General features: G+C 42.7%; 1 long non-coding RNA gene across 1 annotated transcript; it reads left to right on the top strand.

The window, feature by feature from the left end:
- The first annotated feature begins 20591 nt into the window (after window positions 1–20591).
- On the top strand, window positions 20592–99139 carry LOC311246981. Its single transcript, XR_014620823.1, has 3 exons — window positions 20592–20699; window positions 21141–21267; window positions 98894–99139. It is a non-coding gene; the product is annotated as an uncharacterized lncRNA (long non-coding RNA).
- The last annotated feature ends 13361 nt before the right edge of the window (window positions 99140–112500 follow it).

The raw sequence follows: 112500 nt of genomic DNA, 5'->3' as shown, positions 1-112500 counted from the left end.
CCTCTGTGTGAGCCTGCGCTCACATCATTACACAACGTCCTGAGGTCACCTGTTCAGGCCTCGGGTGGAGTGGATTTTACACTACGATGCAAAGAGGATAATCAGATATTAACTATCTATAAAAGCAGAGTATGAAGGGGGAGCAGAAGAGGATTTGCCTGTGCTCTGCCTTCCTAGGGGAGGGTGAGGACTTGTTAAGCATGTATGTATATGTGCGTGTGTGTCCTGACATTTGTGTGTACCAATATTTAGTTTGTGTCTGAACCCTAAAGTACAGTTTCTATTAAGCTAAGGAATACAGTGACACTTGATGTACAAAGTCATTTTGGCCAATGAAAGTATACTAAACTACTGAACTAATTGTATTTTTTTCATTTAATTTTGAATTCAATATGATTCATGCTAGTGTACATGAAATGAAAAAGACATCCATTTTGGTTGGTTATTACTTATTACATAATGCACCATATTATGTTATTATGTAATAACCACCGTAATATGTAATAAAATAATAATTACAAAATGCAGGGAAATGTATTACATATTGTGTTGAGGTTGTTTATTACAAAATGCGGCAGATTATTACAAAATGCGGGTGTTATTACATAATGAAATTTAAATGTATTACATTTGATCGAGTTATTACATAATGCTGTAATGTTACATAATGTGTGGTTTAGGGCTGTCCCCGACTAAGTATTTGGATAGTCGACTTTGATTGACCGAAATTAGCCGATCAACTATTAGTCGACTATGAAATTTTTTTTTTGTTGAAAAAATCATTCCATTTGGGGGGTGCTTAATGTCTGAAGGAGTCGACAGAAGGCTTCTTGTCGTCTGCAAAAGCATGCAATTGGTCCACTGATGGATACATCTTGATATTTGTCTAGTCTAGTGTGTTCATTAGATGGGTGAAATCCTCTTTCAGTGCCTCTGTGCCTGTTTTCTTAGGCAGTTAGCCGCTGGTATGCGTGCCATTAGCGTTAGCCACGTTTCTAGGCCTATTTTCTTTTGGAAAGAATGATAAATAAAAAAAATGCATAAAAATAAAAATAAATTTATATAGGATATAGACATGTTAAAGTCCTGAGATAAATGCAATACACTGTTAGCTACGAAATAAGGCACTGGGTCCTATGTACACTACTATACAATATACCGTTTTTTACTGTATAACCTTATGCTATACTTGCCATTTCTAAACTATACTAAGAACCACAACAGTTCTTTCCTTAAAGTGACCTTTTTTTCCTCGTTCCTTTAAAGTGTCCTTTCCATTGTGTTTAAAGTGACCGTTTGTGTGTGAGTGAATGCAGCATGTGTGTTATGGTTGTGTGACTCTCCTGAAGATTGCTGGCTTCCAACATGGCTCCAGGTGTAGGGTTTTGCCTTAAAAACTGCTGTGCCCTCAACACCACCTATCCATCTATATAGGCATGGATACAAGTCAGGGTGCAAGTGCAGAGGCAAATAACTAGACCAAAGACAACCAATACTGGGATACGTTTTGAACTAACATGGCTCCCTGTGGGCCCAATGTCTCACACAGCCAGTTGTTTTTTGGTTGGTTATTTACATAATACACCATGTTATTACATCTTCATCATACAAGAAGAGTAACTCCTGCATTTTGTAATAGCCACCACAATATGTAATAATTTATTACAAAATGCGGGGAAATGCATTGCGTATTGTGCGCAAGCGGTTTATTACTAAATGTGTCCGATTATTACGAAATGCGGGTGTTATTACATAATGAATTGAAAATGTATTACATTTTGTTGAGTTATTACATAATCCATGATCCATATCAATTCGCCTACCGTGCCAACAGGTCAGTAGAGGATGCCATTAGCCTAGTACTCCACCACACTCCTACACCTAGAAACCCCCAACACATACGCATGCATCCTGTTTATCGATTTTAGTTCAGCCTTTAACACCATCTCCCCCAACAAACTATTCTCCAAACTTCAGGACATGAACATCAACCCGGCCATAAACTACTGGATCCTTGACTTCCAAAAAGTCAAGGTGAACAACCTCACATCCCACTCCCTGACACTCAGCACTGGTGCCCCACAGGGCTGCGTCCTTTCTCCCTGGCTCTTCTCCATCTACACCAACCAACTCATCTCCCTGGACAGCTCAGTAAAAAGATTTAAATATGCAGACGACACCACCATCCTCGGCCTGATCACAAACAACGACGAGACATCATACCGGCGAGAGGTGGACAGAGCAGCGAGATGGTGCTCCATCAACAACCTCCTGCTCAACACCTCCAAAACTACAGAAATAGCCATCGACTAGGGCGGCTGGGTGGCGCAGCAGTCTAAGTGCTCGTCGCCAACGCGTGAGACACCGGTATCGAATCCGGCTGTCAGCGTTGCCTCGATACTGACTCAATTGGCAGAGTCAGCGGGAGGGGAGTCGATGGGTGGTAATCTGGTCGTTGTAAACAGCGACTCCTACAGGTCGGTCAGGGTGCCTGCACAGCAAGGACAGGAGATGTCGAGGGTGTTATGGTTTGACACCGACCCCAAACGCAACGACACAAGAGAGTAGGATTCAGAGTTGCCAAATACGAGGGCTTGTTTATTTGGTACTAAGAATAAGAGAAACAGGGAAAGCAGGTCAAACAAGACAGGTACAATGATCAAGGGGCAAAGTTCTGCTGCTCTGCAGCTTCTCCCGTGAGGGTAGTCTTGGGAAGCAGGTGTTGACTTCTGAACCGCTCTGCAGAATTCTCTCGGTGGATTCTCAGATGTTGTTGCGAGACCGAGAGAGGGAGAGAGGGAACGAGTCAGTGACAGAGCAGTCTTAAAACGAGCAGGAGAACAGGGTGTATAATTCTTCGTGTTAACAACACAGTGAGCACAGTTCCAAACACAGCCCAAGTGAATCTCTTCGTGTTAACAACACAGAGAGCACAATTCCAAAAACAGCCCAAGTGAAACTCTTCGTGTTAACAACACAGAGAGCACAATTCCAAAAACAGCCCAAGTGAAACTCTTCGTGTTAACAACACAGTGAGCTAAATCCAAACACAGTCCCAGTTGTGAAATAATATCTTCGGTGTGAGCAAACACACAGAGGGAGATGGAAGATCCCAAAAATATTATTCCATAAAGGAATAAGCAAAAATAGATAATGGCTGGGTGAGTGACTGTTTGACAAAAAGGTGGTAGTCTTCAGTGTAAAAATTACACACGAAAAACGGAATAGGTCAAGACAGTCAAATAGATAACTCACCCAGACGAGATGCGTAAATGGAACTGGAACAACAGTGGAGGCGAGCGCGCGCCACGGGAGCAGGTATCCAAGCGAAGGCTTCTAGGAATTCCTGGAGAACAGCACAGAGAAAAAGGCAGCAGCAGCAGCAGCAGCAACGGGGAAAACAACCAGAGGCAAATCAAGACGATCCAACAACTTAGGGTGGGGAAAAACGGGGTATAAATAATGAGGGATTGATTGATTGAAAAGCAGTGACAGCTGGGGAATGTGATTGAAAAGCGTGGGGAAGTGAGAGAACCAATCAGCGACGTCTCTGATGACGTCAACGGGGAGAAACGTGTGAATGAGGGAATAGAACCAATTGACAGAAAATTGAATGAAAACAAAGCGAGGGTGGTTAAAGGAACAGAACGAGTGAGAGAGCAAGGACAGAAACCTCACAGAGGGTAGTGTGAGCCTCCCACACGTTACACCTCGCCAATGAGAGTCCGCACTGGCAGGTGAAAAGAAGTGGCTGGCTGACTCTGCATGTATCGGAGGGGACATGCGATAGATTCTTCAACCCTCCCTATGACCGACCAGTGGGGGGCACATACGAGCAACGATCAAGACAGGGGAGAAAAAGTGAAAAAATAATAGCCATCGACTTCAGATCTGCCAACAAAACACACAAACTCCCACTATCAATCTCTGACCAATCCATAACTCTGACGGACTCACTCAAATTCCTCTGCACCCACATCAACAATAACTTAAAATGGGACACCAACATCACATACATCACAAAAAAGGCCCAACAGCGCCTGTACTTCTTCAGGCAGTACAGGGTCCAATTCTACACCGCCATCATACAAAGCATACTCACCTCTTCAATCACAGTCTGGTATGGTTCTGCACAAAAACTCTCCATTCAAAAACGTCAGCGCATCATTAACAAGGCCTCCAAAATCCTAGGATGTGACCTTCCCTCCCTGGACTCCATCTTCACCTCCCGCACAACCACCCGCGCCAGAAAAATTGCTAAGGACCCCTCACACCCAGCACACCCCCTGTTTCAGCCCCTGCCCTCAGGTAGGCGCTTCAAGTCCATCTTTTCAAAAACCACCCGCTTCAAGGACAGCTTCTTCCCTACCGCCATTTGGACCCTGAACTCCCTTGGCCCCCCTCTCCCCCTTCCGCCCCCACACTAACCAAGCTCCTGACCTGATGGGCTAGATTCTTCTGTGTGTTTATATTGTGCTCTGTCGTGCTGTCCTGTATTTATGTATTTATTGTGTCATGTTGTACTGTATTATGTATCCATTTGTATCTATGTTCCAGTTTCTGTTACGTTCTGGACACCGACCTCGGTCGGTGACCACCCACATTCCTGGCATTTGTCACTGGGCTTGTCACCTGTCATTTCCCTGTCAATTAGTGCTGTCACTTAGGGGTGGTTCCTGATTGGCTGTCACGGGGGTGTGTGTGGAATGTTGGTATTTTGTCTCTATTTAACATACCTCTCTTCTGCTTGTCCATTGTCAGGTCTTCACTAATTGCGTTCGGGGATAACGCGGACGGTTCTACTGTGGACCTCCAATAAGCTCCCATTTACCTTATCTTACACTTGTGCTTTAGCACTTGTTCTCTCTTAGAATTTACTCTGTGTTCTTACTATTAAAGTCGAACCTGTTCAAGAGTAAACACTCTCTGTCTCTGTGATTGCCTTCAACCATTGGAATTCACCTACCTGCATTCTGACAGAAAATACCAACATTCCACACACACCCCCGTGACAGCCAATCAGGAACCACCCCTAAGTGACAGCACTAATTGACAGGGAAATGACAGGTGACAAGCCCAGTGACAAATGCCAGGAATGTGGGTGGTCACCGACCGAGGTCGGTGTCCAGAACGTAACAGTTTCATGTATTGTAGAGCTATTACACTCTGTACCGATCAAGAATACCACCAACCTGGTTGTGTGGCAATACAGGAATCTTGTAAATCCATGTTATTACATAATGTGTTGTTACAGGGCCTAATAGGAAAATGACTTCAGTTATCAATGCAATTCTAAACTAATTTTGTATCAAACTATAAGCCAAGATGGTCAAATAGGAGCATTGGAACTCTAATACAACAAGTGCGAGATAATCCTAGTTTCACCATTGGAGGGAATAGGGGAAATGATGCTGGTCATATATTTTAGTCCCATCCTTTTGCATACTGGAATGCCAACACAATGACATTTTCTTATGCATTTAGCTTTCTGTATTACTTGAGAATTTGTTTTTGGAAAATACTAACTGAAATGACAGATACAGATGATGAATGTTAAATAGGAGAAGGACTGAATTTCACTGTCTTGCTAAAGAAGCAATATTTTTTCCATGAAAAGGTTCCATAGTGCAGATTTAAATGTAAGAGTGGTTTCTAGAAAGCTGAGCCATATACAGCAATGTTAGGAAAACACCAAGTGGCCACAAGGGGGCATTTGTTGACACCTTAGTTCAAGACATTAAAAGTGTGTGAGAGTAAGCTATTGGGGTACAACACAGACTGTACACAGCCAACAATTAGCAAGGCCAGTAAATAATTATCCTCCAATAAAAGACTAAATCTGTTAAATAAATCCTTGATTTAGCTGAAAAGTGGAGTATTTGTGACCAATTCTTGCACACAAAACAAAGATTTATCCTTATCTATAAAACCCAGTGATTGAGGCATAGTTTGCTTAGTAGCTCAAGAGTTACATTAGATCCTGCATTGGAACACAACTGAAATGAAGACTTCTCCACTCCCCTCCATTTAGCCAGTGAGTGGTTCTCTCTAACTCCTCTGTTGTCTTCGAATAAGCCCTTCTGTGTGGTTGGCTGAGCAGCCAGAGTATAGAGAGCCAGGGGTAACGGTCTGCACCTGGCCTCAACGCATTCTGATTAAGAGAGGTCGCAAGCCGGGCCAAGCCACACTGACTGGGGAGGGGAGGGGGGGGTTCAGAGGCAGGCAGGGCAATGCTGAAGTAATATGAACAAACCATAGGCTAATTCCGCTCTCCCTCCATCATCTCTCTGGCAACCTCCGGCATAGCAGACCTATGAGCAAGGGCGTGGAACTGACTACCTAGGGCCCGAGCTGGGGGAGGGCCCTTAAAGGGTCTGGACTAAAAGGCTTGAAAGTTTTTACTAAAAGGTGCATAGGAGTGGTGGCTGGGGTAGGATATTTCTTCCAATGGCCCTGTCATATGAGGTGTCATCAACCCAGAGGTTGAGCACAGGGACCAGGAGTGGGGTTTGGCATAGAATCAAACCTCTATCATAAACATTCAATTTCTTATGGCCCATTATGATATTCTGCTGTTATGATTCTTCTGTTTTGTATTTGAATCAAGGACCTTCTCTTCACCTCCCTCTGTGATTTATCTCCTTACATGTTGATGGTTGTTAGGGATTCTTCTGATTTGGATTTGAATCAAGGACCTTCTCCTCACCTCCCTCTGCGATTTGTTGAATTTGAATCAACGACCTTCTCTCCTCTGTGATTTATTTTCTTCCATGCTGATGGTGGACTTAGTATTATGACAGGATTGCTCTGCAATTCCAGGATTTCATTAACTTATCAAAACAGCTTGTTGTCCTACAAGGCTTTCTAGAAAGTGTATCTCTGAGGTCACAATGTCACGCCTAATACAATTTAATCACTCAAATGAAACAGAGTATGAATCCAGGTCATTTTAGACCCCAACTGCTGCCAAAGGGTAGAGTCCTTTATCAGCACAATCCATGCATAGATACCCAGCTCCGCAAAACATACGTCAGAGGTATGATATTCAGTCTCACAGTAAATTTCACAGAGTACATTTTACTCAAACTGAGTCCATTTGAGCCCAAGTGAGTAAAATTTTACTCAGTTTGAGTAAAATGTACTCAGTTTGAGTCAAATTTACTCAGCGAAATGTACTGAATGGAAGTGAATCAGGAACCTGACATCCAAGAGGAATGGTGGTGTTGGCAGCAGACGGTTTACTTGTAGATGACTTCAGATAGAGGTAAGACTGCTGGTTTTTGACAAGTTCTACTAAAGTGAAATATCCATTTAAAGAGTCCCTCTCTCAGCACTCTTTTCCAAAAAAGTCTCTAGCTTAAACAAGTTAGAAATCCTAAGAGGTAGTATTATGTAACTGGTGCTTCCTTATGGTGTCGCTGGGAATTCTGTATGGTGTCTCTAGGAATCTGTATGGTGTCTCTTGGAATTCTGTATGATGTCTCTAGGAAATCTGTATGGTGTCTCTTGGAATTCTGTATGATGTCTCTAGGAATTCTGTATGGTGTATCTAGGAATTCTGTATGGTGTATCTAGGAATTCTATATGGTGTTTTAGCTTTCCCATCTTCTCTCCATCAGTCTCAAGCAAAAAACTATTGTGATGTCAAGCTGATGCCTGTGGACCTCCATTAGGGGGCAGAGCGGCTAAGTCTGAGTGAATTACTGAGTTACTGAATTAAGAATTGAGTGAGTGAGTGAGTGAGTGAGTGAGTGAGTGAGTGAGTGAGTGAGTGAGTGAGTGAGTGAGTGAGTGAGTGAGTGAGTGAGTGAGTGAGTGAGTGAGTGCGTGAGTGAGTGAGTTAGTGAGTGAGTTAATGAGTGAGTGAGTGAGTGAGTGAGTGAGTGAGTGAGTGAGTGAGTGAGTGAGTGAGTGAGTGAGTGAGTGAGTGAGTGAGTGAGTGAGTGAGTGAGTGAGTGAGTGAGTGAGTGAGTGAGTGAGTGAGTGAGCAATTTGCATCTGAAAAAGAGCTAGGCCTTCTAAACCATGGATTCTCAAACCTTGATATGTATTAGGCTGCAGACCCTGATCGAATTATATTTTGTCCCAGAGACTCTAATTTGAGCATTTTATTGGATTGAGAGAGTGAAACCCATGATGATCAAAATAGTTATTCCTACACTCTCCTCATACATAATACTGTACATACTCTCATCAAATCAATGAAATAGTAGAATTAAACTATTCCCCTCCCCACAAACAGGGGGGGGAAAAACCCATTGTACAGCAGAGTTAATGCAATGTTTGAGATGAGGACCTTAATCACGGATAAACAAAGTTATGTTATATTGTGTTATGTAGTGTTGTATTGTATTTACTGCTGTCAAGCTAATCAAGTTTTTTTCTTTTTGTACTATAAGTAAAAGTATATTCTATAATGTATTATACTAAATTATGTTATATCTAGTCAAATTAATGGAATAACAAATGTAAATGTAAGGGGGTAGGGATCAATAAGCTTAGCTTCCCTCTACTCCTTTTTTGAACATGTCAACTAACTAAATACATTGCTCTTGACTTTTTGTTTATTATTATTATTTTTTTAATTATGATTGTTCTGTTTGACGGAGCTAGATACTGTGATTTGTTTGGAGGAATATGGAGAATACATGTTCAAAAATAAACTTTTTCATTCATTCATTCATTCATTCATCACTTCACAGTCTCTGGAGAGCAATACGGTACACATACTATTACATTACACACAAACACACACGCACCCTGCACTGCACCTTAATATGCACATACACTTTTACGCAAGACACTTTCTGTAAATAATTGACTATTTTATTTGATCTTACATTTTATATTTTATTTTATTTAATCTTACAACTACTACTTATTGTTACCATTCTTGTATTCATTGTTGTTTCTTAATTGTGCACTGTTGAGTCTGAGCTCGAAACACAAACATGTCATTACGTGCAATGTCCCTGTATTGTTGTGTATTTGACAAATAAAGAACTTGAACTTGAACTTGATTTCACTTCCTGCTGACATACCTGTAGCTGCTATGTTATATAGGTGGATGAATTCTCTTGAGGTGATCAGTGCCACCCCTGGAATTTGACTGGCTATACCTGTTGCCACCCCCAAAGTTTCTGACATGTAATTGGCTTATACCCCACTTCAGGGCAGGTTGATTGGCCAGCAAATTTGTCTCTACAAACTTGTTGATCTTCAAGGCGATGTGGCCGAGCTCTTGAGACACAGAAGCCATTGGTAAGTTTTATGTCAGACTATCACATCCTCTTCACAGCCGAACGATAGGATTCAGATACAAAATCTACGAAATGCCCCTATAGTATAATATAGAAATTATTGCTGAGCCCATTACTGATTTTTTATCAGAGTCGTCTGGCCAACACAATACCAAAAATATGGAAAGCAGCCTATGTTTTCACCCTACTTAAAGGTGCAGAGGGACCCCTCAGAGTGGAACAACTACCATTCAATTTCCAAATTGTTCCCCTAGGCAGTCAGACTCATGAACAAATAACACTAACAGCCTGCTACCTGCCTGGCCTGCCCAGTATACACGCACGCACGCACGCACGCACGCACGCACGCACGCACGCACGCACGCACGCACGCACGCACGCACGCACGCACGCACGCACGCACGCACACACACACACACACACACACACACACACACACACACACACACACAGATGGACTATGCACACACAATCACACACAAACATGAGAACAATCACACAGACGCACACCTTAGAAAACTTGAGTTGTCTGTCTGAGACCAAGGACCACAATGGAAACAAGTCCTCTGACTTTATTGTGTTTTTATCCTTGATGTTGTTTGTCTGAGATGCATATATATATTCATTTTTTTCGTATTATGTACTCCTCAAGCAATCAATTAATCAATCAATCAATCAATCAATTAATCAATTAATCAATCAATCTACTGCACTTTACACAGACTATAGCCTCATCATTATCACTGGACTATATTTTTGTATTATATTTATACAGCATTATATGTTGTATTGTATTCTGCTATTTCATGCTACTTTTATTGCTTCTTTATTCTATTACATTTGCTGCTGTAAGGTTGAGGATTTTCAAAGATTTTCTTATTACATGAAAGATGTGATAATAAAGATCTGAATCTGAATCTCGGTCCTCGTTAAGATCATTGAATCCCTCCTGTTATCCTCAAAATTACTTTACACCCTTTATCCTTGGGGTCCTTTTGACCCCAGCAGTTTAAACCTCCAGAAAATTATCATAATCAAAACTGTTACCCATATGTTTTAGGTGCTTTATGTTTCTTAGTTGACTACCTAAATAACCATTTAAATAAAACATTACCCCCACCCCCCCCCCCTCGCCCTCCTCATTATACATCCAGAATACCTTTTATGTGACTATAAAAAAAGATATAAATCACCATAAAATCTCACTGATTGACATAACATGGTAAATGGCTGCTTTTTTATATAGCGCTTTTTTATATAGCGATTTTATCCAAAGCGCTTTACAATTTGTTCCTCACATTTACCCACTCACACATTCACACACAGATGGCGGAGGCAACCATGCAAGGTGCCAATCTGCTCATCGGGAGCAATTAGGGGTTAAGTGTCTTGCTCAAGGACACATCGACACGCTGCCCGGGAGGAGCGGGAATCGAACCGGGAACCTCCGGATTGCCAGACGACTGCTCTACCTCCCGAGCCACTGTCGCCCTCCTTGTTATAACTCATAACTTTCATCTGCCCTGTTTCTCTGTCATCAAAGCGTATGACACAATATATTTATGGAATGTCTTTAGAGACATGGTGGCTGGAAGTACTGCCCTTCCAGTATCAGCATTCCAAAGGCTTTCTGTTGCTTCTCCTTTTGATTTGTACACTCCTGCTAAAATGAGAAACCCAATGTAGGCTTGCAAGTGGGTCCCACCCAACTCCTTCCAACTGTCCCCATACACGCGCCTCCCCTCTAAATTCATCATCTCATGTATATCCCTCTCAATTGATTGTGTTATGAAGAGCTTGAATGCTGACTTTATGTCTTGGACGTGGCTGACAGCGGATCTCGTGGGGCCTGGAACCATTTTATGATATTCGCAGCATTAAGCCTACCCTGTTGTTCAAGTGGGGAGCAGGACCATGATAACTTTCCATTTTTGGAAAGTAACTTGTCTACTTGTGGTTGAGAGACAACAGGAGCATCTGATCTAATGGTCTCATTCTCATCAGAGGAGGATGCCTCATAATTAGGGTCCTCCTCAACATTATCCTCTGTCTCAGACACATTCTCTTCTATGTAACTTTCACAGTCACAAGAACTGTGACAAAACTTCACTGGCTGAAAACTTTTTCTTGGATTCTTAATTTCAATTGAGCGAGAACATGGAGAGAAACCACACAGAGCACCAAGATAAATGGTTTAGAAGGCTGCTATGCAAGCATTTATACAGTATGTTTGTTCCTCCCCTATGTTGCATAAACTCTACCATATACATGCAGCCTCCTCCATTTTACAGAGCCTTGATTCAGTTCACCATGCATCTCTACGTTTCATTACAAATGCAAAGTCCCTTACTCACCATTGCATTCTTTATGATTTGGTGGGTTGGATATTATTGACCACTCGCAGAAAGCAGCACTGGTGTATATATAATATATTTTTTTTTAATTGTCTATCAAATTAAAACTCCTGTGTGTGTGCCCTTCTCTGTCAGTTCTGGTAGATAATGATTGAATTTTAATGTAACATTAATGTAATGTTAATGTTAAGAGTTTTGACAGCTCTGGGGAAAATTGCATGTTTCCACTATTGGGCATGGAATAATCTGCCGAAGAATCACTGGATATATTTATATCTTTGTGATAGATTACAGTGTTTTTCAGCCTCTGATCAACTCGTCACCTGCTGTTCCGTGACTTCCCTCTGCATTGTGTTTGTGTCATCGGTTGATGGTTATCTCACTGGCTGTCACACGATAGCTCACCCCCATTGGTACATCCGTAAGCAGAAGAATACACTGGAAACGTGATACCTTTCCTTAGAAAGTTATGTTTATTCCATAAACATATCCTCAAGATGGAAACAGTTCTGAAAGTCTTTGAAAAGTCTATTCAATTCATTAATTCTATCGATCTCTCCTGTTATCAGCTCGCTGGTTGTTGTGGCCCAGTGGTTAGCCAAAAGCCTTCCCTGTTAGCCAAAGCTATCTCGTGGCTCCGGAGGTATTTTCCCCTTCCCCCCCAGCTGCTGTTTCGAAACGCTTGTCTGCTTGTCTGGTTAGTCTTCCTTCTTAAACCGGAAGAAACTCACAGCTATAACGTCTTTCCCCTAGCAACGGCGGCCAGCCCCGTAGCCACGCCCTTTCTCTCGTTACTAAGTGACACGACGCCAGCCAGTGTTCTGCCCCCCCCCCCCCCCCCCCCACCTCCGGAGAGTCTGTGCGGTTCCAGAATGTTGATATAAAGCGCCTCTGTGGATGACCCACAATGTCTTATCTTTGAGGGTTGGGAGCTCAGCTGATAAAAGGCCCCTGTCTGCGCCGTCTGACTGGAGACACACACATACATAGGCAGCTGTCCTCAGCATTTATAGTTATAATATCTAATATCTATAGATTATAAACCAAATGCAAATCCCAGATTTCCTTCACTTGGATGAATTTAAATGCATCATAAAGACTGTAGTGATGCAGCATGTGGTTGTTGAAAGAGCACATGTGTTTGAATAGCTGTTCTTCTGTATTATAGTGGATGTTTCTATATTGTATGTTGTATTTTATTATGTTGTGATTTTGTACGGCTGCTACCTTGGCCAGGTCTCTCTTGTAAGTTGTAAGATATCTTTGATCTCAATGGGACTAAATATAAAAATAAATAAATGACATATAACTGATCATTATTATATTGTGTGTTAGCAATGCATGTTCATACTATTCTCCTCAAGTTTAAAATAACGTGTGTTATGTTGGTGTCCCAAGGCTGGGGTTGCCAGTGCCACCTTATAGTTTGTTTTGCAGTCCAGTCCACAAGTATTTAAATATATACATATATATTAGTATTATTGTTTATTATTATTATTATTATTATTATTATTATTATTATTATTATTATTATTATTATTATTATTATTATTATTATTATTATTATTATTATTATTATTATTATAATTATTATTATTATTATTATAATTATTATTATTATTAGTATTATTATTATTATTATTATTATTATTATTATTAGTAGTATTATTATTATTATTAAAAAACATCAATGTGATGTTTTGGATAAAGAATGAAATAATATATATATATATATGGAGGGGAGCTATCTGTTTTGGGGTAAACAGTTCAGTGAACACTGCCTTTCTCCTTCACCAAATGCAGGAATTAGGAATGCCGCAACTTCACTGCGTGCACACACACAGGCAGGAATTACATGTATCCATAATTTAACTTGAATCATTTGGTTCAATAACCAACCAAATGCAATCCCTCCCGAGGTCACTGGAACTGAAAGACTTTCACATGGCCACGTTTCCTGATTGCTGTCTAGCAGGGGTGTTTACCTCGCATAAGGTGACGAGAACAAGTTCTGATTGAGGGAATAACCACCACTGTGACTTCTCTCAGGTGTTTGGTTGATGTTACACATTGTGTTCATCATCCACAGAGAAGCAAGGGTTCCTCCTCTAGAGGTCTTTGCGACATTTGCATAGTAGATTATGGCTGCCGTTTGATGGTTAACCATTTGGTGAGGTAACAGGCACCACCACGGAGAAAAGTCAAGTCAAGTCAAGAGTTTTATTTGTCACGGCATACAAGTATACAATGAAATGCGGGTGGTCTTGCCCGCAACGATGTGCAATACAGTAGTACAACATATAATAGAATCCAATAAAAACAACATTGTGCAATAGACAGGTAATATACAGGTAATATAGTGGGACATCTCGGTATCTGTACATAGTTATTTACAGAGCATGTAGGACATGTTAGGTCCTTTGGTAGTGCAATACACTGTTACTGTTGCTTTACTATTTTTAAAGTGACCTTTCCTTTGTGGCCCTAAGTGTGGGCGTGTGCCGCATGAGTGTGTGCCTGCTCATGTTAAAGTGGCTGCTAGTGTGCGAGCGTGCACAGCGTGCGTGTCGTGTGTGTGCTCATGTGTGCTTGTGTGTGGAGAGTTCAGTGTTCTGTGGCACTCAGTGTTCATTGTTCAAGGCTCTGATGGCCTGGGGGAAGAAGCTGAGCCGAAGCCTCTCTGTCCTAGTAGCTGGGGTTCGCAGGCATCTGCCTGACCTCAGCAGCTGGAACAGGCTGTTATTGGGGTGGTGAGGGTATTTCATTATTCTGCAGGCTCTGGATTTGCACCTCTTGTTGTATAGAACCTGCAGGGGAGGTAGTGCAATACCCGTGGTATGCTCGGCTGAGCGCACCACTCTCTGTAGGGCCTTCTTGTCCTGTGCCGTGCTGTTTCCATACCAGGCAGTGATGTTTCCAGTCAAGATGCTCTCTACAGCTCCGGAGTAGAAGGACTGGAGTATCTTCCCAGATACTCTGAACTTCCTTAACTGTCTCAGGTGGTAGAGGCGCTGCTTCGCCTTTTTTACGACTGTGTCTATGTGTGTTGACCATATCAGATCCTCTGAGATGTGGACCCCCAGGTACTTGAAGCTGCTCACCCTGTCCACGGTAGCCCCGTTTATCATCAGTGGTGTGTGTGTCTCCTGCTGTCCTCTCCTATAATCCACGATCAGCTCCTTGGTTTTACCAATGTTCAGGAGCAGGCTGTTGTCCTGGCACCAGCGTTCCAGTACCTCAACCTCCTCCCGGTAGGCCTTCTCGTCGTTGTCCGAGATCAGCCCCACCACCACTGTGTCGTCTGCAAACTTCACTATGGAGTTGGAGCTGAACTTGGCCACACAATCGTGTGTGTATAGTGAGTACAGCAGGGGGCTCAGAACACAGCCCTGGGGGGACCCGATGCTCAGGGTGATGGTGTTGGAGGTCTGACCCCCCACCCTGACCGCCTGGGGTCTTTCACTCAGAAAGTCCAGTACCCAGGTGTAGCCGGTGTGATCTTGTTGCGTTGTGTTTAGTCAATTCAACCCCTGTTAAGGGATCGCCCTGAGTGGGAGTTGAACCCCGGACGCCCGCGTCGCGGGCGGCATCACAGACCACTAAGCAAGAAGTGAATTCACTCCTTGCTTCCGGGTCTGGATGCCTCTGGGGAGTGAGTTTACTTGCAGTACCGCTTAACGTCCACAGCCACTTCACGACTTGTACCTCGTGACTGTGGATAGACTGCGGTACCTCCGTTACACTCACCCCCCTAAACTCACTCCACCCAGGGCATCCGGGTCTAGCGGCACCACATGTAGCCGGTGTGATCTTGTTGCGTTGTGTTTAGTCGATTCGACCCCTGTTAAGGGATCGCCCTGAGTGGGAGTTGAACCCCGGACGCCCGCGTCGCGGGCGGCATCACAGACCACTAAGCAAGAAGTGAATTCACTCCTTGCTTCCGGGTCTGGATGCCTCTGGGGAGTGAGTTTACTTGCAGTACCGCTTAACGTCCACAGCCACTTCACGACTTGTACCTTGTGACTGTGGATAGACTGCGGTACCTCCGTTACACAGGCACTCAGGGCGGAGCTCAGACCCAGCTCGATCAGCTTGTCCACCAGTCTGGTGGGGACTATGGTGTTGAACGCTGAGCTGTAGTCAATGAACAACAGTCTCACATAGCCCCCCTTCTGGCGGTCAAGATGAGAGAGGGTGCTGTGCAGTACCTGGGAGACCGCGTCGTCAGTGGACCTGTTTGTCCTGTATGCAAACTGCATAGGGTCCATATCACTGGGGAGGGAGGCACAAATGTGATCCTTGACCAGCCTCTTGAAACATTTCATGACCACAGAGGTGAGTGCCACCGGTCTGTAGTCATTGAGACATGTTGGGGAGGGTTTCTTCGGTACCGGGATGATGGTAGACATCTTGAAGCAGGCAGGGACCACAGAAGATAAGAGAGCTGAGCGTGAGAGCGCAGAGTTGGGCAGTGGTCTCCTCTAGTGAACGAGGGTGTTGGTTTACCAGAGTGGTAAACCTATGACATTATTATTGTAACTGAGGGGTACAATTCCCTGACTGTATTGAATAAGTATGGTATCATTAAACCACTACTGAGTTATGTACATTACTACTGGCCATACAGTACACATGTATATGAGATGAACACCCCCACAATAACACGGCTCAACAAGAAAGTACTGTTTATAATAATATTTATTAGAAGAGCACCAAGATTATCTTACATTTATTCAGATTGAGAGTTGCGCTTGTAAGGCGAAGAATGTGCATGAATAGGTCAAGAGCGTAAGTCCATGAGCATATTACGAAGGGGATAATTAATACCACCTGTAGCATAAGAATTATATATGGTACACTAGTAGGTCAGCTGGAGATACTAAGGGGGTTCCCTCCGGTTGTAAGCCAGCAGGGGAGAGGATTTGTCGGTAGCAAAAGTCTGGATCAACGAGGAATAAGGAGACTCCAGGTACAGGAGACAGTGCAATAATCCCTTGATCCGTAGACAAGCAACAGCTATTCTCCGGTGTGCAGTGCCGCATGGAGGAAAGCTAGCCAGCCTCAGAGTCCTAGAGGCGGGCTCGACGGTGCTCCTCACAGGGTAAATCCCACACGGTAGTGTGGGTAGACGATTCTCTGCTCCAACATCCACAGGACCAAAGCAATATAATCCAGCCGAAAAGGGCTCTGTAGTCGTCGGTGTAGGTTATCCAGTGTACATATCCACACGGTTCTCGTCTAGGGCTCCTCGGATGACGGCACCAGGTTAGGCCGCCCAGCCTGGATAAGCACACTAGCTCGGTACGATGAAACGTTGGTAATGCTGGTCACTGTAGAACGCTAGCCGCACGATACACTATACATAATAGACTATTACTTAATAATAGAATAGGTCGAACTCGACGATCCAGCGTTAAACTCTGACACTTCAGCTATCAATTCGCACGCGGTCTCAAGGCTCTATTTCGGGGCAAAACGGGCCCACTTCACAGCACGTTGTATCGTGGTGTGAGGCTTCAACTTATTGGTTAACATTACTGCTGTATCCACCTGCAACGTATTTATACGTAAGGTGAATAATCTAGTACCAGCCTTATTTCTGTCTCATATTACTGCGCAGAACCGGGCATGTCCAGGCATGTCTTAGCGGTGACTTTGAACTAGACATTGGGGGGTATGGCCGTGGCGCCTAGGGGATCGCTGTCCAATAGGAGAACGAATATTATGGTCTGGCCTGTACTATGGAAGCAAATGAGTGCCAGAAGTATTTGAATTTAATCAGACACCGCATTTATAGCATTGAAAATAATAACTTTGAAAACATGTATCTGAATTTGAAAACATGTATCTGAATTTTTTCAGACACCGCATTTTTGTATCTGAATTATTTCAGACACCGCATTTATAGTTTCAGACACCGAATTTATAGCATTGCAAATAAATACTTTGAAAATCATGTATCTGAATTTCTTTGCTCCGAATTTACCAATGCGAAATAAAAATGCAGTGTTAATAAAACAATTCGAATGCATAATAAAATTAAATTCGACGCCAAAAAAAAATTCGATGCATAATTGCGGTGTATATAATTCGATGTCAAAAATTCGATGCATAATTGCGGTGTATGGAATTCGATGTAAAAAACCAACATCCGGGTATCCAGCTGCAGAACCACAGAACCACCACAGCAGCAGCAGGCTGAGGCCCCTCGCTTCCATTGGCTGATTTGGGTCACGTGATTTGGGTCACGTGACCGTCCCACCCAATGGCTGAATTGGAGTATTGCAATGCGGGCATTGACTGATGCACTGCGGGATTGATTGATTGATTGATTGATTGATTGAAAACTTTATTAACAGATTGCAGAATGGGTACACGTGACCGCCACAGGCCCTGATTGATTGATTGAAAACTTTATTAACAGATTGCAGAATGGGTACAGTGACGTCACAGGCCCGGATTGATTGATTGATTGATCTGATTGATTGAAAACTTTATTAACAGATTGTAGAATGGGTACAGTGACCAATTGATTGATTGATTGATTGATTGAAAACTTTATTAACAGATTGCAGAATAGGTACAGTGACGTCACAGGCCCGGATTGATTGATTGATTGATTGATTGATTGAAAACGTTATTAATAGATTGCAGAATGGGTACAGTGACGTCACAGGCCCGGATTGATTGATTGATTGATTGAAAACTTTATTAACAGATTGCAGAATGGGTATAGAGGTGTGAGAGGTGTGATAGGTGTGATAGGTGTGAGAGGTGTGATAGGTGGGATCAGTGTGATAGGTGTGATAGGTGTGATAGGTGTGAGAGGTGTGATAGGTGTGAGACTGTGACGTCACTGTACCCATTCTGCAATATGTTAATAAAGTTTTCAATCAATCAATCAATCAATCCGGGCCTGTGACGTCACTGTACCCATTCTGCAATCTGTTAATAAAGTTTTCAATCAATAAATCAATCAATCAATCAATCGGTCACTGTACCCATTCTACAATCTGTTAATAAAGTTTTCAATCAATCAATCAGATCAATCAATCAATCAATCCGGGCCTGTGACGTCACTGTATCCATTCTGCAATCTGTTAATAAAGTTTTCAATCAATCAATCAATCAATCAATCGGTCACTGTACCCATTCTACAATCTGTTAATAAAGTTTTCAATCAATCAATCAGGACCTGTGGCGGTCACGTGTACCCATTCTGCAATCTGTTAATAAAGTGTTCAATCAATCAATCAATCAATCAATCAATCGGTCACTGTACCCATTCTACAATCTGTTAATAAAGTTTTCAATCAATCAATCAGATCAATCAATCAATCCGGGCCTGTGACGTCACTGTACCCATTCTGCAATCTGTTAATAAAGTTTTCAATCAATCAATCAGGGCCTGTGGCGGTCACGTGTACCCATTCTGCAATCTGTTAATAAAGTTTTCAATCAATCAATCAATCAATCAATCAATCAATCCCGCAGTGCATCAGTCAATGCCCGCAGTGCAATACTCCAATTCAGCCATTGGGTGGGACGGTCACGTGACCCAAATCACGTGACCCAAATCAGCCAATGGAAGCGAGGGGCCTCAGCCTGCTGTTTGTGCTGCTGCTGTGGAGGTTCTGTGGTTCTGCAGCTGGATACCCGGATGTTGGTTTTTTACATCGAATTCCATACACCGCAATTATGCATCGAATTTTTGACATCGAATTATATACACCGCAATTATGCATAGAAATTTTTTTGGCGTGGAATTTAATTTTATTATGCATTCGAATTGTTTTATTAACACTGCATTTTTATTTCGCATAGGTAAATTCGGAGCAAAGAAATTCAGATACATGATTTTCAAAGTATTTATTTGCAATGCTATAAATTCGGTGTCTGAAACTATAAATGCGGTGTCTGAAATAATTCAGATACAAAAATGCGGTGTCTGAAAAAATTCAGATACATGTTTTCAAATTCAGATACATGTTTTCAAAGTTATTATTTTCAATGCTATAAATGCGGTGTCTGATTAAATTCAAATACTTCTGGCACTCATTTGCTTCCATACTGTACTAGGTAAAGGGATATTCCGTGTATATGTACAAAGAATATACAAGGGATATCAGACGATATACAAATACTATACAATATATCTCAAGTAATAAATATATATATTCGGTTTAATCTGACCCTTTGTAACAATTATTATTATATCACTTATCTCAGCACCCCCACTGCTGACTGACTTCCCGCGTCACTGATAGGCCTATTGTTAATGAAACAATATCGCAAAGGGGGGTGTTACTGTTATGTAAAGTACATAGTGTATTAAAAAGTATTGAATCATATACCCTACTCCCCCTCTCTCTCTCTTTTCTGTCTCTCTCTCACAGCTAAACGTGCACAGACAGGTGTTACAGGTGGTGATTGATTTCTTCAGAAAGGCAGTCATTCATCTTCATAGATCCCTTTCTTTGGAAGGACTGGTGTCAAAACATTGGCTTCTGATGGATGACTTGTTCAGACATGACCACACAGACCAAACACAGTTCTCTGTTTGACTGGGCTCCATATAGCTAGTTGAACAGTTTTTTTGTGCTTTTTGTATTATGCTCTTCTCCGATTCAAATAACACAAATAAGGACTGATTGTGAAAAAAAGTTACATTGCTTTGTGGTTGGCCAATTGTTATAAGCCTACATGCTCACAAAGTTCGCTCACTCAGCTTCTTCTAGAATAAAGGCCTGGTCAAAAAGAAATCTCTCTCTCTCCCCTCTCTCTGTGAGGTCATCCTGGGATTTTTTTTGTCCCTTGTCTCTGCTCTCTGCTGGCTGTTCGCTCCGGGATGATGACGACACCTTCGCTCCGCCCCTCGATGCAAACTCGCTCTTCGCGTTCATTTCATTCCTGTTCTCATTCCGAGCATTCTTCGCATCTCTGTCGGTGCGCTACCGATTCATGTACACCTTCCCGGCTGGCCCAGAAACACTAGAATAACTTTACACAGTTTGCAAAAAAAACACATTAGAAAAACAAATGGGGCCGATTTGTATATGAATTATCTATAACGGAGGTGTTTGAGGTAAGTTTCAATGTAGTTAATTATATACAAAATGGTTGCATACTTCTATTGGAAAGGCTTAGTTTAGTCGAAATATCAAACAATTGTGTGTCATGAAAATATAGAATTCGCCTATCTATACAGTTTAGACTTATTATTATTTTGAAGTAGGCTGTTTGTACCGGTGTGATAGATGGCCGATTCTTGTCGCTGTTGCAACAGGGTGCTCACTTTGTCCACTCATTGCATTGACACATAGCACGAACATCTTTCACATTTTTCACATTTTTGTAAAGAAGCCCGACCGTTCGCCCTATTAGCCAGTAAGTCGCCTGGATGAACCTCAGAAACTCCCAGCAGGATTCAGGATACATTTAAGCGAACATCTTTTTGTTGTTGTTGATAAATTACAATTTTTGGACAAGATGACGGATAAAAACGTTGCTGTTTTCTTCTCTGTAGTTGGATCAGCCGGGAGTTGGAGCTTTCACTGGAGCGTTTTCAGAGCAGCGGAAAAACATTGCGTTAAAAGACTTGTTGCTTCAACACATTTGAGGGTAACATTGTTATCATCGACATCGAACTTTGTGTAAGTATGTTTTTGTTATTTGATCACATTAGGCAGGTCTACAGGAATGCCAATTATATGTGCTACTAACTAAATGTACAGAGGAATAGACGTGTAAACTCCTTTGTAATGTTGCAGAATACATAACATCAGTATGTTTTGAGATGAAGTGCCATATTTATTTTTGATCAATGGTAAATAGCCTAGACAATATTTAAACAAAAGCCATGCACGTGCGCACACTGCACATACACACACACGCACATACACTTGCAGGAGTTCTTGCATTTATCTGGAATTGTATCAATAGTGATCTTAAGGCCTACTGTATATACTGTACTCCTGCTCAATTCAGTAGGGATGATGTGGGCTATGGATGTCGAGCCACCGTTGATTGAGATGAGAAAGTATAAGAGCTCCCAATCTGGCAGTTCTCACATTTGTGCGATTCTCTTTGTTTGACGCTTTTTAATAATTTTTTTAAAGAAAAATAGCAGACTACTGCTCTGGAAGTAGGCTAGTTTGTATCGAGAATAGCCAGTGTTTGGAGTCTAGGTGTAGGACAGTTTATGATGATAATAGCCTTTACTTCGGCGCTCCCTTTTATGTTTCCATATCCGCCTTTTTCGGGATATGCCTGCTCAGCTAAAACTGAAATAGTCTAATCGCACGGGGTTTAGTTATAGCAGCCACATCGACGTGTCATAACGTTTCCCCGGTCCCTAGTATCTAGGTGATCTCATTCCCATCTGAATACCCATAAAGTCTCGAAAAGTTGCACGATGTACTGACAAATAGCTTTTTGTAAACCCTTATCGACAACGGTCAAGGTGACATAAATGGGATTACAATTGTAGCCTACTCTCTAAGCACACTGGACTGGACATATAGACACATAGATGAAGGAATGATTTCAGTGCAAGATTCTAGCCTACAGGTACAAATTTCGCAAATGCATCTAGAAGTTGGGTTCACCCTAGAATTAAACTACTCAAAATACAGTGTCGTGCTCAGAGATTCACCTTGACTGAACCAAATGGTTAGGATATTATAGGCTAATCAAGTTTTGTAGCTGTCTGTGAGCCTGTAGCCTTGTTTTTTTATTTTATTTTTTAATAATCCATTTGTGTGTGTGTGTTTTTCTCATGTCTTCCTCTGGTTTATTAGGAATTTGAGATGCATTTAGGCCACTTTATGCTCAGGCTTTCCAGTTGGATGGAAATGGATGTTTTAAGTCCTCTAATAATCTAGCAAACTGGACCTTTCTTACTAGGGGTCAACATTTTTTCTGGAGGATTTTCTTTTACGTGTGATCTTGTCAATTATATTCCACTAGAAGCTCCGATATGATTGGCTGGTAAATACTTTGAATTGAAATAGTGGCAGTTGGTGTTAACTTCGCTCAGTGGGTGGAGTGATGCAGCCAAAACTGACCCACAGTAACTGGAGGTACTCCAATCAGAAAAAAACATCTAGTCTTCATTACTGCCTCCCAAGTTGTTGGCTTCACAGAGGCTTCCCGACTCCTCCCCTTTTGGGGAAAAACAGGCTGTTTAGACAAGGGTACAACTCCTCTACAATAGACTGGAATATTGTTTTCGAAAATGTTTCCCTCTTGTGCGATATGGGTGGAAGCATCGCTTTTCCTGCAGTTAATTAGTGTCTCACATTTCGGTGTATCTCTTGAAAACAGGGGCCAGACCGACACATTATGTTTTGTTCCTTCCGTCAAGGAACGGCTATTGTATTCTTTTTATTTTTTTTTACTACAGTAAACAGATCGACTTAAGACAGAATTAACTGCAATGTTGAGAAGTAAATCTGCTTGCTGGGGTAGCAATAGATGCTTTGTTTTCAGCTTATGCAACTGGTGGACCTGTTGGACGCCGGCCTGCATAGCATTTTCAAGTGTAAGAATAGGATATTGTCTCCGCTCGACCTTATGAGTCTATGCTTTTTAAAGCGGGCCTGCAAGTTCCCACGCTCCCCTCAAAACATCTGCTCCGAATTACAATAGTGGCGATCTATTATAATTAATTATTTCTACAGTTGCAGGGACATACACAATCACTAGCTATGCCGCTGCATTATATTACTGTGTGTGTATCTGTGTGTGTGTGTGTGTGTGTGTGTGTGTGTGTGTGTGTGTGTGTGTGTGTGCTTGCTTTATGTCTATGATAAGTAAATCATAATTGTCTATAATTATACAGTGACTTATGTTATGAAATGTGTCATTAATACTACTACTACTACTACTACTACTACTAATACTAATAATAATAGTAATAATAACAAAAATTTGTTCTCTCTTTCCTCTGCTTCAAATATTCAAGCAGACAGACACTTACTGTGCTGTTTTTGGACACGCAGGGTAATGGAGGCTGAATTAGATCTCTCTTCGGCCCTTTAGCTGCAGTGGTTGTGGGGCTTTCGGTCTCTGTAGTTCCACACAACCTTTGTGCTAATCCCCCATCCACACAAGAGCCAGGTGAAAGCGGAAACACGCTGTGATTGGCCCTAAAGGCATGTGGGCCAATCACAGCGCTTGTGGTGCCGCGTCGCCCCGACTCTGCCGCCCGGTAGGCTCCTTGGCCCTGTGTCGGTAGGCTCCTTGGCCCTCTGTCGGTAGGCTCCTTGGCCCTGTGTCGGTAGGCTCCTTGGCCCTGTGTCGGTAGGCTTCTTGGCCCTGTGTCGGTAGGCTTCTTGGCCCTGTGTCGGTAGGCTTCTTGGCCCTCTGTCGGTAGGCTCCTTGGCCCTCTGTCGGTAGGCTTCTTGGCCCTGTGTCGGTAGGCTTCTTGGCCCTGTGCCGGTAGGCTCTTTGGCCCTGTGTCGGTAGGCTCCTTGGCCCTGTGTCGGTAGGCTCCTTGGCCCTCTGTCGGTAGGCTCCATGGCCCTGTGTCGGTAGGCTCCTTGGCCCTCTGCCGGTAGGCTCCTTGGCCCTGTGTCGGTAGGCTCCTTGGCCCTGTGTCGGTAGGCTCCTTGGCCCTGTGTCGGTAGGCTCCTTGGCCCTGTGTCGGTAGGCTCCTTGGCCCTGTGTCGGTAGGCTCCTTGGCCCTGTGTCGGTAGGCTCCTTGGCCCTGTGTCGGTAGGCTCCTTGGCCCTCTGTCGGTAGGCTCCTTGGCCCTGTGTCGGTAGGCTCCTTGGCCCTGTGTCGGTAGGCTCCATGGCCCTGTGCCGGTAGGCTCCTTGGCCCTCTGTCGGTAGGCTCCTTGGCCCTGTGTCGGTAGGCTCCTTGGCCCTCTGTCGGTAGGCTCTTTGGCCCTGTGTCGGTAGGCTTCTTGGCCCTGTGTCGGTAGGCTTCTTGGCCCTGTGTCGGTAGGCTCCTTGGCCCTGTGTCGGTAGGCTCCTTGGCCCTGTGTCGGTAGGCTCCTTGGCCCTGTGTCGGTAGGCTCCTTGGCCCTGTGTCGGTAGGCTCCTTGGCCCTCTGTCGGTAGGCTCCTTGGCCCTCTGTCGGTAGGCTCCTTGGCCCTGTGTCGGTAGGCTTCTTGGCCCTGTGTCGGTAGGCTCCTTGGCCCTGTGTCGGTAGGCTCCTTGGCCCTGTGTCGGTAGGCTCCTTGGCCCTGTGTCGGTAGGCTCCTTGGCCCTGTGTCGGTAGGCTCCTTGGCCCTCTGTCGGTAGGTTCCTTGGCCCTCTGTCGGTAGGCTCCTTGGCCCTGTGTCGGTAGGCTCCTTGGCCCTCTGTCGGTAGGTTCCATGGCCCTGTGTCGGTAGGCTTCTTGGCCCTGTGTCGGTAGGCTCCTTGGCCCTGTGTCGGTAGGCTCCTTGGCCCTCTGTCGGTAGGCTCCTTTGCCCTGTGTCGGTAGGCTCCTTGGCCCTGTGTCTGTAGGCTTCTTGGCCCTGTGTCGGTAGGCTCCTTGGCCCTCTGTCGGTAGGTTCCTTGGCCCTCTGTCGGTAGGCTCCTTGGCCCTGTGTCGGTAGGCTCCTTGGCCCTCTGTCGGTAGGTTCCATGGCCCTGTGTCGGTAGGCTTCTTGGCCCTGTGTCGGTAGGCTCCTTGGCCCTGTGTCGGTAGGCTCCTTGGCCCTCTGTCGGTAGGCTCCTTTGCCCTGTGTCGGTAGGCTCCTTGGCCCTGTGTCTGTAGGCTTCTTGGCCCTGTGTCTGTAGGCTCCTTGGCCCTGTGTCGGTAGGCTCCTTGGCCCTGTGTCTGTAGGCTTCTTGGCCCTGTGTCTGTAGGCTCCTTGGCCCTGTGTCGGTAGGCTTCTTGGCCCTGTGTCGGTAGGCTTCTTGGCCCTGTGTCTGTAGGCTTCTTGGCCCTCTGTTGGTAGGCGTCTTGGCCCTGTGTCGGTAGGCTTCTTGGCCCTGTGTCGGTAGGCTTCTTGGCCCTGTGTCGGTAGGCTTCTTGGCCCTGCGCCCAGTATAGGCTCCTTATGAGCTATCTATGTAAAGTGAAATGAGCTATCTACGACTACGTACAGTGAAATGAGCTATCTACGTACAGTGAAATGAGCTATACGTACAGTGAAATACAAACATATTGGGACAGTGATATTGGGACAAATTTAGCCTCTGAGTTGATCTAAATCATTATGAGGTGTTCAGAATGTCTGCTTTTCTGTCCTGGCATTTCTTTGTTGTATATGGTGAAGTAGTATATGACAACAATGCCATTCAGTGTGTCAAGTCTCCTGATTTCAAGTCAGTATTGTAACAAAATGTCTTGTAAATTTTTTGAAGTGGCCTCCTAGGTGTTCCACATTGTTAGAATTATTATTTATATATGTCACTCAGACATCACAAGTTGGTTGTAATTGAGGGGTTTTGAACAACACTATACATGCAGGGGGCAACAGTGGTTCAGCAGGTAGAGCGGTCATCTGGTAACCTGAAGGTTCCCCGTTAGATTCCGGCTCCTTCTGGCAAGCGTGTCGAAGTGTCCTTGAGCAAGACACTGCTTCCGATGAGCAGGTCGGCACCTTGCATGGTCGCCTCCGCCATCTGTGTGTGAGTGAATGGGTGAAAGTGAGGCATAAGTTGTAAAGTGCTTTGGATAAAAGCACTATATGAAAGCAGTCCATTTACTATTTACATAACATTACACTTTTCCAGTAGCTCAATAGTTAACTGGCAACCTTCTCCTTTCTATGGATTCCTTTCGCTGTGTCGGCATTTGTTTGTGGTGTGTGTGTGTGTGTGGGGGGGGGGGGGGGGGGCACAAGATTGAGGACAGGAGGAAAGAAGAATGTAGTCTTTCAGTGGTAAATTGCAGACAATAATGTGCACTGCTGAGGCTTGACTGGATTGGGTTATTTCTGTGAGCAGAGAGAGACTCATTGTCTTCCTCCAGTTGTCCACGCTCAGGAGCTGTTGACTTGTGGAGGACTAAGACGTGATGTAAACTCAAACAAAAAATCTCCTTTGGTCATTTTATGCTCCTGTAGGATGCAAATAAGAATATAAATGTTTTGCTGTTGATGTTAGAGCTCAGATATTTCATGGTGACGGTCATCTGCCAAACTTTGCTTTCCATGTTGTACACCGTACGTGCTGTTGTGACCATAGCACCATATGGCACTTGTGTGCTTCAGATAAGATATCTGTCTGCTTACCTCATCAAAAGGCCAGTATTTTAATGTGCTTCATAATTTAAGTCAGCAGCTCTTTTGCTAAGGTGTGTCTGTGTGCGTGTGTGTGCATGCATGTGTGGAGATTAATTTGTAATTGCATACTCTGGAATTCCTTTTTCCTTTTTTGTTGCCACAATGTACATTTTTGTGAGCATAACTTAGAAAATGTCAATATTTCATACCACCAAAATACCATTTAGCTTAATGCATTAAATATTGTACACCTAACTGAAATCGTACATAGTATTGATGCAGTAACAATAATGTGTGACCAGCTTTACGACACATGGATGCATCATTACTGCCTTTACAGACCAGATGAGTCTTGGGATGTGTTTTGAAATGTGATTTATATTTGTATTTGTTTAACACTTTGAATGCCCAACCCGAGATTTCTCGGGTTTACCCCCCGCGGGTTGAATGCCCATAACGAGAATATTATTTTTTTCTCGCTTTTATTTTTTTATTAGCGATCTGAATTCATATTTCATCAACCGAGTCTACCGTTGGTAAATCAGCCACCCCAGGCGCTCAGATGTGAAAAAAGCGCCCCCTATCGTCTCCCAGATTGTAATTCACCCTTTTGGATTGGACTCAATGAAAATGCATGGGGGAAAAAAACCCGGACTCCACATTTGACTTCTCACGCATGTAACCGGGGCCGATCAGCTTCTTGCTGGACCATCAGAGCAGCGGGGATTATGTGTTTTACTGTATACGCGTGGGATCAATAAAAGGATAGATTTTTGGAATGGTCGATCAGGAATTGGAATAATCCATTTGGATACCATCTGATCTCAGGTAAGGAATCTATTTTACCAGTCTTAGGATAATCAGACCTGTTTTCACAGAGATATAAGCTTTCCCCCTATATGTGATATGGCTGTTTTGACTGTGCGAGTGATCAGGAAATAAGAGAATCGATTTACAGCTTGCGGCACCAGCGTGCATACGTACACATATACTATAGATAATCTAGCGTTTATTTGAAAACGATTCATAAATAGGCCGAACAATGACAACGTTCTAGAATATTACAGTACATAAGCGTTTATCAGGGATTCTTTTTTTTCTTCTTGAAAACGAGGGCTTTTCAAAATGCTATAAAACGGAAATGAACTGATAAAAAAACAATCCGCTTCGACAATGTTGACTGGAAATGGGTCATTGATAATTATTAGACACATAGCAGATTAGACACATAGCAATAATTTAAAACATAGATTAGGCGATATTAACGTTAACATTGAAGTGGTTGCTGAGCATTCAAGGGGGTAAAAAGGAAAACACGGCCGGCTCTGAAAGTGTTAAGGTGAGACACCCCAGGTGAATAGGCAAAAAAATAATTTGAATAGATATCACTATGAAACTTTCCCAGTTTGTTATATACAGAAAAAATTTATTGCAAGTTTTTTGAGATCTTATGTTTATATATGCAAAATAGGCGTTACCTAATTAAATATGCACTAATTTGCATATGCCGTTTGGGTATAAATACCAACATTGGATGATGCCAGATAAAAAAAAAATTCATTATGTTGACACATAACACAGTGAACTTTGTCCAGAGGGGATTGTGGATATGTCTTTTTATCATCCCATAAATCAGGAAATGCTGTCTACAGTCATAAAAAAATCTATTTTCGCCAGGTTTCTTGGTCTAAATGTACTATAAATCAGGCTATGAATGATATATCAACAAACCCCTCTGGACAAAGATGCAGGGTATATATAGGAAGAAATGTGGAAAGTATGGTGTGTATAGGTGCTATGGAAATGGTACATTTATACCCAAGTGTGTAAGAAAAACGCATAAAAACGCATTTTTGGGAAAACGCCTTCAAAGTTCTGTATTGTAAAATGCCATACATTTTTTTTAAACAGCTATTTACAAACACAATACATAATCAAACCATTAGTAATAGACAACCTAAATACATGCCTGATAACTGAATAATAATAATAATGATGTTATTGAACTGAACAGAACTACACACATGTCAGAATGCAGGTAGGTGAATTCCAATGGTTGAAGGCAATCACAGAGACAGAGAGTGTTTACTCTTGAACAGGTTCGACTTTAATAGTAAGAACACAGAGTAAATTCTAAGAGAGAACAAGTGCTAAAAGCACAAGTGTAAGATAAGGTAAATGGGAGCTTATTGGAGGTCCACAGTAGAACCGTCCGCGTTATGCCCGAACGCAATTAGTGAAGACCTGACAATGGACAAGCAGAGGAGAGGTATGTTAAATAGAGACAAAATACCAACATTCCACACACACCCCCGTGACAGCCAATCAGGAACCACCCCTAAGTGACAGCACTAATTGACAGGGAAATGACAGGTGACAAGCCCAGTGACATATGCCAGGAATGTGGGTGGTCACCGACCGAGGTCGGTGTCCAGAACGTAACACACACAGGCTACAAACAGTGTAGTAACAGTGTAGTACCCCCTAATAGGCAAAACAAATATTTGAATAGATATCACTATGAAACTTTCCCAGTTTGTTATATAAACTAAGAAAAAATATATTGCAAGTTTTCTGAATTCTATGTTTATATATGCAAATGAGGCACTTCCCCATTAAATATGTGCACATTTATGGATGCAATCAGGCAAAATGAAGTAAAATAAACAACTACATGTATGTTATTGACATTTTATTGTCACTAGTTTCATATAAGACATTTTTAGGAAGCAAAATACAACAAAATCTCAAAATCAAATTATATTTGCCTAACTGGCTGGTATTATAACCAAAATATCTCAGATCAATAAAGAATAGCATCTTCCATACCTCTTACTGATGCTGAAGTGATGGAATGAATACTCATTGTTCCACAAAACAAATTTAAATGATCGCCTCACTGGGTAATTAAAAAGCTGAAAGAGATGTATAATTCCAGCATTAGGGACTGCACCATTATATCGCCTCTCCCTGACCGTTCAGATGTGCAATGGATTCAGCTAAAATTGCATGACGATGATGACCTGTGAGCCTCTAGTGGTGAGGAAAGGTCAGGCGATTATTGTATCACATCTAGAGCTGCCGCGGTTACCGCATTACCGCGGTATCGCTGTTACATCACGCCCACCGCAGAGTTTAGCTGAATACCGCATCACCACTGTTTTTTATAATAATACTCTCAACCAAAGCAATCCAACGGAACAATTTTGATTGACAGTCGATTCTGCCAATTACGTCACACCGCTTGCACCCGCCTCTGCTGTTACCACCAATCGGCAAGCGCTTATTCGTTTTTTACTTCCTGAATGTCAGCCATTGATCAGAGCTCACAACAAGGCTAATAACGTTAGCTCCCCGCCGGAGTGGACTACCATCGCTCCTCAGGAGTACTAAACGAGGCATAATGATTTTACTGCAACAAATGTTATAATAAAAGCCCTTCGTTCTATACACTTGTCTGATTGAAAACTTTATTAATAGACCGCAGAATGGGCACAACTCAGCACGCTCATGCTTGCCTTGCTATGGTCCGGTAAATACGCTGATGTCATTGAACGTGTAACTATATAACGTTAATGCCACAAAACGAATGCCTTTGTTAATCATAAGTAGTAACTTTATAATAATAATAATAATAATAATAATAAGAAGAAAGGGTCGGGGGGGGGGGTAACCGCCGGGCGCTACCACCCCTGCCCGCGACACAGAGTGAACGGTGCACGACCAGAGGGGAGACTTCGAATCCATGTTTCACTTTCAATAACGAATGCGTGTTTGCCGAATCCCAAACAATATTCATGCTGCAAAGTCATCCTCTAAAGATAGACATTTAGACTAGAGGCAGGCTATATGCTATAAAGAGTAGACTACTACTAAAAAAAAAGAAAAAAATGCATTCAAACCTTTTTTATTTATTTTTTATTTTTGCAGTAACCGCGGCGGTAGGAAATATTTCGCAAATTTGTGCTGTAAGGAAAACATCAATACCGCGGCAGCCCTAATCACATCCCCTATTTTAGAGCATACGAGCTGTTGTAGGCATAGATGGTATAGGGCGCCATCCCTCCCCGAAACCAACTGGACTCGCAGATCATTGGTGCCTGCCAGTAGCTGCTGAACAAACCAAACTGAATAACTGAACCTCAGTGTGTGAGGATGCGGCACCTTATAATATATAGAGCACTTTGGTGATATGTTGTGAATAGATTAGGTATGTGATAATGTTGCTGTGTTCTGTTGTTTGTTGTTGTTGGTATTGTGGTTTGTCTGATGATTGCCATATGGCTCATGATGAATTTATGAAAGGAGTAGGAGTCGGACTAATATATATCTATCTAGATTGAGAGGGGCAATATAAAGACATACAGATGCTGCTATTTGCAGCAGGTGAGAGACAACACTATACCATATGATCCAGTGTAATTCTCTCGAAGTTGAGTTATTTCATGACAAATTAAAAGCACATTCGTTAAGCATTAGATTTAAAGAGGTCCTTACAGTATGTGTTATTGCTTGTGGGAAGACTCACATTTTGCGGATCTGGCAATGAAATCCGCTAGAAAGAACATACCAGCACTGCAGTATTGATTGCATGATTTGACGATTGTATGATTTGATGATTGAACATTTAGATTTTCTTTTATTATAATTTTGTAACTTTCCTGAAATAACGTTGTGTAAATATTGTACACATTACAAATGTGAGCAAACCTTGTACCACTTCATGGATTAAGTGTTGGGCCTTTGACAAGTAAGCCTAGATATTTTCAGAGCTTTGATCTTCTTTCCTGCCTGTGCTATTCTTGTTCTCCTTGTCCACCTTTTTTTTATCTTAATTCTTTATGGAGTAGAAATAAAAAAGGAATTAGGAATAAAACATGTAATTTACAACGTATGCAATTATGCACACATCAGAGAAATATTGTCCGTTAACTGTGATTAAAGGCGTGTGAAGTTCCCTCCGGAAATATGAAGGTTTGTTTGTTTTTATTACGGTCCATTACGCCATCTAATCAAAATGCTGAAATGGAGTTATTATTTATTTTACGCTTACACCCCAAACGTGTGGGGTAGTAAAGATCTGCGATCTTTGAATGTGATTTGGACAAAAGGGTCATCAATTAAGATGAGACATTTTGGGGCCACGGTTCGGGGCACATGGAAACATCAGTGTTTTACACGGTCAAAGCTCAGAAAGAGAACACTCCTGTGGGCTTCCTGGCTTTCTGTGTGCCCTGAGGTAAACCCTGGTCTGGAAAGGGAATATTTTTTGAGTATGGTCTGCTGCTCAGCAGTTTGAGTAAGGCCTCTGGTGAGGCCAACGCAGAGTGCCACCAAAAAGGAAAAAGCTGGCTCAAAGCCACTGACGTCATCTAAGTAAATCTGCTCCAGGGCTGCAGCCATAAAACCACTGCCAGCTACTGAGTGCACTTTAGCCTCGTCAACTACAATAGCAAGTGTGAAACTACCTGTGCTCCATATGTTCAATATATGCTCTCCATATGTTTGATATATGTTCTCCATATGTTTGATATATGTTCTCCATATGTCCTCCATATGTTTGATATATGTCCTCCATATGTTTGATATATGTCCTCCATATGTTTGATATATGTTCTCCATATGTTTGATATATGTCCTCCATATGTTTGATATATGTTCTCCATATGTTTGATATATGTCCTCCATATGTTTGATATATGTTCTCCATATGTTTGATATATGTCCTCCATATGTTGATTGCGAAAGATGTAGCGTGTAGCACCGGTCTGCATTCTCTGCTACCGTCAGCCTTTAATTTTTTTTTATTCCTTACTCTCAAAGAAGCAAGTATACTTATTACCACAGAAGAATAAAACCATTCAAGTTTTATAGAAGACATCTGGGAGAAGTAGGAGGAAAAAAGAAGCAGGAAAAGTCGGTCAGCGCTGCCCTCATCTTTTTTAAGGTCATACAATATGTTAGCCCCTGTCTGAGGGTCGGCTCTTCACCATTATGTCTCATAATTCATACTGTTAGCCTGAGTCAGCCGCATCAGAGAGGAAATAGAATCTAGGCAAAATGATATGTCAATCACACGTTATTAAAGTGCAATGATTCAGATGGTGAGATGTAGAGATGTTCCGATACCATTTTTTCCTTCCCGATCTGATTCCGATACCTAAGCTTTGGGTATCGGCCGATACCGATACTGATCCGATACCAGTGCATACAAAAAAATAAAAAATAAAAAACCTATATTATATAAATTATACTTTTCTTTTTTTTACAGATACCGTTTTATATATACTGTTTTTTAGTAATAACTAGAAAGTAATGGTATTTATTTAACAACAGGTGATTGTATAGATTAGTATTAGTATCATTAATCAATGAGTATGGGGCTGCGGCACTGCAGATATACCCTACTCCAATGATCCGCACGGACGTTAGACGCTCGCTACCCAGTCTGTAAGCTAGTACTAGCAGAGGCTCTGGCTCGAGATAAAGCTGGGAACGAGGTTAGGCTATACTAGTATACTAGTAGTAACGTTCATGTTGTGATTTTCGATGCAAAATAAATATTCAACATTCTCTTTTGAGACTCCGCCTCAGACTCTTATCCTTTGGCACTTGGAACTTGCTGTACTTTGCTTGCAGGTCTGCAGCCATTATTGCTGGATTATGAATAGCACCAACTTTAGCCAAGGTACCGTTAACAAGCTAAGCTAGCTGACCTAGCTCGTCTTCCCCGCATTGACATTTGATAACGTTAGTCAGCTAACGCTAGTCAGTAGCTACTTGACTTAAATACGATTCACCGTGGGTGCATTATTGTTGATAGACGGACAGTGTCAGGTCCTGGAGAAAGGACAGGCGATCATCTGATTTGATGTAACCAGGGGAGGAAATTAGGCCACTTTACTCGCCAAATGCGAGTATTTTTTAGGTTTGGCGAGTGATTCATGAAGACCACTCGCCAGTCTGGCGACTAGTAAACAAAACAAAAAAAAACATTCTGCAATCACCGTCACTGGCAAACGGTGCGCGTCTTCTGAGTGCTCGCTTTAGTTGACAGTGTCACGAGAGCACTGCACAAGACCCGCGGACATATAGAATGTTTAATAAAAGTTCCCGCAGTACTGGCCAACCCGCGGCGGACATATATAATGTTGAATAAAAGTCCCGCGGTACTAGCCATCAGTCAAGGGAGCACTCGCAAACAGATAACGTTAAACACAGCAGAAGATGGAAAACAGACAGACTGGCCAACGGGGAACTGCATCCAACCCGAATACAACCCTTGAGTATAAGGCAAGGACACATTTAAATCACAGAGGTGTATGTTAGTCTATTGGAACAGTATACAGTAGTTAGCTTCTAGTTAGCGTTTTAGCTATATAGCTGCTTGCTAGCTAATGTTAGCCATGTGTGTGTGTGCTCAAAGCAGCCAGCCCCATGTTAGCTAGGTGTATCTGTTATGACTATAATGTTTCCAAAAACGCACCGGACTATGACGTAAGGTTATATGTTTTATTGCATGCTCAACCAGTGCACAACAACACACCAACCGAACTGACGATACCACAACACTGACTGTATTTCACAGCCCTGCAATCCTACCTGGAGGGGAGAGAACAGATGGTAGAGGTAAACGGTACTCTATCCCCCCCCCCTCACAGTGAGCTGTGGTGTTCCACAAGGAAGCATACTAGGACCGCTACTCTTCCTAATTTATGCAAATGACATGTCGTCAGCCTGTGACTGCAACTTGTTCCTGTTTGCGGACGACTCAGCCCTGCTGGTCTCTGACAAGAACAAGTTGCAGGTTGAAAAAACCCTCAGCACGGAACTAGGCAAAATCTGCATATGGCTCGCTGATAACAAACTATCATTACACATGGGCAAAACAGAGTCCATTCTCTTCGGTTCAAATAACAAACTCAGCAAGACCGACGGCTTCTCAATTACAGTGGGTGACAATATTGTCACAAGGAAAGATGAAATTACCTACCTGGGTTCCATCCTAGAGGCAAATCTTTCCTGTGACAAAATGGCATCCAATGTAATAAAAAAAGTCAACCAACGAACTAGATTCTTGTACCGGATCTCCTCTCTGGTAAACAAGAATACCCTGAAGACTCTGGCAGGAGCACTCATTCAAGGGTACTATGACTATGCGTGCACCTCATGGTACCAAAGCACCTCAAAGGCGCTTAAAACAAAATTACAAACATCACAAAACAAACTGGTCAGACTACTACTTGACCTGAACCCCAGAACCCACCTCACCCCTGCCCACTTTGACAACCTAGGATGGCTTAGAGTAGACGATACACTATACGACCGGGGTGCCCATGTACATGTCAAAATACTTCCCAAAGGTCAGTGAATACCACAACCACTACACCAGAGGAAGCTCAACAAATCATGTTAAACCCAGATTCGGCTCAAACAAGGGACTAAACACGTTTCGCAATTATGCCACAACAATGTGGAACGCCCTACCCAAAGCTGTAAAGGAATGTGAATCCCTGCCCACATTCAAAACCGTTCTTAAAGAGCACCTACGGGAGGCTGCAATTTGAAACTGGCCACCGTAAATGCCCAAAACCCCCACCACCTCCTAATAGACAGTCTCCTCCCCACCGCATGTATATATTCCACATATATTCCCTCCCCGCCGTATGTATATTTCCCTCCCACCCACCCACCCCCTCCTAATGTACAGTCCCCTCCCCATCATATGTATATACTCTGTCAGGATCTAGGGGTAACAGTACTGTATATTTGAATACCGCTTATGTCACAAATGTATCAGTACTAAATACCTATATGTCCCTATGCCATAAATGTCATGTATGTTGTGTATGTCATAAATGTCTATATGAATTGAAAATGGGGGACCCTGATGGAAACAAGACAAACGTCTTTCTCAGGTCTGCATCCCCTTAACAATTGTATGTATTGAGCCGTACTGTATTGTACCCATTCTGCAATCTGTTAAATAAAGTTTTCATTCATTCATTCATCCCTGTCGTCCAGCCCACGTGCCGTCTTAAAGGCACAGTGAACACGTTGTGATGCCTACCCAGATGCATACACAACATTGACGCGGCTTGACAACCGAGGTTCAAAGTTAACTTGATTGATTGATTGATTGAAAACTTTATTAACAGATTGCAGAATGGGTACAATACAGTGCGGCTCAATTCTCAATACACACAATTGTTAAGGGGATGCAGACCAGAGAAAGACTTTCGTCTGGTTTACATCAGGGTCCCCCATTTTCAATTCATCATAACATATGACATACACGACATACAGATAGACAGTACTGCTACATCTATACATTTCACATCTATCTATACACTTCACAACATACTTCGTTTTTTTTCTTTCACTGCCCAACCCAGTCCAACCCAGCATCTTTCACTGCCCAGTTCAGCCCAACCCAGTCCAGAATAGATCCTTCTTTCATGTTAATATGTTTTATGCTAATATTGTGAAGAGTAGAGACACTGTTATTAATGTTTTATGCTAATAAATATTTTAAAGAGTAGAGACACGGTGTGATTATTACTATGATTGAAAATCAATTTAGATGAAGACGTACAAAGAAGTAATTATCACAATTAGCGATTTTCTTTGGCTGGTAAAAAATCAGTTTGGCTGGTAAAAAAAAATCAGCTACTCGCCAGTTGGCTGGTAAGCCAAAAAGTTAGTTTCCTCCCCTGGATGTAACGTTAAAGCGGATGTTGTTCCAACTAGCTAGCTTTTCAGCTAATGCTATCATAACACCAGCAAGCAAAACACATCCCGTCCGAGCTCCCCGTCACACGCTCTGTCGGGGACAATGGAATTTAAGAAAGTGTATCTGCTGTTAAAATGACAAACAGCATCACACTTTAAAACACGTTCATTTTATAATCCTCACTCTCCACAGGAGATAAATGACGTCATGGGATCGGAGGCTAGAATTTACGTGTACTCGCCGATACCGATACCAGCATTTTAGGCAGTATCGGCGGCATTTCCGATACTGGTATCGCTATCGGAACAACTCTAGTGAGATGTTATTGAGACATTGTTACGTGTTCCTTCTCTACCTACCGTTTCTCACTCCCTGAGTCGGTAGAGTGCAGACCTCCACCAAAGGCTCAATGGTCTCCCCACTTTCACGTTCAATATTTTACTGGGTAGGTGACGGAAAGCAAAGCTGCCTAATTGCCAGGCTAATGAGCTAGGCTGTGAATCCACGTTTTATGCATCGACCATGGTAATACTACCTCACAGCCAGTGATGCCGGTAACGCGTTACTAAGTAACGCGTTATTGTAATCTGATTACTTTCCCCCGAAAATAGTAATCTAACGCGTTAATCTTTAAAAGCCAGTAATCTGATTGCAGTTACTTGTCCAAGTGGCTGTGCATTACTATTTCGTTACTATCTCATCATAAATTCATAATGCATGCGGAATGCAGTATTTTATTTCGTTTTCGACAGTCAAAAATAAATTTTTGAGCTGTTTTTCTTATTTGGGAGTGACGTGGTGTGGCAGTGAAAGGGTTACACAAGAATGTGTCCTCGCGGCGTGACTGGACTCTCTGTCTGTGAGTGACTCTGCTTTGGCCCAATCACATTCCCCATCCACAGTCTGCGAATCAGAGGCAGAGTAGGGCGGGTCTTCACAGCACGTCATGTGACATATGCGCCAATCGTCTGACAGCAGGGCTCCGTTGTTACAGCCTCGTCTGCATTCGTCTGAGAATTCCACCCCAAAACGCTTGTCTAAACGAAGTGAAACCGCAAGAAGACTAGAGAGACATTTATAAAAACAATTTAATAGTTACAGTTGATATAATTGAATAGTTCAGCCTGCATTTGTTAGATGTGAATGGATACACTGGTTTTGTAAAACCACTGGCTGGCTGCTCTAATGCTCTCCCACAGTTCTTCAGGTGGGAGAACACGAGTGACAGAGAGAGGGGAGAGAGACACACACACACACACACACACACACACACACACACAAGCACAAGCACACGCACACACGCGCACACACATACACACAGAGAGGGAGAGAAGGGATTATATTATAATAATAATAATAATAATAATTATTATTATTATTATTATTATTATTATTATTATTATTATTATATTAGAGATGTAGGCTGTCTGGGTGGGGTTGGAGAGAAAGAGGCATGGGGTGAGAGAGAGAGAGAGAGAGAGAGAGAGAGAGGGGTGAGAGAGAGAGAGAGAGAGAGAGAGAGAGAGGGGTGAGAGAGAGAGAGAGAGAGAGAGAGAGAGAGAGAGAGAGAGAGAGAGAGAGAGAGAGAGAGAAAAGCTCTTATTTGCCAGATTTACAGTTAATTTACATGTTAAAGAGAGACTGCTTGTATGTTTATAGAGAGACATTTATAAAAACAATTTAATAGTTACAGTTGATATAATTGAATAGTTCAGCCTGCATTTGTTAGATGTGAATGGATACACTGGTTTTGTAAAACCACTGGCTGGCTGCTCTAATGCTGTGAGCATCATAGACTGTTGCTTTACCATACTTGATGGTACAGAAGCTGAAGCACTAGTTTAACAATTTACGTTATGTGCAGAGAAACAAGTTAAAAACAATTTATGCACTTTCAATAAAGCGTTTAAAAAAAACTGTTGGGGGAACGACGACTTTGTAACCTAGTTACTTTCAAAGTAACTAAGTTACTCTGATAATCAAGTAATCAGTAAAGTAACTTGGATTACTTTTTAAAGGAGTAATCAGTAATCAGTAATCGGATTACTTTTACAAGTAATCTGTGGCATCACTGCTCACAGCACATTGTCATACAGCAAACCTATTCATCGAGTTTGGCTGATCAACTGTCTAAATAATACATATTGATACCATCAGTAGGATATCACAAAGAAACACATTTTCCATGTTTTAATAATTGGAAAAACTTTTTTTTGTTCATACAATGTTTTGTAAAAAAAAGAAAAAAATGCCCACCATGAGACTAAAATCTTCACAGACCTCACATATTTGGATTCACATAGGTTTGGTGCAAATCAGCATATACATATATAGGCCTAAATGCTAGATCACCCACGCTGCTGGCCAATGGAGACAGACGTTGCCACATGGCGGCCATCTTGCCACAGGTTTTCAAACGGTTTGGTTTGTTTTATACAACGGCATGCAAATTTCTCGATTCTGATTGGCCATTTACACGTCTTTATTGGCAACAATCCACGGTCCTGGGCTCAGGACCCGCCCACAACCGAATCACATATCACTCCCCGGCTCACTCCGGGAGAAAACAAGATCGCGGACAACAAATGGATATGTTGATAGCACCATAACGACTAAATATGAAGCGATTCTGTCAAGGGGAATGTGTTAGTCCTTTAAACAATGTTGGATGATGTAATTGATGGGTCTTGAGTCAATCTAGAACAAAAGAAAAATCGCAGATTGATTGATTGATTAATTGATTGATTTAAATTTCTACTTCCTTCCCACTGACTGCAGCGTTCACTCTCACACTGTCCGACGCTGGCGTACCCACAAACACACACACACACATACACACACACACACACACACACACACACACACACATACACACACACACACACACACACACACACACACACACACACACACTCCTGTCTGCAACAGCGGGGGAGTCAGACTGAGAGAGAAGCAGCGCTGTTTTAAGTGAGCATGGTCTATTGAATTGATTGATTGGTTGATTGCTAATTTTATTACTGTACCCCTGGTTTCCAACTGGTTAAGTTTAGGCTAAAAGAAATAAATAAAAAAATAGGGCGAAGAAAACGTTTTTTTCCTATAGGGCAAAGAAAACGTTTTAATTTGTTTTACCTACTTTATATAGAAGCATCTAAGAATGAAGTTCTATGGAAAGTAGGTCTGCATTCCCTTAACAATTGTGTGTATTGAGCCGTACTGTATTGTACCCATTCTGCATCTGGTAATAAAATTTTCAATCAATCATTCCAATAATACACAGTTGGATGTGTTAGTTGGTTGGATGCACTTCAAGCTGCTTCCACATGAGGCAACTTCTCTCAATCATTCCAATAATACACAGTTGGATGTGTTAGTTTGGTTGGATGCACTTCAAGCTGCTTCCACATGGAGGCAACTTGTCTTTTTTGTAGTTGTGGGAACTACTTTTTCTGGCGGATGGTTTTTTCAATAAATCTTCGATTAATGTGTGTTTATTGTATAGAAATAAGGTTGGATGAATCTGGCAGTTGTATAAAAGCTTTACACCACTTGTAGTCGTGATTTGTGACCAATAAACCATGCCTAGGGGGGTCTAACGACCCTCGGCTGCGCCTCGGGCCTAACGACCACCCCTAGGCATGGTTTATTGGTCACAAACCACTCCTGCGCGTGATGTAATGCTTAAATAAACATCAGAGATGTAGTTATCATACTGCATACTTATAATGGACTTTCATATGAAATTTTGAAATCATGTCCAAGCATCCTGTATCACGTTAATAACGTTTGTAATAACTCGGTTGAAAATTTAGCAAGCTATGGTTATTTCAATAGTACATGGCCATGCACTGTAGACATTCATGTTATGAGTGGGGCGTGTTGCCTGTGACAAGATGGCCGCCGGTGAACTACGCTGGAGACTCCGCCTTGCACCATCTAGTTATATATATAACTATGCAAATCAGACAAAGCGTTCTCAAGTACTCCATCACTTCCTGTTCATGTTTTTGTGGGAATAGCGCCACCATGAGGCCAAACGGCTCAAAGCCTACAGGCATTCTTGCTATAGTAGTGTACCTATAAAACAGGCTTCACTAATTAGCGGACCGCGTGACGGTTATATCCGGGCCGCGACCCATTTCTGATAAATTAATGATAAATTAATCATAATGTTGAGGGTTTCTTTAACAGGCAGAGCTCTTCCAGCTTCAACTGCGCTGGTTTGGAGCCGAAGCCCCCAGACCAATCACAAGTGTTATTTCAATTACTTCACGCAACTCAGCCAATCAAAGTGATTGTTTACAGTGCGCTGAAGAGAAATAGATCGTTGGAGAGAGAAAGCGAGAGAGACGAAGGTTGGAGAGAGAATGCGGGAGAAACAAAAGCATGGGCTAGAAGAGATATGACAAAATGGCGTGCTTAAAAATAAGAAAGTAGATGCCGAAAATCGAGCGTTCAAGGATGAATGGACAGACCAATATGTCTTTATTCTTACCGCAGCGAGGGCAAAACCAGTCTGCCTCTTATGTACTGAAATCGTGGCAATTAAAAAGCGGGCAATGTGAAGTGCCATTATGAAACAAAGCACAGATCATTTGAGCAAACATACCCACAAAAGTCAGAGGCGAGGACATGGAACAGAAACAAATCCAGAGCCCAGTGTAATTGAACCTCCAGAATCCTCTGCCATTCATTTACGGCCCAGCAACGTGCAAGCGAATGAGGCCCAATCAGTGATCCAAATATAAGTAAATGGATAGATAGCCCCACCACCAAAAATAAGAAATATCAATGGAGACATGTTTTCATTCTCTAGTTGATAGACTGAGCTCTTTATACAATGACTAACACTAGACTATGGTAAATATGAGTTGTATTTGTTGTATTTTGTGGCTGTAAAAGGCTTGTTTTTTTGTCCTGTTTATAAATACTGGATTAAAACAGATATATATTCCGATTAGCAATGGAAAAGCTGGAAGGAAACGGCAACATTTTATAAAACGTTTGATATAAAAAAAATTAAGAGTTAAAAAAAATAAAAAAAGTTTATGCAATAAATATGTAATGGAAATGCATTTGTTGAATAGATAAGGCCATAGAGGGTTGATAAATATGGTCAAATAGAGAGGCCTCCCCTTCCACTGACCACCTTGGGTCCCTATTTTGGAAATAATGTGTACAGTAGTCAATGGCGAGATACAACACATATTTTGATCCTATTTGAGTTGTGCCATGAATTACACATACGATGTTTGTCAATTTAAAAGATACATTTGCAAGTCGAGAAAGTTGCAGAATTCAAACAGGATAAATAAATGATTTGTCTTTCGCCATTAACTACCGTTTTACTACCGTAAAGCCTTGGCGAGAGGTGCTGTTTTCGCTTCTTTCTCACCATATCTTAAAAAGGCTGGATTGTCCATGGGATTTGCTGTGCACATTCCCCCAAGTGGACAAAGCAGACAAACACCATTGAGGTTTGATGACCCCTTGCTCTCTCCTCTAGAATAAGAACATCATCGGGGGCGAAATATTCAAATAAGCATATTATGTCCTGACCCGTTTCTCCTATAGTTGCAAAATTTGCTGTGGACATTCATGGCCCCTAGCTCTTATGCCCCCCTAACGATTTTGCAGAGTTGTCACCTTAGTGCATGAAAATATTGCATCACGTTCAAGGTCATAAAAAACTTAATTTGTAATATTTCGTTCCAATTCTTTTTTTATGAATACCACTATGAACCTAACTCAACATATCTATCAAAGATTCCAAATATTTCCGTTTGTAGGGTTATGGTTGGGGTTAGGGTTAGGGTTAGGGTTGGGGTTGGGGTTAGGGTTAGGTTAGGGGACGGTTGAGCAAGTGTTGGGGTGGGCACGGGCACAGGGATGCGATTTTACCTTCTCCTAATCTTTCTGTCTGGGTAACCCTAACCTTAACCCTAACCCTAACCCTAACCCCCATGGCAAGAAATAAACCACTATGGACGGTTTGAAAGCTAATATTGTTAACTTTTGTGTTAGAGGGTTTCAAAATCTAATCTTTTCAAATTCTGTGAATATATGGAAAATAAGCAAACGGACACAATTTCATGACATAATAATCAACACAGCCATCGTTGTACACAGAAACACAAAAAAATATAGGCAAAAAACACAAAATAGTCACTAAGGGGGCAGAAGAGCTAGAGGAAGATGCTTATTGATTTGGCCCCATGGCCCCTACTCTATCCCCCCCATCAGGCCAAACTGTAATAGCATAATTGCCATAAAATATGCTGTGCACATTCGTGACCCCAAGAGGAAGAAAGCTCTTGATTTCGGTGACCCCTATGACCTTTCATCTAGTGTCACCATCAGGCCAAACCTTCCATTTTCAAATGAGCATATCTTCTGACGTATTAGTCGTACAGTCTTGTTTCGGTCAACTACCCAGTACCCAGTCAAATATTGCATGCGGCAGCAAAGTCGGGAGATTGTTAAGCCTTGGCAGAGGTCCGCACTCTACTCAGTGCATTCTTCTAGTTCAGATTCAGTTTATTTAACCATTTCTCAAAGATTTTTACAATTGAATGAATGGAAACACAGCTATTGATTCAACTTTTTTTTTTAATCATAGATTGGGGCATTACTACAGTATGATCTGCCCTATGATCAAGCACACATGAATCACATGAAACACATGACGTTTAATCCGTGAATCATTAGATGAGTCAGCTCTTGAAACCACTATAAACATTTTGAATTCTTGGCTACAGCGAAAGCAGGAAAGCCAGACTTCAACAACTTCCTTTCCCAGCACTGGCCATTGTAGTGGTAGTGGTTTACAGCATGTAGCTTACGAGGAAGATGTACACCCGTGGAACAAAGCACTCTCAGTCACTTCATTTACTGAAACTGTTTATAATTTGTGGTCTGTATTCAAATGTGGGCTATCCAGGCTCTCTGGCACCGTATTCCCCAGTCCCTGCTTGTAATAAATCTCTACAAGGCCTTTCATCAATGGCTGCTGTATTGTTATCATGGCCGACACAGATCAGGCAGTCTGTCTCTGCCCTGAAGCCGCCCAGGACTCAGCAGCAACGCAGATAGACTGTAAGGTTAGCTCTCAGAATTAGTATGCAGACGGCGCAGGGTGAATTAGTTTGAGCTCTAGCTGTTAGTTCTATGCTGTTCGTAAACATTAGGCATATTCAGCAGGGAATGTTGGGCGGGTAATTAGCTTGTATCTCCATTCGATAGCGTTCTTGCTTTGGTCCATTTGGATCTTGCAAAATATTTATTAAAAGTTATTATTCTTTTTTTGTTTTTGTTTCCAGTATCCAAATTCTCACAATTGGCTTCTTTGATAACCAGTTCAGCCTGTTTTGTTTAATTTAAAATCAATGGATTAAATTAAGGCAATTGATTTCCCTCATAGCCAGTGTCTGGCTCCTGATAGAGAAATATTAAATAAAACAAACATCAAACAACATATATTTACCATTTAACCCAATATAAAAAAAATCTTTAGGAGTTATTGTGGGAACTGCATGTAGCGACGATGGGGCCAGTGTTATGGATGTGTTGCATGGATTTCTCTATCTGACACACTACTACACAGTGGTTCCCAAACATACCCCCAACCCCCCACATATATATTTTTAGAGAGCTTTGAAAATGACCAAATGTATTTGTGTAGTCAGGAAAGCATTAGCCTACACAAAATACCACACCATCTATTTTGTATTTTCTTCTACTGGTCTCTCTTCATTCAAACATTAAACTTGAGGTTCCTCTTGATGTTCTGATGTGCATTTATTTGATATAATTAATTATATAACCGCTTACTTTTATTTTTATTTTGAGGGCAAAAGTAGAAGTGAAGCCAAGGGTGAGCAGAGGGCTCTCAGGGAGAGGTGTGCCTCGTCATACTGTCTTGTTTTTGGCTTTGTAACGTGAAGGATGTTAATGTTACCTGGAATGCTTGTCATGGGTGCGTCAGCTTTTCTTTTGGTTCCTGACAGTGTCAAAAACATTTCCATTTTCTTTTCAGATTTTCTTTCCTCTCCCTGGTGGGATAGCTAATGTTGCATCAGCTAGCTAGCTTATAACTGATTCTGTGTGACGCAACCTAGTAACAGTGTTAGTTTACAGCTCTCGCAACACATTGTATTTAAATCTGAATACATTTTAGTTCTGGTCTGATTTTCTTGTTCCACTGGTAGTCTCTCATAGCCAGACCTCTCTTAGAGCCATATGGAATCCGCGATCACGGAATCGCGGACGGAATCGTGGAATTGAGCAATAAAAATGGAATCAACTATTAAAAAAGAAATTAAAAATTTAAGTTTCTTTTTTTTCTTTTTTTTTTACTTTTTTTTTTTATGTTGTGGGACTTGTACAGCACTTTGTTCAACTTTGTCAGTGCTGTAAAGTTTAAACCTTTTTAAATCTTAGACAAACAACACTTTGCTTTCATGAAATATTGTAAGCCGTCATTTGAGGCTTTATAAAAGCAGCACAATGAACACAAATCTGTCAGTGCCGAGTCCGACCTCATCTTAAATAACAAACAGCATTGCTTGTTGTAGTTAACAAAGAGACGCAGAGTTGATTTTGCAAAAATATATATAATCTTTATTTAATTTTTTTAATAATCAAATTTTTTTCATATTCGAATCCCATGCCCATCGAACGAAGCTTTGAAGCTTCGAAGTATTTAAGACAGCCCTATTAAATGGACTGTTATATCTTATTAAATTGTGGACATTTATTCATTCCCACTTATTAGACACTATTTCTGATGGTAAAATGAGCGTACAAAGCAAAATACAGAATTCTGAAATATTAAAATGAAAAACGGAATTTGGAAAAAGATTTAATGGAATTTGGAAAAAAATTTAACGGATTTCATATGGCTCTAACCTCTCTCCACACTGTGTTAGCGCTGTGCCAGCAGTCCACTAGACTAGTGAAACAATCATAGCACTATATAAGGCAGTGCTTCTCAAACTTTTTCTGTCAGGCCCCCCTTTGGTGGACCAAAATATCTTGCCCCCCCCCCCCCCCCTCGCCCCAACAAAATAGTCATGAAATGGGCCATGTTTAAATTTATTGAAATAACACCAATATTGTGACCTTTCAAATTGACAACACCTTCCCTCGCGAGAGCCACCTTGCCTCGCTGTGAAACAGCACTGCAGAATGGTCAGCTCCCATCTCCTCACACAGCGCAGAGAACAGGCGTGCTTTCAGGGGTCGGGTTTTGATGAAATTTACCACGTTTATAACTTCTGTCAAAACCTCATTCAGCTCAGGGCTAAGCTGTCTTGACGCTGGCGCCTCTCTGTGAATTTACAGTGCGTCCATTGCGCGTTTGGCGAGACCCCCTTGATGAGCGCCTGTAGCCCCCTCCTTTTCCCTGCCATGGCCTGCGCACCGTCAGAGCAAAAGCCCACACAGTTCTCCCATTTCAGTCCATGTTCTGTCACGTAACTGTCAATAATTTTGAAGAGCTCATCAGCTGTCGCTCTGTTTTTGACATATTTGCAAAACAGCAGATCTTCACTCAGTGACTGGGAATTTACAAAGCGAACATAGGAAATAAGCAAACAGTCTTTATTGCTGTCAGTCTTTGACAAGGCAACACAACACGCATGTCATCCTCAAGGCTCAACTTGGCCCTATATTTTGTTTTCAGAGCTGTCATGGATGAAAAGCCAGCTTCACACAGATATGTGGTGCTGAATGGTATCAACACCTTAACTGCTGCATCATGAGATACTTGGTACTCAGCACCACACTCTGAAACTAGCTCTCCAGGTGGTATCAGATGAGATTTCAATGAGTTCTTCCAAGAGTTTGGATGGAGATGTGTCAGGAAGCTTTGTCTCAATGTTGTCTGTAAAGTTTTTTTTTATCGAGAGTAACTTGGTGATCCTTTTCTGTGTTTTATTAAATAATGATTTTCAGATTTTGAGAAATGGTCAAACTTATCCAAATATGGTATATCATGGAGAACAGTGCAGCTGCAACAGATAGCACTTTAGTGATAATTTTCTGTAATCCAATTTTTTTATTTTTTTTATTTTTTATTTTTGTAATCTCAAGGCCCCCCCTGTCATGCCTCTGCGCCCCCCACTTTGAGAAACACTGATATAAGGGAACATGTCCCTGCGCCCCACTCTGCAATTCACCCAGGCCCCCCTGGTGACAACCGTCTGTCATCAGCCTTGGTCCATTGCTATTTTTTTCACCTCTCACATTAGAAATCTTCACACTAGAATTATATACTTATGTCTATATTACACTATGTATGTAGTGGTAAGCTTGTCTTCAGTCAATAGGTGTATTGATTTAAAAAATACAATAATGTCATCCTACTCATGCACTCAGGCCCTGCTTGGCTGCACGAGTGATAGAGAGGCATTTGGTCAAATGAATTAAGCTACATTTAGCATTTAGCAATTAGCTATGATTATAGATTTGACCTGTATCAGACTGAAATGGATTGGCTTCTAGAATGCGATATCCTCTCGAGTGTTGCAGACAGTTGTGGCATATGTAGTTTATATGAGGACCGGTTTACAACCGTAACTGACTGGCTGGCTCCTCGCCATTGAAAAATGCTTGCGTGACGCGTGATGTGTTGTCACGATACCAACATTTTAACTTTAATTAATGAATGAATTAGTTTATTTCGAACATAAATTAAAAACAAATTAAATAAATAATAAAAAATAAATAAAACAATAAAGTAATAAACAGATTAAAAAACAAACAAACAAGCAAGACAGTAATGTTCGAAAAGGAGTAGGATGAAGTGTATACTTATGTATTCCTACCCCTTCACACTCTCATCCATATACCTCTGAGATATAATCCTTTTATATGTTTTTTTAAAGTAATTTATATTTGTGCTTTGTTTTAATTCCACACCCAAACCATTCCACAGATTCACTCCACAAACTGAAATGCACATACTCTTCATTGTTGAATGAACAGTACTTTGATACTGATACCATCCTAAGTATCACGATACCAGTTGTAAAACGATACCACGGCAACAACCTAAAACATCAGGGCGTAACGGAATATAATATTAGATGACAGAACATGGGAAATTATTTATAAATTCTTTATATTAATAGAATAACAGAAGATATTTTGACGCTGTTGAAACTTACATTTTCTAAATTAATAACAAATGATTATGTTACCACTGCTGAGGTATATAGCTAATGTCCTTCTGCTACTTAAAATCAGCTGACACTGTTGACACACACAGCTTGTGCTCACACACACACACACACACACACACACACACACACACACACACACACACACACACACACACACACACACACACACACACACACACACACACACACACACACACACACACACACACACACACACACACACACACACACACACACACACACACACACACACACACACACACACACACACACACACACACGCACACACACACACACCCCAGTCACTCAACTCATAGAAAATACATCAGGCTATTATTATTTTTTTTTTTTTATTTGTCTTTTTCCCCCTCCATTTTCCTCCGATTTTCTCCCATCCCAATGTTAGTCGTATGCCAATTCCCAGTCCCTTCCTGGTCGCTGCGCTTTACCCCCCACAGTCAGATCATTTGGGAGAGTGGAGGCTACCACGTGCTTCCTCCGACACACGTCCAGCCAATCACCGCTTCTTTTCACCTGGCAGCGCGGATTTCTCATTGAGAGGGCGTAGCGTGTGGGAGGACCACACTATCCCCCTCACGTCCAATCCGCGCTTAGCAGGCGCCCCGACCGAACTGTAGGAGTCGCTGTTTACAACGACCCGGACCCACCCCGCCAGCTTCTCCCACCCTCTAATACAGCCAATTGTATCAGTGCAGACGGCCAGCCAAGCTGGTGACAACCCCGGAGCTGTGACATCAGGCTATTATTCTAAAAGTATCGATACTATACGATACTGAGTATTGGAAATTTTTTAATGGCTGGGTATCGTGATACTTTTCTAGTATAGGTGTATCGTGCAACCCTAGCTACTACTGAGCAGCGGGCATCGGACCAGGCGAGAGTGTCAGCGAAGTGGAGCCACACACATTTTCAAAAACAGCATATTCCGTATATTAGTGGACTAAAGCGAACAAAATGCCAACTAAGTTTGCAACAAAAAAAGGCAAGATGCATGTCACGTTAACTTGGCACAGAAGTGTAGTGCATTTCTGACATTAGCTAACGTTACATTCACTCTGCATCGTCTGGGACTTGGAATCGAACTGTCAGTTTCTTGGATATCAATTCAACATAGGAATTTCTTGGTACGTTTTACGTATGTCCGTTCGAGAATGAAGACCATTGGGTCTCATTTCCGAACGGATTTACGACCGAAAATGTCCTCTTAGGCAGATTTCTGCCCATTTAAGACATATTAGGGCTGGTAGCGCGATTCGCCAAATTTTCCCGAGATCAGATTTGAGCGTGGCTGAGAGCAGATTTAAGAGTGCTGAGGAGCACACTTATGATTGATTGACTAATTGAACATTTTATTAACTTGACAGACTGTGTTCTCATAGTGATTCCTTCATGTTAACGCTACAGGCCTCCTTGGAATTAATTACTTAATCATAATTAAAATAAATATGACAATATTTGTACGATAAGAAATTACGCATTTGATGTCGTAAAAATAAATAATATGGATTCATCTGATCACAGGGCAGCTGGATTAACCATATCTGAACCAGCTATTTTGGACAAATGTATAATAAATTACTTTAATTACTCAGATATTCAAACACAATTATGCAATTATTGTGAAATGATTGAAAATAATAATAATTTAATGCCTTCTGTGGAATTTGTATTTCTTATTTGTTACACATCTGTTACAACGTTTTTGTGTATTCTAGAATATTCCAGAAAAGGGCGATTATCATGGAATATTTATATTTTCCTTGAAAACGAGGGCTTTTCAAAATGCTATAACACGGAAATGAACCGATAAAAAAACAATCCGCTTCGACAATGTTGACTGGAAAACGAGTCATTGATAAGCGACGGGCAGATTAGACACATTTAAAACGTAGATTAGGCGTTATTAGCGCTAACATTGAAGTGGATGGTGGGCATTCAAGCACTAAATCGTGCGCCCCCTGCTGGCACTGAAAGTGTTAAGTTTCAGTTTCACTTCCAGAGAGAATTAACTTCACGACGAGACTGAAGACTAGAGAACAGATGACATGTTACTTACAACAATGGCAGAGGATTATTTGGATTTAAACACAGTGGAGCTCAGATGATCTGTCCGGAAAAGTATGTTTCTTCTTTTTATTTGATGAGCTGTGCCTGTGAGTCCGGCGGGGGAGAATGTTGATGTGTTTGTTGGCGCGTGTGTGTGTGTGTCGGCGACGCGTGTGTGTTTCTTTCCATTGGTTTCATTTGGTTAACGTTATTGAGCGAACAAGAAAACGACCCTGCAGCTGTTCCAAAAATGTGCCTTTCTTGTGCACTTTCGCCGCTCTGAACTGAAGTCGGAGAGGGAGGGATGTGGAGCGTTTTGCGCGCGCTCCCGACTGCGTGTGTGTGTTTCCCCACGCGCGCCGTGTGTGTGGGGTGCTCCGTGTCCCTCTCTCCCTCTCTGTCTCTCTCTCTCTCCCTCTCTCTCCCTCTCTGTCACCCTCTCTCTCGCTCGCTCGTCACAGTCTGTATCCCGACTGTGACGGTGTGCCGCGCGCTGTTCTTGCATGTGCGACTGGTGTGTTTGTGCTGAGGCGTATTCGCCGTATGGCGCGCGTACCGCACCGTGATGGCCGTACCGTAAATTCGCGGGACGAATACACGTACCGTTACACCCCTAGTATCTACTAAATCCTAATGCAACAAGTCATTAATGGAATAATAAGCCTATACTGCATTCATTCATTACGCCGTAGGCATTAATGGAATAATAAGCCTATACTGCGTTCATTCATTACGCCGTAGGCTACAGTATACTGCGCGCGCGCGTGTGTGTGCGCGCGCTGCGGCAGGTGTACCACGTCCACGAGCTGTACTATATATGATGACAATACATTAATCTAATCTCATTTCGATGGGTCACGCAAGACTTGCAAGGCACTTCCGCATCCATTTCCATACAGCTGCGTCATTACTTTGCCTTATAAGGAGCTCTGGAGGCGTTGTTTTGTATGCAAATGACCTGAACGGGGACGCGCGTTCAAGTTTAAGACATAATGCCATTCCCCAAGCAGATATCAGATCATATCACAGGTGCGACCGTTTGAGCCACTTAAGACATATTACCAGCACGTTGGGGACTCAGAGTGAACTTGTCATTGATTCTGTCTCAGTCGGTTCCAAGATAAGTCTTCCAAGAGAACTCTTTGGAACATTTTGGGGAATGAGACACATTGTTTCTATTCCCGTCTAATTCCGGCCACAAAATGTTACCATAGTGCCATGAGATTTCAAATAAATACAGTCTAAAAGAAAATGTTAATTGTATCAAATATAACCCTTCTTTATTTTATCTCTCAAATTCTTTGAGGAAGCAATGCTTCCCTCGCCGTCCTCTAACTTGCCCGCGGCAAGTTCCGAGGTTCAAAAGGGTTTGTCAGAGTAGTGCATCTGGTCAGGTCTGTGTTTTTTTATTTGATCCACCGGTACAGGGATGGTTTTATATGATGCTTTTTTTTTTTATTACGCAGTGCCTCAATATGCACTTGCCCGGGTGGATCAACAAGGAATTTTCTCCCATCAGATTACCTTGCATCCTCCGAGGTACACAACGTGTCACATCTGGCCAGACTGTCCTTTAAGTGCCAACAAACAGGGTTGGGATAGAGGTTGGGGTGAGGGTTATTGGGGGGGGGGGGGTAATAAAAAACATCACACACAATGAACGGCAAACAAATTTTAAATTGCATTTGACATTTCTGTTTCTACCATCTGAGAGGGTGCTTTACGAGAGATGGTGTGTCCCTGCTTCTCTGACATCTAGGACTTGTACTGATGAATAAAAAAATACAAAACAATCTAGACGGTGAAGAGAGAGAGAGAGAGAGAGAGAGAGAGAGAGAGAGAGAGAGAGAGAGAGAGAGAGAGAGAGAGAGAGAGAGAGAGAGAGAGAGAGAGAGAGAGAGAGAGAGAGAGAGGGGAAGCCGGTGTAGGAGGGGATGGAGAGGGGGAAGACAGGGTGGACGAGAGAAAGAAGAAACACGAGGTTGGCAGAGCCGAATGCAGATGGTGGCCTTCATGCTCATCACTGTGCTTCTTTTTGTTTCCCCCTCCTCCTCGTGGCCCATCCAGCACGTGTCCTGACAGAGCCAGGGGGGCCAGTGCTCAGCCTGCTCTGCTCTCATAACTGTCAGGAGATCCTTTATCTGACAGACCTTTATTTACAGCTTTAATTTCCTGAGCCTTTTATGTGCGTGCGCTGCTTTCCCTACGTGCCGGTGTGACATGGGTGTACAGTATCCAGGCTGGAATGCCCTGCATGTTTTTGAAAGGTAAAGAAGAAATGTTATTTTTTTTAAATAATATATATTAATTGATACATTTATTAATTTATTAAATATATTTACATATATTATATGTAAATGTCCTTGTTGGACACCTAAGGACAGGTTTTTGTTATACCGCCAAAATGTACTTTTAGATTAGCAATCCTACAAAATCTAAGGCATTTCTTTCAAATGTCTTGTCTCATGAGTGGAGAAGTGAGAGTGCTAAAAGTAAGGAAAATGCAATGATGTGACGTCAAATTGCATTGACTGACATGGTCGAAAGAACTTTTCATGACCAGTTGATATTCCCATAATTACCTACATTAGAATCAAGAATCAAGAGGTTTATTTGTCACATACATACCAGGGCAATAGGGCATACAGTGAAATGCGGGTGGTCATGCCTGCATCGATTGTGCAAAATACAATAATAAAAATAGGCATAGAAAAAAATAAGAAAATAGGTAAGACACAGGATGTGCATGATAAAAAAAGACATGCTAAGTTCCTGAGAAACTGGTTCCTATATACACTACTATACAATATACAATTTACAATTTTAACTTCGCCATTTTTATACTTAATGTATCTAAACTATACTATACAATACCTCCTTCCTTTAAAGTGACTTTTCCATTATTTAAAGTGACATTTTGTTTAAAGTGATTGTTTTAGCGGTTGCCGCATGAGTGTTGTGTGTGTGTGCTCATGTGTACTTGTGGGTGGAGAGTTCAGTGTTTAGTGTTCTGATGGCCTGGGGGAAGAAGCTGAGCCGGAGTCTCTCTTTTCTCGCAGTGTGTGTACGTAGGCGCTTGCCTGACCGCACCAGCTTAAACAGGCTGTTGTTGGGGTGGTGGGGGTCTTTCATTATTCTGCAGGCTCTGGATTTGCACCTCCTGTTATATAAGTCCTGCAGGGGTGGTAGTGCAATACCCGTAGTACACTCAGCTGAGCGCACCACTCTCTGGAGTGCCTTCCTGTCCTGTGCCGTGCTGTTTCCAAACCAGGCAGTGAGGTTTCCAGTCAAAATGTTCTCTACAGCCCCGGAATAGAAGGAGTGGAGTATCTTCCCCAATACTCTGAACTTCCTTAGCTGTCTCAGGTGATAGAGGCGCTGTTTCACCTTTTTTACCACATAATCTATGTGTGTTCACCATGTCAGGTCATCTGTGATGTGGACTCCCAGGTAGGGCTGGGCGATATGGCCTCTAAATGATATCACGATATTTCTTTGCTCTATCACGATACACAATATATATTGCGATATTTTGACATTTCCTCCAAAGCACTTAAAAATGCTTAATTTAACCCTTTGATGGATACAGTCACGCCAATATGATGATTATATAAACCTCTGTTGTCAAGCCTTGTCAATATAACCCCCCCCCCACCCCCCCTTATGGAACTGGTGTCGTGGATCACTCCCCTGTGAGTATTTCCAGGGTTAGCTTCTAACGTTAGTTAGCTTAGCTTAGTTAGCAGCTAACTTAGTTACCGCCTCTCTGTCGCTGGGTGTGTGTGCGTGTATGTGCGTGTACGTGACAAAAAATTGGGCGAGTGTGTGTGTCTGTGTGAGGGAGAGAGGAAAGTGCTGCGCTAAAGTAAGTCATCTCAGCCGCAGCGGCTTAGAAACTGACGTGAGGTTTTGTGCAAAACATCACGATGTCCACGATATGTTTAAAAAGTGTATCGTTAATGAACTGTACCCGATATTTATTTAATATCGTCATATTGCCCACCCCTACTCCCAGGTACTTGAAACTACTCACCGTGTCCCCGATAGCCCTGTTTATCCACAGTGGTGTGTGTGTCCCCTGCTGTATTCTCCTAAAATTCACGATCAGCTCTTTGGTTTAACCAATGTTCAGGAGTAGGCTGTTATCCTGGCACCAGCGTGTCAGTTCATCAACCTCCTCCCGATAGGCCTTCTCGTCATTGTTAGAGATCAGCCCCACCACCACGTGTCGTCAGCAAACTTCACTATGGAGTTGGAGCTGAACCTGGCCACACAGTCATGTGTGTACAGTGAATACAGCAGGGGGGTCAGAATGCAGCCCTGGGGGGACCTGATACTCAGGGTGATTTTGCTGGAGGTTTGACCCCCACCCTGACCGCCTGGGGCCTGTCACTTAGAAAGTCCAGGATCCAGGCGCTCATGGCGGAGCTCAGACCCAGATCGATCAGCTTGTCTGGTGGGGACTATGGTGTTGAAAGCTGAACAATAGTCAATGAACAGCAATCTCACATAGCCCCCCTTCTGTCTGTCAAGGTGAGATAGTGTGTTGTGTAGTACTTGGGAGACCACATCGTCAGTGGACCTGTTTGTCCTATATGTGAACTGCAGTGGGTCCATGTTACTAGGGAGAGAGGCACAGATCCTTGACCAGCCTCTCAAAGCATTTCATGACCACAGAGGTGAGTGCCACCGGTCTGTAGTCATTAAACATTACGTAAAATGTTCTTTCAACCATCTCAGTCTTCTAGATCTCAGGCAATGCAATTTGTTGATGTCATAGGATAGGACTACATGTCCCATGCTTTGAGAACTTATGATTCAAAATAACAGAACATATTTGCAGAATGACATCCCTAAAAGTCTAATTCAGTGGAATGCCCCTTTAAACAACACATCCCTGCTGACTTGCTTGTATCTGATGTGTTGCCGAGGCTGTGTTTATGCTACCTGTGTCAAGAGGTACAGGTAGAAATAGCTACTTTTTCAGAGTAGGGGTTTCTGGCACTTCCATGGAGAAGGGAATAAAGCCTAAAGAGGTCAAAACTACAGCAACACAGTATATAGAACAACTTGTATTGTAAGTAACACAATATAAGTTAACAATAAAAGTTGTTCTGTATACTACAAGTCTTTGTTTTGACCTCCCTTTAGAAATAGCTACTTTGACAACACCTTTAAATCAATCCTATTCACTGGCAAATGGAGATTGATCCCTGAGCGGCCTATTGGTTCCAGGCCTCAGATTTGAGTGGGATGCTATCAGACAGATTCACCGCACCTAAGCCTGCTGGTTTAAATAGGCATGAAATAAACACTAGGCCACTGCCAATAACAGAGGGGGCACTAGCAAGGTTGCTAGCTACTCCAGTGGACATTTGGAGATTGGTATTGAAAAGCTTGTTCACTCATTCATTCATCAGTACTTCAGACCCTAGAGATTTATTCATGAAACGTTGGGGCGAAAAATCCAATATGAAGTGGATCAGTGAGTTTGTCTTGAGTACAACTAGAAATTCTGGTATAGTTTATTGATACCGTCTGTCTCGAAATGTTTCCCTAATGAATGTGGTAATTCATTAATTCTCTTGTCTACCACCCCATTTCTTCCTTTTGAAGGATTCACTGTATAGCAAGAAAGACAAGCAAGTTAAAATACCAAAATGATATGTTTTATTGAAAATTTAGGCTCATATGCTATTATTCTGGTGATTTGAATGCATGTTAGATGGTGGCCGTTCAGAAATTATGGATATATTAGAATATCTCTTGATTAATATATTTTTGATACTACATCTAGATCGAGACTGTAGCTCTGTATCTAAAGGTCCTCACACAGAAATGTGCTCTTCCCCTCTTCCCAAAAACATGCTCTTCCAGAGATAACTCATCTGTTAACCTGTAAATGGAATTTCAGTAATGTCCCATCATTGGTAAATGTACATAATTAGTCCCGTTTTGCTCCAAACATGAAGTGGAATACTTTTAACATTACTGCAATAATTAAGCAAAGGCCAGGTTATGCCTTTAAAACACAGCAAACATGGAGTTTTGTAATCACATGGTAATTATAGTTCTCCACAGCATGGCCTTAACTACCGTGAGCCATTATGGGGTGCACAAAAGTAATTCATGGAATCATTACTGCACCCTTCGAGATAAGCACAAAAGAACACTGCATGGAAAATTACATTTGAGACCTCTCATCTGCAATTTCATTACCTTGCTTTTTCTGATGGGCGAAATGGCTTCTCTTAATCTAAGGAGCTAGATTCCAGCTTGGCGTCAATGGGAGTGGTTTGTGTAATGTGACGATAAGTGTCATCCAACTAAAATGGAAGCAGTCTGTTCGTCCGTCTGTCATTAGATTTTCTTCGACAACCGCTCATCCAATCGACTTCACACTTGGCGGGCATATTGCCAATGACCCAAGTGAGTGCGGCATCGACCGTGAAGTTGATTGGAGGAATGGTTTCTCGAGAAAATGCACACGTCACAGGGATGGCACCAGTCTCCCATAACACCACGTCACAGATCCGCCTTGGCTACCACCCACCTTCCCCAGTATCACTAATAAGACCATCTCCATGGTGCAGACTTTGCAGAGATAGGAGTATGCCATTAGTGTTTCTACAGGTGACAGTCATACCTTCCTCTGGCAGTCATTATTAGTCTTCACATTCTTAGGCACCAAGAGACGTGCTCCATCGGCAACTCTGCTGGCCGGGTTACTCACACTCCTCCTCACATCACAAAACCATTGATTGAAGCCACTGGATGCCGAAAAAGCGATATATCGAAGACAGTTGGATAGGGCTGACCTTCGAAATCTTTTTTGTAATTCGAAGCTTTGGGGCCGAGATTCGATTTTAATTCGAAGCTTCAAGATAAAAAAAATTATATTAGCCAGATTTCGGCCCATTTAAGACATATTAGGGCTGGGAGCGCGAGTCCCCAAATTTTCCTGAGATCAGATTTGATCGTGGCTGAGAGCAGATTTAAGAGTGCTGAGGAGCAGTCTTATGATTGATTGAGTAATTGAAAATTGTATTAACTTGACAGACTGTGTTCTCATAGTGATTCCTTCATGTCAACGCTACAGGCCTCCTTGGAATTAATTACTTAATCATAATTAAAATAAATATGACAATATTTGTACGATAAGAAATTACGCATTTGATGTCGGAAAAATAAATAATATGGATTCATCTGATCACAGGGCAGCTGCTTAACCATATCTGAACCAGCTATTTTGGACAAATGTATAATTACTTTAATTACTCAGATATTCAAACACAATTATGCAATTATTGTGAAATTATTGAAAATAATAATTATTTAATGCCTTCTGTGGAATTTGTATTTCTTATTTGTTACACATCTGTTTTAATGATTAATTATATACATTTGAAAGAATGCAGGTCAACATGCAATATATCCCATTGATTGGTATACAATGGGACAGACCTTTGTTTGATTGATTGATTGCACATTTTTGTGGTGGGGGACACTCTACAAGCAAAACTGTACATTGGAATATTGACAAAACCATACTTGGTCATTTACTGTACATTGGAGGAGGTTGATATAGCTATAAACCTGCATTCCTTCGAATATATCATTAATCAATTAAACTTATATTGAAATACACTATATAGCCTATACACCAACACTGAAATGACAGTGGATAAATAAATAAATAAGAACTAAAGCTAATCGCATGGAAATAGACTGCATTAATATTCCATAACAAGTCTTGTGTGCGCCAGTATGGCCTACGTGTCTAATGAACAGTATAGGCTTAATATATTCTAGTTACTTGTTTCATTAGGATTTAGTAGATACTATATATGCTCTGCCTCTGCCCTACGTACAGTATAAGTACAGACTGTACCTATTAGAGTTGTTCCGATACCGATACTGGTATCGGAAATGCCGCCGATACTGCCTAAAACGCTGGTATCGGTATCGGCGAGTACACGTAAATTCTAGCCTCCGATCCCATGATGTAATTTATCTCCTGCCGAGTCCTGCGGAGAGTGAGGATTATAAAATTAACATGTTTTAAAGTGTGATGCTGTGTCATTTTAACAGCAGATACACTTTCTTAAATTCCATTGTCCCCGACAGTGCGGTGTGACGGGGAGCTCGGACGGGAATCGGGCTGTGTTTGGCTGGTGTTATGATAGCATTAGCTGGAAAGATAGCTAGTTGGAACAACATCCGCTTTTAACGTTACATCAAATCAGATGATCGCCTGTCCTTTCTCCAGGACCTAACACTGTCCGTGACCGTCTATCAACAATAATGCACCCACGGTGAATTGTATTTAAGTTAAGTAGCTACGGACTAGCGTTAGCTGACTATTACTAACGTTATCAATGCGGGAAGACGCGCTAGGTCAGTTAGCTTAGCTTGATAACGTTACCGTGTCTAAAGTTGGTGCTATTCACATAATCCAGCAATAATGGCTGCAGACCTGCAAGCAAAGTACAGCAAGTGCCAAAGGATAAGAGTCTGAGGCGGAGTTTCAAAAGAGAATGTTGAATATTTATTTTGCATCAAAAACCACAACATGAACGTTCTATCTGCCACTAGCTTACAGACTGAATAGGGTATATCTGCAGAGCCACTGAGTAGCGAGTGCAACACCGTTTAATGTCCGTGTGGATCATTGGAGTAGGGTATATCTGCAGTGCTGCAGCCCATACTCATTGATTAATGATACTAATACAAATCTATACAATCACCTGTTGTTGAATAAATACTATACGTTCTAGTTATTACTAAAAAACAGTATAACAGTATCTGAAAAAAAAAAAGTATAATTTATATAATTTTTTTTAAATTTTTTTTTATGCACTGGTATCGGATAAATATCGGTATCGGCCGATACCCAAAGCTTAGGTATCGGAATCGGATCGGAAAGGGAAAAATGGTATCGGAACATCTCTAGTACCTATACTGTACGTAGGGCAGAGCATATAGTATCTACTAAATCCTAATGCAACAAGTCATTAATGGAATAATAAGCCTATACTGCGTTCATTCATTACGCCGTAGGCATTAATGGAATAATAAGCCTATACTGTGTTAGAAATTTAATTTACCTACCTCAGTCGTGAAAAAATAAATCCAAACTTCAAATAACTACAATTTCGACAGTTTTCGGCTTGCCATTGCTCCGACTGCTTTGTTGTTGAATCAAGTCAAATCCTAGGTAAGCATATATTGTGCGTGTGAACGTTGACATGAAAAGAAAAAAGGTAAAAAAAAAAGAAAAAAAAGTAAGTAACATTTTTAATTTACATTTTCTTTGGTATCTCACTTGAATCGATACTCGGTAGTACCGACGTGTTTCGGTTCGGTACCTCAAAAGTACCGAATTCGGTACCCATCCCTAATGACAATACATTAATCTAATCTCATTTCGATGGGTCGCGCAAGACTCGCAAGGCACTTCCGCATCCATTTCCACACAGCTGCGTCATTACTTTGCCTTATAAGGAGCTCTGGAGGCGTTGTTTTGTATGCAAATGACCTGAACGGGAACACGCTTTTGATTTTAAGACATAATGCCATTCTCCAAGCAGATATCAGATCATATCACAGGTGCGACCGTCTCAGCCCCTTAAGACATAATACCAGCACGTTCGGGACTCAGAGTGAACTTGTCATTGATTCTGTCTCAGTCGGTTCTAAGATAAGTCTTCCAAGAGAACTCTTTGAAAGATTTTGGAGAATGAGACCCATTGTTGTCTGAGAGAATAACTTCCTTTGGCGTGGACTTTGAATTTTGTTCTACATGCACCTCCAGTTATATACTGTAACACACTATATATACTTATGAATCTCTGATCATACCTGATCATTAACATCTTATAGTGAATCGTGTGCTCCAGTGCTTTCTTTGGGTTCAGTCATGGAGAAGTGACCCATGGAAACGGCTGTTTAATTATGTAGACCTGTTCTGAGAGCCCTGACCTCCGATTGTAGAGGGACTGAAGTGCAAGAGATTCCTTTAATTCTAAAGAAAATTCAATCCTGTTTAGGGATGCCCCGATCGATCGGCCACCGATCGTTATCGGCCGATAATCAGTATAAATATGCGATCGGTGATCGGTGATAATGCTTTATTTTCGCCGATCGTCAAAACCGATCTCACTCGCTGAGTTCTGTCTCAGACACCGGGTGCTGCACACAGTGCTGCGCGTCTGCTCCTCCTCCAGCTCCTCCCGCACGCATGTAAACACGGGTCTAGTCTAGTCTAGTGGGATGGGACCTCCATGAGCTAACGTTAGCTACCGTTACAAAATGACCCAGTCAACTATTCACTTTTAGTTTAATACATGATGAGGCATTGTCTAACCGAACGGTATCTAGCCAGCTAGCTACTGATAGCTCCTGATATCAACAAATGCTTCAGCAATAGTCTATGAGTGTATGATACCTCTGTTAGCTCACGTTAGCTTAGCTCACTGTTCAAAACGAAATGTCCCATTCAACTAAATAGTTCACTGAGGCGTTGTCTTAGTGTTATATTTCCGGCTAGCAGTAGCTACAGATAGCTCCTGATATCAATGTCTTATAACACTCATTCGATGCGTATTCGAGCCCCGGCTTGCATCGCAGTCACAAACGGGGATAGCTGAGGGAGTAGGGTATATCTGCAGAGCCTAGGGTAAATCTGCAGAGCCCAATGTGATTTGATCAAAGCAGAGTATACACACAGACAGTGGAGATAGCGAGCATTTTGACTTGTTGCGTGGTGGCGTTGTCTCGCAGATAATACAACTACAAGTACAAGTCTAATTATATAATATATATTATATATATTTTATAAATTATAATTTTTTTATTTATTTTTAAAAAAACTATCGGTATCGGATCGGTATCGGCCGATATGGCTCAAGACGATCGGTGATCGGTATCAGTGGCAAAAAACGTGATCGGGGCATCCCGTTAAGAGCTACAATGGACCACTTTGTGCACTCTTTAGAAAATAGATTGTCTATTTACGAGGTAATGACGTAGCACAAGGTACTCGCTGGTGGTAACTCCAAACGAGTTCTACATGTATCCACTGCAAGGTTTCCGTTAGAAAAAATTGTTGCCGGCCTCAGTGTCCGGTAGATTTCAATCTACCGGTCAAATGAGAGACATTCCGGTCAGAGTTTATTGAGCTTAAAAACAATTGATAGGCAAAAGAATGACAACAAAACAAAAGAATGACATCATCAAGGCATGTAGATTTATAATATTTTTACTTAAAACTAGGCTACTTTTGCGTATAAAGTCATTATATTCCAAATAAAATAAGTCCAGAGACTCGTGCTGCTGCCGACTTTAAATCAAATAGGTGTCTGTGGGCAGTCGCCCGACATTAATAAACAACAGTCTGTTATAATCACATTTTTATGAGCTAACGAATTCCGTTATATTGGACATTTGTATTAATGATATCAAGCGAAGAACTGAGACATTTGGCAGAGAGAGACGGCAACATTATCGTGGGTCTGCGTGACGACTCTCTCTCTCTCTCCACCTCCCAATGACTTATTTGCGAGAGTATGGCGCTGCAGAGCAGCAGATTCAGCTGTTATTGGCTCTTTTCTGGGAACCGCACAACAGCGCCCCCCACCCAACATTGAATTGAAAATGGCTGAATTGGAGTACTGCTGGAGTACTGCATTGTGCTGCTGTTGCTCCGGCTCTGCAGCTTCACAAAAGTTCGCACACCCAGCACTAAGCTCTCGCTGACGTCGTTGTCATTATTAGAAGCAACGATGAAACAAATTATGTAATGATTGTTTCGTTCATCGCATAGGCTATTTAATTTTAGCCTATTTTAATACAATTCAAATAATCAAATTGTGCTTAGACTCAGGGAATTATTTTCACCGGACATTAAGACCGGAGAGATTAAATATGTCGGACTTCAACAGATTTTGCCGGTCAAATACCGGTAATTACCGGCTAACGGAAACGGTTTAGTCTAGCTAGACTTAATATCCAGTCAGACAGTTTATTCAACGTGCCCACCTCTATCACAGGGTGGACAAAAAAGAGCATGCTACTGTAGTAGTCTTTCTGTACCTACAGTATATGTGAGAAAGGGCCACTCTATCCCCCCCCCTCACAGTGAGCTGTGGTGTTCCACAAGGAAGCATACTAGGACTGCTACTGTTCCTAATTTATGCAAATTACATGTCGTCAGCTTGTGACTGCAACTTGTTCTTGTTCGCGGACGACTCAGCCCTGCTGGTCTCTGACAAGAACACGTTACAGGTTGAAAAAACCCTCAGCTCAGAACTCGGCAGAATCTGCACCTGAATCGGCACAAACTATCATTACACCTGGGTAAAACAGAGTCCATTCTCTTCGGATCAAATAACAAACTCAGCAAGACCGACGGCTTCTCAGTTACAGTGGGTGACAATATTGTCACAAGGAAAGATGAAATTACATACCTAGTAGGGATGGTTACCGAATTCGGTACTTTTGAGGTACCGAACCGAAACACGTCGGTACTACCGAGTATCGATTCAAGTGAGATACCAATTTTTTTTAATTTTTTTTTTTACCCTTTTTTCTTTTCATGTCAACGTTCACACGCACAATATATGCTTACCTAGGATTTGACTTGATTCAACAACAAAGCAGTCGGAGCAATGGCAAGCCGAAAACTGTCGAAATTGTAGATGGTTTGGAATCTTTTTTTTCACGACTGAGGTAGTAGGTAAATGATATTTCTTGAGACTAAAGTACCGAAAAAAGGTACCGTTGGGTACCGGTATCGATTCACAGGTACCGGTACCGGTACCGTATCAGTTCAAATGTGAAAGGTACCCATCCCTAATACCTAGTAGGTTCCATCCTAGAGGCAAATCTTCCTGTGACAAAATGGCATCCAATGTAATCAAAAAAGTTAACCAACGAACTAGATTATTGTACCGGATCTCCTCTCTGGTAAACAAGAATACCCTGAAGACTCTGGCAGGAGCACTCATTCAAGGGCACTACGACTATGCTTGCACCTCATGGTACCAAAGCGCCTCAAAGGCGCTAAAAACAAGATTACAAACATCACACAACAAACTGGTCAGACTACTACTTGACCTTACTCCTAGAACCCACCTCACCCCTGCCCACTTTGACTACCTAGGATGGCTTAGAGTAGACGACAGAGTACAGCAACTTGCAATGGGCCTGGTCTACAAGATAGACTACACGACTAAGGTACCCATGTACATGTCAAAATACTTCCCAAAGGTCAGTGAATACCACGACCACAACACCAGAGGGAGCTCCTCAAATCATGTTAAACCCAGATTCGGCTCAAACAAGGGACTAAACACGTTTCGCAATTATGCCACATCAATGTGGAACGCCCTACCCAAAGCTGTAAAGGAATGTGAATCACTACCCACTTTCAAAACCACTCTCAAAGACCACCTACGGGTAGGGATGGGTACCGAATTCGGTACTTTTGAGGTACCGAACCGAAACACGTCGGTACTACCGAGTATCGAATCAAGTGAGAAACCAAAAAAAAAAAAAAAAAAAATTTTAACTTTTTTCTTTTCATGTCAACGTTCACACGCACAATATATGCTTACCTAGGATTTGACTTGATTCAACAACAAAGCAGTCGGAGCAATGACAAGCCGAAAACTGTCGAAATTGTAGTTATTTGAAGTTTGGATTTTTTTTTTACGACTGAGGTAGGTAAATTAAATTTCTTGAGACTAAAGTACCGAAAAAAGGTACCGTTGGGTACCGGTATCGATTCACAGGTACCGGTACCGTTTCAAATGTGAAAGGTACCCATCCCTAACGGGAGACAGCAATTCGAAACTGGCCCCTGTAAATGTCCTAACCCAACCCCCTCCAATGTAGAGTAAATGTCCTAACCCAATAATACACGAAATACATGTATACGACGAATACACGTATACAAAATAAAAAAAATAAAAAAAAATACAAATAATTTTTTTTATTTTATTTTTTTATAATTAAATATCGATACTTGGCGTCCCTGTATCAATACAGTATCGCAGCGCAAAGTATTGCGATACTACTACGTATCGATATTTTCCCCCACCCCTACTGTCTATCTGTATGTCATGTATGTCATTATATGTTATGATGAATTGAAAATGGGGGACCCTGATGTAAACAAGACGAAAGTCTTTCTCTGGTCTGCATCCCCTTAACAATTGTGTGTATTGAGCTGTACTGTATTGTACCCATTCTGCAATCTGTTAATACAATTTTCAATCAATCAATCAAACCACTTGACTCACTATAGTTGGCAGTGAGCTAATTAGCGGGTCAACCGGCTGCCAATGCAGTCACTAATGAGGCGTTGGCCACACCTGGGCTGCCTCATCAAAGAGGAGGTGTCCCAGGTGTGATCTATTGTGTCAAGTCATCCTTAAAGAGGCAGTTGACCCAAAATTCAAAGAAACATATTTCTCTCCCTTACCTGGAGTGCTAACTGTCCATCCAGATAGTTTTGGTGTTCAGATATCTGCCGTCACTCCAATACAATGGTGCTGAATGGCACTCAGCTTATGGCAATCAAAGCTCCAAAAAATACTTTTGAAAAACGCAAAAGACCTTGTTGTGAGCAGTTTTGTGTAGGTAGTGGTACTATTTTCATTAGTCATTAATTATTATGGGGGTGTACTTTGTGAAAGTAAAAGTGACACGTCTGACAGCTTGCTTGTGAAAGTGAAAGTAGCACTTCTGACAGCCTGCTTGTGAAAGTGGACACGGTGGTGTAGTGGTTAACACTGTCGCCTCACAGCAAGAAGGTCCAGGGTTCGATTCCCGCTTGGGGACCAGTTTTCCATGATGCCAGGTTAGGTACCCAGGTGGGGTATCTCCCAGGCCTTTCTGTGTGGAGTTTGCATGTTCTGCCCGTGCTCGCAAGCGTTTTCCCCCCGATAAGATAAACCCAATGGATAAACATGCACAACAACAGATCGCTAACGCTGTGGCGTCCTTGACGAAGACGGACAGGAGCACTTGGATTGGTCCCCGGGGCGCGGCTCACGTTGATGCCCTATCTGCTGTATCCCGGTGTGTGTGTGCCGCTCCAATTGCATGTCCAGTTCGTTGCATGCCGATTAAAGACCCCCTAAAGAGGTCCTGCATTATTATTATTATTATTATAAAGTAGCACTTCTGACGGCTTGCTTGTGAAAGTGAAAGTAGCACTTCTGATGGCTTGCTTGTGAAAGTGAAAGTAGCACTTCTGAGGGCTTGCTTGTGAAAGTAGCACATATGACGGCTTGCTTGTGAAAGTGAAAGTAGCAATTCTGACGGCTTGCTTGTGAAAGTGAAAGTAGCACTTCTGATGGCTTGCTTGTGAAAGTGAAAGTAGCACTTCTGAGGGCTTGCTTGTGAAAGTAGCACATATGACGGCTTGCTTGTGAAAGTGAAAGTAGCACTTCTGACGGCTTGCTTGTGAAAGTGAAAGTAGCACTTCTGACGGCTTGCCTGTGAAAGTGAAAGTACCACTTCTGACGGCTTGTGACCTCCCACACTGTAGGCAGTGCCGTTATGACCGCCAAATTAATTGCTATATTTAGTTATTGATCTAATGCCTGTGAGGAAGTTAAATTAGTTAGATAAGACACTTTAGAAAGTATGGATATCAGCCACTTTGCAGTTGTAGGAGAGATGTGAGCATTTTATTTATTTTTTTTAAATATGCTATATTTTCTAGCAGGAAGAAAACGTGAAAACCGCTTTTTCTCTGATACAAATTTTATAAAGGTTTTTTCAAGGGCGACGAGGCTGTCGCCCTTGAAGTGGCCTGAACTTGCAGTCGCCGGTGTGGAGGATTTACATTGACATGTGGCATTTGGCGGCAGTGTATTATGGCCTTCAGGCGCCCCAAAACACCTTGCTAACAGGCGGTTCTGAAATCTTGGCATGAAAGAAAGCATGTTAGTGCATCTTGTAGGCGCAGACAAACAAGGAGAAGTATCCAAGTGTTGTTGGGTAAATGTGATATTTGCAAGCAGGAAAGAGGGCTGTATTCTTTCATGTGGAATGTAGATGTGGAATGTTGGCTCAACCACATACAATTGCCTTGAATGACCATGGTGTTTTGGTGGTCCTCAATTACCTACTAATTTCAGCTGGCCTGCATTTGCTTATATGGGGTTTGGTCTACACTGGTCTTCAAGTACGTCCTCGTTCCAAAGTGAAAATAGAGACACCCGACTTCCGGTTTGAGATGTGAGCAGCCATAGAAAAGAGCTCCCGGTCAAAGAATATCGAAAAAAGGAAGTAAAACTATCTAAAACAAAATAAAAAGTGACAATTCAAGGATATAAGAGAAAAGGAAGGATGAACACAAGAAAAAGCGAGAGAAAAGGGACCCCAGAAGAAGTACAAACACCGGAGGAAAGTTATCGACACGAGGAGGTGGCGCAGGAGGTAATTCAAGCTAGCATGACGCAGGGCGACAGACCAGAGATACCCGCCTGGGTAGCGGAGCTACAAGCTAGCATACAGACTAGCATACAAGCTAGCGCATTAGCTATCCAACAAGCTAACGCAATAGCTAACCAAGCTAACACACAGAGCATCCGGAGCGACATCGATAGACTCACGGAAGAATTAAAGAAGGGTCAGGACGAGCTCAGAGAAGAAATAAATAAGAGACTCGAGACAATTGATGGAAAACTACAGGAACAAGAGAAAGATATAAGGATGCTAGAAGGAAGGACAGCTGAAACGGAGGAATGGATTACAGATATACAAGAAATTCTATGTTGAGAGAAAAGCTAACGGACTTGGAGGGGAGGTCGAGGAGAAATAATATACGAATATGGGGACTGAGAGAAGGGATAGAAGAATATATATATTCCAAATATATAGACAACCTAATTCGAGGAAAACTAGTCAAGATAGAGATTCAAAGGGCACACAGGACCCTAGCGCCGAAGCCACAGATAAACAGACCACCGAGAGCAGTTATAGTTAATTTCTTGAAATTCAAAGTCAAAGAAAACATTCTCAGAGCAGCCTGGCAGACGAAAATGGAGGTGGAGGGACAGAGAATAACCTTCGACCATGACTATTCAACAGAGGTGGCGGTAAAGCGTCGGAGCTATGTTCAGATAAAAAGGAATCAGAAAGGAATCAGATTTCAATCACCAATGACCACGCTGAAGGTTCATTGGAAAGAAGGCATTAATGTGTACAACGATGTGAGGGAAGCGACGAGGGACATGGACCGGAGAGGATGGAAGGTGCCGGGAGGAGAAGAGGAGAGACCGACGCTGATGCAGAGGTTGGAGGAGGCGAAAAGATGGACCAGGGTCGGGGGACGAAAAGGAGGAGAGGAGGACGGGACAGTGAAGGAGATCTGAACCGATTCAAAGCGGATCAACTGAGAAGAAAGACGAAAAGACACAGAGAAGGGGAACAGAGAGGAGACGAGAGGGGACACGGTGATCCAGGGAAGGATAAGTACAATACACATTAAACTGGTATACATGGGACACACACAATACAAGTAAAGGTAAACATGAAAAGGACTTATACAATGAGAATATGGTAAAGTACATACGAGATAATTATACCAAAAGTAATAAAAAAAAAGGACATGGAGATTCAAGAGATATATTGAGGCGGATATGCAAGAACCACAGGATTACACATGTTATTAAATGAGCTCCCGTCTATACGGAGCTACTGAGCAGTTTTGATCCCATAGCTAGACTGGCTGACGCGCCGTTCTACTTGTCTGGTCTGATACCAAAACAGTCATTTGTCCCAATGATACATGCAGGCAGCTTTACTGGGAAAATGGTATTTATTTTCCCTCACCGTCAAACAGAATGTCTTCTTAAACTGATAAAATAATAATGAATACAATAACTAATTAGATACAAACATTTCGACCTGTGACCTGCGTCGTGCGTGCGGTCAAAAACCATTGCCCTTTCCGGGTCAAAACTCCTCCTCATACAGGTGTACCTGACACTTAAATAAAAGAAGCGCCACCCCCTGGTCACATAAATCCACTGCACATTAAATCCATTTTGGCCGTTACACGTGTCACATAATATAAATAGACGGGAACATGAAAGTGACTAATGCAGAGCTTATGACCGGGAGCTCGGAGGTCGCACACAGAACGAGCTGGACATGTATAGTGTGCATTTCTTAGCCACTAGGGGGAGCCCTCTCACTAGGAGAGCCACTACTCCCCACGCGCCAGCGGGGGAAAGAGGGAGATGACTGAATCCCTCAAATACCATGGAAGTTCCAAGTGTTAATGTTGAAGTTAATGTTGATTATGGTTATATGTATGTAAATCAGACAGGGATAGCAGTGGCTACAACCACAAATATTATTTTATGTGACACAAGTTAAGGGTATCAAAATGATGTCGCTGAATGTAAATGGTATGAATAATCCGATTAAAAGGAGTAAGGTGATGACGAAACTTAAGAAAGAAGAGGCGCAGGTTATCTTCTTACAAGAAACATCTAATATCACAAGAACATGAAAAGCTGAAGAGATTCGGGTATGAGAATCTGTTTTATAGTTATTTTAAACAGAACCTTAGAAGAGGAGTAGCTATACTAATTAAAAACACAGTGAAGTTTGAAATGATCAGGGAAATAAGGGATAAAGAGGGGAGGTATGTAATGGTCAAGGGGAAAATGGAAGGTCAAATGGTAACACTAGTGAATGTATATGCTCCACCAGAAAGTGAGAAATATTTATTTGAAACAATCTTTGATATCATAGCGATGGAAGGGGAAGGGGTCCTAATCTGTACAGGTGATTTTAATGTAGTACTGAACTATGACATAGACACGACAAAGAAATGGAGGAGAAACATTAGCAAATAATGAATATACAAATGGCAGAATTAGGAATCATGGATATATGGAGAGAAATGCACACACTAGATAGAGAATACACACATTATTCGCATCCACACACAACATATTCAAGGATAGACTATTTTCTCATGACAACAGGGGACAGATACAGGTTAGAAGACTGCAGGATAGGGGTGACGAACATATCAGACCATAGCGCAATATATCTGACAGTGAATCTTAAAAGTAGGCGGAGAAATAGAGTTTGTAGACTGAATGTAGGACTATTAAATAACAAATGTTTGGTTAATGAAGTAAAAGGAGACATAATTAGATACAGAGAAGAAAATGATAATGGAGAGGTAGACCCAAACATTCTATGGGATGCACTAAAGGTAGTAATAGGTGGAAAATTGATAGCAAAGACGCCATTACTCAAGAAGGCCAGAATAGAGACATACCAGAACTTGATAAAGAAACTGAAAGAATTAGAGAAAGAACACCAAAAGCGCGGATAGGACTCGAGGGGGATAGTGTGGTCCTCCCACACGCTACGCCCTCTCGATGAGAATCCGCGCTGCCAGGTGAAAAGAAGCGGTGATTGGCTGGACGTGTGTCGGAGGAAGCACGTGGTAGCCTCCACTCTCCCAGATGATCTGACTGTGGGGGGTAAGTGCGCAGCGACCAGGAAGGGACTGGGAATTGGCATACGACTAACATTGGGATGGGAGAAAATCGGAGGAAAATGGAGGGGGAAAAAGACAAAAAAAAAAAATAAAAAAGAGAAAGAACACCAAAGCTCAAAGAACCAAAAGACACTTAGAGAGGTAAAGGAAGTTAGAGGAAAGATAAACAAAGAATTACTGACAGAAATTGAGAAAAAGGCTAGATATGTGAAACAGACATACTATGAAGGAGGAACGAGAGCGACCAGACTCTTAGCTAGACGAATCAGAATACAACAGAAACTAAATACAATACACACAATAAAAGACACAAACACAAACAGGTTACTAAGAGAACCAGCTGAAATAGAGAAGACATTTGTAGAATACTATAAGACACTATACACACAACCGAAAGCGGCAGGAGAAGAAGAGATAGAGACATTCTTAGAAAAATTAGATTTACCATTGATAGGAAAGGAACAGAACGAAATATTAAATGCAGCGATAACAGAACAGGAAGTGGGAAATGCGATCAGTAAAACAAAGAACAATAAGTCACCAGGTAGCGACGGATTCCCTTCGGAATTTTACAAAACATTTAGACAGGAACTGAGGCCCATATTAGAGGCAGCATTTAAACACACAATGAAAAAAGGAACAATGCCACCCTCATGGAAAGAAGCCATAATTACTACGATTCCAAAGGAAGGGAAGGATAAGGAACTATGTAGTAGTTTCAGACCAGCGTCCATACTTAATGTAGATTACAAGATGTATACAACGATAATATCCAAACGATTTGAGACATTTATGCCAGATATTATAGACAAAGACCAGACCGGATTCATTAAAGGAAGAAAAACACAGGACAACATAAGAAAGACAGTGCAGATAGTAGAGGAGATACAAAAAGAAGGGGGAAGTGCAGTACTAGTTAGCCTGGATGCAGAAAAAGCATTCAACAGTGTAAGCTGGATATTCCTATATAAAGTATTAGAGAAATTTGGACTAGACAAAAACGTGATGAAAACAATTAGGGCATTATATCAAGAACCAACGGCAAGGATTAAAGTAAATGGCAACCTGACGGACCGGATCAAACTAGAGAGGGCTACAAGACAGGCTTGTTGTCTTTCGCCGACGCTCTTTGATATATTCATCGAACCACTGGCTCAACTAATTAGACAGACCGAGGACATCAAAGGGGTGGAGATAAGGGGAACAGAACATAAATTAGGACTGTTCGCAGATGATGTGATAGTATATATGAGACAACCAGACACAAGCTTCCCGACACTGATGGATTTACTGACAGAATATGGATATTACTCAGGTTATAGACTTAACGTAACGAAGACACAGACCTTAACATTGAACTACACCCCAACGATGGAGATCAAAGAAAAATACAAAATTAAATGGGATATGGACAGGATCAGATACCTAGGAGTGAATATTACAAGAGGGGTGGAGGGACTATATGATGCAAACTATACACAGATTAATCAGAAAATCAAAAGAGACATAGAAAGATGGACAGTAATGCCTCTAGACTTTAGCTCAAGGATCGAAATTATAAAGATGAATATATTACCAAGGTTACTATACCTATTTCAGGCTCTACCTATATTAATACCACAAAGCCAGTTCGGGGAATGGAATAAACAGATATCAAGATTCATATGTGGCGGGGGGAAAGGCCAAGGATCAGATATGTGACTCTACAATTACCAAAGGAGAAAGGAGGAATGGCAATACCCAGTTTAGAAGATTACTACTACGCAGCACAGCTGATAATAGTAGCATGTTGGTGCAACGAGAATTATGAAGCCAAATGGAAAGACATAGAAACAAAAAATGAGGGACTCAAAGTGCAGGCACTAATAGGAGACAGGGAGCTATACAGAAGAAAGGAACGACCAATAGACCCAATTACCAAATTCACTATAAATATATGGAACAAGATAGTAAAGAAATACAAGCTAGAAAAAGAAACCAAGATATAACTGAGATGGATAACGCACAACAACAAATTTAAACCAGGGATAGAAGATCATGGGTTCAAAAGATGGGAGAGGGGGGGCATAACAGCAATATGTACAATGATAGAAGGAGGGGAGATCAAGACTCTACAAAAATTGAAAGAAAGATTCGGACTAGAGAATAGAGACCACTTTAGAGATTTACAGATTAGAGACTACTACAACAAGGAAATAAAACTAGACAAAGACAAAGATCAGAATGGGATAATTAGGATAATGGTAAAATCATATGAAGGAAGGAAGGGGAGGGTTATATCAGCACTATATCAGGCAATAATGGACAGTAAGGGAATTACAACCTTGTATGTAAAAGAAAAGTGTGAGAAAGAGTTAGAAATAGAGATAACAGAGGAGGAATGGTATAACACATGTAAGATACAACAATCAACCACAGGATCAAGGATATGGAGGGAGTTTGGGTGGAAAAACATAATTAGATTCTTTATAAAACCAGAAATACAGGGCCATTACACACCAGCTCAGAAACCATGTTGGAGAAAATGTGCGTCTCCAGGTAGTCTTTGGTCTTCCTTTTCTTCTTTTCCCTTCTGGTGCCCAAGTCATTGCTATGTTGCAGTCGTTGTTGTGGTCTTGCCTCAGTATGTGTCCTATCATCTTCCATCTTCGCCACTTCACTTCCTTGCTCAACGGCTTCATGTTGGCTCTTTCTAGTAGCTCTACGGTGCTGATGCGGTCTTGCCACTGGATTCTGAGGATTCTTCTGAGGCATCTGTTATGGAACACGTCGACTGATTTGTTGTCTCCCTTGTTCATCTTCCATGTTTCACATCCATACAGTAGGACTGGCACAACCAGTGTTTTGTACAATCTCAGCTTTGTTCTTCCTGAGATGCTGTTGGAGTGCTAGATCTTTTTGAGTTTGATGAATGCACTTCTTGCTTTGGAGAGTCTGTTCTTTAGGTCTTTCATACCTCCTCCCTCTTTACAGATGGTGGCTCCCAAGTATGTGAATTGGTCTACATCCTCAATCTCTTGGTCGTTGATGTTGATTTTGTCATGGTTTTTTGCATTAATTCTCATGGTTTTTGTCTTTCCGGTGTTAATCTTGAGTCCCACTCGTCTGGCTTCTCTCTCCATTCTTGTAGTTTTTTCCTTGATTTGGTGTTTGGTAGAGGAGAGTAATGCTACATCATCTGCAAAATCCAGATGGTTGAGTTTTGATGTCAACTTCCATCTGATTCCATTCTCGCCTTGTCCAACTGTTCTTCTCATTATCCAATCCATGATAATTAAGAATTAAAGTTGCATCCTTGTTTGACACCGCTGTTGATGTTAAACCACTCGCATATTTCTCCTTGGTCTTCTACTGCACACTGGAAGTCTTCATAGAATATTTTCACTATCTGGACAATCTTCTCTGGGATTCCATATTTCTTCATAATTAGCCATAGGCTTTCATGGTGGACTGAGTCGAAAGCCTTTTCAAAATCCACAAAGTTCAGGTGGAGTGTTGCTTGCCACTCGTTTACTTGCTCAATGATGTTCCGCAGTATGAAGACTTGTTCTGTTGTTCCTCTTCCTCTTCTGTAACCGGCTTGTTCTTTTCTTAGCCGTGAGTCGATTCCAATTCTGATTCGGTCAATGATGATCCTGCCAAGTATCTTCCCTACGACTGGAAGTAGGGTGATGCCTCTTGAGTTCTTGCATTCTTTGAGGTTTCCTTTCTTTGCTAGTTTGATGATAAGCCCCCTCTTCCAGTTCTTCGGGATCTTCTCCTGCCTCCATATTTTTTCCAACAATTGATGTACCTTCTTTGCTGAAAACTCGATGTCTGCTTTTAATAACTCGGCTGTGATGTTGTCGATTCCTGGTGCTTTCCCATTCTGAAGTCCTTTAATCACTTCCTTTACTTCACTTAGTGTTGGTTCATGTACAGGAATCTCTTCAATCATGTTAGTGAGTTCACATTCTTCCTCATCAGTTATTGGGTTTTCTAGTGGTTCCCTATTCAGTACTTCCTTGAAGTGTTCTGTCCACCTTGCCTGCACTGCATCTTTTCCACTGATGAGGTTGCCATTCTTGTCCAGTACTGCTATGCTCTGTCTAGGTCTCTCGTTGCACAGTGCCTTCGTAAGACCGTACAGTGTCTTCATTTGTTGTTTCCTTGCAGCTTCTTCTGCTTCACTTGCAATGTTCTCCATCCATTTCTTTTTGTCTGTCTTTATACTTCTCTTTGTTTCTCTATCCTTCTCTGTGTACTTTGCTTTTAGCTGTTTCTTGATTCTTTCCGAGTGTGTGCCAAGGATCCTCTTGCTTATTGTTTCCCGCTGGTCTACAAGGTTCCATGATTTTTCACTGATCCATGGCTTCTTATTCTTCCGTGGGCTACCCAGGATTGCTTCAGCGACTTCTGTGTAGGCTTTCTCCAGAACCTGAGAGTCACGCTCCACCTCTTCGTTGTCTTCTATTCCTCGCCCTTCATCTTCCAGCACCTGAAACCTGTTTCTCAGGTTGATGGTAAAAGTCTTCAGGATGGCTTCATCTTTCAGCTTTGTTGCATTGTACTTGACTCTGGTGCTTTTCTTTTCCTTCTGCTTCGTCTTCAGTCTTAGCTTGACCGTTGTGCACACGAGGTAGTGGTCGCTTCCAATGTCTGCAGATCTGCATACTCTTGTGTCTTTCACTGAGTTCCTGAATCGTTTGTTAATTAGCACATGGTCTATCTGGTTCTTGGTCGTCCGGAGATACCCATGTGGCCTTGTGTATATGTGGGAATAGTGTTCCAGTAATGACTAGCTCGTTCATGTCAGACATTTCACACAGTCTTTCTCCGTTGTCGTTACGCTTTCCGATCCCATGCTTGCCCATCACTCTTTCGTAACCCTGGTTTTCATCTCCCACTTTGGCGTTCATATCACCGGTGATGATCAGCATGTCGTGTATGTTCCTGCTGTCTAGGACGTCTTGCAGTCTCCTGTAGAACTAATCTTTTACTTGATCCTCTGCATCTTCTGTGGGTGCATAGATGTGGACAACTGTGAGCTTGATGTGTTGGGAATGGTACCTAGCTTGAATGATCCTTTCACTGACTGGTGTCCAATCTATCAGTGCTCTTGCTGCTTTTTTAGACATCACTATGCCCACCCCTTGTCTGTGGTTGTCATCATCTCTTCCTGAGTAAATTATGGATTCTCCGGTTGCAAGCTCCACTTTTCCTTGCCCCGTCCAGTGTGTTTAGCTGATTCCTATGATGTCGATTCCTCTGGTTGTCATCTCTTTTGCTACTATGGCAATATTGCCGCTCCTGTACAGTGTTTGTATGTTCCAATTCCCAATTTTCATGGTTTCCTTCGGATGCACTAGTGGCCTATTCGGCCGAAAGGCGTCCTCTCGGCTTTGGCCCTTGGGTGTCATGGTGTCTCTCCTGTTGCAAGAAGGACTGGCTATGGCGTCTCGAAGATTGTGTCAATTTGCTCTGTTTCTGGTTTCTGTAATAAAGTGTTTTTCCGAGAGCGGGTTATCGGCCCTTAGCCCAACCCCCAACCTGGAGGACCAGTTGGATCACTCTTCGTCTGGTCTCTCTCCTTCGACCTGTTCGACTTGGGTGACCCTGCTAGGAGTACAAGACTCCTGCCGACATAGCTCTAGGGGTCATTGAGACACACAAACTGCCCCACCGCGTTAAGGTGGTGATCCGTTGGAGCATTTATAAAATGAGGCATATTTAGCCAAAATATGTTGCCAGAACATGAAAAGAAAATGCGCTCACGTGCGCTTTGGCAGAGATCCGCTTCTACTCTGAAAATCCGCCCAACAGAGGTATGTTGATGCGAAGGGGACACGCTTTATCAGCGCAGCATTACACAACACTGGGTACTCGTTCCGGGACTGATATCCAGAACTTTGCGAGGGCCTGTCCAGTGAACTTGTAGCTCGTCACACGAAAGATCATTGAGCGCCTCCTGTATTCTGTTCCTACAACAGGCCATCAAGCTGAGTAAATACCCCTAAATCTCCGCTGATTATCCTGGAGTGCCACTAACGGAGTTTCCAGCTCATTATCAGCACATTTCTCTGCCAATGGGTTGTTTTGTCTGCAAGGAAAATCCACGCTTCTTCTCCGAGTTAACAAAGGCGAATACTCTGCCTCGAGATAGCCACCTCACTTCAGTGTGGTATAGCAGCTGGTTATAATTATGCGCAGAGGCAGAGCCCATTTCATCGCGGCCAACCAGCAACGCTTCTGACAACAAACCTATCCATTGCAAGTCCAGGTTACACACAAAAGACCAGACCCCCCTCCTGCGATTATAAATGCGCAGGGTGTAGTGAGTATTGGAATACGTGTGTCGGCCTCCATTGATGAAGGGGCAAGACATGGAAAATATACACAGCTGCCGGGTGGAAAACTCGATCTGAGTTTTTTTCTTTTTCGCCAATGCGCGACCCCACTGTCACCTACCCGCGACCCCACTTTGGGTCACGACCCATAGTTTGAGAACTGCTGCCCTAGACACAGCAGTGTTTTAAGAACAGAAAGGAACTGTTCTTAAAACTGCAAATTTAGTTGGAGGGAAGCAACAGTTGTGATTGGAGGATCAAGAAAAGAGGGCAGGTTTGAGATATGTCAATTGACACAGGGGCCAGATTAAGATTAAGATTGTGTCCGCCAGTTAGCTATCACTGGTCTGTGAGACCAATTCATGTGTGAAGAAGAGAAGCATGGTATATTGTATTTTTAAATGTTACTTGTCCTAACGGACAAGTTATGTTTTTGGTAGGTTTTTTATTGCTTTTTGCTATCGGGCAGTCTGATAGAGAGAGAGAGAGAGAGAGGAGGAAAGGGAGATAGATCGGGGAAAGACATTCGGCAAAGAACGCCGGGTCCGGAATCGAACCCAGGTCGCGTGTATACTTTCCGCAACATAGTTCGGTTTCCGGGTTCCTCTGATTGGCCGCGACCCCCACGTGACCCGCCCCCCCTATCCACCGCTGCCGCGCACGGCAGAGCGAGCGGCCATGGACTTGACTTTGGCTTTCAATTTGACGCTTGCTTCCTGAGACGCTTGATGCTGTTTAATAATATTGTCGCTTTTCACATTGCGTGCTCTTGTGCAGTCATCTAGTTAAAGACAGTAGAGGTTGGCATCAGTGTAAGTTAGTGTTGTGGTCATTCATAGTTAAAGACAGTAGAGGTTGGCGTCAGTGTAAGTTAGTGTTGTGTTCATTCATAGTTAAAGACAGTAGAGGTTGGCGTCAGTGTAAGTTAGTGTTGTGTTCATTCATAGTTAAAGACAGTAGAGGTTGGCGTCAGTGTAAGTTAGTGTTGTGTTCATTCATAGTTAAAGACAGTAGAGGTTGGCGTCAGTGTAAGTTAGTGTTGTGTTCATTCATAGTTAAAGACAGTAGAGGTTGGCGTCACGGTCAGTGTACGTTAGTGTTGTGTTCATTCATAGTTAAAGACAGTTGAGGTTGGCGTCACGGTCTGTGTAAGTTAGTGTTGTGTTCATTCATAGTTAAAGACAGTAGAGGTTGAGTATGTTTTTTTTACATGAAACAAGATAAACAATACAGTAACAGTAATAATCAACGATGAATCACAGGACAATAACAGAAATAATAATAACAATAATGACAGTCCAGTAATTAAATCAGAATGAAACAAACAACACACTGCAGCACCCACTCTCCACACTTTAGATCACCTAAACACACTTTATATTTATTGGTAAAGGATTTGCACTACAACTCGTACACCTTACTGTAAATTGTACCTAAATTGTACCTCATCCCATTTCTGCTTTGCACTATATAGTATTGTATATTAGTACATTGCATAGTATATTGTATATTGTATGGTAACTCTATTCTGCATCGAACATTGTACATATGTCTATACTGAACACTGTGACCTCTATTTTTACTTCTATTTTACATTCTATACTATTTTATTTCATACTTATCTTGTCTAGCACAGTCTCTGGAGCGTAACAGTAAGAAGCATTTTGTATAAAAGTATTCTGTACTTCTGTATGACAACAATGTATGCCTTTCAAATGTTAAATGATAAATGATTAAATGATACACACTGAAATCTACGCTCTCTCATCCTGCTTTCCACAACTCCTATACTTCCTGAGTAACGCGCCCAACACTGCTTAATGGTTGTTTAAATATTTTACATGTTTTGATGTGGTGCATAAGCAGCATATTAAGATGACTGCGTTTCTTGAACAGCTGATAACTGCATAAGCAGCACATTAAGATGAGTTACCAACAGCGCGTTTCTTGACAGCAGAGTGGAGCGGCAGCGGCAGCGATAAGGGGCGCGGGTCACGTGGGGGCTGCGGCCAATCAGAGGAACCCGGAAACCGAACTCCGTTGCGGAAAGTATACACGCACCCAGGTCGGCCGTGTTGCATCGTAATGCTGTATGCAGTGCGCCACTCCGGCGCCCCGGTATATTGTATTTTTAAAACAGAAATGGTACAGTAGATGGGTGTATATGGATTGTTTTGCATTCAACGCTGTGGAATGCAGTGTGCTTTTGCTTGAATCTTTTCCCCTGTGTACTCTGAATTGCAGCCACAATCAATTGTTGCGTGACTAATCTCTGTCTTCCATCTGCTATTGAGACCCTGGACAACCACACATGGAACACCACATCGGAGACATATTGGCCTAATCATATGACTCTTACCTCTCTCAAGCCCACAGCCTGTTCTTAGCCATAGCATTGTTCAGTGTTTGTGAAACCCAGGTCCGGGGTAGTGTTGTCACGATACTGGAATTTCGACTTCGATACGATACCTTGAAAAGTATCGATACTTCGATACCATTTTGATACCAAAAAATAATAATAATAATAATTTTATTTATTTTTTTATTTTTTTTTAAACAAATTTAGCTTTTGTTGCTGGTTGATTCTCCTCAGCTTCTCTCTGGTACTATAAGAGAAGAGAAATATAACACTTTTAAAACCCTTTGTTTCTCTCTAAAGAAAGAAATACATAGCAAACATGACTCAGTTATGCAATAGTGCTGCTGCTTTTTATTTGGTTAAAATATTTGAGTTAATAAGACTAAAATATATGACTACAACAATTTTCATGAGAGAGAGAGAGAGAGAGAGAGAGAGAGAGAGAGAGAGAGAGAGAGAGAGAGAGAGAGAGATTTCTCTCCGGAGCTATGCTCATGGAGACGGGGTAACGTTAACCTCATGTCGAGTGTAGTATTGTATGACCTCGACATGAGAGAGAGAGAGATTTCTCCGGAGCTATGCTCATGGAAACGGGGTAACGTTAACCTCATGTCGAGTGTAGTATTGTATGACCTCGACATAACGTTTAAACGTAATGTTACTCCGTTTCCATGCAGTAATTATATTGTGAATTATAAAGGTGGCCGGCTAGCTAGCATAAGCTAACGGAGGAACGACTAGCAGTAGCTAACGTTAGCTAATAGCTGTAACGTTACTAACAACGAATCAGCTGTTGATATTATGCGCCATCAGTAGACAACGTATCATGTATTAAACTAGAGTTAATGGTTTAATGCTTCAGTCACAGTGACGTTGATAGAGCAGCTGTCACGAACCTCTTTCATTTCTTTATGGAGATCCGCGTGCCGGTCCTTCAGGTGTTTTGCCATATTTGAGCCTTTTTGAGGTGTTTGCACCTTTCGTTGGCACTGCTCTGTAACACCGCTTGCAAATGGGCATCGTGGCATCTTTAGCTTGTCCTTCGTTGTTTACTTCAAACCCGAAGTACTTCCAAACAGCACTTCTGCTGTTTTCTTTATCCACAAGCACAAGTTGCGGAGGCTCTGCATTTGCCATCTTCAGCTCAAATGTTTGTTTACAAACTGAAGACGGCTCTGTGAGGGGGAGGGCTGGAGGAGGCGGAGGGGCAAGCGTGCTCTGAACAGCGTGTCAACAACTTCCGGTAGAACACTGCGAGCAAGCCAGCTGGTATCGATACTGCAGAAAGTATCGGTACTTCGGGAAATGAGTATCGAAACCGTTTTAAATATTCAGTATCGATATGTATCGATACTTCGATATTTTTGACAACACTAGTCCGGGGCCAGGTTCCGGTCCCTGGCATATTGCTGAGCGGTTCCTGGATTGGTTTTTGCACTTAGAAATGGTCTGTTGATGAAAGCATTCTTGTCATTGTACCTTCTGGCAGGGGGACTGCCAATGGAAATTAGCCTTTTGGCTAAAATTGGGTGCATTTACATTTGTAAAATGTTTTATTAATGTACACTGTCCTCAATAGCCAGGAAATGCCCCAAGACAGTTCGTATTGAAGTTGATGAAAGTAGTAATCTATGCAGGAAAAGAAAATCCAGTGAATCTCCGTATTGCAGCTTTAAAATTATTATCTCCATGAAGGAGGTTCGTTTTCACCCCCCCCCCCCCTTTATCTGTTTGTTTGCTAGTCTGTCTCTGAACGAACATGGCCGTAGTGCCATAATATTTGCTGTGCAAATTCATTTCACTGGCAATAATACTGCACTGGGCCTGACTGGAACTCTGCACTTTACTTTACACTTATATATATATATATATATATATATTTATTCAAATGATTAATCCTTCACTGCACTGTCTTTGTCCTGTGTCTGTTGTTGCTGTTGTTATGTGGGAAAAAAAGTATGGAAAAATGCATAGACTGTAATGCCACAACAATTACCTATTTAACACATACAGTATGGCTTATTAAAGGAATCTGAATCTGAATAAATTTTAGGGAACCCATGACTTTCTCTCCAGTACCAAAATCAGGCTAAACTTTCTGCTGTGAACATTAACCCCTTAAGCCTGATCGGCCCGGTACCGGTACGGTACGATATTTATTTCATGTCATATATAGATCAATACAGTCCGTTAGGGATGCCCCGATCGATCGGCCACCGATCGTTATCAGCCGATAATCAGTATAAATATGCGATCGGTGATGATGCTTTATTTTCGCCGATCGTCAAAACCGATCTCACTCGCTGAGTTCTGTCTCAGACACCAGGTGGTGCGGCGTCTGCTCCTCCCTCCAGCCCCTCCCGCACGCATGTAAACACGTGTCTAGTCTAGTGGGACGGGAGGACGGCGTCTCCCTGAGCTAACGTTAGCAACCGTTACAAAATGACCCAGTCAACTATTCACTTTTAGTTTAATACATGATGAGGCATTGTCTAACCAAACGGTATCTAGCCGGCTAGCTACTGATAGCTCCTGATATCAACAAAAGCTCCAGCAATAGTCTAGTAGAGACGTGTATGATACCTCTGTTAGCTCACGTTAGCGCAAGTTAGTTCACTGTTCAAAACGAAATGTCCGATTGAACTAAATAGTTCACTGAGGCGTTGTATTAACGTTATATATCCGGCTAGCAGTAGCTACAGATAGCTCCTGATATGTCTTATAACACTGATTCGACGCGTATTCGAGCTGAGGGCTTGCTGAGCACAGTAACGTTATACCAATAGGGTCCAGCTGCAGCGCAGGAGAATCCTGGCCATAGCTCGAGGCTACTCGAGTATAGGGTCCAGCTGTAGCTCCGGAGAATCCTGGCCGTAGCTAGAGGCTACTCGAGTACACACAGACAGTGGAGCTTGTTGCGTGGTGGCGATGTCTTGCAGATAATACAAGTACAAGTCTAATTATATAATATATATATTTTATTAAATAAAAAAAAAATTATATAAAATACATTTTATTTATTTTTTAATCAAAAACTATCGGTATCGGCCGATATGGCTCACGACGATCGGTGATCGGTATCGGTGGCAAAAAACGTGATCGGGGCATCCCTACAGTCCGTATTAATTAATGTTCCATTTCTTTTTCGAATGTAAAGAAGAGTAAAGACCCTAACCCTATCAAAACAGTAGTCAAAGTGTATATTTTGTTTACCAACGATTTTAAGTGTTATTAGCGAAATATGAGCTTATAAAAATCTCTGTGCATTGCATCGGAAACCGGATGATTTAGATGCGAGGAAATGACACGTCATAAAATCGTTGAAGTTCTAAGAAAGAGGAGACCCAGGGCTATCGATGGACATCAACATTTTATAAAACTACACTACCCAGCTGCTCACACCAGCCGCTGTCAAAGCTGCAGTCGTCTGACGTGAAAAGAAAATATAGCTGTTATTTTTCGTGATTTTATCTCACAGGTTGAACAAACCTGAACTTTATTGCCATAAAATACAACGAATATTGTTTCTTTACTTTTCTGTGAACGTCTGGAAAAGAAACACGTCGCAATCTGGTGAAAAATGGCGGAGCTATGGACATATACAAAAGTAACTGTACTTACAGTAGATTTCATTCATGGTCTTTGCTGCCCTGTAACGGGCGCCTGGTGGTACTACATCCAGATTTAACTCTGCCATTGGAAAGAGGAGATTCCTAAATTCCTAAAACGCGAGTTATAGGCCCTGACGCATATGATAGATTATCGATTGGCGTTTCTTTCCTATACACGCTATATTAAAAAATTCAAATGTATACATTATGCTTCATCATGCGTGAAGGAAAGGGGGGGGGGGGGGTCATTTATAATTCCTTGATCGTCAGTAGCATCTTTTTTTACTATGGGTTGATATGTTGATCAGATGGATTGCCGTGAAATTAATAAACAATCGGGCTGAAAATAACGTTAGATTCCTCTTACCGTTCGTCGATGAGACTGGAGGAAAAATATTCCAATTATTTGACGTCGATCTGCTAGATCCATTTCCTGTTTGTATGACGCAATAAACGCAGAAATCATATTGATTATTGCGTTTCGAAAGCGATCCCAATGCACTCAAGTGTGTATCTAGATCCACGCTACAAGATATTACTGCCGGAGGAATTTCCTCGATGCACCGAGCGCCACTTCCGGTTTGGCTTGGAGTGTAACTCGCCCGACATCCACCAGGCGGCGGTTGCAATATCAGACAGGGTCCAGCTGCAGCAGCAGAGGGAGGCTGGATGAATTATGAATGCCATGGCGAAAAAATGAAATATTGATCCCAAAAACGAGTTTATTCATTGTTGGCGCACAACGCATGGCGGGCAATAACGAGTATACACGTTTTTGGCGCACAATGTGTTAAGAGGTTAAAGGCGCCTAGAGGAACACATCTGTTGGTTTTGTGACCCCATAACCTTTCCTCTAGCATCAGAGTGATGTGTTACTTGTGAATGTTTTGTCCGACTTGCACCAAACTTGACAACTTGATTGCTATAGCAAGGAGCTCTGTGAAGTTTTGAATCATTCGCCTTCATGGTGGAGCTGTTCTCACAAAACTAAAAACATGATCTCGAACAGCTAGTCTGATCATGAGGACATTTTAATTGCATTGTCCCTTTGTGATATCCTAGTAGAGTATATTACATGTTCATCCCTATCATGCAAATCTGAATATTTCGTCCTGCACTACAATGCAGATTCTTTTTTCCCATGGGCAATGATGTGAGCACTGAATCTATTGCACAGCCCCTGTCTTTTGAAGAAGTGTGATGAGATGGCATGACGTGGATATATCACTGCTCCTCTCCGTCTGCTTAATCCTCTGGCAGATGCTACTGAGTAGCATCCTTGTTTGTGTGAAGGCTTTGGTTTAGGTGACTAGATCGATCAATCAATTAATTAATTACGGGTTTCCAGGCATTTCCCCCCATCCAATATAATAACCTATAGTTCAAGTTCAAGTTCTTTATTTGTCAAATACACAACAATACAGTGGCCTTGCAGGTAATTCAATATTTGTGTTTCAAGCTCAGACTCAACAGTGCACAATTAAGAAACAACAATCAATACAAGAATGGTAACAATAGTACTAGTACAGTACTGTAAGTTGTAAGATTCAATAAAATAATATATAAAATGAGGTAAGATACAAATAAAATAGTAAATGATTTACCGAAAGATTTCTGTTCCAGTAACCAGGGCCGCCTGGGAGAAATGCGAGGCCCTGGGCAAGATTTAAACGCGAGGCCCCCCACCCCCCCCCCCCCCCCCACCCCCCCCAAAAGGTCAATATATATAATTTTTTTTTTTTTTTTTTTTCATACAGTCAACATATTCTTAAATAAAAGCGCTGCCCGAGGCTGGGCATGATACAGTCAACATATAGCAAGAGAGAGAGCGAGAGAGAGCTCCCGTTCTACAGTCAATATACAGTGTACAGAGAGAGAGAGAGAGAGAGAGAGAGAGAGAGAGAGAGAGAGAGAGAGAGAGAGAGAGAGAGACACATTGGAAAGAAATTGAAATGCTATTTGGCCCTAAACAGAGAGTACACAGTGGCAGAATACCTGAGCACTGTGACTGAAGATCCTTGACTGGGTACAGACTCAGCGAGCACAGCCTAGCCATCGAGAAAGGCCGCCATAGGCAGACTGTGTGTGTTAGAAAGAGAGAGAGAGAGAGAGAGAGAGAGCATGTGTGTTTGTGTGTTAGAGAGAGAGAGCATGTCTGTGTGTCGTGTGTGTGTGTGTTAGAGAGAGAGCATGTATGAGAGAGAGATAAGCAAAGATGAGCCCCTAAAGGATATTCAACTTTTAATGGAAGAACAAAACAGAAGGAAAAGATAACTTCACAAAGGCAACATGAATATACATAGATCCAAAAGGACAAAGATCAACACTTAAATCCAAAGAGAAGAGGGCCTATACCAGAGAAAACAAAGTAGCAAGGAGCCAATGGCCGACATCAGCTAAATAGGCTAACTGCAAATAGAGTAGCCAGGTACTGACACCAGGCCACACACAGCTTTGGCCAACGCTACCCAAGCTACACAAACGACCAAGACAATTCACACACAGCACATGTCGTATCTCCAAATGTTGTGAAGTAACATATGTTTTGCCTGGAAAAAAACATCGTTATTAACAAAACATTCGGGAGGGGAAGGAAGGAAGAGTGGGGTAATGTCCAATGGACATCTTACCTGCACCAAGGAACGCAGGGCGAAAGGCCGCAACACAGGTCTCCACGTTGACGAAAGGCCTCTCGCTGGCGGGACAAAAAGAAGCTATGGCCGGAGCCTTGTCATGGTGCAGGCCCGACTACATCTTCTGTCAAAGATGATGTCGTAGTCCGAGTGCCAGGGCCCCCTGCTATTCTCACGGCTAATGTCAATGGTCGTAGCACAAGCTAACAGCTAACTCTAGGCTAACTGATAGCATCAAACTAACGTTCCCAGCCGAGCGCAGCCGGCAGCTAACGTCGTAGCTAAACAGCTAACTGGCTAACAGTTAGCTCAACCCGACTATCGCTAACCATTAGCTAACGCAGAAGCAAGCTATGCGGCTACCACTGAAAAACTGTACAACGTGAGAAAAGCAATACAGGCCAACACTTCAGACAGCCGCTGTGTTTTCCTCTTCTCATACGAAGAGAGAAGGGAAAAAGAAGGCAATACACGTCCCACTACAGAGTGGTGTTTACCATAGCGGTGCCGGCAACAAGTCCCTCGCGGACTATAGCCGACTTGAGCATGGAGATATTCTCATAATGAAACACCAAGCTCACCTCCCTCGCACCAGGTGCGGACACCAGGCCACACACCGTTAGCTACTAGTACTACAACAGCTAGTCGGCCCGTTTGGCTCCCAAGAGAGAGAGAGAGAGAGAGAGAGAGAGAGAGATATCCACGGCGGGAATAGAATAGAGTGCATTAAAAACTCACCAAACGTCCAAGAGGATGGAGACAACCGCGTGGAGTTGACGAAGTTCATCTGCCGAACGACCATCCTCTTCATCTTGGCATAACAATGCTGCATGCGCTGTCTCTAGGTTAGCTAACGCTAGTTAGCCTTTAGCTAAGCTAGCTACTAGCTGACATCATCATGGCTATATCCCGACTGAAACACACGTTAGCACTCAATATTATAACGTAGCTAAAGCTAACTAGCTGTCCCTGTCTTTAGCCGGGATGGCTAGCCTGACTGAACTGTCTAACATGCAACAACTTTCATCTTCAGTCCATCTGCCGAACGATGTCCTCTTCATCTTGGCTGGCATAACCTCCAATGCTGCACGCACGAAATAGTCAGACGCTAGTGATGGGTCGGTCATGAGCGACTCGTTCATAAGAGCCGATTCATTGCCGTGAGTCGAATCGCTCACGTCTGGCAATGAGTCGGTTCACGCCCCCCCCTGGCACGCACACAGACACACACAATGAACTCAACAGACGCTACCTTACCTGTAACCCCTCCCCTCATTGAAACCAATTCTGCTGCCTGCAGAGCCTCAGAGCTGCCTGCAGAGCCTCAGAGCCAGGAACAAGTCAGACACATTCTACAAACGTGTCTAATGTGAAATATATAAGCATATAATCAAAACTAGATTTTAGGTCTGTGATGAAAAAGGGCCTCGCGGGAAGGGGCGCATCGAAAAAAAAATTATTATTTTTTGTGCGAGGCCCCCCTTCCCGCGAGGCCCTGTGCGACTGCACTTCTCGCACACCCCCTGAGGCGGCCCTGCCAGTAACTATATGCTACTGTTGGGGTAGTGATCAGTTGTGTTGTTTAGTTTAGAGCAGGGGGTGTGGTTGAGGGTTCAATTATTTATTGCATGCATCACCCTAACGGTATTCATTTCCTGGTGTGATGCTTCTGAGAATAGCACCTGCGAAAGAGAACGGGGGAAACATTAGTGTGCAACACTCTGCCTGGTTTGATGGACACAACTATCAAGTCAAGATCTATCCAAATATCACTGGACTTGAAATGTAGGACATGACGTGCTGATGACGTGCTGTCTTCTGAATTGGAAATAATGGAAATAATTGGGTGAGGAATGATTTAAGACCAAACGTGTATTTTTTGTTTTGTTGTGAAGGGTAATCACAATGACCCAGCAGATAATATCCAGTCTCTCTTTGACTGAATGGGATGTAGAAAAGCCATAATATTTATCATCACAGAGAACAATAATTACAGATACATTTTAGAAACACCACTGACGTTCAAAAACGACTGACGTTTAAAAAAAATCTGTGTCATCGTGTTATGGACTTGTAAGCTGGAAGCGATTACCAGTGTCGTTCATTATTCCCTTTGGATGAGGGGAGCACATGTAGAAAAGAGAGTCCCAGCTATTTAGTGGTTGAAATGGGATTTCCCCCCCCTCCCTCATCAGTTTGTGAGTTAGTTCTGCAGTGTCAGCAGTCGACACACAAAAACGGAATTCAGTAAACGCTCCCTCTACTCTCTGGGAGTGAGGTTTTTTTCGTCCTCTTTTTCCCCCCTCAAAACAGCGTGCTCAGACCCCCCCCCCCCTCATGAACCCACATTCTAGAAGAACATATGCTGCTAGTCCCACTTTTCAACTGGGATCTTGCTTAGAGAGGAAGCTGACAGTGTGCAGAGGAGTATTGCTAACGGGCTTCTGTGAAAATTAAAAATTAAAGTAAATAAAAATAAAATAAAACTGAGCTTCATTAGAATTTACCTTCAACATGTCCTTCAACTCGCTGATTAACCGCAGTGCACACTCACCACTCACTTGGTTAACCACTGAGATGTCTCCGTCTCTAAACCATAACGGCGCACCTGATAATCCACATCCAATTCTCAGGAAATCTCGATCTTGCGATCACAATGATGAATGTAAATTCAACCGAACACAGAGGTATTTGGGGAAGCTTGCGATTTTGGTAAATTCATGCCATTTCTCAGCATTCTCTGTCCAAATACATCCAGCCGTACAAAGTCATCAAATCAAATCAAATTTATTTATAAGGCCCGACAACACATGTTAATGTCCCCATGGGCAGTACAAGTCTTCTTTAAACAAGTCAAGAAGAAAACATAACAATAAGTCAAGAACAGAACAAGAACACCATAAGGTCCAACAAATTTTAAATAAATGCAAATAAATGAAAGAATGCAAGCACTCCCAGACATACCCTACACGAAGGTAAGGAAAAACTCACTAAAACCTAACAATAGGGAAAAATGCTCCACAGGCAGTGTGGAGGAGAGAAACCTTAGAAGGGCCATTCAAGGGGGGATCTCCCTTCTTAGATGTCGGTGATAGTAGTGTTGCAGACTAACAGTTGGTAAGCATGCACTCAAGTGTGTAGTGAAACACAGATGAGTGCATGCAATAGCAACTGAACATTTTGAAAGATTAAAGATAGAGCTGATAGCAACTGAACATTTTGAAAGATTGAAGATAGAGCTGATAGCGAATCTATTTGAGGCACAGGGGCGGCGCAAAGAGGGTCGCGTCCTCCCCGTCTTAATCACGGGACATTCAACACTCCGGTCATTGCTCAGGGACAGCCGGAGACAGGGAGATAGGGGGCGGCGCAGAGAGGGTCGCGAACTCCCCAACATCATCGCGGGACGTGCGGCACTCCGGTCACCACTACAAGACCTCCGGAGACAGGAGGGCACGCAGAGAGGGTCGCATCCTCCCGGCCTTCATCACGGGACGTCCGACACTCTGGTCAGCACTCCAGGACAGCAACTCACAGGGGGACAGGGAGATGGGACAGACGTTAGACAACTCATGTGATTGTAGTGGGCGGACATAGCAATAGATACAAGTGGTAAGCATATATGTGAATGGAGTAGATATATGAAGTAAGCATATTATGTGAATAGAATAGAAGTACTTAACCCAGCAATGAAACCGCGTTGACACATCAGTTGACAGGACCACGGACAGACGACGGTAAGTAACTGATCCAAGGCCTCGGTGGTGCATGTAGAGCAGTCACTGCAATCTTGGCCAAGACCCCGAGGCATCCATCACCTTAGTCAGCGCTAGGAGACAAGCACTCAGAGAGATGGGGGAGGGAAGGGGGGGGGGAAGGGTGGGAGGGAGGGGGGGAAGGGGGGGGGGAGGAGTTAGAGAGTTCCCATGTTTGTGGTGCTGCAAAAAAGCAGACATGGGGGAAAATAAACTTCCTAACTAAACTAGACAGATTAATCTAAAGGTCAGTCCCCGACCAGGTGAGATCAGGGGCGGAAATTAATCAAAGAGGCGGAAATTAATGGTGGAAATTAATAAAAATAAAATACTTGTCATTGACTGATTTGAGAAAATATTCAAGAAATCACACCCTTGGCTTCTCAGAACAGTAGGAGTTCTCCCTTAGACAGTATTGGGCCTAGCCGGCACTGGCCCAATCCAGTAGTGGCGTGTGAGTAAAATGACAGAGGATGCCAGCCAAGTCAGAATTTTTTTTCACAACCTATGTTTTGATAATGCGTTAATTTAAACATTGTGGTGTCAAAACCACTAATATTACTTTCAGACGGTAGGCGCTGACGGTACGTGAAATAACAAGCCAGGAGACTAGAGCGTGTGTCACCTGTGCGCCAACTGTGCAAACCTAATGAGCATCATAACTGATAGCTTAAGTTACATCCTTGAAATGTCTTACTCATCTCATACATGGTTCTCACGTTCCACGTACCGATGTGGGCAGCCCTGGTCAAAAGAAGGGTGGTCGGCCGCGTGGCTTCCAGAGACTTCTGGCTTTCACCACATGGTGTCATAGACCTTCTTATCGAAGACCCTTCTCTTCCCTGGGCCAAGGTGTTGATGTCTTGTATATCTCTTGTTGGCGTTTCTGTAACAATATAGTGTTTTACGGGGTGGGGATGTTAGCCCCTCGCCCAACCCCCAACCTGGAGGGTCAGGTGCTACTTTTCATACGGCCTCTACTCTAGAAACCTACCTCAAGTAGCAGCGATGAGGAACTACAATATCACGCTGCTCGGAATAATCGAGACCAAGAAGAAGAGTATCAATATGAACATCATACAGTGCTACGCTCCTACCAATGACGGCGAGGAAGCAGACAAAGACCAGTTCTACAACAGACTGCAGTCCATTATAGAAAAGCACCCAGAGAGAGACATCACAATCCTGATGGGAGACCTTAATGCCAAGATCGGAAGTGACAACATGGGGTACAAAGATATAATGGGAAGACACGGATTGGGGGCCATGAATGAAAATGGGGAGAGGCTGGCGGACCTGTGTGCTATGAACAACTTGGTCATTGGCGGCAGTGTTTTTCCCCATAAGAACATCCACAAGGTCACTTGGGTATCGCCAGACCACATAACCGAGAACCAGATTGACCATGTCTGTATCAGCAAGAAATTCAGGAGGTCCATGCAGGATATAAGAGTAAAGAGAGGAGCCGATGTGGCTTCAGACCACCACCTCGTCGTAGCCAGCCTGAAGCTGAAGTTGAGAAAGAACTGGATGTCGGCACATACAACACGACACAGGTACAACACAGCTTTCTTGAGAGACACCAGTACGCTGGAATAATTCAGAGTAACACTCTGAACTCTTTCCACATTTTACAGGAGCTGTTGGAAGAGGATGAGTGCACCCTGGAGAACAGGTGGAAGGAGATAAAAGAGGCAGTAACGTCTACCTGCCAGGAAGTGCTTGGCCCCAAGAAGAACCAGCACAAGGAGTGGATCTCAGGGGACAGTCTGCGAAAGATCCAAGAGAGGAGGGAGAAGAAGGCGGCAGTGAACAACAGCCGGACAAGAGCAGAGAAGGCCAAGGCACAAGAAAGGTATGCAGAAGGAAACAACCTAGTAAAGAAGAGCATCCGAGCAGACAAGCGAAGGTATATGGACGACCTGGCAACAGAGGCAGAGCAAGCAGCAAGAGAAGGGAATATGAGAGAACTGTACAACATCACCAAGAAGCTGGCAGGAAAGTACAGCAAATCAGAACGACCTGTGAAGGACAAAGAGGGAAGACCGATAACAACGGGAGAGGAGCAACAGAAGAACAGATGGATGTAGTATTTTGAAGAACTTCTAAACTGGCCAGCACCACAGAACCCACCAGACATCACACAGGCTGACACAGACCTACCCATAGCCTGCAACGCACCAACCAGGGAAGAAATTAGGAAGGCTATCAAGCAGCTGAGGAACGGAAAGGCTGCAGGACCAGACAACATCCCTGCGGAGGCACTGAAGTCAGATATAGAAACCACGTGAAGATGCTCCACCCACTCTTTATGAAGATATGGGAGGAAGAAGTGCCAGGAGATTGGAAAGAGGGCTACCTCATCAAGATCCCAAAGAAAGGCAACTTTAGCAATTGCGCAGATTACAGAGGGATCACACTGCTAGGGAAGGTTTTTAACAGAGTCATCTTGAACAGGATGAAGGACCTCATCGATGCACAACTCCATGATGAGCAAGCTGGTTTCCGCAAGGACCGATCCTGCACAGACCAGATTGCAGTGCTGCGCATCATCGTGGAGCAGTCGATAGAGTGGAACTCGCCCCTGTACATAAACTTTGTGGACTATGAGAAAGCCTTTGACAGCCTAGACAGAGAGACCCTTTGGAAGCTTCTCTGACATTACGGGGTGCTGACCAAGATTGTTTCCATCATCAGGAACTCCTATGAGAGACTGACATGCAAGGTGGTCCATGGAGGGCAGCTCACAGAGGCATTCCAATGAGGACTGGGGTCAGACAAGGTTGTCTGCTCTCGCCCTTCCTCTTCCTGCTGGCCATTGACTGGATAATGAAGACCTCCACAGCACAGAGAAGGTACAGGATTCAGTGGACACCTTGGATGCAACTGGACGACTTGGACTATGCTGACGATTTGGCACTGTACTGTCGCACACCCAACAACAGATGCAGGAGAAGACCAACTGGCATCCACTTCCGCGCAAGTGGGACTCAACATCCACAAGACCAATGTAGCAAACAACACCAACGCAATCATGCTGGGTGGCGAGGCTTTGGAAGAAGTTGAACCTTTACCTACCTTGGCAGTGTTATCGACAAGCAGGGCGGCACAGATGCTGACGTTAGAGCACGAATAAGGAAAGCATGTACACCATTCGTGCAATTACGGAACATCTGGAGCTCAAAAGAACTGACTTCCAACACCAAAGTCAGATTCTTCAACACCAACGTCAGAAGGGGTAGCAGGTAAAGTAAGTAAAGTAAGTAAGTAAGTAAGTAAGTAAGTAAGTAAGTAAGTAAGTAAGTAAGTAAGTAAGTAAGTAAGTAAGTAAGTAAGTAAGTAAGTAAGTAAGTAAGTAAGTAAGTAAGTAAGTAAGTAAGTAAGTAAGTAAGTAAGTAAGTTACATCCTGGTCCCTGCTGGGACGTACCAACTGCACACACCACAGTCCCCCATTCCCAACGTTAGCTACTGCAAGCTATAAAAAGGAAACAGTTTAATGTGACTGATCTAGTGAGCTAGAATCAGAATATTCTACCCATAAATAGCTCATGTAAAATATAAATAACTTGTCGGTCATACCAAACCATTCGTTTTGACAGGAGCTAACTAACGTTAGCTAGTTAGCCAGCTAGCACCGGTGACTAAGGTCGCTTTCACACAGGGGCTGTTTGGTCCGGACTTTCGGACCAGAATTCGATAGTCCGGTTTTTCGGGTCTGTGTGAATGCGCGTCGAACTCGGTCCGCGGACCAAGCAGGCGAACTCTAGTCCGCCTGAAAACGTAGGTCTCGGTTCGGCTTCAGCGGACCAAATATAGGAAGTGATTATTATTACCACTGCTTGCAGCACTGCAAAACAAGCACACTGCATCTAATCTCTCTATCTATCTATCTATCTATCTATCTATCTATCTATCTATCTATCTATCTATCTATCTATCTATCTATCTATCTATCTATCTATCTATCTATCTATCTATCTATCTATCTATCTATCTATCTATCTATATATCTAACTGTGCATCTTGGGAAGAAGGAAGAAAAACGCGGCTTATTATTATTACCGAGACGCACGGCATTAATAATGGATCAATGCCACGTCAATACTATTATTATTATTATATTATTATTATTGGTCTACAAGTTGTTTAGCGAGAGGATGGTGGTAATGTGCTTCAATAGAACAATGGATCAATGCCATGTCAAAACTCGCTCCGCTGATCTTGAGAGCTCGCAGACAGTCCACACACACGCGCGCGCGCACACACGGCTTGCAGCCACACACACATTTCCACTGTCCAATAGACAAGCGCCCTTTTCGACCGCGTGACATTGTTCAGAAGGTCTCGGTGCGCTGACAGATTTCTCTATGTGAACGCAGGCGAACCAAATGAAGAATGCAACAATGTTGCAACTTCACCACCAGAACCGCACCGAGTCCACCAAAACTATATGTGAAAGCGACCTAACATAACGTTAGCTAATAGATTGCTAACGTTAGCATAGCTAGCTAGAATAAATATTGTTGACATTCAGGCACACAACACAATCTTATCATATTGATGAGAACACAACACAATATTATCATCTTGCATGAGCGAAGATGGCTCAACCGGTGTGTGTGTGTTTTAAATTTAAAAAGGAATCACTCACCCCATCCTTCATTCTCTCTTTCATGTTGGAAAAACAGTCAATAACTCTGTCATAAAACAGTAGATCTGAATATCAAGTGGTGATCCTCCAGGCATTGTTTAGTCCCGCAGCCGCTTTGTCAAAACATCTCCAGCTAAATAATTGTCCTCTGTTAGCTGATTTGAACCAGTTAGCCATTAAGTCCTTTTTGTTGTAGACATTAAAAGTATGTTGTCCCTTATTCCCGGCTCTTGCCTAAACAATGCACAGTTGTGGTGTCGGCCTTCCTTTTGCTTTTGATTAGCAATTGTTGTTAAAAATTTTATTTTGTGAAATCATTTACTAATAGATACTCGACAAGATCTCTGTCACCTTCCATTATTATTAACTTGGTTGTTCAACTGGCTAGTAATAGAAACTTCGAACGAGGCGATGACGTTGTCACGTTTAGCTTTTAATGTGATTTGATTGGTTTTGAACTTCTGGCCCAGCCGCAGGCGGAGGCAGCCAGATCTTAGTGGAATCCCCAGGTCACCAGGCTGGTGCGCCGTTAAGACCAACCCCATTGAATTAAGCTCAAATCTTATTGGCTTATAATATGGTAAAATGACATGCAAGCCTGGCTTCAATGTCAATCAAAATAATGCTACCAGCAGTGTACCTGGCCTGCCTCAGTGTTATAGAGAGTGGGCGCAGTTTCGCTCGTTCGGTTCATTTCTCCAGGAGGGAGAAAATTATTATAAAACAGGACAAATAATAATGATTTTCTTATTATTGTAAACTATAAACAATTCTAAATAAAATATATAAAAATTTTTGAATATTTTTTACTGGTCATATTTCTTCCCTTGGCTTCCATGAATATTCGCCACTGGCCCAATCAGAAGACTAGATTTATATTAATATGTAGAATCAAAGCTGGATCATCCAATATGTGACCAATACAAATAATTTAAAAAATAAAAGAAATATCTGATAGCTACTATAGCAGCCCCTCCTTTCTCATTCAACCCAACGTTACAGCCCACTAGGGCTGTCTTAAATACTTCGAAGCTTCGTTCGATGGGCATGGGATTCGAATATGAAAATAAAATTCGAATATATTTAAAAAAAAAAAAAAAAATTTAAATATGTATTTTCTTTTTATATATTCTTTTGTGTGCAAAATCAACTCTGCCTCTTTTTGTTAATTACAACAAGCAATGCTGTTTGTTATTTAAGATGAGGTCGGACTCGGCACTGACATATTTGTGTTCATTGTGCTGCTTTTATAAAGCCTCAAATGACGGCTTACAATATTTCATGAAAGCAAAGTGTTTCGTTTGTCTACGATTTAAAAAGGTTTAAACTTTACAGCACTGACAAAGTTGAACAAAGTGCTGTACAAGTCCCACAACATAAAAAAAATATATAAATATATCGAGTGCTTCAGTGAGTGATTGAAAGGGCCATGTTCTGCATCCTCCATGGCGACTGAAAACTGGGTGCCAGTGTGAAAACTGGGTTGAGAAAGATGACTGAACTTTTTGTGACAAACGTAATATATATATATAATTTTTTTTGAAGCTTCGAATTAAAATCTAATGTCGGCCCGAAGCTTCGAATTCCAATTTTTTTCCCGAAGGCCAGCCCTACAGCCCACACAGTGATTGCACAGAGGAACGGAAGCTTGCTTAAGTTTGTCACAAAAAGTTCAGTCATCTTTCTCAACCCAGACACCTGCTCCTTCGCCAGTTTTCACACTGGCACCCAGTTTTCAGTCGCCATGGAGGATGCAGAACATGGACCTTTCAATCACTCACTGAAGCACTCGATGCCCCATACATATTTGCCAACACAAATCGTCTCCTATTATGCCCTCATCATCCTACCCATGACAAGCAGAAAGACTCTTTTCATCTGGGCATCAGTGGTGACACACAGACTGACCTCTGCTCTCGAGGGTGTCTGGATAAACGTAGTTGCACGAGACACCGGCATGTTCACGAAAGTGTTCAAAGCCCTGTCATCCTCTGTTGTAACCATCAAAAGTACGATCATTTACAATTTATGACTGTAGTATTGTATATTGTTGTTAAATTGGGTAACATATAGTTTTTGTTGGACTTTATGCTGCTATTGCTAAGTCTTCCATACGCCTGCTGTTATGTCTGCGTCTGACAGATGTGTGTGTGTGTGTGTGTGTGTGTGTGTGTGTGTGTGTGTGTGTGTGTGTGTGATTGGTTGATTGGTCATGTGGCCGCCATGCCGCAATGTTGTTGTGTTAAATTTGTCCAGTTTATTTGTTTGTTTGGATGGACTTTTGAAATGATGGCTCAAAGTCATCTCTAAAAATAGCTAACGAAATGTTAGTTTCATGCGAGTTGCATGATAGCTAAGAAGACAAAAGCTGAAAAATCGTAGCAGGACATCTGATTCATGTGTAACTTCACAATTCCGTGCAGACTTGCCAAACTAGGATTATATAGAAGCTACTGCACCAGGGGGTGCTGGGTATCGTAGTTATCTTGCTCAAACTCTGTAATTACATGTTTACATTTTTTTTGTTAAATGCAGTGGTGTGTATATTGTGGCTTTTGTATTTCATTTCAAACCGTCAAACTTCAAACTTGAAAGGGTTTCCCTCATTTACAGTCACGTTGAGTGTACATACAGAAATAAGCAAGAAAATAATCACACAGCATATAACATCATAACAATAAGACAACAAGGTGAGACAAAAAGCAAGGATAACAAATGAATGAAAACACATACAACTTGATTGACAAAGGTTGGTTTTAAACTCTGCAATTGAGGGGAACTGGGAAATTGGCCCACCAACATTTATGTAGGCTGGCCAAAAAATCGATTACTGCCTACTAGTGCCTAGGCCACTGGTTCCTACCGAGGCAGACGCACGCACGCACACACACACACACACACACACACACACACACACACACACACACACACACACACACACACACACACACACACACACACACACACACACACACACACACACACACACACACACACACACACACACACTTGGACAGGAGTGACCACAATAAGCCCCATGCAGAGCTCTGAGTGTGCAAGTGTAATAACAATAGCTGAAAGACATTTTATGAAAAACCCTTTCAAGGCACAAGCTATTTTTTCACTACTGTCAGTGGGGCCATTAACAGTGGTACCAGTGAGGGCACAGTATCTCTGTCCCGATGTTATCGTCCTGTATTGATTTGACAAAAGGTATTGAGTTTGTTGATATACTGCAGGCAGTCTCCTAATGGATACCAGTAGCCTGGTTCACCTAGTATTCGTCGTGCTATGTATATTCACCACAGCACTGCACGGTACAGGAAATGAATGCCGACACAGTCCAGTGAGGAAATGAGTCGGAGTAGAAGCTACAGGTGGATCAACCCATGACGCAATACTTGGACCAATTGCTGACGGGGAATTCTGAGCTTGCTCTGGGGGCTTGCACGCGCCTTTTTGCTCGAAACGTGTCTTTTTTCCTCTTAACTCAATCAGCGCCAGACCCGAGGATAGTCGGGTTATCTCGCCAACCGTTCAGCGCCAGACCCGAGTATAGTCGGGTTTTCATCGTTATTTCTTTTATTCGATATTTCTATTCATGTCAGGCACACGGACATCGGGGTTAACATGGGGAATCATCCTGAGATCGCCAAAGTGCAATACCGGCTGCATCCAGCCAGGTGGCAGTATCGAGCACCCTTTGAAACCTTATATCTTGCCCTGTGTTACGTTCAAATGTCTCCGGGCAGGGCGCCCCAGTGGCGAACCACATAACGCGCTGAGTCGCGGCACGGCCGACCCGGGTTCAATTCCCGAACCGGTTGTTATTTGTCGAATGTCTTCCCCCAACTCTGTCTCCCATTTCACCTCTCTCTCTCTCTCTACTGGACTGCAGTAGAATAAAGCGTAATTATATGTTTAAAAGTGTTTTTTTAATTTTAATTTTTTTTTATTATTATCTTTCCCCCCCCTCCTTTTTCCGATTTTTCTCCCATCCCACTGTTAGTCGTTATGCCAATTCCCAACCCCCTTCCTGGTTGTTGCGCACTCCCCCCTACTGTTGGTCCGGGAGGCCGGAGACGTCACATGCTTTCCTCCGACGCATGTGCAGCCAGCCGGCAGCCAGCCTGGCAGCACAGATTCTCACCGGGAGAGTTTAACGTGTGGAAGGTCACACTACCTCCCTCCAGATCCTACCCTCGCTGTGCAGGCGCCCCGACCGAACTGTAGGGGTCGCTGTCCACAACGCCCAGGACCCACCCATCAGCTTTCCCACCCCTAACACTGCCAATTGTGTTAGTATGAACGACCAGCCAAGCTGATAGCAACGCCGAGAGCTGGATTCGAACCCAGCGACTCCAGCGTTGATGGCGAGCGCCTTGCCCACTACACCACCTAGCCGCCCGTTTAAAAGTGTTTTGTTAAATGCAGTGGTGTGTATATTGTGGCTTTTGTATTTCATTTCAAACCTTCAAACTTCAAACTTGAAAGGGTTTCCCTCATTTACAGTCACGTTGAGTGTACATACAGAAATAAGCAAGAAAATAATCACACATAACATCATAACAACATAAGACAACAAGGTGAGACAAAAAGCAAGGATACCAAATGAATGAAAACACATACAACTTGATTGACAAAGGTTGGTTTTAAACTCTGCAATGGAGGGGAACATCTCAAGCTAAGGACTGTTGGAGTTTATACCATGATCCAGGGGCATCATAGCAAAATGCAGATTTACCCTGTAACGAGCAAACTCAAGGTACCTTAAGGACCAGCTAGTCACTAGAACACGTTCCATAGGTTCCAAAATTCCATTCCAATAATGAAGTACTATAAGGAGGTAGCTTACCAATAAGGGCGTCTGTTGCCCTCTCTATCTGTATTGTGGATATGTTAACACTTTAATCGCCATGGGTTAAATTCATAATTTACCATCCCTCGCCAGCTCTATTTGTCTATGGAGAAGTTCCCCTTCTTTGCAGGGCTATAACTTTTTTAATTCTATTGCTAAATTGCCATTATTATGGCCCATTCAATGTCCTATATGTATTGTTCAGGGTGTAGCAACATTAAACTTTTTCATTCACATATTCATACTAAAATATGGTCTAAAGTATAAGTATGTTTTTATCGTTTTCTGCCTGCAGCTTTCTCCAGAACTTGATTTATAGCTCCAAATGCATTATATGCATGATGAAATACAGTTTGATAGCGATCTGTGCCAGATAATACATTTCAACTGGAGGTACTTCTAGAAGTTTCTACGTATCATCGGATGATGACCGGATGGGCGGGGGATTGTTTATAATTCCGTGGGCAGCGTTAGATGATTCATCCAGAGTGGGTCATATGTTCATCAGAGCAGTTAGTAAAGAACACGTTAGAATATAACGCTGGATCTTACCGTATCTTCCTCGCGCCGCTGGCAGATGAGCGTGGAACAGAATTTTTTCTATTATGGGATGTAGAAATGCCCGATCCATTTCCAGGTTGTATAATAGTATATACGTCCAAATCATGTTGTTTTTTCGAGTTATTTGCACCGATCGATGTTCACTGTATCAAGACGGAGTCTCTCTAACGATAGCGAGTGGCCGGACCACATATGGATGAGCACTACCGGTTCAAAGGTTAATATCCGGTTGGCGATCTGCCGATCGGCCACCAGATGGCGCTCTTGAACCGCTAGAGAGTTGAGTGGAGCTTTGCACTGTGTCTCAGGGCTCCGGAAAGGAAATATGATTTCGATGACAGATTTTTGAAATATTGACATCAAAGACGAGTTACGGCGTCTTCGGCAGAATGAGCATGGCTCGGAATGACGTGAAAACTCGTTCCCGGCGATCATAGTGTTAAAGGTTAGTCCATAAAATGGATGATATCCGCATATGGACTGAGAAAAGCCCAATGGCAAAATGTGTATCTTATTATCCAGTTATTTTCCGGGACCAGCCAGGGAAAGGGCCGGAGTCGACTGCGGAGCTCTGTGAATAAGCCTAAAATCAACTCTTATATGCTGTGACTTAGCTGGTGTACAAATTGATTTTGCGTTGTTTAAACCCATCACATCCTTGGTAAATCAGGCCGACAGCACGCCTGCTGAATGGTCTTTTCGCTCGTCTGGCTGTGTCCTCTCCTTATTCCGCTGTAACTTGGGCACTGGTTGCCGCACGCTGCGTCCCAAGGCAGATGTCTCCACCGTGGAGAATGACGGGTGGCTTGTGTTTGTTTATTGGGATTTCCAGGTCTCTCCCTCGTCTGCTCCAGGCCTCGGCTTGGAGAGCCCAACCGCCACAATTGATCCCAGCAGCTGGAGCGGCAGCGAGAGCCCTGCCGAGGACATGGAGAGGATGAGCGACTCGGCAGACAAGCCCCTGGACAACGACGCAGAGGGGGTGTGGAGCCCTGACATTGAGCAGAGCTTCCAAGAGGCCCTGGCCATCTACCCCCCCTGTGGGCGCAGGAAGATCATCCTGTCGGACGAGGGCAAGATGTATGGTGAGTACAGACATTGTGTGTGTGTGTATGTGTGTGTGTGTGTGTGTGTGTGTGTGTGTGTGTGTGTGTGTGTGTGTGTGTGTGTGTGTGTGTGCGTGCGTGCCTGCCTGTGTTGTTAGGGGGTGGCTTCTTTTTAAAGATTTATTTGTATCTTTATTTTCCCACACAAGTTTACCAACTAAATGAGAAGAATAGATATGTAGTTTCCTACACAACCCCCCGCAACGAGTGTGACAGCTGAAGGATTGCTTAAGCAAAGCGATGCATCAAAACTGTGAATGAACCTACATAATGTGCATGAGAGTGCTCTGTTCCACTGAAGACACGCAGGTCCCTCCCGGATCTCCGGTGGTGGCCGCACATCCAGTCCCTCTGCTTCGCACAGAAGTAAGAGTCTTTAAGTGAAGCAGCATGAACTATTAGTCTGCAGCAGATGGTCCTGTGGCTGCCACCAGCTGTGCCCCCCCCCCCCCCCCCCACCATTCCTGGCTGGGTGATGTCATGGAAAGAGGGAATATTTTCTTTCTGTGGTGTTGGACTCTCTCACAGCCTGTCAGTGTCAAGTGGAAGCAGAAAGCCCCCCTCAGGGTGTCTGTTTGCAGCTGTCATGTGACCCTCCGGCCAAATGAAATGTAAATTCTAGGAGTTGTAGTGAAGCCCCTCAGCTGCTACTACAAAGAGGTGGCCTCAGACCACAGGATCCTCCCCATGGCTTCTCCCACCCTCCTCTCCTCTCCACTCCTGCTCTACTCTGCTCTTTTCTCCTCTCTTCTCCACTCCTGCTCTCCTCTGCTCTTCTCTCCTTGCCTCTCCTTTTCTCCTCCTCTCCTCCTCTGCTCTGCTCTGCTCTCCTCCTTTCCTTTCCTTTCCTTTCCTTTCCTTTCCTTTCCTTTCCTTTCCTTTCCTTTCCTTTCCTTTCCTTTCCTTTCCTTTCCTTTCCTTTCCTTTCCTTTCCTTTCCTCTCCTCTCCTCTCCTCTCCTCTCCTCTCCTCTCCTCTCCTCTCCTCTCCTCTCCTCTCCTCTCCTCTCCTCTCCTCTCCTCTCTGGGAGTGCCAAATAAACTGACTCACTCCCTCTCCTCTGGATTAGAGCATTCAAATATGTTTGCCTAGAGAGTTTGAAATGAAGTCCAAGCTTTGCTGTTGCACAATGGACATCCTCAAATAAGACGCAAGCCCTCTGCTTTCTGGCAGACTATCATATCAAATCTAAAGTAGTAGTAAATGTTAGCTCTGTTTCTTTTTTCAATCCCTGACTTCATAGCACATTTGATAAACGATTCCTTAAAAATACTGTGTACGATTTTCAAACTTTAATGTAAAGCGAGAGAAGAAAAAACATTGAAATCTTAGTTATCTTTCCCCCACCTTCTGACAACTTCCAACTCATCTGACTAGAAGAATGAAAGTCCTGCACGTAACACTATGCAAGCAATGAAGTACAGGCTGCATCTATCGAAGACGTGGACATCTAATTATACATTACACGTGGAACAGGTTTTGTGTCACAGCAAGCTATAGGACAAACAACGAGCCTCTCTGGACACGGGCGTTAGGGACAAGAGAGTCTGATCCTAGGACCCTATGTTCAAGACGCCTGTCGTCTGCTCTCCTGTTTTGTTTTTCACCGAGCTTTAAGGTGAATTGCAGAGCGGTGTTTACTGCTGTCCTGTCATCTATTCAGTATTGGATGTACCTCGACAGCAGCAGGGATTGAGGAGGAGGTCAGTCGTGCCAGATGTGCCGGGTATCCGTTTGCATACGGCACTATGCAAGCAGCATCCGAGCAGCAACGGCACAATCCTCCATGTCCCGGGACCGGTCGCTTGCGGTGTCACAGAGTCACACACGGCTGTCAGCCGCTCTTGTGCCTGAAAGGACATGCAAACATGATAAGGCATAATAGGACACTGCGATGTGTAAAAACAGAGTGCCTGTGTTCGGCTGTGAAAGAGCTATTGAGCAGACAGGGATGGACGGGGGGGATTACTGTTTGTTGTTTTTTGGTTACTTGGTTGAGTAAAGGGAGAAAAAGGGGGATGCAGTCCTCTTTCCAGCAGAGAGTTTGGTGGGACAGAGGGAGGAGAAACTGTGTGTGTGTGTGTGTGTGCGTGTGTGTGTCTGTGTTGGAGGGGGGGGGTGCTCAACCAAGCAGCTGCTGCAGGGTCCTAGTGCCAAACCCATCATAGCGTGAACTGTGACATCCCCCTAAAGCTACTGAGCCATTAAAGGTGATGTGGATCTGTCTTGAAGAACAAAACCAGATCCCTGGTCCAGCTGGACCCGTGTTATCCTCGGTTCAGTCCACGCCAGCCCTTACAATGCCAGTAGGAAAGGCTACGTAAAAAAAAGAAATGTCTGTACTCTGTACTTCTCATATTGTACTTCAGTGTGTACTCAGTACTTCTCATATTGTACTTCAGTGTGTACTCAGTACTTCTCATATTGTACTTCAGTGTGTACTCAGTACTTCTCATATTGTACTTCACTGTGTACTCAGTACTTCTCATATTGTACTTCAGTGTGTACTCAGTACTTCTCATATTGTACTTCAGTGTGTACTCAGTACTTCTCATATTGTACTTCAGTGTGTACTCAGTACTTCTCATATTGTACTTCAGTGTGTACTCAGTACTTCTCATATTGTACTTCAGTGTGTACTCAGTACTTCTCATATTGTACTTCAGTGTGTACTCAGTACTTCTCATATTGTACTTCAGTGTGTACTCAGTACTTCTCATATTGTACTTCAGTGTGTACTCAGTACTTCTCATATTGTACTTCAGTGTGTACTCAGTACTTCTCATATTGTACTTCAGTGTGTACTCAGTACTTCTCATATTGTACTTCAGTGTGTACTCAGTACTTCTCATATTGTACTTCAGTGTGTACTCAGTACTTCTCATATTGTACTTCAGTGTGTACTCAGTACTTCTCATACTGTACTTCAGTGTGTACTCAGTACTTCTCATATTGTACTTCAGTGTGTACTCAGTACTTCTCATACTGTACTTCAGTGTGTACTCAGTACTTCTCATACTGTACTTCAGTGTGTACTCAGTACTTCTCATATTGTACTTCAGTGTGTACTCAGTACTTCTCATACTGTACTTCAGTGTGTACTCAGTACTTCTCATATTGTACTTCAGTGTGTACTCAGTACTTCTCATATTGTACTTCAGTGTGTACTCAGTACTTCTCATACTGTACTTCAGTGTGTACTCAGTACTTCTCATACTGTACTTCAGTGTGTACTCAGTACTTCTCATATTGTACTTCAGTGTGTACTCAGTACTTCTCATACTGTACTTCAGTGTGTACTCAGTACTTCTCATATTGTACTTCAGTGTGTACTCAGTACTTCTCATATTGTACTTCAGTGTGTACTCAGTACTTCTCATATTGTACTTCAGTGTGTACTCAGTACTTCTCATATTGTACGTCAGTGTGTACTCAGTACTTCTCATATTGTACTTCAGTGTGTACTCAGTACTTCTCATACTGTACTTCAGTGTGTACTCAGTACTTCTCATACTGTACTTCAGTGTGTACTCAGTACTTCTCATATTGTACTTCAGTGTGTACTCAGTACTTCTCATACTGTACTTCAGTGTGTACTCAGTACTTCTCATATTGTACTTCAGTGTGTACTCAGTACTTCTCATATTGTACTTCAGTGTGTACTCAGTACTTCTCATACTGTACTTCAGTGTGTACTCAGTACTTCTCATACTGTACTTCAGTGTGTACTCAGTACTTCTCATATTGTACTTCAGTGTGTACTCAGTACTTCTCATATTGTACTTCAGTGTGTACTCAGTACTTCTCATATTGTACTTCAGTGTGTACTCAGTACTTCTCATATTGTACTTCAGTGTGTACTCAGTACTTCTCATATTGTACGTCAGTGTGTACTCAGTACTTCTCATATTGTACTTCAGTGTGTACTCAGTACTTCTCATACTGTACTTCAGTGTGTACTCAGTACTTCTCATATTGTACTTCAGTGTGTACTCAGTACTTCTCATATTGTACTTCAGTGTGTACTCAGTACCGTACAGTTCGGACTATAAGCCGCGGCTTTTTCCCCCATTTTTCGACCCTGCGGCTTATATAACGGTGCGGCTTATATGTGGACCAAACCCTAAGATTTTAAAATCGAAATATTGCTTTTTTTAGTATACTATTGCACTAAATGGTAACACTTGTTATGCAAATATGCAACTTGTTTGTTGAAATGTTAATAAATGGGAGCTTCCTCAAACAGCCATCTCTTTCCCGACAATCCCCTCTGTGCACGAACCCTTACATATGGTCATTAAACATTAAAACACCTGCGGCTTATAGTCCAGTGCGGCTTATATATGTACACATCATTCAATTTAGCTGCTGCGGCTTATAGTCAGGTGCGGCTTATAGTGCGAAAAGTACGGTACTTGGAAAGGGGAAACAGCCTACAGGCGGTTATGAAAAAAGGTAACTCTTGGCATGGGTAGTTGATTTTGATTAATGACTAGATTGAAATATGAACGAGGTAAATGTTTTTAATAGGCGGTCAACAAACATTTAAATCTGAGATGCTGGTAGGATGGAGGATGGCGTGTTGCACTATATGTACAGCATGCACAGCAGCGACTATGTTGATCATAGTGAGGAGTAGAAAACCAGTTACACTGCTAATATTACCACCTCACACGAGAGTGACTGGGGAGCCAAGAGGTATCTCACAGCCACGCCTTCTCCTCTCCCCCAGGAATCTCACACCTGCTTTCCTCACTATGTGCTGCTGGGCTCGTTTTCATAGATCTGTTGTTTTGCTGCAAAAATAAATAAACGTCCACTCTTAAACTTGTATAAAGCAGTAGAAACGATTAACATTTGTTAACGATGCTAATGGAAACCAATGAGTTTTTCCACAATTCATCTAATTAATCAATAACACACGAGAACCAGTGGTATGTCATGAATATTGCCACGGCTGTGATGCGCCCGCAGCCACGAGAGCGAAACTCGAGTGGCGTAGGCATCACAGAGTGGCAATATTCACACAACATACCACGGGTTCGAGCGGGTTCGGGTACCACGGGTTCGAGTGAGACCTGCCTGCATTGATGCCCTGAAAATCAATGAATACTGGAAAACAAACAAACTCAGAAATATAAGCTATAGCCTACCTGCCCGAGGTTAGAAGCTTTTCGTCTTCCAGAAAATGGTACTCTGCCTATTATTGGATATGTATTTTAAGTTTCAATTGTTATTGTGCGCTCCATTCATTTGCTTGTTGAGCTGCCTGGCAATATTCCGGTGATGATGCTCTCTCCGCAAAAGGCTTTCAGCCGCGTTCACACTGCAGGCTTTTTTTCCTAACACATTGTACTACCCCCTAAATAATATAACATCTTCCAAAAATGGCCATTGTGCCCCTTTAAATATCTTCCTTGCGTATCACAAGCCTCGTTCTGGGTGCATTTCCCCCCTGAAACACATCTTTGTTTAGATGTCTGTTCCTTGCTGCATGCCACAGATTACCAATAGCAAGGCGCCCCTTTGCCAACAGGGTGTCCCTTTTAGAATGCCATGAGAGATGATGAGAAACCCATGGAGTGGCCCCTCACGCTGATACGAGACATTGATTTGTCTGAAACATGACAATGCTTTGTCTTTTAAGAGGGTAGATACTCTCCTAACTGTGGCGAAGGCTGACGCAGGCCTGGTAATCCAAGGTCCGTAGGGTTTAGAGCAGAGAGACGTGGAGAGAAAAACCTCTCATGGCATCCCGAGATGAAAGGAGAATAGAGGGAAACACAGGTATTTTGGTAAAGGTTGAGAGACCCTAGGGATGGCATAACGGTCCGTGTGCAGAGCTCACCACAAGAGGAACCGTCCTGAGTGGTGCCCTTAAGCCCTGTTGTCCTCGGGGCAGAGTGCTGTTCATTAGCAGCGGTCTCTATAGCAACTGTCTTGTGGTACAAAACAATGTCTAATTTCTGCTTCTTAGCTTATCGGGGTGTTTACCTCCAGTGTTTCTGATGCATGGGAACTGATGGTGGCAGGCAAGGTGCCTGTTCTCAAAGGTTAAGGTCCAATTCCATTCCCTTGGGGGACCCTGGTGTAAACAAGGCAAACGTCTTTCTCTGGTCTGCATCCCCTTAACACTTTCTCTGCCACGCTTATGTACATCCTTATACCGTCCTCTGCCAGCTCTATTTCGTCTATGGAGAAGTTCCCCTTCTTTGCAGGGCTATAACTTTTTAAATTCTATTGCTAAATTGACATTACCATGGCCCATTCAACGTCAATTATCTATCGTTCAGGACGTAGGAACGTTATACTTTTTCATTCACATATTCATACTAAAATACGGTCTAAAGTATAAATATGTTTTTATCGTTTTCCGCAGCATTCTGCAGAACGTGATTTATAGCCCTAAATGCATTATATTGATGATCAAATACGGTTTGATAGCGATCGGCGCCAGATAAAAAATTTCAAATGGACGTGCTTCTAGAAGTTACTACTTATCATCTGATGTTGACCGGATGGGGGGGGGGGTCGTTTATAATTCCGTGGCCAACGTTAGATGATTCATGTAGTGTGGGTGATATGATCATTAGAGCAGTTTGTATCGAACACAGTAAAAATAAACGCTGAAACTTACCCCAGTCTCCTCGGGCCGTTGGGCGATGAGCGTGGATCAAAAAGATTCCTATTATGGGATGTTGAAATATACGATCCATCTCCTGGTTGTATAATAGTATATACGTCCAAATCATGTTGTTTATCGAGTTATTGGTAACGGATCGCTATCCATTGTGTCGAGCTCGAGTCCCGGGACCTATAGCGAGTGGTCGGACCGAATTTGGATGAGCACCAGTTTCCGTTTCCGGTTTCCGGTTTGGGCGATCCGCCGATCGGCCACCAGATGGCGCTCTTGAACCGTTGGAGAGTTGAGAGGGGATCAACAGTAGATCTCAAGTCTCCGCGGGAGAAATATGATTGCAATCACAGATTTTTTAAATATTGATCTCATTGACGTGTTACGGCGTCATTGGCAGAATTAGCATGGCGGGGAATGACGTGTTAAGACGTCCTTGGAGATTAAAGTGTTAACAATTGTATGTATTGAGCCGTACTGTATTGTACCCATTCTGCAATCTGCTAAATAAAGTTTTCATTCATTCATTCATTCATTCATTCATTCATTCATTCATTCATTCATTCATTCATTCATTCATTCATTCATTCACCCCTCATTTTGGGAGTGCCCTCGACTGGGTGGTGGTCCTCCAAAACGAAGCTACGAGCGGGTTGAAATCTTTTCCCCCAGAAATGGGACACCCCTCATTACGTCATCAGTAGCAGTAAAGGACTTCGATATTTTTGTAATGATACGAGTATGTATCAGATTATTTGTTTTTTTGCAGTGCCATATAATAAAGATAGGCCTACATATTTATTGTATGTATCTAGCACAGCACTTTATTAACAGCATATTTTGAGATTAGGTTAATTGTTTATTTTATTTGTTTATTGAAATATAGTGGAACTGAAATCTAGAGAGAAAAGGCAAGAGAGAAAAATTGCGCCTGAAGAGAAAAAGCCACACAATTTGTATTTTTTCCTCAATATGTCTGTGTCACCTCACCTGCGAGTTACGAAACACCACCAGTTGCTCCATAACCGGACGGGTCTCTCCTACATTACTGGCGTTCCGGCCGCGGAGAAAACAAACCAGGGATGAGGAACGTTACTGCTCGGTTAATCCAGTTGTTGTTTGCCATATCTGATCATTAAACTGACATACTGTAACCATCAAAAGATACTTATAACCATACATTTCCTCTTGATTTGGAGCAGTGGAAATAGTTGTAACTATTGGAACGGTGTGAGATAGAGAAAAGGCGACACGTGATTCAGCATATTTCCTCAAAGCAAAAGCGAAACCTTAGTCCTTTGAATTCTACCCCTGACCCTTCGAGTCAACATCAGAAAACTCTTCGCTTTGGAGGGGCAGTTGGGCAGTTTGGAGGGCTACATGACCACATCTGACAAAATAATTGGGACACCCTACACTATGCTGCCACGCGCAAAACGGAGAGGTAGGGCCAAGTGGTTGGGCCTGGGGGTGGGGGTGGGGCGGGGTATTGGGATCGGCCCTAAATGTGATGGGGATGGAAGACAAGCCGCAGTTTACTGGGTAGAGGATTTTAAAAAGCACAGTGAGGAAGGGCTCTGGACCCTGGCCGAGAGCCTTAAGATGCACTTAGATAATCCACCTGCTGTGCAAGGCTGCATTCATTTACCCCAGAAATAGGGTTGATATATGAAACAACACGCTTCATTCAAATTGTATGTTTATTCATTGCTCTTCTATGCACTATGCTCTACAAGCCAAGTGGCATCACTGAAATGTTCCCAGTTACTGTAGAAAAATAGGCCAAAATTGCCTTTTTTTTTGGTACATGTTTCACAGACAAATTTGTAAATATGGATTTGATTTTTTTCTTGCCATTAAGCTTTCCCACATCCATACGTACTGTTTTTTGTAAGTATTGTTTTATTCAGCAGCCTATTTCTATTTGCTACATCAGCCCTTTTCCTAACACTAACCATCGCTGTGGACAAGGCACAAAGGCAGCTTTCATAAACCAGCCTCAATATCTCAATATATTTTAGATTTGGCAGATAAGCCCTTCCAGGCAGTAATGATTATGATCTGTGAAAACAACCATCTGTCTCGAGCAAGTTAAAGGTTCATATTGTGCTTGTGGGATTGGCTCCAATCTGGTTCTGATCCACATCAACAGTCAGAAAGCGAGCCAAATGGATTAAAAGTGGGAAATGTTCAACACGATGCCATAATCAGACCCAGTAGTACCCAGTAGTAAACTTATTATGTTCACATTGTCTGCTGTCTGCCCGGAGACACCATAGTGTTCGGTCCGTGTTACTGTACGCCTCCGTCCTCATGTGTCTTGATGTAAAGCTTCTCCTGTTACCATTCTCTTGTTTGCTCTGACATCTCATCAATGATCCAGCCCAGACCCTTCCTGTGAGAACTAAGTGGCACTTGGTTTGCAGAGATGCCAGGGATGAGTTAGGTATAATGAGCAGACCTGGCTTGCCCCTGATGGCCCGGCACAATGCTCCTCTGGGGCTCGCCTTCTCGGGCCTAGCATGCTCGGAGACAGAGCGTGCGGACCTCGGCCTCCCCGCTGGGCGGATAATGAGGAATTCTGGGATCAGCTCAGGCTCCCTGAGTCACCTGCATTCACTCAGAATGGAGCGTGAGGAACTTCAGTGCCACACAGAAGCATTGCACACCTCCAGAATAATCCCCTGATTTATTCCTCCACCGTTAGCGTTTCCAGCCTAGTATTTGTAGCACATTAGAAAAGCTGTACACGGCTAAATCTGATAAAGGTTTTTATCTCACTTAGCTGTTAGTCACTGTGGATAAGAGTTTGTGCGCTTCATGGTTGATGGAAGCGCATTCGGCGTATACATAATGACGCGTGACCGATCGGCTGTACGGTCGGACAATGATTGGCCTACAGTATCTCGAACCCCGCCCCTCTATTCTTGATCCTCCAATCAAAACTGTTGCGTTAAGAAAAGAGGGCAGGGCTCGAGATTGGTCGGTTCTAAAGTAGATTCAAACATTCTGAAGTGATGCAGCAAAAGGCTGTCTGTAAAGTATCTCCGCTACAACTCCAGCGCTAAGGGAGACAGACTATTGAAACACCACATGGGTGCAAATGTAGCATCTTCCTTATAATGTTCTTAGGCTATTTAGTCTGTTGGGAGGAGCAACCACATTAACCACAGGGAAGTAATATATTAGGCCTATCCCATTCTTCATGGCATAATACCTTTATGTAATAATAACAGAAATTGACATTGGCCCCTGTTGCAATTGCTCCCAGTCACCCCTGTGAGACAGCGGTTGGTTTATGCATCAGACTATTGACCTGCACTTCTCTGTCTTCATCTTTCTTTGGAGAGCAAGACATATAGCCTAATGAGAGCTGACTTGAAAGAACCTGCCCAATGGTAGTCAATTCTAGACAGCCAAGCTCTGTCTATTAGAACAGATGATGTTACTACGTTCCATGTTCAGTAGACCATAGACCATATAACTGTGTATAATAGTATGTACAATAATGCTGTATATATACAGTATATATTCATATTTACCGTATATACATTTATCCACTTCTGTCTGAATATACCTGCATACAATCCTTTTTACATACCTTTATATACTATATATAGCTGTATATATTCCTTACCAACTCTTACTAGTTATACCACTGGTCAGTGTGACTTACTACCATAGTGCCTTTATACCTGTATCACTGTACATAATACTATAACACTGTACATAAATCTGATTATCCTTATTACTCAGTAGTACTCATTTATATATACCCCAGTTTAATCACTTGTACATTGTATAATGCTATTGCACTTTACTGTTACATTCGCACTCTGGTTAGATGCCAAACTTCTTTTTGTTGTATTGTACTTGTGCTGTACAATGACCATACATTTTAATTTGATCTAATTTGCCTCAGCGCAGCCGATGGACACGCAGCCTAATTTACATTGCAACATTAGTTAAGTACGCTTCCAATTTACTTCACAGTTAGATGGAAACATAGCTGTCGTGTCAGTAGAACAGTGTCACGTTTTCACACACGGATGGGGGTGGGGGACCCTGTTAGTCGCCTGTTAGTGAATGTAATGTGAATTGACTATGTGTAGACGGGATTGGCGCTGGCATATTGAGAGAAGCAAACGACCGTGGTGAGTTAGGGTCTAGGACTGAACGGATGACAGTTATTTACTCATGGTGTTGATGGCGTGTTTGTCTTTCTCCTCTCTGTCTCATCCCTCCTTCAGTTTCTCTCAGCCACCATCGCTGTGTTCAGTTTTGTACCAGGGCAGGGACACAGTCTTCTGTTGTTTGCGTTATTATTACAGGGCTCAAAGACACATAACAGGCCGGCTTGTACAAGTCTAGGAGGCTACCTTTACATCTGGTCTTTATGCTGTCACTTTAAACTAAGCTCTGTGCTGATGTCCTACTGGAGCTCGTCTGCACTTGTTGTTTAGCACCCATGGCCAGAGAGAGAGAGAGAGAGAGAGAGAGAGAGAGAGAGAGAGAGAGAGAGAGAGAGAGAGAGAGAGAGAGAGAGAGAGAGAGAGAGAGAGAGAGAGAGAGAGAGAGAGAGAGAGACAGAGAGGGAGAGAGACAGAGAGGGAGAGAGAGTGAGAGAGAGAGAGAGAGAGAGAGAGAGAGAGAGAGAGAGAGAGAGAGAGAGAGAGAGAGAGAGAGAGAGAGAGAGAGAGAGAGGGAGAGAGAGTGAGAGAGAGAGTGAGAGAGAGAGAGAGAGAGAGAGAGAGAGAGAGAGAGAGAGAGAGAGAGAGAGAGAGAGAGAGAGAGAGAGAGAGAAATATCTGGGCGGTTAGTGGTGATGAGTTTTACTTTTTGTTTTGTTTAGAAAAATGCATTATTTTCAGATGACGAAAAACTGATTGATTTGTTGATTCTACATGGTTCTCGTTCATTAGAAGCATTTTTCACATACTTTAAAGGACTGTATGACTGTGTGCCGCCCTTCACTGGTGCTCAGTTGTCACAAAAGCATTCACAACTCTAGAAAGAAGTCCATTTAATCCTTAATTCACGATTTAAAGAAGGATAAACTGTGTTACTGTTGTTCCTCCGCAGCATCAGAAATCAGTATTTGGTGACTGTGTGTTGATGCAGCTTATTGACTGTGTGTTGATGCAGCTTATTGACTGTGTGTTGATGCAGCTTATTGACTGTGTGTTGATGCAGCTTATTTATGGATGTACACAACAAAGATGACAGCTGCCTAGTTAATTTGAAGAGCATTTCCATAATAAAAGAATGTCAGCCCCTAATCAGTATGGCATCAGGTGAAAGCGGCTAAGGAATCGATAGCTGATATTGTATTTTAGCAGTCACACAATGTCAGTTACATGTAATGATTTTCTGGCTGTCACGCATTGATCTTGAGATGGTTGCTGGCAGGGGAGGAAACTAACTTTTTGGCTTACCAGCCAACTGGCGAGTATCTGATTTTTTTTACCAGCCAAACAGATTTTTTACCAGACAAAAAAAATCGCTAATTGTGATAATTACTTCTTTGTATGTCAAGCCGCGTCAATGTTGTGTATGCATCTGGGTAGGCACACTGTGCCTTTAAGACAGCACGGTGGTCTTACGACAGTGCTGTGAAGTACCGTCAAGTGTTGTGGTAACGTCAGTTGGGTTGGTGTGCTGTTGACGTTGTGCACAGTGCACTGGTTGAGCTAGCCCCTTTCGTGACTGCGATGTGCAAGCCAGGGGCTTTTGAGCATGAAATAAAATGTCTAACCTTACGTCGTAGTCCGGTGCTTTTTCGGAAACATTATAGTCATAACAGATACACCTAGCTGGCTGCTTTGAGCACACGGGGCTAACGTTAGCTAGCAAGCAGCTATATAACGCTAACTAGAAGCTAACCACTGTATACAGTTCCAGTAGACAACATTACACCTGTGTGATTTAAATGTGTCCTTAGTAACTTATACTCGATGGTTGTACTAGGGTTGGATGCAGTTCCCCGTTGGTCAGTCTGTCTGTTTTCCATATTCTGCTGTGTTTAACGTTATCTGTTTGCGAGTGCTCCTGATGGCTAGCCTAGTAGTACCGCGGGACTTTTATTATTATATGTCCGTGGGTTGGCCAGTACTGCGCAAACGTTTATTAAACATTATATGTCCACGGGTGGTCTTGTGCAGTGCTCTCGTGGCACTGTCAACTAAAGCGAACACTCAGAAGACGCGCACCGTTTGCCAGTGCAGTGATTGCAGAATGTTTTATTTTTTTGTATACTCGCCAGACTGGCGAGTGGTCTTCATGAATCACTCGCCAAACGTAAAAAATACTCACATTTGGCGAGTAAAGTGGCCTAATTTCCTCCCCTGGTTGCTGGGTTGTGGAGTCTACCAAGGGTTGTACATTAGCTCCACGCGACGGACATTAGCTATGTTTGTTTGTCGTCGTGATGTCAAGTTGAGCTGGTAATGCATGTGAGCTGCCACTAGGGGCAGAGCGGCTAACATAACATAAATATGGCATTTTGAGCTTTTAGGGAAACTTGCAGATATAGTATGACATTTATTTATGAGCAACTAATACCATGATTAGAGGAACATAAACATAATTCATAAGTGTGTGTGTGTGTCTGTGTTACGACCCTGGCTCATGGGTACGCAACCTATGTGTAACCAACACCAAAACCCTGTGCTCTAACTCAAAACTGCTACTAAACCAAGGA

Source organism: Notolepis coatsorum, assembly GCF_963971535.1.
Source record: "Notolepis coatsorum genome assembly, chromosome: 20".
Classification (NCBI taxonomy): Eukaryota; Metazoa; Chordata; class Actinopteri; order Aulopiformes; family Paralepididae; genus Notolepis; species Notolepis coatsorum.
This window is presented reverse-complemented; position numbering and strand designations above follow the sequence as displayed.